General features: G+C 37.3%; 3 protein-coding genes across 4 annotated transcripts; 1 reads left to right on the top strand and 2 right to left on the bottom strand.

Moving 5' to 3' along the window:
• Positions 1–10543: 10543 nt before the first annotated feature.
• Positions 10544–15867, bottom strand: LOC306842585 (ovarian aromatase-like; the record flags this gene model as incomplete). Its single annotated transcript, XM_079373533.1, has 9 exons — positions 10544–11365; positions 12256–12497; positions 12799–12961; positions 13088–13199; positions 13433–13547; positions 14069–14245; positions 14493–14647; positions 15101–15251; positions 15663–15867. The coding sequence occupies 9 exons, from the start codon at positions 15865–15867 to the stop codon at positions 11132–11134; spliced, it is 1554 nt and encodes a 517-aa protein (XP_079229659.1). The 3' UTR covers positions 10544–11131.
• Positions 15868–21307: 5440 nt separating this feature from the next.
• Positions 21308–29842, top strand: LOC306842545 (gliomedin-like). Its single transcript, XM_079373477.1, has 10 exons — positions 21308–21969; positions 22562–22613; positions 22706–22732; positions 23093–23191; positions 23999–24100; positions 24372–24500; positions 24997–25062; positions 25143–25268; positions 25451–25601; positions 27711–29842. Exons 1-10 carry the CDS (start codon positions 21520–21522, stop codon positions 28171–28173), a joined length of 1665 nt encoding a protein of 554 aa, XP_079229603.1. The 5' UTR covers positions 21308–21519; the 3' UTR covers positions 28174–29842.
• Positions 29843–30693: 851 nt separating this feature from the next.
• dmxl2 (Dmx-like 2) lies at positions 30694–103574 on the bottom strand. 2 transcript variants are annotated; one of them, XM_079373843.1, is made up of 45 exons: positions 103201–103574; positions 92706–92831; positions 91912–91983; positions 91600–91678; positions 91011–91158; positions 90079–90145; positions 86615–86787; positions 85658–85835; positions 83810–83984; positions 83067–83270; positions 82302–82564; positions 81397–82102; positions 79421–79542; positions 79212–79301; positions 79009–79111; positions 78808–78927; positions 78245–78475; positions 74123–75799; positions 71936–72046; positions 65540–65709; positions 63806–63903; positions 63491–63656; positions 61729–61993; positions 60739–61505; positions 59453–59743; positions 59163–59354; positions 58976–59052; positions 58673–58803; positions 57377–57625; positions 45941–46134; positions 45604–45737; positions 45024–45109; positions 44723–44924; positions 44507–44624; positions 42860–42925; positions 42362–42448; positions 41265–41386; positions 41042–41180; positions 39511–39571; positions 39307–39434; positions 35928–36005; positions 35628–35719; positions 35489–35541; positions 35141–35358; positions 30694–31515 (listed from the first exon to the last, which is right to left on the bottom strand). In XM_079373843.1, the coding sequence occupies exons 1-45, from the start codon at positions 103285–103287 to the stop codon at positions 31306–31308; spliced, it is 9126 nt and encodes a 3041-aa protein (XP_079229969.1). In that variant the 5' UTR covers positions 103288–103574; the 3' UTR covers positions 30694–31305. The 2 variants fall into 2 exon arrangements, with proteins under 2 accessions (XP_079229969.1, XP_079229970.1); XM_079373844.1 differs by having other exon boundaries at positions 78808–79111.
• Between the last annotated feature and the right edge of the window lie 15304 nt (positions 103575–118878).

Below are 118878 nucleotides of genomic sequence, written 5' to 3'. Positions count from 1 at the left end.
GAAAATGGACGCTATCGATACCTATAACTCGAATCGCTTATGTAAACAAAGGAGGATCTATCGTGTTTTCCCCTATTTTTTCGTTGTTTTGGATTAAAAAGTGGATGCATTTTGAAGAGTGGACCCTTCTCTTGAAATGTATGCTGGTGTGTCTTGGAATAGTCTGAGCTGACCAGCGCTATTGGCGATCAAACGTGAGTACTGCGGTTCGCTTTGTTCATTTTAAATGGCCGGTCTTTCAGCATTTCTGTTAACCCTTTCCTCTCTGGTGTATTGATTTCAAAAACAAGCTCACATCGTTAATCTTGAGTGTTTTAGCTTTCAAATGATATATAGTTAATGATAATTGATTGAATATTGTTCTAAAACAAAGGTAATAAAAAGTCCGACCACGCCCGACCACGCCCTTCCGGCCCGCCCGCGGGCCGATGCGGGTTAACAGGTTAAAGTAAAATATGTTCTGATTGCCTTGAAGCTTGAAGAATTGAGTTTTCTTTAGAAGCTTCTCTCTGTCTGTCTGCGCAGCTGTCATTGTGTCTGTCCCGTGATCTGTTTGTCCTTCAGGAGTGTCTGATAGCTCGTGGCTCTCAGTAGGGTCAGTGTGGTGGCAGATGGCGTGGAGGTGCCTCAGGCTGAGGGTGTGTGTGGTCAGCTGTCACATCTTAATAGACAGATGGTCATGAACTTTCTCTCTTTGAGTCTAATTTATATCCCAGTTCAGTCCAGTGAAGCAGTCAATCGCCTCGACCCACTCACACTAAAGTTCAGTTTAAGACTGATGGTAAAAACGTTCATAGGTGAACATGTTGTAGTTTCTGTCCAATCACAGCTGACTCTTCGTTATTCATGGCCATTTCTTTTATTTGGTGGAACATGTTTTAGACCCTCGTGGGTTTTTAAGGCTACAAATATGTTGGCTATATTCTCAATGGCAGTGACTGACTTTGCCCTTTTGTGTTTGCAAAAGGTTACTCTGGCTGTTTTTCTACCTTCCTCGCATAGGTAAAGTACATTTATGGCCATGTAAACCTCTATTGCTTAATTGGGATTAAAACACTGCCACCTGCATTTCTGGAGTAATATAGCCTACAACAAGTCAAATAAATGCTATAATTAATTCAAATAAATGTGGTCTTACTGCACTATTTCATCTCTGTGTCTGATATGAAGTGGGCAGAATGCTCATTTTTACCCTTCCAGTCAAATATCGTGCAGCAAACTTCATTAACATCTTTAACTTGTCAATGCAAATGACCATACATCACTCAGATGGGGGTCCCGACCCCCTCGCGATTTCTGCCTATGCTGTCAATAGGCATATGGGCACAAATTACAAAATACATTTCCACAGCTCACTGGTTCATTCGACTACCTCTAAATGTCTTTTTAATGCAAAGATAAGGTTCAACAAAGTCATCCATGATTGCAGGACATCCTGCATTATAAAACTGACTTCCCCCATTTTCAGCACATTTAGTACAGTGGTAGTACATTGCAACAGCCTTTTCTGACTGGCAAGATGTGCCTATGGTAATTTAGAGCAGGGAGGTCAGATTTTCTCCAAAGGACTCAAGTACATGTCTCAGACTGATCTTAAAGTGAGAATGCTCTCAGAACACAGAAGGTGATTTTGAAATGATCATGAGACAAACAATCAGTCATTAAAGAGATAGTTCACCCAAAAATGAAAATTAAACCATGTTTTACTTACCCTCAATGCATCCTGGGTGTTTATGACTTTCTTCTTTCAGACGAATCCAATCGGAGTTGTATTAAAATGTTTCCTTGCTCTTCCAAGCGTTTCAATGGAAGTAAGTGGGTGTTTGTTTTCAACAGTCCAAAAGTAGTAGAATAAAGTCCGCACATACTTAATAAAACGTGCATCACTTGGCTCCGGGGGTGAATATAGGTCTCCTGCAGCGAATGGATACGTTTTTTAGGAAAATTCCCATGTTTAAAATGTTATAAATACGTTTTTCTCACTTCCGCTGACTGTCATACGTGCAAGCTGTTCTGGGCAGATGACGTAGGATGTGCATGCGCTGGTGATTCGTGACGACTCAAATCTGCAGTTTATTTATAAAGATGGCGCCTATTTGAAAATGTGATTCGCCGATTTCGGAGGTGTGAGCTCCAGGCGATAACCGGGCGTTCAGTGCTCATGTGTCCGGCCTAGAGCAGCCTCACCTCGGCTAGTCCTTCTGCCATTTTCTTCTGGCTCTGATGTCTCTGTAGTGGTTAAACATGAGGTAAAATTAATTTTGCGTATATCTAAAAGGTAATGAATCTCATGAATCTATTATTTCTTCCAGGTCATATTGTTTTGGCTGAGCACAAAGTTATGTTTCATAAATTGTTTATTTATTAATCGTAATACAGCACTGACTTTGTTGCATACATTTGACTGAATTGTTTGCTTTTGTCTTTATTTCCTATTACATAAGTCTCTTATACTTTATACCTATAGCTAGGTATATATACAGCTAGGTAACTAGTTATGATATAGCTGGGGACTATTTTCAGGCACTGCGTAATATCATTGCGCCTGCTGCACCCATGGTACGGCAGCAAAGTTCCTTGATTATTACGCTGCAATGAGAGTATAGTTCCTAGACACATCGGCCTAGAAAATCACAACTTAGTACACAATGTAACTACAGAAGAGTCAAGTTTTAAATAGGAAAAATATCGAGACTCTTTGGTCATTTTTGAGCGAGATGCTAACGGTCTAATCAGATTCAATGATCTATGCTAAGCTACGCTAAAAGTGCTACCGCCAGACCTGGAGATCGGCTGAATGGATTCAAAAATGGTAAAACTCAACTGTTTAACTCTTGGGGAGTTGGAAATTGAGCCTATTTTAAAAAAAAAGTGGAGTGTAAGCAGATATATGAAGACATCATACAAAGTCTATTTTAGGGGTAAGATAAGGTAAGGTAAGGGGTATTTCACATCATCCTCCCCTTTTAACATTGAATAGCTTTTTGTCCTTTTATGACCATAAAACCAAAACTTTGATGTTTTTGATCTTAGTCTGTGCTCTAAAACTTGGCATATTTTATAACATGGTGCCCTTCAGTATTATTGTGCAATTTAGAAAAATGAATAGGGTGGTCAGTGGGGTACAGCTGAAACACACTATATCAACTGTACCCACTTTAGAAAGCTATTGTGTCATATGCTGTCAACATTAATTCTCTAATTAATTAATTAATTAACTCTATTAGAGTTCTGATTTAACTATACTCGATGTGATACAACTGGAACAAAAATGCTTCTCGTCTTTAAGAACCAATTGTGGAAAATAGGAACTAGTTTAATGTAAAAAGTAAAAAGTGTTCCAACTGTGGACGATCTACCCTACACTATTATTTCATTACGAGCACAGCCAGCGAGAGTCATTGCCTTGTGTGACACAACTAACAACATGTATTAATTACCATTAATCCTGTACACATAAATGCAGTCTATTATAGACACACACACAGACACACACACAAAATGCAGCTGCCAGTGAGACAAAAAGTGATGAAACCACACTTTAATGGGAGTTAATTGCTGTCTAATTCAGTTTGAGTTTAAACCCTGGAGGGAACGGCTCAAGAAGAAGTTACTGCCAAATACATTCCCTGAAACCCTAACATGAAAAATACAATCCACAATTTGCAATGCCAGAACAATCTTGAGTTCAGGCAAACCACAAACTGCCTCTAAAAGCCTCAGATTTTCTGGTAAATGGCGAATGAATGTGCATGTGGGTGTGTGACTGTTATTATATCAGATACATTTCCTGGTTATTCATAGAACTGCTTTCACAGGTAGTTTAGTTTAGGAAGATTATGGCTCACTTTTTTACTGCTGTGTGCGATTTTCACAGCATGGTTGTTTTCTCCATTGAGACAAAAAAAGGAGAAGTAAAGAGAAATAATCGAGAGCACAAAAATAAAACAATTCTGACAAAATATGACAGCAAACAGCGTTTGTTAAAAATGTAATTAATTCAATTCAATTCAATTCATGTTTATTTGTAAAGCGCTTTACACAATACAAATCGTTTCAAAGCAGCTTTACAGAAAATTAAAGTTTATACATTATATTTAGTAATAGCTTATCAGTGGTGATCTCAAGATGTCCATATGACAGAAATGTACGGTAAAAATTATTAATTAATTATGAATTAGAAACTATTAACATTTCTAAAGTGGTGAATGGGAGAACAACAAAATATAACTCGTATTCCGTAAATGTTGGGACGTAACATTTTGAATAAAATGAAAACTAAAAGACTTTCAAATCACATGAGCCAATGTTTTATTCACAAGAGAACATAGAGAACATAACAAATGTTTAAACAGAGAAATTTTAAATTTTTATCCAATGAGCTCATTTCAAATTTGATGCCTGCTACAGGTCTCAAAACGTTGTCATGGGGGCAACAAAGGGCTGAAAGAGCAAGACATTTTGAAAAGATTCATCTGGTAGAACATCTAGCAACTAATTAAGTTAATTGACATCAGGTCTATAACATGATTAACTATAAAAGGGAAGTCTTAGAGAGGCAGAGTCTCTCAGAAGTAAAGATGGGCAGAGGCTCTCCAATCTGTGAAAGTGCGTAAAAAGATTGTGGAATACTTCAAAAACAATGTTCCTCGATGTCAAATTGCAAAGGCTTTGCAAATCTCATCATCTACAGTGCATAACATCATCAAAAGATTCAGAGAAACTGGAGAAATCTCTGTGCGTAAGGGACAAGGCCGAAGACACTCATTGGCATTACTAAATGGGCCCAGGAATACGTCCAGAAACCACTGTCAGTAAACACAATCCACCGTGCCATCTGCAGATGCCAACTAATGCTCTATCATGCAAAAAGGAAGCCACATGTGAACATGGTCCAGAAGCACCGTCGTGTCCTGTGGGCCAAGGCTCATTTGAAATCGACAGTTTCAAAGTGGAAAAGTGTTTGATGGTCAGACAAGTCCAAATTTGACATTCTTGTTGGAAATCACGGACACCGTGTCCTCTGGGCTAAAAAGGAGGGAGACCTTCCAGCGTGTTATCAGCATTCAGTTCAGAAGCCAGCATCTCTGATTGAATGGGGGCTAGGGATGCGCGGTATACCGGTAGTGGAAAATACCGGAAAATATAATACTGGAAAATAATACTGGAAAATATATATTATATTTCAAACGTTACGATATCATAATTTTGCTCAATTCGGTATTTTACAAAGTGCACCTGTTGGTGGCAGTGCTTCACCAAATTGCTGTGCAATCGGTAAATGTGACAACAGAACAACGTGATGAATCAAACAGATGAAACTCTATTCAACGCACCCAAAATTAATAAATAAAGAAAACAGCAGAAGTGAAATATGGCATTACTTTGCATTCAAAATAGATGACAAAGGTGAACGAACTGACCTTACTGCCCCTTTATGCAAGCGTTGCTGTAAATCGTGTGTTGCCACAGGAGGCCACACATCAAACCTTTTTAAGCATTTTTCACTTGCTCATCCTGATCTTTTCAGATAATTAAGAGATCAACAGGTGAGTGCATCATTCATAAATTCAGATTTAATTTTAACTTTTATTTACAACTGATCATCGCACATACATAAGATGTGATACAGTAACAACGAAAGCTCAAATGTTCATGCGTGACACACTGGAACTAGTGAAGTTTTGGTCAAGTAATATATGCACTTGCATTTCATACAATTGGATATTAATTGAGTTTGAATTAAGCAAGAGTTTTGCTATATTAATTTTAGTTGTCAATAATATTAAGCGAATGTTTCTGCCGCGCTAATATGAAGCAGCCAAGAGAGCAAGAGAGTGAAATGTATATTTAATGCTTTTCTTTGAGTCTGAAATCTGAAAACAATCTGAACGAGAGAGAAATAATAATGTGATTTTGAATATTACTTTGACTGTTAGAATAACACTTTACAATAAAGCAACATTTGTTGCATTAATTGCGTTACTTCAGTTGTATTTTTTTCTCCAAACTCATTCAAAATGTAACCTATGTTCCCGGGCATTTTGAGACCATGTGTTTGCACTGAAAAGATAAGAAGATTTGACTATATTTTCATTGCATTAGGCCCTACTTCAGTTATATATATTTTGTTACTGTAATATAAGTTATTTAGCCATATAAAATTTATTTAAAAAGCATAAACCTGAATTTGAGATTTGTGTTTTGGCTTTAATAAGTTATATATAATGTAGGCCTATGTAAATGATGTTTAAGCTAGAAACCACCTTTAAGTTTGAAACATCAAATGGAACTGAAAGTTTTTTTTTTTATTATTTGACTATGTAGAGAGTGGACGTCTAATTTTCAGAAGATCACAACACACCACTGGATCCCAGAATACATATGATTTAATTAAAGGCAAATTACTTCTAAAGGTCTGTGACTCTAGTCTCATAAATACAAATATTAATAATAATAACATGTAGGAAGTTGTTCTGGGTTAGTTTCACACAGTAACAGAGGGCTCAGTATAGAGCCTTTCTAAACCCACAGAGTGTCTTGAGGATTTGATCTGTCTGACGCCAAAGCCAGATCTGAAGTGAAATGTTACTTTGATGTGATCTCAGAACTGGAAAAGTGCCCATGCTGAATGAAAGAGGTAATGGTTTTCTATTTCTTTCTGTCTCTCTGTGCCAATTTGATTTTAATAAGAGGAAAGTTATTCCCTTTGCTTTGATTAAATATAAAGCAAAGTGTCCTTGTTTGTCTTTCACACAGAAGACAAACATGTCAGGCTAAATTTACTTAAAGCAACATAACATATTCACCCATAACAGAAAATAAAGATACGTTCATGGTGCTTTCATATTCTTTTTGGAGTAGTATCCCTCATTCTGGTTCATTCTAGTTCAATGGAAAAGAGCTGCCTGGATATTGGACTAAGACTGGACTAAAACTCTCCTCAAGAACAAAATGAGGTTTTCATTTTTGGGTGAACTATTTCTTAGTCAAAACTTCTGTTTTACAAGAAACAACTGTAGTGCTAAGAAGAGTTTCAGGGTTAAAGGAAACATCCTGCTTTCATTTCTCTGTTTTCATAATGAAACCAGAGGCAGAGATACTTTAGAAGACTCAAGGATTTGTGATATTCAGTGATGCTGATGATCTCCATGGTAACCAGTGCTAACATTGCAGTGGCAGTTCATAAATCAGTACAGCATTGTACTAATACAAAAAAAGTCAAGGGACAGGGCACAATGTGTGCGTGTGTGTACATGTAGCCTATAGACGAGGGCTTTACAATAATCCTTATGGTTGTCCAGCATCTAAGTGCAGTTTGTGCACGTGTGTGTGTTATACTGTCTCACTTTGTATTCTGTCTCTTTCACCTATATAGCTTCACTTCACCTGCCATCCATCCCATTATGAAAACACACACATCTCACATCATTCCTTACTGTAAATACAACTGAAGATGTTTTTGCTTCTGTAACTGCAACATTTGATGAAATATGATTGTATAAAGCAGTTCCCCATCCTGTTTCCTGGAGGGACACATACATAACACACATTTGTGAACTATTTCCAGTTTAAGGGGACATGAACTGAGAAACCAAAATTCCCTTGATCTTCCCTTGGTCATTGTACTATAAAAACATTCTGTCAGTTTCAGAACTCAAAACTTCCTTGTTAGTCTAAAAACAGTCTGCCAAAATGACAGCTTGTAGAATGTTCTAATCTAGGATGTAATAGTGTGGCTAAACACTGCTTCTGCAGAAGACGATCAACGCCTGCTTCTACATCGCTGCCTGTTTAGCCCCGCCCACCGATTTGTGCATGTAGTGTAATTAACGAGAAGGGCGAATGCAGGTCTACGCAGAAACCAAACGATAACGATGCCTCTGAACACAACGAGATGCTGTGCACTGCATGTTGTAGGATCCATCTGATCCTAACATTAAGAAAGAGTGGGTGAACTATATTTTTAATGAAGTTTCAGACCGCATTAATAAGAACTTGGCCCTTTGTTCACTTCAATTTACTGATTCGTTTACAAACAAGGCACAATTCGACACAGGATTTTCCGAAAGATTAAAACTAAAAGATGATGCTGTGCCGACTATTTTGGATCTGATAGTAATGTTGCAGCACACAAGTGTGAGTAACAGGTTTTTTTTATGTATTCACTATTGTTTTGTCTATTAAACAGATCATTTGATGAGTATTTATGCATTTTTAACCTAAATCACTGCAGTGTCCATCTGTGACATACACCGTGTCCTAACTACATGCGTCACGCGACACAACAAGATTCCAGCGCAAGCCATTTCCACACCAGATGCGACAACGTGACATGACAGAATCAATCAAATATCACAGCCAATCAGAAGTGTGTGGGGGCGGGCTCTCTCTGAAAGCGCAATGCACTCACAATGCACTACTGTCATATAGTTTTAATGTTTTTGTTCCAGCCGCAACGTCGCAGAAATATAAACCGTTTCGCCGTCATGGCTAGTTAGGACAAAAACTCTGATTAACATGGAAAAGATACCTTTAATTGTGTGTCGCGGCATTGCTTCGCGTGTAGTTAAGACAACGTGATAGGCTGTCAAACATACAAAACTGTAAGCCAATCATAGCAGTGGGTGTTTACTTCTGAGTGTACAATCCGCCACGCCTATTCAAACAGAGCGTTCTGATGAGGGGGTTAAAAACAGAACAGAAAATAGCCTATTACATCTAAATTATGATGTTTTGTTATGTAAAAATCTTGATAACATTATAAGTGGACCTCAGAGAACAGTACAAAATAAAAAAAAACAAATGCAGTTCATGACCCCTTTAAACACACATGATCAGCTGGTTAGAGACTCCAAGACCTAAAATGAATGGGTGACATAAGTGAGACATCCAAAATGTGCAGTTGTTGTGCCTCCAGAATGGGTAAACACTGGTATAAAAAGCACTAAACATCTATGCTTTCTCTCATAAAATATACACAATGACAAAAATACAGCCAGGGCTTTCATCAATACTGAGGCACAGGCCTTGTATTTTGATATTTGTAGTTTGATCCTGTTATGGTCTGCATATGGATATAAAACATGTTACCTTCAGTAGGCTACAGAGTCATTCACAAGATGCAAGCGCAATTTGCTTCTTTGCTAACAAAGACATTCAAAGAACAATTTCGTTTGCGAATCTGGCACAGCTGAGAGAAATATTGTTGGTGAAAATGGTTCTCAGATCATTCTATGGTAATCTCTAATGACAGACATGGAAGTTATAGGCTACTTTACTGGGGTATTTTACTATTAAAATAACTATTGCTATTAGTAAGCCACCACCCAGAACACCTGTAATATTTTGTTGATCATGGCAGTACTGTTTCCCGGTGTTTGGTGTTTTGCAAGGCAGATTTCTTCTTATCTGAACATTTCTTCGTGGACATCTGTAGATTTCATCTCAGTGTGGGATTTACCACATATTTAAACAGAAGCTAAACAGCTTTTTTTCAGGCTGCTTAAGACATCCTCTCTTATCATAGAGTTTACCTTGAATTATCAAAGGAAACTTTGGTTATAGATATTTGACATGTGGGTCAATGACAAGTTAGAGTGCTCAAGATAATGACAAATGAACTTTAAATGCAGGATTTCTTAGAAATGTACTTTGCATTCATGCGAGTTTTATTTGGTTTTGAAAAAGTTCAAATTTAATGATCCAGAATGCAAAGTAACAGCCTTGCACATTAAATACATGTGAGTGTACACATCTTAATCATATTTTCAAATAACTAAATTAATACTTTTTTAAAATGCTGAAATTAGAATTACATCCACATTCATTTTCATTGTATGGGAAGGAGCAGCGTGAACATTTTGCACTCTTTTCGGTAGCACTTTATTTTACAGTACGTGTACTTCCCTGGTACATGCATGGTCAATATATTGTACCTACAGGCAAATGAGTGGTAACACAAGGTAATTACCTGAAGTGTATGTACATGGTAACAAATAAGAAACACGGCTATACTTAACAGTCGTGCATAAAGAATGTAATGGTTTGAAGCATTTTAATTTTGGGAGGACCATTCATTTCACAGATGCTTCACTTATTTATTCCTGTTAATAATTAAGGAATTGTCATGGAAGTGGCCAAATTACACTCTCTCCATCTTTATTCATTTCAGCTGTGGCTCTTCTTCTTTTGTGCAGTTTCTCAGCGCTCTGAAGGCATGACTATCTCAATGTGTTTGGTGATAAATGTTTTCCTGTTTCCTGTTCAGAGAGCATTGACATGGAGATCTCTGGATAAGGCAGGTGTGTGTTTTGTTTGAGTGTAACAATGTGTATTTGTCTACAGTGTCGTCTGGTTGCCACTAACACAGCTGTGCAGGTTACCACGGCAATAACGAGACATGCGTCATATTCATTTACCTCTTCATCTAAGGGTTGGCCACTGATTCTCACAGAAAACAATAAGGGATCCGGTCTGTCTGAATGCTCTGCTTTAGACAGCCTGATTATGATAATAATGCATCAAAACAACCAATGCAAATGTAATTTAGAAATAATTTAATATGCACACCAAGTACGTTGATCTTGACTGTTTATATATGCTCATGACCTATTAAGTGGTGTGTGTTTGTGTATGTGTGTGTTCATGGTCTCTATGTGTTGGCTGACGGCTTTATGGGCCCCATATGGAAGAAATGGCCTCTAAAAGCTAATGGACCCCGAGACCCTTATGCTGCCTGCCAGCTACACACAGGAGCTGAACAAATGGGGTCTGCTGAACATCTGTTGAGTCCGACTAGTTTTAAGTTCAGTTAACTAATTTAAAACGTGACAGCTCTGAATTTTCAATCATTTCAATTAAAACATTTGTGAAGTTCAGATAATTTATTTACATGGTGTCCACACTGTCCTAACATGGTGTAACAGTGCCCTCTGCTGATGAAAATTACTTCATGACTGACATGCTGGGAGGGTTTTATCATAACTAAACACATACAATATTATAACAACAGTTATATTTACACTGAATTACATACAAATTTAAACACAAATATCCAAATAACTGACTACTAAAGCAGTAGATAAATACATGGTAATAATGACACAGGAGTAGATATGTTAGCAATGAATCAGAGAGCGTTTCTGAGGATGAGCTGCACGCTGAGGCCCGAGGACTCCTCCACCGGCTGCTGTGAAAGGTTGTTGGTTTGTGGGATACTGTCTAAAGTACAGCCCTTCACAGGACACACAGAGAAACGAGACAACAGTGTCACAAGAATAGACTTCATCATCACCATAGCGATGTGCTTCCCCACACACGACCGCGGGCCTGATCCGAATGGCTGAAAGAAACGACTCGGCACCTTGAGAGAGAGACACAGAGAAAGATATTACAATGTTGATGCTGCAATGAACACAAAACATACTATTTGGATTTATTAAATATTTATCCTGTATATATTATATAAAAAATATTTATATTAAGAAAATACCACAAATGAATGAAAATACTGTTTCAAAGGATTGTGAAAATTATTTACACTTTTGAAGGAAATTCTAATTATATTATTAAAATTACCATTAATAATAAACCTAATACTAGGTTAGTTAAAAAGTAAGAATATTTGTTACAACAATGTTGGCAAAACCATCAATAAAAGAAAAAAATATATATCACAGTGCATTGTTGTAAGGTTGTAAGCATTAACATTAATTTGTTAGATATTATAAAACTGCTGTAAATGCAATTATAGGTAATGCAATAATGCAATAATAGGTTTGAAAGTCAATGTTCATTGATTGCTGGATTATATATTTTTAAGTTTTCTATTTTAAAATAAGATCAAAGAAGAAAATCAAATAAGATCAAATGTAAACAGCATAGGAATTAAATTCAAGTGTTAAAATCATACAAAATATAATATTACAATTATAAAAAAAAAAAAATAACATGGGACAGTTTTTTTCCTTCCTCCAACAGTTTCAGAATCAGAAGATTTTTTTTTTTTTTTTTTGAGTGACGGTTTTACCATGGTATATGTATACCGAAGACCCATATGATTAAAAATGTATATAAAATAATAACATAAAATAGATTTAAAAATAATAAAATTAAAATTTAATCTTCCTCTAACATTCTTCTTATTTAACTTATTAATAATGAATTTATTTTTTATTTGAGTGATTACTAACAGTTTTATTATGGATAATGATTATAATGGCACTGAAGACACATTTTATAATGAAGACTCACATTTTTCTTGAAGTTCTCCAGACTGAACTGATTCGGTTTGGGGAAGAATTCGGATCTGTGCATCCGACCCACGTTCAGTATGATGTTTGTTCCTTTCTTCACTTTGTAGCCCTCGATGACATCATCATCCAGCGCCCGTCGCATGGTGAAGTCCACGACCGGATGGAACCGGAGTGACTCGTTGATAAAACTCTCCAGAATGTGTAACCTGGACAGATGTGAGTGCTGCAGGCTCCTACCCGCTACAAAACACAATCACAACATGATGTTCAAATAAGAGAAACATCTGGATCAAACATACACTGACTACACAATCAAAAACTGAATAATTCATCCAAAACTGAAAATTCTATCAGTATTTAATCAAACTCTAATAGAACATCATGAAGTACTTTCTTTTGGAGTCTTTTAGTAAATGCAAAAGAGTTATGAAAAGATTCTTCAACATTTTTCTTTTTGTGTAATACAGGTTGGAAATTACATAAGGATGAGGAAGTAATTCCTTTAAAGTACGATGACTGTATCTTGTGTGTCTGCTCATACCTAGGACAGTGTCCATTTCCTGCAGGATCTTTAACTCCACGTCTGGATTCTGTTTGAGCAACAGCAACATGAAGAACAGACTGATAGAGAGAGTGTCTGGAGCCGCAATCACCATCTCCAACACACACTGCCTGACGTTGTCAGCGCTCAACTCCCCGTGGCTCTAAACATACACACACACACACACACACGCACACACACACACACACACACACGCACACACACACGCAGGTCAGTCATTTTTATACATTTTAAAAGTGTGTGAGACATTCTGGCATGTCACATTCACCTGAGCAAATATCAGCTCTGCTGTGAAGTCGAGCTGTTCGAGTTTTTCTGCATGTGCCAGCTGAACTCTCTTCTCCTCGATCAAAGCCGCAATGGCATCCTGCAAATCCTGACTGAAACACACACACACACACACACACACACACAGAGACCATAAAAGCACACTTTTTTAAAGCCTTTACAAATGTTCACAAAAGAAAAGCAATTCGGTCCTAAAAGAGGGTTTCAAAGCTCTCTGGATTCCGCATTTGTGAAAAAGTGTTCCTTATAAATCACATTCATATACTATGGTATGTACATGAATTTACAGTACATACATATCCAAAACAACATCTCATGAACTCACGCGTCTCTCTTGTGATTCCTGTGCAGCCAGTCCAGTCTGAAGTACACATCAGGTTTGATTAATACTGTCTGCCAGGTGTCAAAATATTTATGAATCTTCTGAAGCAGATCATGCTCTACAACACAGCAGCAAGAAACCAGCAATCACATATAACATATAATGAGTTTTCAGTGTATATCAGCTACTAAAATTAACCATGAGATCACAAACAATAGAGTCCAATAATGTCCTTACTACCTTTCTGGGCCTTGAACATGGCATTTGCGTTGCTGTCTATGCAGGGTCAGAAAGCTCTCGGATTTCATCAAAAATATCTTAATTTGTGTTCCAAAGATGAACGAAGGTCTTACGGGTTTGGAACGAAATGAGGGTGAGTAATTAATGACATGATGATTTTCATTTTTGGGTGAACTAATCTCTTTAAGTACATTATTAAAAACTGCATAATGCATACATAGCATACAAAAATATATACTACTGTTCAATTGTTTAAAATTGGTATGATTTATTAGATAACATTTATTAGATAATTTGCTTTAGATAACATCAAACAGATTATTAAATGCGATTAAAGTGTCTGTATGCTTTTTTAAGATGTTGTACTGTATGTTAGTTTAAGTGTTTCTTAGGACTGACCTTTGAGAGGGACTCCTAGAAACAGTCTGTTGGAAATGTCCACTACAATGCACCGCAGTAAGTTGAGGATGTCCACCTGTCCCTGAGCATCTGTCAGGTGAGACAGATCATCCAGGCGTGTGTTTGTGGAAGTGGTGCAAATCTCTAAAGTTCTCTGAAGCCCTGGACCTGTTAGAGCTGACACACACACACACACACACACACACACACACACACACACACACACACACACACACACAAATATGCTTAGAACCTCTTACGACTACATTTTGCTATTTCAAAAAGCAATGATAAAGTCCACTGAAATAAAATTATATAAATAAATTAAAATGCTATTTGTGACACTGAGATATCAAAAGTGGTCATGCGATTTATATCAGCCTCTTCATGTTTAATCATAACTTGCATATTACTGAAAGCATGCCTTTTGCATAAAAGGTGCGGACTTTCTTCCAGAGTTCCACATTTGAGTTGAATATGATGCCTTGTTCATGCATCCCAATACACTGCAGACCCAGTTTGCTCCCAAAGCGTGAGGTGTACAGAGATCTCCTCAACACATGATACACAGCAGATGACCTGTGAGACACACAGCATTAGAATAAGAAATTCATGCCACATTTAGTGTTTCATAAAATGACAATAACATAATAATAATGAAATACAAATCCACATAAGTGTAACTGTGTTTCTTAACATACATAAGTGCATTTTAAAAAGTGCACTTTGTAATAAGTACATTTTAATCATTTTCCAAATAGACAATAGAAGTAATTATGAAAGTACTTTCAAGTATGCACTCTTAACTGCATTTAATATAAATTTAAACTAGAATACATTTTCATTTATTTGTAAATAGCATGCAGTATACCTGCCCCGTAAACACTACATTCAGTTTGCACTAAATACATTTCTTTAAAGTGTATTATTTCTGTAATAAGTACTCTTTTAAAAGTATGGTGAAATTTAAAGTCTTTTTCACAAGGAGTGGTGTGTGTGTGTGTGTGTGTGTGTGTGTGTATGAGAATGTACCTGCTCAAGATGAGAGTTTCTTCCCCATTGATCCAGACGCGCACAATGTCTCCATATTTGCTGTTGTAGTAGTTGCTGGCAGTACCGATCCCAGACCAGATGAACCGACAGTAAGAGAGAACAGGACCCAAACCCAGGAAGAAACAAGGACCTGAATAAAACACGTTGCAGCAAACAAGTAATTGACACAATGAGAATGTGACATGCAATAATTAATCTGAATCCATTTTTAACAACATTTACTTAATTATTATACATGGAGTTTTTAGGACATTGATAAAGAATGTATCATGTGTGGGGCTCTTACTTTTACTGTCAGCATTTAATTACCCAACTAGAATTTAAACCATTTGTTTTCTAAATATGTGACTGTACTATCTACCCAAAATGTAGATAGCATAGTCACTAACAAATGATAAAAAGGCAAAACATTGCATGATAGGAACTGAAAACCTTTGTTTCCCACATCCATCGGTTGAAAAATAATATTTAATAATGGATTTGATAAAGAAAATGTTGTGTTAAATAATAAAGGACAACATCTAAAATAAACCCTACTGACCCGGTACATGGTCTTTCTCTGTCCGATGGTGTCTGATGGTCAGCAGCAGGCAGAGTAACAGCAGCAGTAGTGTGGCCGTGGCTCCACAGACGTTGTCTTGGGCACCGTCAGAGCTGTTATGTGCCCCTTGCATCAGACGGTCCAGAGCAGCCTCACCGAGATGCACCGGCTTCATTCCGCAGGGCTGGAGAAGTTCACCTGCCATAAGAATGGACTGAGAATTACAGCTTCTTCAAGTCTGAAGCAGCAGTACTTTAGACACACTCTTTTATATGTGAGTGGTTGCATGGGATTGGATCAGGATAAATCAAAAGTCAAAATAAAAACTCATTGTGACCTTGTGTGCTCCTTGTGTCCTTCAGCATAAGTTTCCAAAACATTGTCATGCCACGCGAACCTTCAGCTGTGCTAAACTCATCCCTGCATCATCTTTTTATTAAGACATCAAAGACTTTAGGAGATATGAGACAGCTGCGGCGCAAAAAAGTTAATCAGACTTAGGCATACTAGAGGTTATTGACAAACTCAGTGCAGCTTGTTGAGAAGTATTATTACTGTTACTTTTCTTAGCAAACAAACTAACAATTTTTCAAAACAAGTGGATAATAAAACAAACAAATACAACCCGAATCCCGGGATGTTTTTTAAATTTGAATAAAATGAAAACTAAAATAATATTTTATATTATAATATTTTATTCACAATAGAACATAAATAACATAACAAATGTTTAAACTGAGAAATTTTACAATTTTATGCACTAAATGAGCTTATTTAAAATTTGATGCCTGCTACAGGTCTCAAAATAGTTGGGACGGGGGCATGTTTACCATGGTGTAGCATATCCTCTTCTTTTCAAAACAGTTTGAAGACGTCTGAGCATCGAGGTTATGAGTTTCCGGAGTTTTGCTGTTAGAATTCGGTCCCATTTTTGCCTGATAGCTTTCCTGTAGCTCAAATAGTAGAGCATGGCGCTAGCAATGCCAAGATCATGGGTTCGATTCCCAGGGAAAGCAAGAGCTGATAAAAATGTAAAAACTGTAACTTGAATGCAATGTAAGTCGTCTGCTAAATGCATAAATGTAAATTATATAGGTATCCAGCTGCTGAAGAGTTTGTGGTCATCTTTGACATTTTTTCTTTTAGTGATGCGCAAAAAGTTCTTTATAGGTGAAAGATCTGGACTGCAGGTAGGCCAATTCAGCACCCGGACTCTTCTACTACGAAGCCATGTTGTTGTAATAGCTGTGGTATGTGGTTTTGCATTGTCCTGCTGAAATACACAAGGTCTTCCCTGAAATAGGCGTCGTCTGGAGGGGAGCATATGTTGCTCTAAATCCTTTATATGCCTTTCAGCATTCATAGTGCCTTCCAAAAACATGCAAGCTGCCCATACCGTATGCACTTATGCACCCCCATATCATCAGAGATGCTGGCTTTTGAACTGAACGCTGATAACACATTGGAAGGTCTCCCTCCTCTTTAGCATGGAGGACATGACGTCCGTGATTTCCATCAAGAATGTCAAATTTGGACTCGTCTGACCATAGAACACTTTTCCACTTTGAAACAGTTCATTTTAAATGAGCCTTGGCCCACAGGACACAACAGAGCTTCTGGACCATGTTCACATATGGCTTCCTTTTTGCATGATAGAGCTTTAGTTGGCATCTGCAAATGGCACAGCGGATTGTGTTTACCGACAGTGGTTTCTGGAATATTCCTGGGCCCATTTAGTAATGTCAATGACAGAATCATGCTGATGAGCGATGCAGTGTCGTCTGAGGGCCCGAAGACCACGGGCATCCAACAAAGGTCTTCGCATCAATATTATTTAGAGATTTTATGGTTTTCACCATTCAATTTTAAACAAAAACAAATTGTTACAATGAACACAAAAGTCATTTTGTGTCTTCAGTTTGCCCTCTTTGTGTGTCTCTCAAATTCAGAGATGTTGTGAATTCACTGAACGCCCACTTTCATTGCTAAAAAATTTATGGAAATAAGCTGATATCTTCGAGTGTGGTCAGAGCAGATGCATACAGCATTCTGGCATTTTCTGTGTAAAGGGAGGATCCTTCATAGTTCATGTGCCAATAGGTGAATGTGTGTGATACCTTCATTTCACACATTCATTCTCTGACATTGAACATCTCATTACAAATACATATTGATATAATATTGCCCCATTTGCTGTATTAACTCTATTTTCAACATTTTACTTTGATTCTTAGTTATGATGTAGAAGAATTAAATGCAGGTCAATATTTTATGGCAGCAACTTAATGGTTAAACCCCTGACGACTTAACTAGATGTAGCTGGATTAAGGCCCAAAGGGGGTTATTTGAACCACTGCAATGCTTAACTTCAGGTTGCTCCAAGGGGACTGAAGCTGCAATGTTACCGTAAGTTACAGTACCATAAATAAGACACCATTACCAATTAACCTACAAAACTGTATGGAGAAAAAAAGTGAGTGGCCTTCACCCATACAAAACTGGCATTGATGTGTGGCTGCTAAGGTGAATTTAGCATGCATAGCATGTATAAGTGCTTGCAAGAGGGTTCTGCGTAAACAATTTCTGAGTATACTCATTCTCACGTTTCTGTGATATGTGATTTGTGATCTGCAATTTTTTCCCAACTTTAACTTAAAAAAGAAATATTAACAACATATTTATGCTAATTTAATTAATAATGTATGACTGATATTCATTAATTTCATTGAGTTGAGTGGTATATTGAGTTATGTGACTACATGGAGGTGTAAGGGGGAATTTTCTTGGATGTCAAAATTTCAGGGTGGTCTTAATAAAGACTTTTGAGCTTCTCATAAAGGAGTCGACCTTTTGAACATGCAGCAACATCACACACTATGTATTTGGGGTTGGAAAATATTTCTCGGAAAGAAACAAGTAATCTTTAATTCATTGGAGAACAAAGTGTCCCTCTGCACATTGAAAGACACGTCACTTTAATATGTCGTCACTTCAATACGGCCTTTGTGGTCCTTGAGTTTCGCAATTCATCAAATAAGTTATTTGTCCCCTGTAGCAAAACTGTGGGCAGGAAGCCACAAGGAAGAGAATTGTGAGTACTGTCAACCATAAATTTATAGACCATTTACATTTATGTTTCTTACTGGTGCTTTCTTACAAAGATCTAGGAAAGTGCTCATATTGTGTTTACTGCATTTTGTGATAAATATTAATTACAAAACTCAATAAGTACAGGTAAATTTCGGTGTTCCACACGGTTCCGTTTTAGGCCCTTTGTAATTAATTTTGTGCATACTCTCTTTAGGTGATATTACTAGGAAACTTGGCATTAGCTTTTATTATTATACAGATGACATACAGCTTTATATCTTCTTTTCAACATAGTAGATTTCATACTTCCTTCTAATTAATTCCAATTAAATGGGAATAAAAATCTTTTTTACTACAAAGTTGGACAGACTACAATCTTTCTTGATGGTGCCACTGTTGACATCAGTAGAACATTTCAGAACAATGGAACCATCTAGATTTGCATGTCATTAGAACCCCCATTAAATTTGCACATTTCTTATTTCTGTAATACAACTCTGTTATTACTCTAAAGCAGGGGTGCCCAACCCTGGTCCTGGAGATCTACCTTCCTGCAGAGTTCAGTTCCAACCCTGATCAAACACACCTGTCTGTAATTATCAAGTGCTCCTTCAGATCCTAATTAGTTGGTTCAGGTGTGTTTGATCAGGGTTGGAACTGAACTCTCCAGGAAGGTAGATCTCCAGGAACAGGGTTGGGCACCCCTGCTCTAAAGGAACATCCTCTTTATTCATGATCCTGAAAAGTTAGTTCACATTTAATGACATGATAATTGAAATGCACTCTTGGCTGGTTGTGTAGTTGACTCCATATATACACTGCAAGTAGATTTAGCAGGAGTATAAGCAGCTCAAAGTGTAACTAAGTTCTGTCAACCAAACTGAATCATTTACTGGTTATCGATATCAGTTATATCAGCTCTTCATTGTCTGTCAGGGGAGTCAGTGAACTTGACTGACCTCAAAAATGTTAACTTTGAACAGGTTTAAAAATAAAGTAAATTAGTTTTTCAAGCCAGCCTTCTCTACCAAAGTCTGGTGACTATACAGTAGCTGTACTAACTGGTGTTGGAACATTACTTTTAACATGCCTGCTATAATATTCTATATATCCCAATAGAATTAAATTATTATGTTACATTGTTGCTTTTCATGTAAAGTAAGAAAGTGTTATTTTGTAATTATAAGTATTCTGATGCATAATTTAATTTACTTCGAACAAAAGCTGATTGGTTTTAATTGGTTCTAATTATGTAACACATGCATTACCTCCCATTCTGATACTAATTACCTAAAATATAACCTATAAACCTCTTCAAAGAGTTTGAGCTAGTTTAATGAACAGCTGACAATCTAAGAATTATTATCATATATTAATAATTAAAACTATTAATTGACCATTTTAGATTGTGTTAAGTGAAATATAACACTCTTGGTAAAGAACCCGGCAGACCTAAAAAAAAAAAAAAATCTGAGCTAAAAACAGCTTTAAAGTTGATTCCAATTAATCTCACAAGCCAGACTTCTGGCAACTAGCACCTTGTTTGCCAGTGAAGTTGTACCCAACTAACTGCTTAAAGAAAAACCCTGACTGAACTGATATGACCTTCACACTCCTCTCAGCATAAGCACATACTCAGTCCAGCTCTGATACCTTACTCCTTGCTTGTGTGATCACACAAACCCAACCATGGAGCTTGTAGCTCAGCTTGCATGTTTTATTTAGCAATGACCTACAGCTGCAGGGCAGAGGACCACAAAACACAACAGACTTCACATCTTCATACAGCAGTGCACCAGCATTTATCAGAGGAATGTCAACTTTTTTAATGCACAAACAATCTGGCTGTGCATCAGCAAAACTATATTATTATTATCTTCTTTAATTACTATTGTACAACCAATACTGGCAGTGCATACCATTTCCAATTATAGTGAGTGCAGATATAGTTTACATTCATTATATAAGCATAAAAAGCGAAGTCCGTCTAAATGAGAGGGAGGTGCTAACAGATATCAGACCAAAACCCAAATTAAAACTACAGAAGTGGGTCATGTTGCGTGACATGGGCACAATAAGAATCGCATATCAGGCCTTAAACTCCACAACCAGCCTGAGTTCCCTTAAGGGTCTTGGCTCCTTTAGCTGCTGACATTTCCTCACTCTGACATGTTCGTGAAATCACCTTGGAGCTGAATACGTTTTTTTTGTCAGTATTATTTTGTCTGTACTGTCTCAGATATGGCTATATGTTTAGATTTTGTCTATTAAAATGTTTAGTACACATTCTGGTGTTAAAAGTTGCACTACCTTTGTCAAGACAGCTTTGAAGTGTCTAATAAAAAAAATACATACTACATATTTGAAGATGTTTGGAGACTTAGTAGAACTGTTTTAAGAAAGTATTTATTGAAATCTTGCAGTGGCTCTCAGCATGTCTAGTTTTCTTCCACGTCACTGACTGTTGGTGTCGATGTGGATTATACTGGTCAGCCCACGGTCATGCTGAAGAATGGACTCTACTGCATATAAATCAGGTGACTGCACAAGTGGGGGGTTCTTCTCCAGCAGCACAGAACAGCCCTCAGTCGCACACAGACTCGACTCAAAACAAGGACTTCAATTGTCTTCTCGCATCCAGAGGCTGTCCTTTTTTAGGGGAATATTCTAGACTTTTATTATTCAGTTTACTTTTTGAAAGTGTTGAATTGTTAATTGTGCGTTGCAGTTTTTGAACACTTTTTTGTATTTCTGAATTGAAGTCAGAATGCTGGATCCATTGGCTGAGTTGAGAAGAACTGGAGGCTTTAGGCAGTGTGGTGGCCGGTTGTCCTGGCAGGTGCGTTGGATCTTGTACAGCGTGTGCGTACTGACAGTAATAAACTGTGCCTGCCTGGTTCTGCTCCTGGTTCAGCAGAGAGAGCTGTGGGCTCATCTGACTGAGGTGGAGAGGCAGGTGGTGGAGATTTCTCAGAGCTCCGTGGTGGAGTTCATGACACAAGTGAATGAAGATGAGACACAGCATCAATACTCCAGAAACAAACGCAGCCAGCAACATCGAGGGACACGGCCCTTTGAGGAGCACGAGGGGAGTGTGGGAGATGAAGTCTTGGGAGATTTCCAGTATCAGTATCCGCAGACGCATGGGCCGGTTTACCAGCAAAAAACAGAACAGCAAGATGGAATGATGATGATGATGACCTACTCCATGGTGCCAGTAAGAAACTCATCCTGACATGATTGATTTATGGAGATTACACAAAAGCAAACTGTGGATAAAATGTGGATAGTGTCAACTTTAGTCTGTTTCTCCCAGACTGCATGCTTTCCCTATGTTGAGGGGAAAAATAAATAAAAACACAAAGTCAAAACCTGATGATAGCCAAGTTAAGCTATAAAAAGCTATTACAGAGTAAAGCATTTATTTATTTTTTTGGTAAAGTTCTTTATTTTATCTAGTTGTAACTGTATAATGTCTGAATCACCTAATAGATGGGAGTGTTATGAAATTGTTCTTATATAGTATATACTGTACATTGATATTTTACATTTTATCATACACTGTAAGAAAAAAAAAGCAAAAACAAACAGTACTTTTTTTACTTTCTAAGGGTGTAATGAAAAATATATATATAAAAGATATATGATTTATGTGTTATATGTTGATAATTATTCTTTTCATAAATTTAAAGTAAATGTTTTTAGCTCCTTTACAGTTGTTTTTAGTTTTGCTCCAGTAGTTACATAATTGGATTCTTTTATAATATTCTTCAATACAGACCTGCAAAAACTTACAATATATGTTTCAGGTTAAAATTCTTCTGGACATTTGCAACAGTACTAAAGGAGTCTGTCTGACCGGTGAGTATGGGTCATTTTTATTTTCACAACTTATTATCTCCTGAATCTGTTGTCTCCAAGTTTACAGTTTGGTTTACTTTTGGCTTTCACAGGGCCACCAGGACCACCAGGAATTCCAGGTATAAATGAACTATTTTAATGTTGTTTATGGGTTATATTCTACCACAGGAAAAAAATAATAATACAAAAAATAAGATGATCATAATGCAAAAAAAATGCTTTTTTGCAGTTGTCCTTATTATAGGAGTTATTTTTCCTCTTCTGATTGTGTAGTGAAAGAGTATGACAGTGCAAGAATTGCAAGAAACAAACTATTAATGACACTACTTAGCACTTTTTACTTTAGAATTATACATTTTATTCAATCTGTTACTTGCCATTTCTTTGTACTTAATTGTGAAATGTATTTCTACACCAATTATCAGTGTAGCATTCCAAATAATGTGTTACTCACATAATCTTACTTTATGGAATTCCAGGCTTGCCGGGTGTGGACGGAATGCCAGGGTATAATGGAACAGATGCAATTCCAGGGTTGCCAGGAGAGCCTGGAGCACATGGAAAACGAGGAAAAAGAGGTCAGCTACTGTATACGCAAAAGAACATGGAAAATCCATCCATCATGCACATGAATAAATATAGTCAAAAAGGTCTTCTGAAAGAAAATGTCCTCCTTTCAAAACTCTTCTGAAAAATTTGGCTGATTTCTATAGCTTTCATCATCCACTCAGGAAAAGGAGAAGGGAATTTTATCCCGCTTCAGTCACACAGCAGGATTGAGAGAGACTCTGAGATCTCTCACTGAATAAAGCAGAACTCATGATAACAGCTGACGGACTGCTCTGTTCTGAGAGCACAAAAGCCCACAGACATTCTAAGTGCCATTCAGCAAATCAATTATGTAGCAACTGAACGAAATTCTTTGTACCGTGGTGGAGAAATTACCGGAAAACATTTGAATACGTTTTATGATGATTCCATACTTTAAGTTCCACAAGCAATTGGCAGTTTATGCTTCAGAATGCACTGTTTACCTGGATAGGTAGATTAATCTGCAGGTCCTACCTAGCCTAACCCTAACCCTAACCCTAACCACACAGAACACCCTAGCAATCAACCACTTTAGTTCAGAAAATGTATCGATATATTTACTTAAAATGTTAGTAATACTTTATTTTAAGGTGTAGTTACAAGTTACATGTACTTACTATAGCAATAATAGTAAAAAACAATGAAATATTACAAGTAACGAACCCTAAACCAAGCCCTAATCTTAACCCTATAGCTATTACATGACTGTAATAATGTAATAAATGATTCTGAATGATTTGAGAACTGCGCTGCATGAAGTCATGAATTAATGATTTTTTTGTACCTGTGTGCAGGTCCTCCAGGTGAGCCTGGTGAGAGAGGAGAGCAAGGGTATCCTGGACCCCCAGGACCCCCTGGGGAACAGGGCGAACCTTCAAATGATGTCATTGTAGAAGGTAAAGACAAATTCTGTTTTTAATAGGATGTTGGAATATTGTCAAAGCTAAAGACTATATTGTTAAGCAAGACTATATTCACAAAATAAGCAGCACTGCATTGGTGGGTACTGCATAATAAAATAGTTGAGAGCAAATTTTTATTACAATGTTATTTTCTGTAAGAAGATAATGGTCCTGCCATTTATATGGATCTTGGACCTCCGTGGATCACAATAATGTTGGCATGATAAATGAGCGATGGCCATATTCCTTCTGCTTTAATCTGCAGGTCCACCTGGTCCAATGGGACCCCCTGGCCTCCCTGGTCCACCTGGCCCTCCAGGGCCCCCCGGGCCTCAAGGGCCACCAAGACACAGGAGCCAAAGAGCACATCTCCACATGGGGAAGGAGTCTGTAGGTAAGTTGAATGGCTAAAATTATAAATTATGCATGTACATATTTCAACATTACCTCATAATCCCTCCAAACTAAACTAAAGAAAACTATTTTCTTCATTCAACTCATTTAAGAAATTATGAAAATGTATAACTGTGTAAACTACATACAACTAATTCTTGTATTAGTTTAAAAAAAAGTAATACATTAAAATTTATATTTTTTAATCACAGAAATTAGAATTACCATTGATAATAATGAGAATTACTAAACAATTAATGTACAGACACATTGCATTAGTTACAATAATATTTCCTATTGCATAATTTTGTCAGTTTATAAAATATTTTAATGTGATTTTCAGTAATCAGATTTCTAGTTTTATTTATACTGTGTAAATTCCTTTCCCCCGTTTTGATTTTGTGGCAAAATATGACATGGACATCCAAATCTTCCCCCCTGTATGTATGTATCATAGCATGTAATATGATATATGTAATCTCGTTGTTTATCTTCAGGTCACCTTATTTCAGTCCCAAATGATGACACCATCAGCCAGAAAATAGTATCATGGAAGATAAACGGTACCAACAAGAGCAAATTATAGGTTGTCATACATTTAACCACGTCTTTTTAAGCTTAACTGTGTGATTGTGTTTGTCAGACTGTGTCATAAAGTCAGTGCAGAACCCCAGACATCTGATGAAAATGAGCAGCACGTTTGGAGCATGGATGATGGACACTGCTGCTCACGACAATGAGAAGATCTGGGTGGCAGAACATTTCTCAGGTACCGAAGAGAGAACATACATTCATCAACACAGCACATAAACTCTACGCCCATCTGCAAGCATTAAGTGTAATCAAAATGTTTATTCTTTAGTATTTGACTAAATGCTGTTATAGAACATATCTTGTACTGAACCTGGAATATTGCTTTTAAGATTTTCCCCATATTCACAAATTTATTAGGACGTATCATAAAGGAGTACAACAGTATCGCAGCGCTCCAGAACAGCAGCGGTGAGTCCATTGATGTCCGAAAATTTTTCCAAGGTTGCGGCCACGCTGTACATAACGGCTCCATATTCTACCACATCGCTGGAACTTCCAGTATTGCTAAGTATGACTGAAGACAGATCTCCTTGATAACACCATAATGAGAAGTCATGAAATTGAACCGAAAATTAAAATTCTGTCATCATGTAACTCCAAACATATGGAGGACTAAGAGTGCCACTTAATAAAATGAAGAACCCAATTATCAATACTCAGTACGTAATTGTATAATTACACTGTTAACAAGGAGACCTTAAAGTAAAGTGTAACCCAATTTTATCCGTTTAAAATTTACTGTAGTTTACTGTAACAGTGAAATAAATGGAGTTTTGGTAACAAGTTTAGTGTTTAGTAACCTCCACTTATTATTGTAATAACATTAAATTATGCAAAATTGCATCCAACTAAACCTAAACCAAACCCTACTTCAAACTCTAAGTAGGCCTACGTTAATTAATATTACTCAGTACTTAATTGTATAATTACACTGTAACAAGAAAACCCTACAAAACAAGTTTGAAGCACTAATATGTATCTTAGGGTAAATATGGTACAAAAAATTACCTTGTATCTTTTGTACTTTAGGATGCAAGCCACAGCTTTTTACTTTTTCTAAAATAAAGTGTGACCAAAATTTATGTACAATAACATTTCTTTAAATTATTTAATTGCTACGGAAGTTCTAAGCGGCCATGCATTATTATAATTTTTCTGTCTTGTTTTCTCGTGATCACGACATAACGAGTTGTTTTGTCGTTATCACGACTTAATTTTCTCGTGATCTCGACATAACGAAAGTTGTTTTGTCGTTATCACGACTTAATTTTCTCGTGATCTCGACATAACGAAAGTTGTTTTGTCGTTATCACGACTTAATTTTCTCGTGATCTCGACATAACGAGTTGTTTTGTCGTTATCACGACTTAATTTTCTCGTGATCTCGACATAACGAAAGTTGTTTTGTCGTTATCACGACTTAATTTTCTCGTGATCTCGACATAACGAAATTTGTTTTGTGGTTATCTGGACATAACGAAAGTTGTTGATCTCAACCTAAAAACCGTTTTCTCACGACGTAATTGTAGCTATCGTGAGAAAATCAGGGACGCTATATTGTCTTCGACGATAAAGTTGCAGACCCGACAGCCTCCTTCTCAAGTGTCGAACACTTATGTGTAAGTCGTCAATCACTGACAGACACAGAGCTAAAATGTCCGAGTATGAATATGCATGCATGACACGTATTCTTTCATGGATCAATGTAGTCGGTCACACACACAACACCTTCAATATTTGGGATGGTACTTATACCATATTTTTATTATTTCAGTTTGAGTGAGTCCCTGATCAAAGTAAAAGCGAATCCGATCATCCATGATGCTGCGATGATGCTGCTTCTATAGCATTTTCTCATGCCGAATACACAGAGAAAATTAAGTCGTGATAACGACAAAACAACTTTCGTTATGTCGAGATCACGAGAAAATTAAGTCGTGATAACGACAAAACAACTTTCGTTATGTCGAGATCACTAGAAAACAAGACAGAAAAATTATAATAATGCATGGCCGCTTAGAACTTCCGTAAATTGCTTATAACTATTTATTAATTTTTAATCACTGCATTTGAAAAAAGTAAATGAAACGTAAAATGTTGCAAACACAAAAATAATATTTATAAAAAAATTTATGACTCATTACTAACTACTATATTATAAAAAAAACCCCAAAAAAACACATTGATCTAATACTTTTCTTAGGGATAGTTCATCCTACAAAATGCAAGTTAAAAACTACTGCATGAGTTTTAATCACTATTCTTATTGTCTTACTCATTACTAACGCATTTAAAATAATTTAAATAATAATAAAATTGTCCCATTACTTTTCTTAGTGATAGTTCAGCCTAAAATGTAGTTGTACAATTCACATGTGTGAGCAACCAATTCACTTTTGGCTGAATCTTTTGCTACTCAATGACTGCCATACTTCTCAAATATAATTCACAATTTAATTAAAACATGGCATGTTTCAGCTAAACCTCACCTTTTGTGTTCCATGGAAGAATGAAAGTCACAGATTTGGAACAACAGCAGAAAGCCTTTTCTTAAGTTAATTTGTAAGAATACGTCATGTTCTTATAACACATGTTGTCAATTCTCTAATATTCCCAGGTTTGACCTCCAGACGAAGATCTTACACAAGCTGACCATTGAAAACGCTTTCTATCACAATAAGTCTTACCTTCAGAACTCAAAGACATATTTCAAATTGGCAACAGATGAGAACGGTATGTGGATCATATTTGCCTCCAACATTGATGACAACATAATGGTGGCACGACTGGATGAGAAAACGTTCTCCGTCATTGCATACATCAATGCCACCTATCCCAGGACCAAGGCCGGTAATGCGTTTATCGCCTGTGGGATCCTCTATGTCACGGATACTAAAGACACAAAGGTAACATATGCCTTCGACCTCCTGAAAGAGAAGCCTGTTAGTGTCAGTTTAGATCTGAGGGCACCTGGAGGGGTTCTGTCCATGATCTCATACAATCCCAGAGACAAACATCTCTACATATGGGACAGCAGCTACGTCAAATCATACCATGTCCAGTTCCTTTCTGATGAATAATCAAAAATGCATGACATAATTGGCATATAAGCAAATAACCAATGTCTCTGTTGTTACCCATGTGTACCCATATATTTGTATTTTATTTTCTTGAGTAGATGATATATCAAGTGCTAAATTGTCTATCTAGTGATGTTCGCACTAAGTATTTGGACACTTTAGCTACCCTTCAATTTCAATGTGTTAGGTATCAAAACATAAAACCAATCGAACATCAAACAAACAGGGCTTTTAATCAACTGGTGATTTTTTTGTAGTTTTATTAAACCAGTTCTCTTCAAGTTTACACATTTGAATCATTTAAAATGTGTGAACATGAAGACAAGACGCTATATTTTCAATTCTGGCTTTTAACCATTTAAAGTCAGAATTGAAAATATAGTGACTTGTCCAATCAAAAAAAAAAAAAAAAAAAAAAATAGTATAAATCCTGCACACTACTCAAACTTGCGCAATTACAAAATTGTACTAGTAACGTTTCAAGCCTGAGAAGGGTCAATTCACTGGAACAATCCTAATAAAATTTTTCAGATACAAGTTTGAGTAGAGTGCAGGATTTCAGTTCATCATTTAAAGCCTAAATCTATCTTTGTAAAATGTTTAGGTTGAAACCTGAGCTTGCGCTTATTTTCTTTAAAATAAATGCACTTGGTTTTATTTTTTCTCTAATGTAATGACATTAAGGCATTTTTAAATCTGACTTGAGTGTTTAAATGCAATTTGGGGCTACCATATTTAGTTATTTGTTGGGCATTTTTACTTTTATATGTTGCATTTACCTTTTTTGGCTAACATGCATTTTAAGTGAATATTTATTCATTCACGCAGCATGAGCAGAGCTAGTTTTCGCACAAATTGTTCATGAAACTATTGTTATTGTTTACATAGAAATGGTTTTACTAAGTTTACACAGAAATTCAGGCCAAATGTAAGTAATAAATGGAATATGTATATGCATTACATGAATTTAGTAATTTTGTGTACATAACCATTGTTGTCATTGCTATTTAATTTCTCAGCATCACTTCAGTAAGACTTTTCAAGGTAGCGTCACTCAAAAACCCTACATGATCAGATTAGGTATGTGACCCTGGACCACAAAACCGGAAAATTTTTCAAAATTGAGATTTATACATCAACTGAAAGCTGAATAAATAAGCTTTCCATTGATGTATGGTTTGTTAAGATAGGACAATATTTGGCCGAAATACAGTATAAAAAAAAATCGAAATCGAGAAAATCGCCTTTAAAGTTGTCCAAATGAAGTTCTTAGCAATGCATATTACTAATCAATTTTTTTTTTTATATATTTACAGTAGGAAATTTACAAAATATCTTCATGGAACATGATCTTTACTTAATGTCCTAATGATTTTTGGCATAAGAGAGAAATGGATAATTTTGACCATATACAGTGTATTTTCGGCTATTGCTACCAATATACCCCAGCGACTTGACTGGTTTTGTGCTCCAGGGTCACGTATGTGCACTAAGTAAAGGTGAATTTTAATTTTAATGTTGACTTCCTGTTTATAGAAATGTGTTTGACTGCTAGTATGTATAAGACACAAATTGTATTTGCCAAATATAGTTTAATTTATATTGCATGCATGTTTATGTAGCCACAAATGCTTGGAAATCCAGAAATAAACTCTGAAACATGTTCATCTAAAGATATGTGGAGTTGAAACAGTAAAATGAAATGACTTACTTCAAATAAAAAGAATTTATTCAACTTACAAAGGTAAAACTTTGACCATGACAGAACTACCTGTTCCTTCAGAAATAACCAACCAGTGTTTTTGAGGTTTGCATTTTTCACACACGCAGACAGATCAGGCTATTCAATAAATACACATCAGACCATCGGTTCAACATTTAAAATACGTACAGTTGACATGGTGCCTGGCAAATCAGACAGAAACACAAATATGATTTTACTAAATACCACATACATCAAACCAAATATACGACTATTCCAGCAGTTATGATAAAATCAAAAATAAACGAAAAGCATTATTGTGTTTGTACAAGCTATTGTCGTAATTCATTTTTATATGTATATATATGTATAGGTTATATATATATATATATATATATATATATATATATATATATATATATATTTATTCATTTAAAACTATTTCCACTTTTTACTACTCGGCCACACACAGCCAGACATTCATTAGTAAACAACGGTTTCCTCTAATAGAGCTTTTATCACTTGTAACGTAAGAGTGTTATTGTTTCCCCAGATCTGAGTGCAAATATTTAGAATAGATAAAACATGAAAAAAATAAATATGTAAATAAATAAAACACAAGTCTATTCAGTGTTGCACTTTGTCCCAGACATCTAAAACACCTTACATTCCTGAAGTTAAATATAAATACAAGAATTTGTAAAAGACAAAACGAAACAAAAACGAGTAAACGAGCAAACGAACTAAGAAATATTATGTGCAAAAACTAAACGTTTTCTGTTCAAAGTGAGAATTTCAGGGCTCGAGAGATGAAAAGGTCAAACGCGTCATTTCCCGGAGCAAGCATCATCGTCTTGCGTGGAATGTTTAGCTGTTTGGCTGCTACGGAAACAAGCATGTCAACAGCAGCGTGCGCGTGTGGAAGGGAAGGGATGTGTCTCTGGGGCCGCGGCAAACCGCCGGGCCGCCAGGGTACTGTGCCATTTTACACTCCGCAAATACATTAGCAGCCAAGGAGAAAACGTACAGTAAAAACTAAATCCAACAACTGGACTTACACTGATAGCAGAAGCACAGTGCTGGTATTTTAGATGCTAAAATGGGCACAAAATGTAGACACATACACACTTAAAAATGGAGCTTTGAGCACTTTTACAGAGCACGACCAATAACCTGGGAATGGAGTGCGATGACTCAAACAGCTCATGCATACGGCTTTCCTACCAACACGTTATCTGGATTCGTCTCCAGAAATGACAGTAATCGATCGTTAGAATCAAGGGACCTTGTGTTTTCCAACGTCTTTTGTGGGGCGGGGTGGTAAAGATATTCTGCAGCGCGAGATATTTGTTACCGGTTTACGATTCACAGCTAAGGAAACACAGCGGAGGTGCCGATGAAAGCTTTACTGTTCTACGGCCGCTCCGGTGTTAGAGGATCTGGAATATACTGGCCGGAATGTTGTAGCGGTCTGGAAGGACCCTCATTTTCAGGGTCCCGTCGGCTCCGCAGGTGAAGATCCGGTTGCCTGGGCAGGTTTCGATTTGCATCACGCCGGCGCCGATGTTTCGGAATATGGACTGTTTAGCGTGCTCGGTGCTGAAGGAGTGCATGAGACCGTGACCCGCCAACTTCCAGACCTGAACCAGAACAGAATTATTAGAAATAATTATTAGAAAAAAAACTTTAAAAGTTTAAATTACAATTGCAGTATGTTTTTTATACAATTTTTGTAATGATATAATAATTTGGTACTGATATATCAAATAAGCAACATTTTATAGCTTATTCACATTGTGTACTCGGAATAAACACTGACACAGTAAAATTATGCCATTGGCGAAGTGCTAATAAAATATCACCAATGTTATGGCTTAAGCCCATAATTAATTTTTTTGCTGAATATTTTTGAATGTTGAAATTTAAGTGCATCATTACATATTAGTTATAGATAGATATATTGGCCGTATATTACCGTATAAGCTGTTACAACAGTTTAGAAATAGTGAACTACCTTGTGTCAGTTGCAAAAACGAGCAGACCTGCATTATTTTTGTGAATACAGAAAAATATTGTGTGCATTTTTAAAAAATGTATATTTTTAAATATTTTGAAACCTTTCTCAAATGCTGTCACTAAAGTGTCTTATGTACACTAACATAACATCTGCCATTGACCACCATTCTCTTTAAATACTGTTATAGCCCACTGAAAAATAAAATAAAATTGTATTTTATGCTGGAGAAAGAGGCAGTTTAAAACATTAGCAAAATTGTTTATCATATACAAGTAAAAAGAAACGCCCTTAAAATGTATCACTTTGTATAGGCATGAATACTACTTAAATTAAAAACAACATGCTAAATTCTTGCTACATTGCATAGGCTGAATAGAACAATTCATTTTGTAAATGCATAATCATCAGAGAGGTGTTACCAGCCTAAAGGCTTGTTCACACCAAGAGAAATGTTCAGTGCAAAAATTATACAGTTAGGGAAAACATTTTTTGATCCCCTGCTGATTTTATACGTTTGCCCTCTGACAAAGAAATGATCAGTCTATAATTTTAATGGAAGGTTTATTTGAGCAGTGTAAGACAGAAAAAAAAAAAAAAAAACATTTCAAAAAAGTTATAACTTGATTTGCATTTTATTGAGTGAAAAAAGTATTTGACCCCTTCGTAAAACATGACAGTGTACTTGGTGGCAAAACCCTTGGCAATCACAGAGGTCAGACGTTTCTTGTAGTTGGTCACCAGGTTTGCACACATCTAAAAGGGATTTTGTCCCACTCCTCTTTGCAGATCCTCTCCAAGTCATTAAGGTTTCAAGGCTGATGTTTGGCAACTCAAACCTTCAGCTCCCTCCACAGATTTTCTATGGGATTAATGTCTGGAGACTGGCTAGGTCACTCCATGACCTTAATGTGCTGCTTCTTGAGCCACTCCTTTGTTGCCTTGGCCGTGTGTTTTGGGTCATTGTCAATGCCCTGGCCCTGATGGTCCATCATCCCTTTGATGCGGTGCAGATGTCCTGTCTCCTTAGCAGAAAAACACCCCCAAAGCATAATGTTTCCACCTCCATGTTTGAAGGTGGGGAAGGTGTTCTCATGGTCATAGGCAGCATTCCTCCTCCTCCAAACACGGCGAGTTGAGTTGATGCCAAAGAGATTGATTTTGGTCTCCTCTGCCCACAACACTTTCACCCAGTTCTCCTCTGAATCATTGGCAAACTTCAGATGGGCCTGTACATCTGCTTTCTTGAGCAGGGGGACCTTGCGGGCGCTGCAGGATTTCAGTCCTTCACAGCATAGTGTGTTACCAATTGTTTTCTAGGTGACTTTGGTCCCAGGTGCCTTGAGATCATTGACAAGATCCTCCCGTGTAGTTCTGGGCTGATTCCTAACCATTCTCATGATCACTGAAACTCCACGAGGTGAGATCTTGCATGGAGCCCCAGACTGAGGGAGATTGACAGTTATTTTGTGTTTCTTCCATTTGCGAATAATCGCACCAACTGTTGACACCTTCTCACCATGCTGTTTGGCGATGGTCTTGTAGCCCATTCCAGCCTTGTGTAGGTCTACAATCTTGTCCCTGACATCCTTGGACAGCTCTTTGGTCTTGGCGATGGTGGAGAGTTTGGAATCTGATTGACTGATTGCTTCTGTGGACAGGTGTCTTTTATACAGGTAACAAACTGAGATTAGGAGCACTCCCTTTAAGAGAGTGCTCCTAATCTCAGCTCCTTACCTGTACAAAATGGCGTTTTCCACTGTGTGGTACGACTCGGGTCGGCATGGCTCAGAACAGCATGACACGGCTCAGGTCGGCTCGGTTTGTGTTTCCACAGCAGTTTAGTACTGCTTTAGAGTGGGAGGGATTATTCACGTGTCGTTATAGTTGCGCCGCCTCTACTGCTGTGACTCCTGAAAAACTTTTTAATTTTGCGTCACTCCATTAAGCTCTCGCTGGATCCGCTCCTCAACTATCAATGAAAGGAACGTCTGTACTTCCTCAACAGACAACGAAACAGACATTTTTTGGTTGTTTAAAAAGGTGCTCTCATTCAAAACAGTTGCGTTCGATCCCTCGCTGGCTGTGCTGATTTAAATCTAGCGGGTCTGTTGTGTCTCGTGCCGCAAGTTCAATGACGCAGGTAGTGACGATTCTCTCCGGCCAATCAGTGATCAGCAGAGTTTAAATGTCATGTTTTGGTAACAGTACAGCTCGCTTGGAACCTCAGCCGAGGTGGTACTAAAAAAAGTACCAGGTACTGTACCCAGTGGAAAACCCCCCAAAAGGGAGCTGTACTGAACCGTAACGTGCTGTACCATGCAGTGGAAAAGCGCCAAAAGACACCTGGGAGCCAGAAATCTTGCTGATTGATGGGGATCAAATACTTATCTCACTCATTAAAATGCAAATCAATTTATAACTTTTTTGAAATGCGTTTTTCTGTATTTTTGTTGTTATTCTGTCTCTCACTGTTCAAATAAACCTACCATTAAAATTATAGACTGATCATTTCTTTGTCAGTGGGCAAACGTACAAAATCAGCAGGGGATCAAATTATTTTTTCCCTCACTGTATGTTGTAAACATTTCGATTTGAATAAACAACTGGTTAATTATACCTGTTCGGACTGATAAGAACATTCATATGCTGTTAATGTAACATTCTTTTTAAACTTAGATGTGTTGTAATTTCAAAAATTTTATTCTGGTTTTCTGCCATTTTTTTCTTTCCAGTCTTTTTTAATCAAGTGACATTTGAAAGTCTTAACTAAACACAGCCTTGGACATCAACAACAAAAATTTAAAAGCTGATTTTTTTTTTTAATCCTACAAAATGTGAGTGCGCATTATTATTATTTAATACGCACATTTAACAAATAATTAGGGACACATTTTGAGAATCTATTGATAATGAGCCATGGACAAAGCATTACAAAATGTTTAAGATAAAATGTAGACTATTGCTTGCTTTTTGTAGTTTTCACACATGCTAGTGAAGATGGCAGCTGCTGAGGAGGAGGAGATCTCAACACTGACTTGGTGAGAATTTTTTTTTTTTCTGTTGTTTGGCAATAATTTAAATTCAGTCTAATTATAAATTTTTTGGAGTTAGCAATGCTAAAAAAATTAAAATAAATAAATAAATCAAGCTTCTTTAATGTGACTGCGTTTTATGCTTTTAGCCTAAATATCCACATAACAGCAACAGGAGATGTTTAAGATGAATTGTGTCACTTTAGAGGAATATACCTTCATGTTCCCTTCGGCTGAGCCGGTGACAAAGACGTCTTCAGTGGTATCCATGGCCAGCGCTTTGATGGCTGAATCATGTGCCTGGAATGTGTGGAGCAGCTGTCTCTGACGGATGTCAAAAATACAGACGAATCCCTTCCGGCCACCCGTGATGATTAGCTGCTGTTTAGGAGCATACTGAAGAACGGTTGCACCATTCTCATGGCACTGAAATGCTGGATATAGAAAAATACCAGAATACAACCTTTTTTAAAATGATATTGTATAAATAATATTTAAAATAATATAAAATCACTTATTCAAAATATTTTTAAAACATTTTCCCTCAAGAGCCTGTAGACATACCGTGTATCATTGAGTTACTTGGAGAGACCAGAGTGTCCCATAAACAAACATTCCTGTGGAAGAAAGTGATGTAATATTACTTAAAAATGTTGTATACAGTCTGTTTCTATATGGCAGTAAGAATAATCATTTAACTGACCTGCCATCATTGGACTGTCCTGCTGTGGCGATCAGACTGGAGGATGTAATGAAGGCGAAATCACAGCAGCTTTTACTGTGACACTGCCAGCTCTGAGACAGACACACAGAGATGCTTATTATTTCATATTATATGGTGACATATATTTAATAGTGAAGTTAGTTTCAATAAAAGTTCTAGTATTATTTGTTTGCAGATGCCACATGCTTTAATTCAATCACACTGTTTAATCACACTATGAGGGCAGTTTGTGGCTGTCAGTAATGCAAAGCTTGTGCAGTACCAAGATAAAGCTCTTACCAAATACGGTTTGGGGTTTGAGGAGGTCTGATTGACTTGCCAGAGGCTCAAAAAGCCCTCGCCGTCTGCAACACCACACTGCAGACAGATGGAAAGAATGACGATTTTTAACGGCACATGCAGCTAAAAATGTTGTCTATTGCATAATGAGTCATATAAAGGACTGAAGAGACAACAGGATGACCTTTCCCTGAACAGATGTGCTGCTGTACTGGACTTATTACATAACACCACAGACAACCATTAACACAGTACTGAAATATTCACGCTATTCTGTGAAGTCAACAGCACATGAACAGACACTAAATGAGCCTGGAAATTATTATACACTACATAAGTAATAGCTACTAAAAGGTCAAAAGCCTCTTCAATGGATAATTAATTTCTATTTTAATCATTTTGTGTTTTTGAAATTATTTATTCCTGTGATGACAAAGCTGAATTTTCAGCAGTCATTTCTTCAGTCTTCAGTGTCAGTGTCTAATAAGCTGATTTGGTGCTCTTTTCTAGTGCTGTCAAACGATTATTCGCATCCAAAGTAAATGTTTTTGTTCACATAATGTGTGTGTGTACTGTGTATATTTATTATGTATATATAAAGACACACATACAGCATATATTTTGAAAATATTTACATGTATATATTTATATTCATATAAATTATATCATGTATACATTTATTTAATATATAAAACAAAATTTTTCTTAAATATATACATGCATGTGTGTGTATTTACATATACTTAATAAATATACACAGTACACACACATGTATTATGTAAACAAACACTTTTATTTTGGATGTAATTAATCGTTTGATAGCATTAGCCTTTTTACACTGAATGCTCAACAGGCTATTTACACCAGGTGCGATTATTCGTGATGTGAGTCGTGTGTGTCGATTTTTTCCCCCCCATCGCTTCACGATAAAACGGGCCATCCAATTAGATCTGAGCTTAGATCACATGCCCGGAGCAGCTGCTGTTGCACAAAAGGGTGAGATTGGTGGTGCGGTTTCGAAAACCAAAGTGTAAACAAAACACAGAAGAACAGTATTCTGAGAGAGAAGAGGATGCTTATTATTGCTCCATGAGTTCTCGTTATTATTGTTTACTCAAGATCGTCAATCATGGGATAATATCTCCTACCATTATGTATGAAAAAGGGAGAAACATTTTTCTATACATGAAATATGAAAGCAAATAAACATATGATTAAAACGCTATATTTTCTGTATGTTTTATGCAGCTCATGATAGTTTTATAAAAATACAGGATGTTTTTGACAAATGATAAGCCAGTATCATGTTCAATCCATTATAAAACATACAAAGAGTGTATGTCTGCCTATTATAGAATAAAAATCCACTTTAGATCTCAATCAGAAGTTATCAAAAGCACTCGGTGATGGTTTAAAGTGGGTTTTAAGCAAACAAACAATCACATACATTTTCAAATGCAGCTTGATGCTAATTGTAGCTCTATTTATATTTTAAGATTACTTGTAAGCGTTATAGGTAGTGTATAGGACTGGATATCGTTCAAAAATGTTCGATATCGATACCGATACCGATACCTTGAGTTCGATACCGGTTCCTGAACGATACTTTTTTCGATACCAATTTTATGAAAACAGTTTTAACAAGATTACATTATCTCAAAAAACTTTGGTTTTATTTTTTTTCAGCTCGTTGACATTTATACAGACTCAAAGACTCGTCTCCTGAGCCACTGCACAAAGGAACAAAATATAGCCAACACAATAAATCAGTACAAATAATTTTAATAAAGCTCAAATAATTTTCAGGTTACTTTAGTGTGTGCTCGTTTTAAAACGCATAGCTCAGACAGAATCATCATTTCTATTAATTTATTCTAGGTTGCTAAAGACTTCAAGAAATGTAAAATCTTTATCCACTTTCATAAGTGGGTGTTTTATTTTCTTTCACCATATGTTTTATTGTTATTAAATTCTGTGTTGTAGTATGTCTAATTATTTGAATGCATAAAAACTACAAGTTTATTCAAATTTATTCTTAAAACAGCCTTATGAAATGTTTTCTTTTTCCTCAGAAATTATGTGCTCTGTATCTGGTTTTCAAATGAAGGCATAAAACATTAATTTCATTTTTCTTTTAAATTATTGAAAATAAAACTTTATTTATTTATTTTGGCAAACAAAATGTTACTATTAAAATTAAAACATGGAAGAAATGTTGTGTGATAATTACTTAAAAAAAAAAAAAAGAGTTTTAATAATTTTAATAGTAGCCTAGTAGTAGCAGTATGCAGTACAGTAACTTACACTCTGCTGAACAATATTAATATATTTCTACCGCGGTGTCTTCCAAGTTAAACCAAACTTTTATTTTGACGGGTTTCCGGGAATACCTTTACAGTTCTGTGTGTATATGATATGACGCTAGTTTTACTCAAATCAAACGGTAAAATGCTTATGAAGTGACTCTCAGAGCAGTTCTGGAGCTGTTGTTCATGTGTTTATGTCCTCATTTGGTGAGACGGCAGACGCTGAAATGTCACGCGAGCTTCAGTCTGTGTGTAGTAAACAAACTGCGCGATATAGAGAGCAGACTGCTCCGTACGCTTTCGAATTGCTCTCGCGGATGTCAAACACTGATCAATCAGCACCGCGTCACTTCTAGTCAAACACACCTAGTGCTGCAGGATTATTGGGTCACTGACAGTGATGAGATTAACCCCTTAGGTATCGAAATTTGGTACCGAACGACAAGGCGTTTTTCGATACTCGGTGGTATCGAGGCAATTCGGTCGGTGCCTAAAAAGTATCGAACTCGATACCCAGCCCTAGTAGTGTATGTTTCTGGTGTAGAACCAAACTTTATTTATCTTAATTTAATGCTGTGTATTGAGCAGCGGATCATTTACGAGATGCATATCGGACGAAAAATGCATTGTTGGTCAGCGCCACCTAGCGCGCAGGCATGAATTAGCAGAAGGTGATCCATCATCTCACGCTGTTTGCCAGCGATTGGCCTCGCTTTTTTTGCATTGCGCTCAAGTGTGAAACGGCCTTAATATGATTGGAAAAAGTGCTTCATATTTTTGTGGAAAGTGTGTATTTTATTTTTTTTCAGGATTCTTTGAATAATAAAAAGTTCAAACAAGCAGTATTTATTTGAAATAGAAATATTTATAACAATATAAATGTCCCAACTGTCAATTTTGATCAAGTTAATGCATCCTTGCGGAATTAAAAGTATTTATTTCAAAGCTTACTGACCCAAAACTTTGAAGAGTAACGCAGGTCTAGTAATAAAAGTAAATTAATAAAAAAAAGTGAAAACATTAAGTCACTAGGTTATGAAGTTCAATAATTTTGGTAGTGAATGCTTCAATACCTTATTGCCCTGTGAGTTGAAATACAGGCGTGTGACTCGTGCGTTTCCGGCCTGTCTGAAACAGATGAGCTGCTGTGGACGATTCCACTCAAACATCCTCACACTGCCGTCCTGAGCACCCGTCATGTCTGAAAACATGACAAAGATGTCAAACAGTTTCATCAAAACCTACAGTGTTTGTGTGTGAAATAAAGAGACACTCACAGTACTGATAGATGGGATGAGACGTCATTCTCTTTACGTTATTCAGGTTCCTCTTCATGATCTGACACAAATTACACACACAGTTCAACACATGAGAGATGTTCTCGCAAACACATATACAGCACTGAGATTCTTACAGTTTCTTTATATTTTACAGTACAATTTATGTATTCTATAGTATGATTTAGTGAAAGATTTGCTTGGATTGTTCATTGCAAATGTACCATAAAATATGCAAATTATTAGCATGTGATACCAGATCTTCTGTTAGCTAACAACACATTCAAAACGATAATTTGTCTGAAGTTGAACTACTAGAATTAATTAGCAGCATGTAGAGCTTAGAAAACTAGTTTGAAAGTAGCTTCCCCAACTCCATCGTGTCATCTTTATCAGCTGTGAATGACAACAAGAGTGGAGGTTGATGCGATGACGCAGGTCTGTACCTTGGGCCGCTCGGACTGTCTGCGGTTTACTCCGCTACCTCCAAACGCTCTTATCAGCTCAATACAGACTCATCAAGAGCTCTGTTGAGACCACGACTCACTGTTTGTTTTCTGCTGATTGCAGCCAAAAGAAAACACTCAGAAGTCGTGCTTCATCGGCGGGTGCAGCTCTGTGGGAACGTGACCATCATGAACCTGCATGTGTGCATATGTACAGCGGGGTCCAAAATCTCAGATGCTTCTGTGTTTTCCCTAATTTAACACAATCCTGTACATTACAACTATTTGAGTAAAGTTGTAGAGTTTTAGAAAGCTGAACGGAATATAAATCTGAAAATTTCTTTCAGTGTTTGTTTTTTTCTTCTTCCTGTAATGACAGTACTACTGACGCTGCATGAAGAAAATCTGATTAACATGTTTTCCAGCATGATTTGAGAATCATCCAAATCATCTTGTGCCCCAGTGGAAGCAAGAAAATCTGACCGACTGTACAAAAGATGCCAAAAAATGCAATTAAATGCAATAAAATGCAATTTTTTTATTTACAGGTTTTTGTAAAAAAATTGTCATTTTAATGTGGTCTGAGACTTTTAAATCATGTTATAATTCTGTTTCAATAAGCATTTTCTATATTTTGTCATTTTGAAGCAAAATAAATTTAGTTTATTTCTTTGCTTGTGATTTAAGACCATATCAGCTTACAAGGCTATTTCATAATAAAAATTAAACCCATTAAAATGAAATATAATACTAGATAATTTTATAAAATTAATATAATACTTTATATAATAAAATTTCCATTAAAAAAATGACTTTTGTATTTAAGATTTTAAGATTCTGTCTTTGATAAAAAAAATAAAAATAAAAAAAATATGGGCTTCCCTGTCTGGAATCCTTTCATAGGTGTCAACTGAATAAAACAATCTGTAAAAATAATTCATATTTATTTATATGCTGCAGTTTATCATGCTCAAATCACTGAAGTGTTTTTTTTGGCATCACTTTCAAAGTGCCATCACAACCTAAAAAAAAAAAAGGTTAAAAAAAATTCATTCACATCCCAGAAAACAGTCTGACTAGCATACCACACTGGCACCCATGCTGGTCTGTCCGCTGCCCAGCCATGGCATGGAGGATGACACTGCCATTTGCTGGTGGGCAAAGTGACCGGCACTGGCCTGGGCGATGTTGGTGTGAGACGAGCGGTAATCCACATCATCAGAACTACACAGAGAAAACAAGATTGCATTGCAGTTCCTTCAAATCTGTGAGCTGAATGATTCAAACACATACAGACAGGTGACAAACCTGCGAGACTCCTTGTCAAATTCCTCTCCGATCCAGGTGTAAGGCTGAGTTGCGAGCAACGTGGACACGTCCACTTCCTGGACATCATGAGTGGACGCCAGCACTATTTCATTAGTGTTAGCCTGAGAAATAATAATAAAAAAATGAAATGGGACATTAAAATTTTGAAACAAAGAGTTTACTGCTGAATGTAGAAATTAAAATAGCATTGTTGACAGAAAAAAAAAATTCACATTTGTGTATTAAGTTGCATTTTAACATAACAGTACATTCAGAAATAACTGTAAAACACAGGAAAATAAATACTTCAGTTCTCCTCACTCTACACAAATCCTTCAAATTCAGAATATTGATTTGAGTTTAAATTGATTTGAGGTTAAATAACTACACTAGGCTTTGAGCCTAGATGAAGTCCAGACAAGACGATAATGTTCAGTTGTGTCACTAATTACACAGCTTTTCATCAGATATAGATGAGAATATAAAATGTCATTTGAGAAGAAATTGTTTTAAAATCTTACCTGTTTATTATCTAAAATCTATTACAGTATACAAAACAATTGTTCTTGCAAAAAGACAACACTTTTAATGTTACCACGTGCCTTCTATTAACACTAAAGTTCTCCAGTTCAGTAAATATAGTCAATAATTAAATCTCAAGAAGATAGCAGTTGTGTTTGAATAAAACTAGAGAGATGTGAAAGAAACGCCGGGCTGAAATACCCAGATGAGCGGTGTGTTATTTGGTGTTACTAAGGATGATGGTTGTTATCAAGGAATAACACACCTAGGAATGTCATGACTGACCAATCAGAATCAAGTATTCCAGTGAGCCACGTTTTAAAATATATTAAGTATTTTTAAACTTTAGTTGAGTTACAAGCACTTGGAACATCGGAAGTCATCCACACGTGGTTTATTGTTTTATCAATTAATTATGCAATTATTCAATTCATTGAATTTCATTGAATACTTTGTCACTGCACGTTTGTGCAATCTAACTCAACTAATTGACCGTGAAAACTGACTTCACAACCATAAGGCCATTAACAGAGCCAATCTTTCTATAACAGAACTACAGATAGAAATGCCTTTACCTTGTTAATGGCAAACGCCATGATGATGTCAGATTCTTTATGGATGATTTTGGCTTTGCCTCCTGGGTAACCCATATCAGCCTCCACCTGTAACACAACACACATACACAAATACACACTTGCATTAGTCTGTTCTGCTGCACTGCAGTTTTTAAAATAATCACCCAACCGCATCCACACACACAGCAGCAATAGCAGGAAGTTTGCTAACATGCAGTTGAGACCATGTACACACCTCCTCAGAGGGCAACACATGAATTAATCGCAGTTATTACTTGATCTAAACATGGTGTCAGAAGCAGAATCCGGTTGATTGGTTAACCGCTTTCAGTTAGTGAGGAAGAGCAGTGCCGAGCCAGACGAGTTAGGAGATGTGAGGAAAGAAACAGACTTGTGTGTGTATATGTGTGTGAGTTCACAGCAGGTTAACAGAGGATAGAAGCCCAAAGCTTTGAGAGAGTTTCACAGAGAGACGAGTCCCATTCTGTGTCTCAGTACCTTGTTGGTTTTTCTAGCTCCAGTAACGCAGTTTTGTATGAGGTGGTCCACATGATCATCTAAAGACTACACAATACACACCACAACACACACACACATACATTAACAAACACACACAGGGCACAGCACAAAACACATGCACGAGTGACAAACAGATGGAGAAAAACAAATTAAATAATAAAGACCAAAATGAATCTCATTTGGATCTCTAACAGAGAAAGATGGCCTTGAGATAACATGCACATTCCCTCCAGCGTCCGTCGGTACTTACCCTCAATATATAAAGATGGCTACTTACAAAAGTTCTATATTTATTTGATTAAAATGAAATTAAAATTAAAACTTCTAAAAACACTAATGTCTTTTTAATCATTTTATTCAGACATCTTTTGGTTCTACCCCTTTCATTTCCTAACTTCTACATTTCTCCACAGCTTTCATTGCTGCAGTTTGGCTCCGCCTATTCAATGCCTTCACTCTGGCCGCGGGCCATTGCATTACCCGTCATCTCAGCCTATTTTGCTGCCTAAATGATATCGATAAATGATAAACGATAGCGTTTATTGTAGAGGTGGGTCTGTTTTGTACGTCTGGGAGACACAGCGATCACATGCTCTGTATGCATGCATTGTATATGATTGATTACCATAAGTATAACCACAGGTTTACTACAAATGTCATGGTTAAGCTATGGTTAGTATAGCAAAGCCATGGTTAATTTGTGGTTACCTTAGTTTTTTGGATTTATTTGTAGTAAAACCATGTGTAATTTTGGTAAAGGTACATATGGAATTAAAATATTATGTAACAGTGCAGAAATGAAGGCGAGTAGCCAGTCTTAACACTTTACATGATCTGGCTCTTGATTTTATTTTTTAATTTCTTTGCCGGGAGGCAAATTATAGATATGTATAATATCTACATGTGTCTATACATGTCCATAGCCCTATTCGGATGAGACTAGTTTTCTAAGCTACTTTTGAGTTTCGATTCTTATCACTTGATGTCTGCAATTTTCATGTACCAATTCTGACGAAACTGACATCTCTGTGTTTATTCCTGTGTTTTGTACATCTGGATGTACAAAATGATGGCTGTCATTCAGATTGATTACCATAGTATAACCACAGTTTTACTACAAATACCATGGTGAAGCTACGTATATGGCTAGTATAGCAAAACCATGGTTAATGTGTGGTTACTTTTGTTTAACTATTTTATTTTGCGTTTATTTATTTGTAGCAAAACCATGTTTAATTTTCATAAAGGCACATATGTAATTAAACATTATGTGATTAAGTGCAGAAATGAAGGTGAGTAATCTTACCTGACGCTGATATTACAGTAGAAAAACACATACGTGACAGATTTGGATGGGAATTAAAAATCGCAAAGTACCTCTGTGAAACACAAATTTCTCTAATGACCCCCTGGAAAACTAGTCCTGTCCGAATAGAGCTTTAGACTGCAGACTTCACACCTGATGGATCTCATGAGTCCATGAGAGAGTATTTTTTTAATGGCAGTGAATCGACGTAACTGACGCTGGGTGGTCACATGACTATGATTGGTCCTGCCATTTTAAAAATCTCTCACACCCCATTTATTCTGTCAGTGTCTGGTCCCACCCCTGTATTCTGTAGTTACCTCACTCTGCTTCCTTTTCTTTGTGAAGATGTATCGAATCAAAGTCTCCTGGAGCACCTCCTGTTTGACCAGAAAATGCCACAGACGGCGAGCAGGGAAGGAGAAGCGGTGCTTTGACCTGAAGAGAAAAAAACACAGTTGTATACACATATACATAATTCTTTCAAGATTCAGCAAGTCTTTGGCTTAATTGAGACATCCGGAGCAAATACTCACTTGAACGGTGTGTTATCTGGCTCTAGCATGGCTTTGTGTCGGAGTATAGCTGGTCCTCCACCTGCACTCAGGTCCGTGGGGTAGGTGTTGATGTAGTTTGGTGGAGGGCCATCAAATTTGTTGATTTTTTCTAAAAGAATCTGTTCCCAGTTTTCCAGTGTTTTCAGCACAGCATTGGCCAGGGGAGATGTCACTGGCAACTCTAAGACAACACAAAGAGGCACAGGAAAAGGAAGTTAATTATTTAGTTTACTTTCTGAAAGTTTGAGCATGTTAGAGTACATTTCTGCTACTCATGCACCTGTGAAGTCCAGTCCTGTCAGGGGTAGGAATGTCTTGACATTGTGCAGGGCAAGTTTGACCATCACTAGGCGGATCAGAGACCAACTGCAAAGACACAAACACACACAAATATCCTTCAGTCTACACACTTATATGATATATGAAACACATGTATTGTGGTGCACACAGGACCAATGTCTTTCACTAAACACCAGAATTACTATAGTTCATTTTAATATAATTTTAAAAGGTAGTTTCAGCAGCAAGATTTCTTTACCTCATCCATGAAAATAGCGAGTTTAAAAATAACCTCTTACATGAAATACAAGCAGAATGCATTCCTGCACAAATCGTTCATAAAATCCATAACAATAAATAGAGCAATATACAGTACATAATGTCTTCACAAACAACTTACATTCATTTTCAAGAATGGAAGTTTTCATGAATGTTGTTTTAACTTTAATTTTTGGATTGCATGGCACTTGATTATCATTTGAGTTTACAAATGCATCACAATACATGTTCCTTATCTTAGTTTCACTTCTTGAATTTTCTGTAACGATCTTTCTTAACTTTTTTGATGGTTATAATCTCACCTGTAGGAGTTTGGTTCAGAGTGTTCGGTCATCTGTGTGTCTGAGAGGAAGGCATCATCATCATCCTCATTGTCACTACCACCGCTCTCATCTGAATCATACAGCGCCCCGCTGTCAGAGAGAGGAAGGAAAGGCTGGAGGAAACACAAACACATTCACACAGACAGACAGCAATGAGACAGACACTTTGATAACTGCTTTTCAGATTTATAAACTGATGCAAATGTGATGGATGTGTACTTGGAACAAAAAATAGCTTATGTTTTTGTATATACAGTGCATGTTTTTTTATGAATCAGTTTATCCTGTGTAAATAAAGCAGCAGACGCAGTCTCACTTTGGCCACAAAGTAATCCCACATGCTGAGCTCAGGTGGAATGAATTTCTCCTTGTAGGTGGGCCGTTCTACAGGGATGGGTGGAGGTGTGGCAGGAGTCTCTTTAACGGGACGTCCAGGAACAAGCATGCGCATGTTAAACCTGCGTCGCTGTCGGTCCACATCCTCAGCGGGAGGGGTTGGGGGAGGTAATGCTGGAAGAGAGAGAGAAACAGAGAGTGAGAGACATGTACAATACTTAAAGTATATATCAAGAAGAAAAAGAAAGAGGTATGTTTGGAATGGCATACTAGTTACTACTTCAGGAAAAAAGTAGTATGCAGTATGTGTACTGTGAAGGATACTGAATCCAATAATGCTATAAAATCAACTCGACCTTCCGTTTCCAGTTTCACAAATGAATCTAAAAAAAATAAAATAAATCTCTGCTGCAACTTTTCACTGCAATCTCTTTCTTGACAAAATTTTATTAAAAATGCTAAATTATAAATTTTTATTTTCAAAATGATAGGTGGCCATCATTTGCTGACTCCTAGCAGCAAGTATAAACTGCGTAGTATGTAGTAAGCAGTAAGTTACTTCCCTATTCCAAACACAGCCAGAGAGGTCAAATATTTTTAAAATGTTGAAAAAAAGTCATGGCAATAAACCGACAGAGCAGAAGTTAGAGAAACTATGAAAAGAGTCCTGTTTGAACAAACTGTTCCTAAAATAAGAGCAGACCATAATTAAACACATCTACTATAAACAGGTAGTTGATCATATAATTGAGCTTCACAGCAGGTCGTGCAGCTAGTTCATGAGTAATAAAGTTGAAAGGGTCCCTGTGAACTTACAGAGAGTATGGCATGATATCAAACTGCTCAAACACATACACACACCACCGCACACGGTCAAGAAAACAAACCTTCCCCGTTATCCTGTTTCGCTTCATCAGGTACAACTAAACAAATACAATAACATGTTTATTAACAATTATATAATTAATAAAATATTAATAATAATAATAATGAATAAAATAAGTTTAGTTTTTAAAACATATATGACTTTTTTTTTAAATGTCACAAGTGGTATATGGTATATGTGGTTCAGTTAGTGATGAGTTTAATTTTGGAGTGATTCACAAATCTTTCTGATTGATTCATTTATTTGTGGAAAATGCATGTTCAAGAACCTGTTTGTGACCCTGGACCACAAAACTGGGGTACATTTGTAGCAATAGCCAAAAATACATTGTACAGGTTAAAATTATCAACTTTTCTTTTATGCCAAAAATCATTAGGATATTAAGTAAAGATCATGTTCCATGAAGATATTTTGTAAATTTCTTACCGTAAATATATCAAAACTTTTTTGTTTAGTAATATGCATTGCTAAGAATTTCATTTGGACAACTTTAAAGGCGATTTTCTCAATATTTAGATTTTTTTTTGCACCCTCAAATAGTTGTATCTCGGCTAAATATTGTCCGATCCCAACAAACCATACATCGATGGAAAGATTACTTATTCAGCTTTCAGATGATGTATAAATCTCAATTTCAAAAAAATTGACATGACATTCATGGAACACAAATACCACATTATGAAAACTTAATTCCAGTATTTTCAAAATTTCTGAAAAATAACCAGTTTTTGGTTTCTAATAGCGATTATGACTGCAGGTGTTTGATTGTGTTTTAGATTACTGAGTATTAGTATTCTTGTCAGTAACATTGATGAGATGCTACCTGATCCATACATAACAAACCCACAGAAACACACACAGAAAAAGAGAGATGCTTTCGACCAAAAGCGTTCCTTTACAAACATCTTTTGAAATGTAGCTTACAAATGAAGTCCAGTATCTCATTTCTTCAGGTGTTTGGTGTATGAAGAGTCTCTCTCTATCTGTGTTGATTTGCTTTCTTTTGAACTGAAGGGCATCTCATTAGGATTTAAAGCACATTTTGATTCTGATAGTGAGGAATGTTTATCCTCAAATGTAAGGGAGGACAAATCTGAAGAGAAGAATCACCTCAAAACATCATCCTTCAGAAGTCATGTTCAAAGAAAAATGATTGCAGTAAGAGTCTGAGAGTGCGAGAATGTGTGTGTGGTGGGGGTTATAGTTACTTTGTTGATCAAAGGATCTTCTCTTTGAGTGCTGCTAGACAACTAAATGCCAAGAGCCGACAAGTATGAAAACAAAATTTTTCTGTTTTATAAATGTGGTGCTTTAATGTGACACCAGAAGCACTTTCCAGTATGGAAACACTAGATTTTGGATTTACAGACAATTAATGGGGTAATATTCTAGGTTTCACAACATTTCCCTGTTAATAAGGACTTGGGTAACTGAAAATAAAAATGAAATAATATATAAATATTAGATGAAAAACTAAAATTAGAAAAACTAAACATTGGCAACTAACTGAAAGAGTTAGTTTTACCCTAAAAATGTCAAATGCCAGTTTGACATGGCAGATTGCTGTAGCTGCCTCAGTTCAAGGGGTAGCATGAAGCACACATAAACTCATCTACTAGGCTATATCTAACATCAGAAGGAATAATGAAGTAAATAGTGCAACTTATTAAAATATATATCATCTCATTTAATCAATGTTTCAACTAGGGCTGCAGCAATTCGTCTACGTTATCGATTACATCGATTATGAAAATACATCGATAAGCATGGAATGCGTTGACGCGTCGCACCCATTGCGCGAGCCTGCAGTTATCTCTACTTAAGACTGTTTTTCTGCCATGTTCAACACAAAACAAAACTCTAGAGTAGAAGGTAAAGGCTAGTATGGCAACATCACTTCATAGAGTTGCGTTCACAGAGCTTTTTATTATTATTATTATATGACCGTCAGAACCGCATATAGCCGAACTGATGCCTTTACATTGTCAGGATTCACAACAGCATTCTCGCATTCAAAGCTGCACCGAATGAACGGAACAGCATGGGACATCAAGTTGCCTATATAATCATGACGGGTTTAATTTACCCACAGAGACTGAGAAGGAGAAATGATTCACGTTCATCCACCAGAGCTGCCGTCAGTGCTGTGGGTGCGATCGCGCGAGCTCTGAGATGCGTACACTAAACGCGCTCTCTGCACTCGCTAACATTTAAAGTCACTGTTGGTTGTTTAACTGTGTGATGGATTGGATAAGCCTCGACTGGGCTCATTTATTTAAAAATGGGCTGTCAGCTGTGATAAAACTTTTTGGTGTTATGACACCATTTTTGATTCTGTCGCTCTAGTGTCCTGTGATTTCAGCTGCTCATTCATGCAGATGTTTTAATCCGCTGAATAAATCAAGTCTCTCACCTGTAAGCAACTGCTGTCAGTCCCAAACAGTAACTGTGAATGCATCCATAATATGCATTTCTATTGATTGTATTGTCTCACTGCCCTGTAATTCTTCTCTTTTTCTGTCTTGTTTCCTTACTTTTTATTATGTATTGTTATTATTTTTTCTCTCTTTTCTTTTTCTTTTTTATTTATTGCTATTTTCTTTCATTTTTATTTTTTATTAATTATTTATTGTTATTATTATTTCTTTTCATATTATTATTTTTTATTTTTTACTATTTTCTTTCTTTCTTGTTAGCATTATTTATTTTTGTAAAGTATCAATTTTGAGAAAGCGTTTGAACAAAATATTAAAAGATTAATAGCAGAAGTTACTGTTATTATTTACTGATAGCTTAATTAAACAATTCACTAACTGATCAGAAAATAATAAGTTAATCGAAAAATAATCAATAGATTAGTAGACCAAAAAACAAAACAAAAACAAAAAAACGTTAGCTGCAGTCCTAGTTTCAACCAAAGAAAAAAACACCAGTAAACAGCTTATAAACAATGTCATGTAATGTTACCGTTTTGTACAATATGCACTTTAAAAAGTAAGTATAATCAAACTGGTTCCACTATAAAGGTCTCATCGGTTCAGACAGAAAGAGAACAGAACAAACTCTCTGCATGTTGACCTCAGACACCTGGTATGCACCTGAGCCACTCACCACATCTCTACACGCAATGGGGAGGTCGGCTCTCTCTCTCTCACACACTCTCACACGCTCACACTCTCTCTCTCTCTCACACTCTCTCTCTCTCACACTCTCTCTCACACTCTCTCTCTCTCTCTCTCTCTCTCTCTCTCACACACACACACAAACACACATGCACCTACATCTAGACTAGAGTTTAAAACAGGCTAAAAATGCTGAACAGAGAGGCAAGTGAAGGGAGTGTGTGTACCTGGTGCATTCTCAGACTGGAGTTCTGTCTGCTTGTTTGACTCCAAATTGGCTGTGATTGTCACACACACACACAAACACACATGAGACGATGAGATGGAAATGAGACACAAAAGTCAAATATGCACACAAAACACACAAAAAAAGGCTGAATGAAAACACACAGATGAAGTAACAAATAATGAAATGCAACATAAAAAAGAACAAACATCACCGCAAATGCACGCAGCACCTCTCCACACATGAACAGGCAATGACACACACGTCCTGCCATCTAGTATACATGGGTAACACTTATAAGGTTCATTGTTAGTTACATTTTAGATAATGTTAGCTAATAAAAATACAACTGTTTATATTTAGGTCATCTTAGCTCAAATATGTTAAATGATACAATGATACAATTTTTGATTTTAATAATATATTACAGTGTTTCCTCTAGGCAGGACTATTTCCCATTGACCGCGCCCCCTCCCCACCCAAGAATCACATGTACTCAAACTCAGAATTGAATTTATTTTAACTAAAAAACACAAGTAAATAGTAAATAATAAAATAAGAACAAAAAACTAAAAAAACAAACAAAAGAAATGAAATTAACAGTAGCTACTTTAAGTATTTTATATATGTCTAACTATAATATTTAGGCACAGAATTACTACAGAAACTGAATAATCTATTCAACTGTAAAATAACACTGGATAGTCTTCACTGTATAAATAAACAGTAATGACAGACAGCAGCAGGTTTATTTAGGCTGCTGTCTCTAAGATCTCATGCACGAATCTAATATACGGTTACATGTGCGTTTTGTTTCTCAACAGTTTACATTCACTCAAACCAACTCTGTTTACGTGAACACTCAAGAACCTGCAAAAATGGTCTATAAGAGAGCACGCGAGTACTGTTTTTAAATGAACATTTATTTATAAAACAAAATATCTTCTTTGGCCATATTGGCCTACTCAATAGCATTAACACAGGCTTTACGCCTTTCAAACTTCATCTGGAATGTCACCGTTTCTGTCACTGCAACTTCCCGATCAGGCAAACACACACACACACACACACACACAAATGAAATCGTCTGCCAGACGGAAATTTTTTTTTTTTTTTAAAATGTAGTTAATATTTGCATAAATTACGATTTATTTTATCTTCCTGTGATCCACCCAGAAATAATCAGAATGCATTTTTTTTTTATTACCCGACCTGCAGATTATCTGCAGCACCCGTGGATATAACCGTGATCAAACTACTCCGTTTTGTTCTTTCAGTAGTTTAAATGTTTCTTTTTTCCTCTTCAGTCTTATACTGGACAGTATTAAAGTTCAGTTCCGGGTGCCAAGGTTGGTTTGTTTGTCTCAGAAACTGTTGTGAATCACGGGCCCTTTCCAAAAGCGCCTCCACATACAGCCGCTGTTATAGCGAGAAAAATAAAAAAACAAATTCTCAAAAAGAGAGCAAATTTCCTCTTCCAATTACCGAGTGTGTCGAGTCCCCACAGGGCGACTCCCCACCCGAACTAATCCAATCCCTTGCCACACGGGCTGAGGCCTGGCGGGCCATCCCCGGAGTGTCTCATTGGGTTCTGGGGATTATAGAAAGAGGTTATACACTTCAATTTGCTCGAAGACCCCTGCGGTACAGCGGCATGGTCTCCACCTCAGTGCTGAGCAGCAACGGTCACGTTCTGCGAGCCGAGGTAAAGAATTTGCTGGCAAAAGGAGCTATAGAGATAGTTCCCCCAGCTCAGAGCGAGTCAGGCTTCTACAGCCGTTATTTCCTCGTCCCCAAAAAAGATGGCGGCCTCCGGCCCATCCTCGATCTCGGACGTCTGAACCGCACCCTCATGAGACGGCCGTTCAGAATGACTACACTGAAGCAGATCCTCTCACAAATTCGCCCAGAGGACTGGTTCTTTTCGCTGGCTCTGAAAGACGCTTACTTTCACATCCAGATAGCCCCCCTGTCACAGACGATTCTTGAGAATCGCCTTCGAGGGAGTGGCTTATCAATACACGGTCCTGCCCTTTGGTTTTACGAAGTGCATAGACGCGGCTCTCTTCCCTCTGAGACAGATGGGAATCCGTGTCCTGAATTACCTCAACGACTGGCTCATTCAAGCACAGTCGAAGGCAGAGCTGATAGCCCACAGGTCCCTCCTCCTCAGTCACTTGGAAGGCCTGGGACTCAGGATCAATTTGGCCAAGAGCTCCCTGTCCCCCAGCCAACGAACTTCGTTCCTGGGGACAGTTTTCGACTCAGCCCACATGAAGGCGAAAGTGCGTGCGTGACAATGGGTTTGGTTTACAGAAGGAAGGCTGTTACGACGGATGCCTCCAACACAGGTTGGGGGGCTCTGTGCGATGGCGAACCGACCTTCGGCTCCTGGATGAACGCAGAAGGATAGCTGCACATCAACTGCCTCGAAATGACGGCAGTATGTCGAGCTCTTCAGTTCTTCCTGCCAGCCCTGAAGGGACACCACGTGCAAGTCCGTTCAGACAGCATGACAGTGGTGTCATACATAAACTGCCAGGGCGGGCTCACCTCGAAACGCCTTTTCGAGATGGTGGAGCGCCTCTTAGTATGGGCACATCTCAACCTGCGTTCACTGACAGCAGCTCATGTGCCCGGCATGCTGAACCAAGGAGCGGATATGCTCTCTCGGAACAACCCCCCCTCCGAGGAGTGGATGCTCCACCCACAGACGGTTCAAGAAATCTGGCGAATCTTTGGCAGGGCAGAGGTCGACCTCTTCGCCTCCAAAGACAACTCTCACTGCCAAATTTACTTTTTGAAGAGCAAGGACGCGTTGGCCCACGAATGGCCCAACCTCCTTCTGTATGCTTTTCCCCGATTGCTCTGATTCCTCAAGTAATCAGGCGAATCAGGGAACACAAGCACAAGGTGCTTCTAGTGGCCCCACTCTGGAAGAACCATCATTGGATTTCAGAGTTATCTCAGCTGCTAATAGCGGCTCCGTGGCCCATTCCCCTGAGACGAGACCTCCTCTCTCAGGCAAGCAGAACGATCTGGCACCCCCAGCCCGAGCTGTGGGACCTGCATCTATGGGCACTCGTTGGGACTCAATAGATCTCCCCGAGAATGTCCTAAATACCATTGAACAGGCTAGAGCCCTGTCCACGAGATGCCTCTACGCCCTTAAGTGGTCGGTTTTCTCCGCCTGGTGTCAAGCCCATGGCAAGGAGACGATAACATGTGACATATCAGTGATATTGTCCTATTTACAAGAGCTGTTGGATAAGGGCCACGCCCCTTCCACGCTCAGAGTCTATGTGGCAGCTATAGCAGCTTCTCACGCTCCTCTAGCCGGACAGTCGGTGGGCTGGAACAACCTGGTTGTCCGTTTCCTGAGGGGTTCTAGGAGGCTCCATCCGCCCCGACCCCTCACAGTCCCTGCATGGGACTTGCCCACGGTCCTGAGAGCCCTCAAAGGCGATCCCTTTGAGCCACTACAATCTGCAAGCTTAAAAACACTGTCGCTCAAGACCGCTCTGCTGCTGGCGCTAGCATCGGTGAAGCGAGTAGGTGACTTGCAGGCTCTCTCTGTAAACCCTGCCTGTATTGAGTTTGGGCCTAACGACTCTAAGGTTGTCCTAAAGCCAAGACATGGCTATGTCCCGAAGGCGCTCTACACTCCGTTTAGGGCCCAGGTTATTACACTCTCTGCGCTCCCCCCTTCTGAGGAGGACCGAGAGTTCAACCTTCTCTGCCCGGTCAGGGCATTGAGAACTTACATAGAGCGTTCCACGCCCTTTAGGCAATCGGAACAACTCTTTGTCTGCTTTGGCGGCCGCACCAAGGGGTCTCCGGTCACAAAGCACAGGATATCTCGATGGTTAGTTGACGCTATTGCACTAGCATACTCCTCCCTGGGCCTCCAGAGCCCCATTGGAGTGAGAGCCCATTCCACTAGAGGCATGGTCTCTTCCTGGGCGTGGTCTAGTGATGTGTCCATGGCAGACATTTGTGCAGCGGCCGGCTGGGCCTCGCCTCACCATATTTGCCAGGTTCTATAAATTGGATGTCTCTCTGCTTAAAGGTCACACACCTTTCTTAAAGCGGTCCCTTCAGGCATTGCCTGATTCTTCAAGAACGCTCTTGGCCCCATTCCTGGTGCTGAGGCTGTACTTATGACCCTTGAAACGATATCTAGGCTGGACTGACCTCTAGGAGCTCGGTCCTCATGCCTCCTGCAGTATTCTTCCTGCTCATAATTGGTCCCTCTGAGCCTTATTGTTCAAGGCCAGTTTATGTTGGTTGTTTCTCTTCATAGCATGGCGGGATTGTATTTGTTCCCCATAGCGTCTAGCAACGCAGTACGTGTGAAGTATCGATAGGGAACATACTCGGTTAGTAACGTAACCTCGTTTCCCTGAGATACGGGAACGAGTACTGCGTACCGTGCCATGCCATTCAGCTGCACGACTCAGGTTGTCGCTTCAGTCGAATTGGCCTGATTTCTTATGGCGAAGTGCCCGCTTATATAGCCAGATGGCCCCGCCCTTTCTGGCGGGCTCTGGCGGGATTTGCCACCATAGGCTCGTGCAGCGCCACTGACGAGCCATTGGTTCATTTTTATTTACTGCACGAACCAATGGCCGTGCAGTCACACTGCGTGATTGAAAAAGTCTTCAGTCCTCTGAGAAAAATTACTTTTTCCCATAGCGCCTAGCGACGCAGTACTCGTTCCAGTATCTCAGGGAACCGAGGTTACGTTAGTAACAGAGTACGTTTTTAATTTTTTTTTAATTTTGTCCTGCTCTGACTTGTATTGGATAATGTTTAAGTTACATCAGACTTTCAGACAGATTTTAGGAGATTAAACATTTATTTTGTCCTCCACAGTTTACTATTGGATTAAAATAAACCTTGTGGGTTTCATCAGACTGCTCCATTTGTTTGTATTTATTTTTGTCTTATATTAAGTATCCTGATATACATAATGTTATGCATAAATCCCATTTTAAAGGCATTAAAATGTTCAATAATAATAAGGAATCATTTTTGTGATTATTTATATAACATTATTACATATGTTATATAAAGCTTGAAGCATCAGAATCGGCATCGTTATCGGCCGAGAAAAAAAATCGGTACTCTATCGGCTGCAAAAATCCTGATCGGCGCATCCCTACAGTCTACCTTTTCATAACTGAATATAAAAAGTTATGACCAGTCTGCAACTGCCCCCAGTTATTTATTTACCCTTGTAAGATCACAAGTACCCCCCTCAAGTACCCCCACAAGTACATTTTCTCATTGGATCCAAGCAAATCTCATAGGTAACCTATTTTGATCTCAAAAAAGTGAGTTGTCACCTAAAGGTGAGGAGTTTGCATCTATGGATTTGCATCATGTTTGTTTTCTTTATTTTACAAAAGCACGTTTTGTTGATATTGTGAGTGCACACAAATAAAAGTAGACCCTTTACAGTTCCAAATGATGTAGTCTTATCTGTATGAGCAAAAATGACAGCATATTTTAAGTTTCCACTGTGATTAAGAAAAAAAAAATAGTGATGGCAATGGCACCTCCATGTCCTGCAGAGTGTGCTTTAGCTTCCACTCTCTGCACAAATTTGGATATAATGATCGGATATAATGATATATATGATCTAATAGCGCACATTTATCTAGGTCAAACATTTAAATGAACATTGTGATATGCTTTAAGTGTTTTATTTATCTATAGATTTTATTTTAGGCAAGTCGTGATGATTTGAGAAGGCTAAACTGATCAAACAGACTATGATCAACTCACTGTCTGACATTGGCCGTTTGGTCGTTACTTTAAAAAACAAAAACTTGAATTTAACAAATAAAAAATGTTTCTAACATATTTCTGAATTAACTTAATAAAGAAACTAAAATAAATATAACCATTGCATTATTAAAAACAAAACTGAACTATTTTAATGGCTGCAACAACTGTGTAATGGGGAAGAGCGAGAGAAAAGAAAAAAAGACATGAGCTCCAGTCGGACTCGGGTGGAGAATTCTGATAAGCTGTCGGAAAAGGGCCAGGCTAGGGCCTATATTTGAGGCCCGTGCAGGGCTCTACTCAAAAGCATGTGCAAATGATACATTCCGTCATCTGTCATCGCATCATAAGAGGGGAACCTGTGGGAATGAGTAGAATTATGTGCAATACCCACAATCCCGTGGTGAAATTCAAGTCCCGCTCTGTCTCCTCTGCTAATTCAGGTTACAGCTGCGGAGACTGGGTATGAGCACATTAATTTAGCATCATTTTTGTCACACTGTACAAGAATAATTACTGTTTTTGCATTATTGTAAGGGGTAGGTTTAGGGTTGGGGTAGGTGTAGGTGTAGACCACTAATAGGTGGAAAATTTTACTTATTGTTAGTTTCCGGTCGTAGATGTATCCCTTCTAACCACAACTGCTAATTCCTCAACTGTGAATGATGTAAGCAGCATCACTATGATGTCACTGAGAAGCTCAAGAATGAATGTAGCAGAAACACTGTATTAGTAAATGTTGCAATTAACATTAACTAAGATTAATAAATTCTTTAAAGAATGAATTATTTTTTCATTGTTAGTTCATGTTAACTAAAGTAGTTACCTTACTGAAATATATATGGTAATTTAAAACTTTGTAAATTTTGCAATTGTAAAAGTGTTACCAATATATTTAATCACTGGACTTGTGTGCTAATTGATACAACCCTGGAAGTCCATCATTCCCATCTCATTTCCTGTTCCTCTGTGGAGGAAGTGCCTCTGAGCTTTTACTCACAGCTCTCCAGCTGTTCCGTTTCCACGGTCATGTTACTATGGTTAGTCGCCTCAGTCTGAGGCGGTTCTTGATTGACGGTCAGTGTCGGTGGGTCAGAATCTCTGCCCTTTACACCCTCTGACCCCTCAGACCCTGCTGCCTTGAGAGCAGCTAACAGGGGAGGAAATCTAATTATGTACTGCAGGACCCAGACACGGTTTTCAAGACGTTTAAAAAAAATTACCTGGGGCACTTGACTGAACTTGAAAACTGTAAAACTCTAACTTACATATATTTAAAAATGCTACGAAACTTCTGACAAAGGCTGTGTGTTAAATACATATTATGACTTTCTTTACAGATTTGACAAATCGCCACATCAACAAACTTCTCTGGTAGGGCAGAAGACTGACCTGGAGTGATTTCATGTGGCCGCTTGGGTTTGACAATAAGTTTGGCTCCTCCCCCAAACACGGCAGCCCACATGCGGTTGTTGAGAGGATGAGCGGCCAGCCGGAAGAGCTCATTTCCAGAGTGTGTGCCAAGACCGTGAATCAGCAGACTGAGATACACGGCCACCACTGCCTCACACAACATGACATTCAGACGAATGTAATCATCACCCTGAGCACACGCCAGCAGACTGATCAGAGACGACACACCTGAGAGAGAGAAGACATACACAATGAGCAAGTGATGGGTGAAAGGAAATATTTTTTTTCCCACCTATCCAGCCATATATCCTGTATCCATTTGTTCTCGGATACTTCTATACATCCATCCATCCTTCCAATCAATCAATCTATCCTCCACCTAACTGTTCATTCATTCATCCAGCCACCCAACGATCTGTCCATCTAGTTCATCCTTCATCTGTTTGCCCCTTCATCCATCAATCCATCCACTCTCTCCTCCATCTATCTGTTCATCCATCGGTCCACACATCCAATCATATCTTCTATAACTTAATTTTCTCCACTATCAGTCTCTTCATCCATTCATCAATCCAACATATTATCTATCCAATTCATTCTCTCATCCATCAGTCTCTCCACCCATCCATCCATACACTTATCTACCCGTTCATCCATCTAATCTCTCTTCCATTTATCTGTCTGTCCATCCATCCATCAATTAATCCATTCTCTCAGTCATATATCTGACCATCCATTGATCTATTTGTCTGTCAACGCACCCAATCACTCTTTTATCTGTATTCATCATCTTCCTGACCATTTTGTTCATCAATCTGTCACTCCGTCTGTCCATCCATTTACCCATCCAATCTTACGTGATTTTTCTGAAGATCATCCATCCATCCATTCATCCATCCATCCATCCATCCATCCATCCATCCATCCATCCATCCATCCATCCATCCATCCAATCTCTCCATCTATTATCTATTATTAACTTCCAAAATGTAAAAAAGAATATTGGTGGTTTAAAAAAAATATATATATCCATTGTATACCCACATGCAATCAGATCTAATTGAGAGTTTGCATTGAGATTATTGGTTAATATTGTTTTTCATCATCAGTCTGACAACCAGGGACTTTATTAATAAATGGATCAAATAGGGAAATAGGGTAATAGTCAGATGTTTCATTCCTCTCCGTACAGAATGAGTCATTAAAGAAGAGGATAAGTCTGAATGTGCTATTTCTCTGCATGTGTTCTGTGGAGTCAAATCTGATGTGTGTTACCTGGCCACTGTGCAGGGGCAGAGGTGGGTGTTGCATGTTCCTCGATGCTCTCAGTGCGAAGTCTACGCCTGTCGCTCAGTAACAGCCCCTGATACACCATCCCTGTGAACTGATTGGCCTCCGCTTGACTGCTGAACACACACACACAACCAGGAGGGCATAAGTCAGTGACTGTGTGGATATGTAAAAGTTACAAGAATGGTATGCCATTCAGAATAGTTAAGACAATCTAAGCAGCTACAACATCTTTAGAGGCATTTTAAGATGAACAATCAGTGCAGTTTATCAGTTGGATGTTAGTACCTGTAGCTGTGGCTGTCACACAGCGATTGGTAGATACAAGCTGATAGAGAAGCAGCGAGTGTGTGTAAAGCATTCACCTGAAATACACATGCACATATTAGCAGACGCACACACACACACACACACACACACAGAGCCTTCATACAATCTTTTTTTTTTGTGAGGAGTCTGTTTGTGTGTCTCTCACCCGGTCGTCCAGTATGTCTGGGTGTGGTGGAGCCTCCATCTGGACAATGGTGTAGAGAATATCATGTATGTGGTTTCGGAGGTGCAGGACAGGGTTGGCGATGACAGTCTTGGTGGGGGCAATGCTTGCTGACAGCAGGGGCAGAGTGGTGGGGAGGGGGAGTGGCGACTGAAGCTGCTTCACAGTCATTTCCTGAGGACACCCAACCAACAAATTACATGAAAACACACTCAACCAACCAACGACAATATAAACCAATCAACATGTTGAACCATCATGTGAGGACACACTTGCTGCGATTCCTGCAGCAGGAAGAGTAGCTCCATCCTGACAGACGTCACTCCTCCACCTTTGGCTCCATGTAGACTGCAGTAACTGAGGAAGACTCTGAGCAAAGCTTGATTCTCTCTCAGCCAGGCTTTCCTCCTCTCTGCATGCAGCTGCTTGGCCTGCAGACGCCGTCGCTCCATCTGATGACGTTCGTATGCACCTGCTTCACCCTGGATTTGTGAGTCTTCCAGGTCCAGAGATTCATCTTCACCCCACTTCTCCAGCTGACCTGCAGCCACTTTCCCTTCAAACTGACATATCAGAATATCCAAAACAGATCAGGGATGATCAATATATTGAATGTTTATTAAGTATTGTATAATATGTTGTTGGAAATATACAATCAATCAACATCGTGGATTTTGTACTTCTGAACTGAATGTACTTCTAAGCAATTCTGTTTCCTAGACTTTCAGTACACTAGTTTTGCTTTTCCTAGCAGATTTTAATTGAGTCTCAGAGTTAAACTTCAGCAGTTCAATTTATTCTAATGATTCAGTTCTTTTGAACTGTCCATTTAAATTAATCACTCACAACATAATTTACCATTCACAGACTTCTCTGTATGGTATTTTACATTCTTTAAATGCTTTAGTAATAATGCATGTAGTTACATATTGCTGTTTATTACTACATAGATACTTTGCATATAATTTAACTAAATATTATTCCTTGTGTTCATTTAGTTAAAATGATATTGGCTTCAATTGTTGTTCCTTTGAAATAAAAAAAAAAAAAAAAAAAAAATATATATATATATATATATATATATATATATATATATATATATATATATATATATATAAATTTTTTTTGTATTGTAATGTATCTCAGAGTGTAACAAATGATCACAAAAAAAAAAAAAAAAAAAAAAAAAGTAAAGCATGACTTGGTATGAAGTGGACTAAATGATTGGAGAAGTCCTGCATTCGTCACCAGAGTTGTTTTCACTGGAAAATCCAGTTATGATATTTAGATTAAACATTATCAGAATGAAACATATGCATAGATCAACCATTCACAAGAAGATCTAACATTAATTTAGAAAATATGCAATGTGACTTTTCATTTCTTGTATATTTTTAATATTAAGATACACTACACATTGATCACTGTCAAAATGCTAAACAATATCGAGATAGACCATCTCATGGGATATAGTGGTTCTTCTCTGAAAAATAATTTTTTGGTTTAACAATATCCCAATCAAGGCTTTTGATCTTGCAATGAGATGATGAGCACCAACCTTGTAGTTGCAGATGTGGTGCATGGCCTCGATTTCTTTCTCCAGCCAGTTGTAGAGTTGAAATCGCAGTTTTCCACCATCCACCTCATATCCTGTTGCCAGCGTCCGCAGCTCCGTCATGAGGATCTTCAAACAGGCTCGGAACTTCAGCTGTTCGGCGATCACATCCACCTCAGACTCGCCCGTTGAGTCTTCATGCTGCAGGGCTGCTGATTTGGATGGTTTTTTAGCCTCCTGATCCTCCACCTCCGGTTTCTTCATGGTCAGCCCACCCTCTTCATCCTCATCTTCTTCCTTATCATCACCCCAGTCCAACTGTAGACCCTCACCTTCAATTTTAACCACTGGTTGACTCCAGTCCAGTCCGGTGGAGAAGTCTGCTCCCCAGGCCTGACTGGGGACAGCAGGAGCTCCCCAGTCGAGATGTGAAGCCTTTCCTCCATTCTCCTGTGATTGGGCACCACTGACGTTGGCCACAGAAGAGCCCTTACTCAGAGAAGCTGCTTTCTTAGTGACTTTAGGGATTTTGGATAAGACCTCAAGGGCAAGGAGTGGGCAGCCCACCTTAAAGTGAGCGTTAGCGGTGGTGAAGAATAGTTTCCGCTCTATAAGGTTTATTTCGTCTGCACTGTTGCGTTCTGCTGTTATACCAACTGCAACCCCAGATGCTTCGGGCTTGGCAAAATGCCGTCGAAGAATCAGAGGATGTGCACGCAAGTAGTTATAAAAACTAAAGACGACAGGATTGCACGATTTCACCAGAACATCTGAAAAAAAACAAAAATAGAAACATTCTGTATCAAACACTGTTATTAAATGATTAGTTATAAATTGACTCAGTAGTTGATAGGTGTTACATGACTAGTTGTCTTTCCTAAGAGGTGCATATTGTGAATATTATTATTAACATTTTAAGTATTTATTTGTAGCTATCATAATGCTGTTTTATTAAAGCAATCAATCAGCTGCTGTAACGCAGTAGCTCTTTACCAGGGTTCTCATCATCCTCTTTGTAAATCTGCTCCAGCAGTGTGTCCAGGGCTCTGGTGTAGTCCTTCATGATCCAGTATGCAATGCTCCTCAAGAACGGGTCAGGGTGCAGTTTGGTACAGGAGAACCCACTTCCATCTCTGTTGCAGCCAAGAACCCTCTCGTATAGGATACCCTGACAGGTGAAGGAACTTTCGTAATCAGCCTCGTAAAGACGAGCGACAATCATCGCAAGCTGGATGTCCTCCATTTTCTCCAGACAAACCTATCAGAGAGACAGACCAACTTGTCAAGAATATATACCAATCACATCAAGTCTATTTTCACTTTATTGCATTGTAAATTTTACATTAGTCACAATATAATTTTCCTAACTTTAAACAAGGTTTAAAGCCAGATGAAACAGCGCTGACAAATAGGAGAAACACTGTGCACAACGATACAGTCAGAAGGCTTTTCAATCTACAAATTGCCAACATTCACCATGGATTTACTGTAGTAACACTAAATGCACCATGGTATTGTGGCAGAAATGTGGCATATATTTATACCAAATTGTATTATATCATTAATGTGGACAAGTATTAAATGTACTAAAGGAGTAATGGAATATAATTACAGTATTTTTTTGTAATTAAGCTATAGTGTTTGTGCATTTATACAGTAATGTATTTAGTTTTTCATAAATACCTAGAAATCATACATTTTTACCATGGTATTGAGGTGCTATATGCGTGGATTAACTGTGGTTATCATGGCCTAAATGCGTGCTACTACTGTATGGAATATCAAGGGTAATTTTAATAAAACTCAAACTGTCAGACAGTTCAATTTCACTATATAAAAATGAGGCGGTTATAATTATTAAGCAAAAATCTGTCTTTAAACTTGAAAGAAATTTCATTATGACTGAAACAAAATATTTTATTGTGATAATTTTTTGGCCATATCGCCCAGCCCTAAATCACAGTTAAGCATCTTTTAACCCAAAATTTTCATTACTGTAATGGGAAAAATACTATACTGTATTTTTCTACTTTAAAACACCACTGGAAATCTAATGAGAAATACCATAAAATTATAATATTGAAAATAATGATTCAATTATTATTCAGTTATTCAAGAGCTCAAATATAAAAGCTTTGGACACATTACATACTAGTATATTTGATTGGAAAGCATGAAACATAATAAAAAATTATAAATTATACCTTTTTAATATTGATAATAGGCTTAATTTTCTTGCAAAATATACCCCCTCCCCTTTTTTTCTTTTGAATTTATGGTAAAATATGACTACAGGACTTTTTGATTAGTTTCATGAGTTTCATAATTATATCTGACTTCTCATTTGTCTATTTTTTTTTTATAAAAATAAATAGACTACAACAGAAGCAAAGCTCATTTGTTTTCCTAATATAGCTCCACGCATCTCATTTTAACAATTTATATACTGTCATAATCTCTCACGAGTGGTGTAATCTCTGTGTTTTGACTGTGTGCTGTCAGACATCCAGCCCAAGGTAAACTAAAGCTGTCATATGTCCATCAAAGGAGTTTATCTGTGATGTTTTGACTGAACTGAACCGTTCAGGGCTGTTATAATCACACTACACTCTTCACAGACGACCACATGGTCTATGACGTCACAACCAAACCTAACCAAACTAAGCAGACTCCACATCTAAAAGATCAACAACACACACTTTCTATGTTCTCCTGGGAATGAATTTCAGCAGAGTTAAAATAGGACAGTGCAGACCTCAATGGCGTCTTTCAGGGAGCCAGCGAGCAGGAAAAATGCAGCCGACTGCTCAAAGCGCTGTTTGCCAAGGAGAGAGAAGGCGTTCTTTAAAGCCGCCTTTCTCCAGCGGTCCTCACTGAAGTTATGGCTGAAAAACTTGGTCATCTTCTCATCATGCTGAGACCTACACAGAAATCAATACATAAATCAACAGATGGAATTTTTAAGAGCCCACAGCAACACAGCATCAAGGGAACAGCACACTGCATAGGAGATGCAGCTATGTGACGGTAACACTGTATCTATGAATAAGAGTCAGTAAGTTCAAAGCACCTAAAGAGACCCCAGAGAACAGCCTTCTTCTTCATGGCCAGATAGAAGAGAGCCGCATCCAGTGGATCATTATGCCTCTGAAATGCTGCTTTGGCTACCTAATGCAAAAAAAAAAAAAAGAAGCAGCGATTTAGTTTTTATTTGTGAACTATAATATCACCATTGCCATAGTACTTAAAAGATGATAACTATAAAGATAACTGTACCAAGAACGATAACTATAAAGATAACTGTAATTATATTAGCGCCGTCTACACCAATGGAAAATAAGGTTTGGGTTATTCTGAATGCCACTTTAAATGCTCAAGCTTTTTAAAGCAGGATGGACTGTGATTGGTTGTCAGTGTTTTTAGCACTCTACAAAAAATTGATCTGAAAGTAATTCCAGCAATCATTCTGGGCTGTTATTGTTATATCTTAGAATTATTTTAAAAATTATATTATTGTTATTGTCCTTGATGTGAACGAACAGATCTAAAACTGAATAAAAATATGAGTATATAATGATAGTAATAATAATAATAAACAAATAAAATGAACTAAAATTAGATGACAATTCAACCAAAATGAAAATGTAAAGAAATGCAATGAATAAACCTGAATTAAAGTCAACAGAAATGTCAAGTGAACTTAAATTAAAATAATTAAAGGTGGGGTATGTATATTTTCAAAAACTCTTTAGAAAATTGAATCGGGCCCAGTACCAAAACAAACTAGTAGCCAATCAGCAGTAAGGGGCGTGTCTACTCATGATGCAGAGGAGAGAGCGCTTATCAGTGCACATGATGGACATTAGCTGAGCTGAGCCGAGCGACGACAGAAAGAAAGAGATGGCGGATAAAAAAACAAAAGAGGAAAACATCTGCCAAAAAACAAAAAGGCTTACACCGTGTCTACACTGGACGCGACAGTTGTTTACTGTTGGGGATTTGTGGTGTCGCGGCGCGGCATGCAGTGTAGACAGCATCCCTGATTATAATGAGTTCTATAGCATTTTGTTTTTTGTTGCGCTGTGCTGCGCCACGCGCATCCGGTGTAGACACGCTGCTACGCTAAGGCAAGAAGTAGGAGATCGTCAGGAGTTTAAAAAGGTGACAAAGTAAAAACGCTACAGGTGACATTACATAGTCATTACAACAGCTAATAAGCTATTTTTGTAGCCTACAACATACATTTTAATTTTTTTTCTCTCTCTGCGACACTTTTTCCTATTGTGTTGTAAATGAATTGTATCCTGACAAGACAAATAAAAATAAGAAATACAATTTTTGTACAACATTTTTATTTCTGATACTTTTTTCCTGTGTTGGCAGCAAAATATTAAATGAATTTTGTGTCTAAAGACACAAAATTCGTTTAGGATTTTGCGGTAAATAAATTCTTGACAAGACAAATAAAAAAAATTAAAACTTTTGTGCAGACTACACTTTTATTTGTTAGTACATCTGTCTTTCAGTAGCGGAAAGTTAAATGTGAGATTCTGGAAACAAGATCTAAATTTAGTGGGAACAGTCAGGTCGGGAAGAAAATTATTCTAAGCTGACAGCAGGTGAACAAAGAGTGAATATATGGTGGCAGCGGGTGGGTGCGGAATATAACCTTGCGGAAGCGGGACTAAAAAACACTCCCGCGCAGACCTCTACTGGGAACCACTGGTTTCTATAGGAATATTGATCCACAAACATATTTTGTGTAAATAATGCTATGTATGTAAGTATGTTCGAGTGGCCTCACCTTCTCCACCATCCGCCTCAGTGTGTTAATGTTTCTGATCCACCAGCCGACACCCACCACCCTGAGCTCAGACCATTGCGGATCTCCTCTCTGCATGGCAGGAATCATGTTCAGCATCTCCTCCTCAGCTTCTGAGTGGAACGCCCATGCAAAGTGACATGTGGACACACCTGGACACAGAAACACAGAATAAAGGCTGATTCACATCAAGACCAGAGATATACCGAAGACTTTACCCCTATTTAACAACAAGTGAATGCAGCACTCAGAGCAAGAAAATAAAAACACACACCCCTAAAACATATCTAAATGTCAGCAATAAACACATACACACACAAACTTCAGAATTTGAAACTTGTTTGACAACAGAAAATCCCAAATTGTGTCAACATAAACGCTTTAACGTGAGATGAATTAAATATTTAACATATTAGACACTCACACTATAACCATATCATTCTTCAAAGAGGGATTTCTAAACATCAAAATATCCCAAACTACAGTTTTTAATGACCAAACATTATAGTGTAGAGTAAAATAGAGTAAGAACAATATGTATTTTACTTTTTAACTTGTATCACATTCAGATATGTTCAGCATGTGGAGGATGGTGATGACGCAGTCAATGTTAATGTGTCCACAAATAATTTTGATATTAAACACAGAGTGGGGAAAAGAAATAAAAAATGTATCCCCTGCTCATTTTGTACGTTTGCCCACTGACAAAGAAATTATCAGTCTATCATTTTAATGGTAGGTTTATTTGAACAGTGAGAGACAGAATAACAACAACAAAAATTCAGAAAAACGCATTTCAAACAAGTTATAAATTTCAAACAAGTTATAAATTTCACTCATTTTAATGAGTGAAATAAGTATTTGATCCCTATCAATCAGCAAGATTTCTGGCTCCCAGGTGTCTTTTATACAGGTAAGGAGCTGAGATTAGGAGCACTCTCTTAAAGGGACCATCCTAAGACCATCTAGTCCTAAGACCATCGCCAAGCAGCTCGGTGAGATGACAACAGTTGGTGCGATTATTCGGACTACATGGGAGGATATACTCAACTCAACTCAACTTTTATTTATAAAGCACTTTCAAAGCCATTAGAATGGACCAAAGTGCTGTCCATAAGTAGACTAATCAATAACAAAATACTCTAAAATACATACAGACATTAAGTTACATTAAAACAAGACACAAAAGAATCAAACAACAAATCACTCACAGTTCTCAGACCTAATCAAATGAAAGAAGGCTTGATTAAATAAATAAGTCTTCAAATCCTTTTTAAAAATATCCATACTTGATGAGGTTTTTAAGGATAATGGCAACACATTCCAAAGTAAAGGAGCCGCAACAGAAAAAGCGTGATCTCCACTACGCCTCAAACGAGACCGTGGGACAGTTAGGAGCATGTTCTGGGAGGAGCGAAGATGACGTTGAGACTGGTAAGGAATTAACATGTCTTTTATGTACTCAGGAGCCTGACCATGTAGTGCTTTAAAAACAAACATCAACACCTTGTATTGTATTCTGTATCTAACTGGTAACCAGTGAAGGGATATCAATAAAGGTGTTATGTGATCCCGTTTTCTGGTATTTGTTAAAAATCTCGCTGCAGCATTCTGGACACGCTGAAGACGAGTAACCAGTGATTCACTTATGCCCAGATAAAGAGCATTACAATAGTCCAGCCGGGTTGAAACAAAGGCATGCACAACAATCTCTAAGTCCTTGTACGAAAGGATTGATTTCAATTTAGACAGTTTTCTTAGCTGGAAAAAAGATGATTTCACAACGCTGTTAACTTGACGATCAAAGCGTAATTCAGAATCGAAAAATACTCCAAGGTTCTTCACATAACTTTGCATATTGTCAGACAGTAGTCTATTATTTCCAGCCAGAGCATTCCCAAGCTCCTTGTTCCCAAACATAATAAACTCAGTCTTATCCTCATTTAATTGCAAACAATTATTTGCTAGCCATCCCTTTACCTCAGTCAAGCACTTATAAAAATTAGTAAAAGATACACAGCCATCACACTCCAAAGGAAGGTACAATTGTAGATCATCAGCATACAAGTGATAATTAATATTATGCTGCTTAAAAATAGACCCCAAGGGTAACATATATAATGAGAACAGGGTCGGACCAAGGATTGATCCCTGAGGAACCCCCCAAGAAATAGCAGCGGATGCAGAGACATAATTTCCAATTTTAACAGAGCATGTCCTGTCATGCAAATAAGAGGAAAGCCACTTGAGGGCTACACCATTGATCCCTACATAATCTCTAAGGCGGTCTATTAAAATTGCATGATCTAAAGTATCAAAGGCTGCACTTAAATCTAACATCATTAAGGCAACACTTTTCCCGGAGTCAATACTTAACAAAATATCATTTGTAACCTTCAATAATGCTGATTCTGTGCTATGTTTGGTCCTAAATCCAGACTGAAAAATGTCCATTATATTATTTACAATCAAAAAATCTATAAGTTGATTATGGACAACTTTCTCTAAAATCTTATTCATAAAAGGCAACTTCGAGATAGGTCTAAAATTTTTTAACTCATGTGAATCCAAATTATGTTTTTTCAAAACCGGCTCAATAACGGCATGCTTAAACCCTGATGGTACAATTCCATGATATAAACTACTATTGATAATCACTAGTATACTAGGACCAATAGTGTCTACTACCTCTTTAAACAATCGCGACGGGAGAGTGTCATAAAATGAGGTAGTCGGCTTTAAATGCATTATTATCTTTTCCAACTGAGCTAATGTTATAGATTCAAATTTACTTAAACAACGAAAAGGATTAATTAAATCGGCTACAACATTGCCTACAGGCACAATATTCGACCGAATAAGAACAACCTTATCAATAAAATATTTAAAAAAAGTTATCACACAAATCCTTGGACGGGGAAGGAAAATAATTGATAGACGGACTCAGTACTTTATCTATAGTTGAAAATAGTACCTTCGGATTATTTGCATTATGTGAAATAATTTGCGAGAAATAAGAAGATCTGGCGGCTCTAACAGCATTTTGATAATTAGATAGAGATTCTCTAAGAATATCATAAGATATCTGCAATTTATCTTTCAGCCACCTACGCTCTGCACGCCGACAACCCCGCCTCAAATTACGCGTTACATCATTTAACCACGGTTGTTTTTTAACTTTTTGACATATAATTTTAAAAGGCGCAACATTATCCAAGATCTCAGAGCAAACATGATTAAAAGAGTCCACCAATTCATCAGGTCCCACAACTGACAATATGGTAGGCTCACTATGAAAGGCTAATTCAGTAAAAGCAGTTGAGAACGCACTAGGTGTAGAAGTGTTGATAACCCTGGACAAGAATGATGGAGGCTGATGACAGTCATTTGTTGTAGAGATAAAATTAAACCTAATAGGCATATGATCCGAAATGGCCACCTCATCAACACAGATATTATCTATCGTTATCCCCAATGAAAAGACCAAGTCAAGTGTATGGCCATGATCGTGTGTTGGTCCGAAGACACATTGAGATAAGTTAAAAGAATCAACTAAATTCAAGAATTCCTTGCTCATGGGTTTACCAGGACAACAAACATGAATATTAAAATCACCCATAATCAAAATCCTGTCAGCAGATGGAACAACCACAGATAAAAACTCACAAAATTCATCAAGAAAATTCTTATTATAACCAGGAGGCCTATATATCAAGGCACAAATCACTGGCGAGGGCAAGTCAATTTTCATTAATTGAACTTCAAAGCTCTTGGAACTTTCAACAGGCAGTAACTTGCACTTCATCATGTTATTAAAAATAACAGCCAAGCCTCCACCTCGACGATTACTTCTCGAAGTACTTAAATAGCTACATCCCCTTGGTAATAGCTCAACAAGAGGACTTGTATCAGCGTCATTTAACCAAGTTTCAGTGATAAAAAGAAAGTCCAGCCCATACGTTACATAATAGTCATTGAGGATGAATGTTTTGTTGACAACTGAGCGTGCGTTTATCAAAGCCATAAGCACTGTGGTCGTCTCAACGGGCCGATTAGAGGAAGAAACAGCACTTAGCTTCATTGCCCCAGCTCGTCTCACGGAGCGCAAATTTGAATGCACCACGCCTCCGCGTCTCGTCTCTCTCCGTGTAGTCCAGCGCAAAGATGCTAATGTGGCAGGCAGAACATGTATCAAATATGAAGGCCGCGACTCCGCTGTTGGTCTAACTCCACTATCCAGGATCCTCAATTTCTTAAGTTTCACCAAGACTCCAGCCCGTATGCCTCGTCTCCTGCGGCGTCTCCTCTTCCAGCACGCGCATCCAGTTACCTGACAGGCTTTCATCGGCGGCTGGAACATGCATGGCTGTTCAGCGAACAATTCAATTCAATATCGTACCTTCAATTCGAAAGTTCAAATCACGGCTGCACATATCCAAAGCCGTAGATCGAAGACTTAGCAACGAAAGGCGATCATAGATCAACTGTGAGCAATCCAAATGATTGATAAAACATAAAAGAAAAACAAATAAACAAAAAACAGACATCCTAAATGTGGAGCGACGGCAAGCCAACACACAACCTGGCGCCATCTTGAAAGCCTAGTATATAAATATATAGTCAATGATGTCAAGGCAGCTGGGACCATAGTCACCAAGAAAACAATTGGTAACACACTACGCCATGAAGGACTGAAATCCTGCAGCGCCCGCAAGGTCCCCCTGCTCAAGAAAGCATATGTACAGGCCCATCTGAAGTTTGCCAATGATTCAGAGGAGAACTGGGTGAAAGTGTTGTGGTCAGATGAGACCAAAAGCGAGCTCTTTGGCATCAGCTCAACTCGCCGTGTTTGGAGGAGGAGGAATGCTGCCAAACATGGAGGTGGAAAAATTATGCTTTGGGGGTGGTTTTCTGCTAAGGGGACAGGACAACTGCACCGCATCAAAGGGACGATGGACGGGGCCATGTACCGTCAGGGCCAGGGCATTGAAAATGGGTCATGGATGGGTATTCCAGCATGACAATGACCCAAAACACACGGCCAAGGCAACAAAGGAGTGGCTCAAGAAGCAGCACATTAAGGTCCTGGAGTGGTCTAGCCAGTCTCCAGACCTTAAAGGTGGGGTATGCATTTTTTCAAAAACGCTTTAGAAAACAAGTCGGGGCCGAGTACCAAAACAAACTTGTAGCCAATCAGCAGTAAGGGGCGTGTCTACTCACGATGCAGAGGAGAGAGCTCTCATCAGTGCACATGACGGACATTAGCCGAGCCGAGCGATGACAGAATGATGGCGGATAAAAAAACCAAAGAGGAAAACATCTGCGGAACAAAAGAAGGCTTACACAGTGTCTACACTGGACGCGACAAAGCGACCATTGGAAATCATTTGAAATTTCAGCTTTCCAGCCCTGGAGTGAACTCAAGAAGCGGGAAGGCCTGTGAACGGGCGCCGAGGTTGCTTTGTTTCTTCTAGATAGGGGAGTAGCATTGGTTTTGCTTTGTTTCACAGAATTAATCATTGCCGTACGTATGTGTGGGGCGGAGCTATCAAAATAAGGGCGAAACCCTTTTGGGGTAGGTGCGTGTTTGTTTTGGTCATTTCAAATGTCAACATTGGCTACCAGAAATCGTTTACCCCACCTTTAATCCCATAGAAAATCTGTGAAGGGAGCTGAAGGCTTGAGTTGCCAAACGTCAGCTTCGAAACCTTAATGACTTGGAGAGGATCTGCAAAGAGGAGTGGGACAAAATCCCTCCTGAGATGTGTGCAAACCTGGTGGCCAACTACAAGAAACGTCTAACCTTTGTGATTGCCAACATGGGTTTTGCTACAAAGTACTAAGTCATGTATGGTGAAGGGGTCAAATACTTATTTCACTCATTAAAATGCAAATCAATTTATAACTTTTTTGTAAAGCATTTTTCTGGATTTTTGTTGTTATTCTACCTCTCACAGTTCAAATAAACCTACCACTAAAATTATAGACTGATAATTTCTTTGTCAGTGAGCAAACGTACAAAATCAGCAGGGGATCAAATAATTAATGTATCCAGAATAACAATATCAGCACAATACAAAAATAATTTAGAATAAATAATTTTATGGTTAAGTCCACAATTGTTTTTTTGTGCGTGTGAATGGTAAAACAAACACCATTGCTGAATACACCAGACCAATGTCTTATATTAATATGTCCATAAATTATTAACGGTTCAAAAAAGGTTATGTGCTCCACATCCATCTTCAATGTTGTGTCCGTATTCCTATACTGGTGTTGGAAAAGCTTTAGCACCACCTGAGGGAACCACTTACCACGGAGTACGAATATGGTGATGTGTGTATATATGCATGTAAGTGCATGTAAATTGTGTGTTACCCTGATGAAGTAGCTGCATCCTGTAGAGTGGGGGCAGGGATGTCAGCAGACAACTATGTAACCTCATGGCCAGAAGGTAACGTAGACCACACTCATCTAGAGCTTCTCCACCTGCAGAAACACACATTTACTAAACCATAACCCCTAGAAACCATGTTGTTTCATTTTTAACTACTGATTCTTTTTCTACAAGGCAATTCCAACGCATTGGTTTCAAAAAGCATGCTCATCACTCTCATACATATGGCTCTGCCATCAAAGAGTGTTAATGATGTTCAGAGTCCTGAACATATTCCAGACCATAATCTGCATCACCTCCTAATGACTCTGATCACACCTAACCTAATTAAACATTTAACAGCACTTCAAAACTCAGACTAATTAAAAACTTCCTCTGCTGGGAAATTGAGGATTGAACTTTGAAGTTCTTCATAACTCTAATGTTAGGTGAATTAGAACTACAGTATAAACACTTGCATGCTGTATGATTTATCCTACTGTCCCTGAACCTTTCACCTTGCATCTTTGCTCTAGCAAGCACTGGAACACCGTGTTAAGTTTTAGTACTAAAGAGACTAAATAAAAAAAAGACGTGAACTATAGGTAACAAGGATAAAGCCTGATATGTTTAATGTTGACATTAAATAATAATACCAAGGTTATAAAAAAATAAAAAAAAAAGAGTTGTATTACGGTTCTCTTTTCATGTACTCCGTGAACCCCGCTGACATACGAGACAGTTAGTCAACACAATAAGTATATCATACTAACAACATACTCATGTATATTCTGGGGCACAACTGCACATTTGCTGTGGGGTATGCAAGATGAGTGTTGGCCCCACTGTATATTCTTTTTAAATAGTATTTTTTATTTATTTGTCTCAAAACATTAAATTACATTTTATATAAAATAGGAACATTATAGGACTATGTAAAATTCACTTTAAATGTTTTTTTATTCATAGAGATAAATCATGGAAAATGTGCAATGCTGAAGTGTAAGATTTCTGCCACCTGTTGGAGACACTTAAAAATGAAAATGATCACTCACTGCCTCATTTGCTGTTTCCAGTCTCTAATGTAGTCCTTTTAACGTGTTTTGCTTTTGGATTTAGGCTAACAATTAAAAACATAAAAAATAAAAGTTCATCACTTTTTTGTACTGATGTACCAAGTAGCAACTATTTTGAATTCAAAACGGCGATTTTCGGGTGAAAGGTATAGTTTGCATCTGTAAAAAATCAAGTTTCTCTTGAAAGTAAGCAGAATGCCCATTCACAAACATCCCGCAAATATTTTATTTTCCAAGCGATAATTATCTGAGAGATATTCGGAAAAAATATTATGCTTAATCACTTTGCCCTCTTGAGCAACAACATTCAATGTTAAATGACTTCGAGATTTAAGTGGAAAAAAAAAAGATTAAGATTACATCGTGTCCTAACTACACGCGAAGCGACAAGAATCCAGAGACAAAAAATCTGGATGTCCACACCAGACGCAAATATCACTGCAATCAGAAGTGTGTGTGGGCAGGCTCTCTCTGGAAGCGCACTGCACTCACAATGAAATGGATACGTTTATAATCCAATTAAAAAATATTAAAGCTTTTTAACATCATTAAATGTACATATTGAGTGACTGATAACTTCTTTGTTATGGAATACACTCGTTGGCTCGCAGCGAGTTCACCGTTTTAACGGATATCTTTGCTTTAATTTATTTTCAAGATCTGAGGTAAACTGTCTGTTGTTGCTATCAGTATAGCTATAAGGTCACACAAAATTATATTCAAACTCATATTAGACATGTTTAACTTTGAATAAAGCACATAATCACCTTATCTTCTGTCATATAGTTTGTATGTTGTTGTTCCAGCCACGATGTCGCGGAATTTTTATTTTTTTCATTATTTTAACAAATAAGCTTTTAATTATCTATTACATTTCATTAAAGAAGATTTTCACAATGATTTTGGCAAAATTGAGCATCCAGGAAAACCAGAGCAACGTTGGCTCAACCAATGAATTTTGAGGCAGGATATATTTGTTTGAGCAATGAGAAATGGGGGGAGTGTTTGGGAAACCTGTAAAACAGTCATTATTTTAGCTGTCCTGTTTGGTGAAACCAGTGGTGCAGAAATTACACACTTCCCTTTTAAAGTCTGCATGAGAAGTAAACTCACCAGTGTACTGTTTATCTGTGGGTCCTGCTACTTCTGCACTAGTGGTCGCCACAGTATCGGCAAGAGCAACAAGGAACATCTGCTCAAGGCGTGTGAGTCCTGGCAGGCTGGAGTGCATAAGATGTGAAGATAGCACCTGTGCGTGTTCGGGGCCAAAGTAGGTGGGGCCGTACTGTGATAGGTTAATCACACGAGACTTCTTCTCTGGTTTCTCTGCAGCAAAGCTCACAAAATCATCGGTGGTGACAGCCTGTACCTGAAACAGATCAGCATACTGATGCTCTGGTTGTTTCTGTGTCTCACGGTCTGCCCCTTTTCCAGCTTTTCCCACTTCCTCTGCCATCTTGTAAGAGGTGTCCTGGTCCGCAGAGAGCAGGGCGTATAGCGGAAGCGGAGGAATGGAGTTGATTTCAGTGTAATCCCGCCCAACATCTCGGCCAGCAACGATAGTGTCTTTTGCCGTGCTACCTGTCACGCTGATGGTTCGGGATAGGTGCCTCCTGGCTCCACCCTCACCTGCTTCCACGTCCCTCACCACTGCAACTTCTCCAGCAATGCACTTGACCAGGTGCGCCAAAATGGCCTTGGCACGACGTGCCCTTCCAAGGTCCATAAACTCTAGAAGCTGTGTTGGATGGTACTGCGGAAGAGTGGGTGACAATGAATGGGCCGCCTCAAACAAGCCGCCATCTTGAATCACTGCTGGGGGGCGGAATGCATCATCAATTCCAACACCGCCCTCGAAGACACTCTTAGATCGCATTCTGCCCTCATTTGAAACGGACATAGTGTGACCTCCAACGCCCTCTGGGGATGAGATGCTGTTGTCGTCAGAGTCGCCCAGTTTCTCGTCCTGCCTCCACTGTGCATAAACATGCATCTCACAATCCATGCCCACTACCAGGATGCCATCACGCACCCAGGATAGAGACACCGGCAAGGATGGGGTACCATCCACGGAAGAAACGAGGTTTACGGACCTCAGAAGCACCCAACGAGATCGAATTCCCTGCTTTATACTGCCCCCTAGAGGCAGGGTGACTGCCATGCCATCCTTCACTCCAGTTTGCTCTGTGACAACCCCTGAGATGCGTCCATACATAAGGATGTTGGATCCAACCCCGACCGTCAGGATGTGTGACCCATCTTCTTTAGACAGCCAGTCTAGGTGCACAAAGTGTTTGATATTGGGGCTGTCTTTGGTTACAAACAAATCTGACTTGCTATAGACAACTAAATTACTATCAACACTGACACGTGGATCTAGAGTCTTTGGAGGTTTGCTAAAATCGTCAAGGTGAATCGTCTGTTCCAGGACCCACTCCGAGCCACCCGTCGACTCACACTCGTATATCGACACAAGCATGGAGAAGTCCCGAGGCATGCCACCCTCATTCTCAAGCGACATCTGTTTGAACGACACAGCGAGTCTTCCCGTGTAGGAGCAGCTGACCGCAACGGGTCGACCTGCAACACTCACAGAGCTGTCATTGTCGTCTTCCTCTTTCAAGAGTCTCCAGTGCTCCCACCGATATGAACGTGTCTCTTCTGGGTTTGGTGCTGATAAGTCCATATCCACCCTACAGTGCCAGAACCTGACGCGTCCATCAGAACATGTAGTCACAATCAAGTATGGAGCCAAACATACAGGGTAGATAGATGAGGAGCTCAAGTGACCTTTGAAAAGAACACCCAATATTTTTATCACCCACATGATGCTTTCAAAGCAGAACACAATATTCACAAACACAAATCATCCACATACACACTCACAAATGGCTTAATATGACATACAAGGCAAATATAAGATGGTATGTTATTGTCAGTATAAAACTATCCAGTATTATGAATACATCAGTAATTAGAACACATTTTTATTTGACCATTAAGTCAAGAGACCATAACTAGGGAGCTAGTCAGATTACAAACAGATTGTTAGGGTCCATGTGAATGTGGCTATAATTATCAAATGCTTTCATTCTTGATAAGGGTTTCACTTTATTTTAATAACCCCATATTATCATACGCTTGTCTTCAATACCAGGAAGATTGTATTTTATTAACAGCCCAATGACCCAAGTATAACCACACAGAACTGATCTGCTGTTATCTTGAAGGGGATAGTTTATCCAAAAATAAAAATTATGTCATTAATCACTTACCCTTATGTTGTTCCAAACCTGTAAGACCTTGTTCATCTTTGGAACACAAATTAAGATATTTTTGAGGAAATCCGAGAGCTTTCTGGCCCTGCATAGACAGCAAAGCAACTGGCATGTTCTAGGCCCAGAAAGGTAGCAGGGACATTGCTCAAATTTGTTCACGAGAGTATCACAGCGCATGCATGTACATTCCTCTGCTTGCAACGAAGGTGCAGCGCATCCTGTTGCTATGTCAGCTCCTGCGTCAGCATCACAACACTTGCGTTGTGGTACTCTCGTGAACACTCGTCAAAGACTTACACGGAGGAAACAAAATTGTTGAATAAAGTTTTCTTTGCACATAAAAAGCATTATCGTACCTTCATAAAATTAAAGGTGCAGTAGATCTCAGAAATATCTTAATTTGTGTTCTGAAGATGAACGAGGGTCTTACAGGTTTGGAATGGCATGAGGGTCAGTAATTAATGACAGAATTTTTATTTTTAGATGAACTATCCCTTTAAGATTAAAAGCTAACATGTGTAGCTTATATAAATGCTATGAAGCAACTAATGGGGCAATTCTAGTCTGTAATAATTCATGTATAAAAATTAGAGATGTACCGATCGACCGGCCAGGGACCGGAATTAGCCGATTTTGTGCATGACCGGCTGGTCTGTTTTGACGTCACACTTACGGCGACTGATAATGTATTTATGTTGTGACAGATAAGGCTTGTGCAGCCTGAATGAGTGTGAGAGAGAGACTTGTGCAGAAATCAAAACAAATGAGTGCAACAGCACACACAGAAAGTTATGCAGTAAAAAAATAAATCATTTCTAATACATGATTTAGGTATGCAACATTGCATGACCAATGTTTCAACACGATTGCAATGTGCTTTTATACAATAGTAGTTCAATAAACAAGAAGTTCAAATTATTTGACTTACATTTCAGACACAACATTGACTGTTTTTGCTCAATTTCGCTGATGAATATAGCTCCAAAGCCACAGCAGAACTGTTTTGTGTCTTCAAACAATATAGCAGTGTTTTGTTACTGAACGAATCCATGTTTTTGAACGAATCAAGCGAGTCAATGATTCAGTAAACCGTTCATAAAGGCAGTAGTTACTTGCCTCGTTTCTGAATGAATCAGCCATTTGAAAGAATCTGTTGAAGGACTAAATGACTCACTCATTCAAACAGTCATTTGCTGCGACCTAATGGTTTGGTTTCATATTTAAAACTACCATTGCATTTTCCCCAACATTTCTTATTTGTATGTTTAAAAATATTTAAAACATTAATCTTATCAAATTATTTATGCATTCGAAATTTTGCAGTGCAAATGCATTTATGGCACCTCAGCTTCATCAAATAATCTGTGTAAATACATCTAATGCCACTTCAGATGCAGCTTCTGTGTTTCCTGCCATGCAAGATGGAGTTTGTTGATATTGATTTCATTTGAATGGTAACAGCTCTACAGTTTCTTATTATTACACATTTAAGGTTAGTGAAAAAAATTACAATTTAAGAAACAGTGGGAGATGACATCTGTTTTATATATATATATATATATATATATATATATATATATATATATATATATATACACACACACACACACACACACACACATACATAGCAACTCCTTTTCAGTTAATTGTTATTTCTACCTCTTTTCTAGTCACAGAGCATTTTATTTGGAGTTCTTTAAGCGAGAGAACATCTGTAACTTTGTCCAGATTGCGGGACTTGTAATGTTTAATATTTTTTTTATTTTGTAAATATTTTGTTTTGCATTTAAAAATTAATTGTGTGTGTATGCTGTCAATTCTAGTTTTTAGAAAGAAAATCAGAATCGGCAAAAATCGGTATCGGCAGGTCACACTTACAAAAAAAAAAAAAAAAAAAAACGGAATCGGCCAAGAAAATTGCAATTGGTGCATCTCTAATAAAAATATATGATCATACCGGCAGAGGGTGTGGCTCTGATCAGCTCCACCCCTGGTGGAAGGTCTAACCGCTGACTGTAGACCAGTTTAGAGCTCAGGATGAGTTTGCTGGCTGACTGCAGGTTGGCGGAAGAGGAGGAGCGAGGCAGCGGACTATGACCCGGAGTAGTGTCAGGAGATGAGTCACCATAGTTCTGACTCAAAGGAACTGTCAGCTGGTTCTGGAACACGTGGTCATTTATTGGCTCTTCTGCAAGGATTAGAAAGAAAGTAAAATGTAACAGTAATTAATCATGACACTAATTATATTAAATTCATCTCAGACAAAGACAGAGAGACAGGAACAGATCTCAACAGAAATATATAGACAGTACAATACACAGTGCAGATGTGCATTATTGATGCCCAATGGGTAAACTAGGGCATCATTTCCTTCTAAATTATTTCCATCTCTGAAAAAGAAATTAGTCATTAGAGGAAGTATCAGCTTTCCATTCATGAGACTCCCCTCACAATTTCCTCTCATAAGCTGTCTGCCGACAGCTGTGTCATCATTTCACAAATAACCCACATCATACGCACCCACACACGCCTGCACCGAGCGCAGATGAAGATGCCACATCTGTAACACTGAGTTCTGATTGGCATCCTTCTCAATCACCACCAGGTAGAACTTTTCTGAGAAAGGAGGGGGCTGGTACTCTAGAAACGAAGACAACGCAATTGTAATGTTCTGTAAAAACTGTCTAAACCATACTTCAAAGAAAAGAAAAGGTTTTGTACCTTCCCCAGAGGGAGCACTATTAATGTTGAAATCTTCATGTGGTCTGTAGCCTAAAATAAAATCCTCCTGGAATACGTGGAGCAGCTGTGTGTTTGAGCCACACTGAAAGACACAAACATACATGTCAAATTACACATATTTTTTTCAATTGCAACAATGTTAATCAAACACAAACTTAAATGTGTACACAAACAGAAACCACCTGGTTAGTAATGGCATCCAACTCTATGATACAGCCGGGTCGGGCAGTGGACTGCTGACTCACAATGTTGAATACTTCACCCACCAGTTTCTGAACATAAAAGCAACCATCAGTGATCAACAATCAGGTCAACTCTAATGACATTTACCATACGTTAATTGGCAGAAAAGGACATTATTTTGATCAAATCTACTCTGAAAAGCTCTTACAGAGGTCTCTGGGTCGGAGAGTTCATCCAGTAGTTTGCGGGCATCCACCACAGCCTGATACAGACGCAGGTTTTTACCATCAGATGCCACAAAGCACGCACTTGCTGAGTTACAGTACGTTCCTGACATAAACACAAAACATTTTCATGAAGCCCAACATAGTAACAACTCCTTTTTACAATATGTAATATAACTCTCAGGTGTCCCTAGAATGTGTCAGTTAAGTTTCAGCTCAAAATACCCCACAGATAATGTATTATATCATTTTGAAAATGTCTATTTTGAGTGGAAGCAGAAACACACTGTCATACACGTATCTTTAAATGCACATGAGCTGCTGTTCACCGCCCCCTTTGCCAGAATAGGGCTGTGCTTCTGATATCCGGTTTTCTGAGCTCACACATCCAAAGCACACGCACAGAAAGCAGCTATCACAGGGCATGCGAGTACTAGGGATGGGTCACGATTTTCGAATATTCGATTAGTTGATTTAATTATAGAATATTGAGGTTATGCGATTGTCTAAAAAAAAAAAATCCCCAGGTTTTCGGTGCTGATGCGGTGATGACGCATTCATGTAAGCAGAGGGTGGGGCTGCCAATACTGCACCTAAAAGCTGTCAAAGACAACAGAAGAAAACATTGTCTCACGTGCACACTGTAGACTTGTATGGCATACAATGGTTACGGTAACTTGGGACAATTTCAAATAAGAGTTCTGTGCGGACCACAAACTCTAACCTTCGACTGGGTTAGAGGTGTGCTGAATCTGTATTGGGGAAGGCACGGAAAACGAATAATGCGTTCTACAGAGGCACTTAAGGGACATGGTTAGCCGCTTGCTAGCAGTAGCTTGTTACATTACAGTACATAAAAGTTAGCTTGGTACATAAACAGAGTATAGAGAGATGACTGATATGACGTGGCGAATGATTTGCAAATCCTGAGCAACACTGACAAACATCTTAAAGGCAGGGTAAGCGATTTCTGGAAGTCAATGTTGATATTTGAAATGACCAAAACAAACACGCCCCTACCCCAAAAGGGTCTCGCCCCTATTTTGATAGATACGCCCCACATATATGTCCCAGGAACTTTTTTCCCCCAATAATTAATAGCGATCTTTGAATATTAATTTTGCTTGAAATGGCCATCCCTAGTGAGCACTCTTTCATGTTTTCTTTTCTTTTGTCTCTTTCATGTCTTATTGCGCTTAAACTGTCAAATACACGCAATTTTATATTAAAAACACACACGAGTTACAAAAACAGTTGTTATGTCTGTGAACAAACAGCTGGAAAAGAAATTATATGTCTATATTAGATCTGTGTGGCAGCAGAATACAATCCATTGGTCTTGTCTCCTCTGAGGCTGGGACTCTAAATAATAATTGACTGTGCTTGTCTGTGCAGCTAACGATAGAATAGAATCAAAATGTGAGTGAGGTTTGGTAATGCTCAACTCTTGGGTGGTTACAAAGGCATTGCAAATATATGCTAAAGTTTTTAGGATGTTATGGATAGGCAGTTTCTTAGGTGTTACAACAGAGTTCAAGGTTGTTTCTAGGGCACTGACAGGTAGTTCCTTGATGGTTGCTATAATATTGTTGGTTTCTGCGTGTTCAGGGTGGTTGACAGGGAATTGTGGGGTAGTTTCTGGGTGCTTGATAGGGAATTGCTAGATATTTTACTAGCTGATGGCTAAGGCATTGCTAGGTCATTTCTATGATGCTGTGGTTGTAGGGTGTTTCTAGGATGTTCATAAGGTACTGGATAGTTATAAGGGAATTGCTTGGGTGATTCTATGTGGTTGGTAGTGTGCTACTAAGCAGTTACAATTGCTTGTTCTGGGTGGCTACAAATACATTGTTAGGGTGTTCTGCTTTATCATTCATCACTCAATAAGTGACAGTTCTCATCATCTCATAGTGTATTATATGCCAGGTATGGATACAGCTATAATGTAGTGTAAACTCACCAAGTACTGAGCTAGGGATGAGTGTTGGCAGCCAGGCCACGTTGGAGAACGCAGATGTGTGCAGCGAGTTGATTCGTGCTAGCTCCGACACGCCCCCTGTGCAGGAGAGTGGGCCAATATGATCGACTCTCCAGAGGATCAGCTCACTGTAGATCGCATTGGGGTCGTGGAATGTACGCGTGGCTGCATTTCGCAGTTGATTTCGGGGAATGCCTCTCATTGGCCTGGTGGGTTGTAGAGCCACACCCCCAATCTCATCTCTGTCAATGCTTCCAGATCCAGAGGGCGGAGTCAACAGTGCATTGTGATGAGATGATGTCAGCAGCAAGGGAAGGACCGTGTGACAAGCCAAATCATTGAGATGGAAACGGTGCCCGCAGTAACGGAACTTGTGCGAAACTGTGAGGACGTTTGAAAAGGCGGACTTCTCAGCAAAAGTCACAGCCCATTGGTTGAGCGAGCCATCCACGTGTTTGGACACCATCATGACGGCAGGTCCGATGACAGCAGCAAGAGAGTGTCCAAGAGCACTGAGCCCTGCGGATGCAGATGCAGTCTGAGGAACTCGCCGCTCGCTTCTCTTATCCTCCAGAGCGCTGCAGGTGTCTTGGTCCATAAACGTACAGGCGTACATCATGATGTTCTTACTGAGGGAGTTAGCATCGCCTGTGGGGAACGCTACCGGGATACGAGAGGAGAATGACACCTAAAGGAGAAAATAAATGAATTTTATTTTGTTTATCCGGGTAATTTGTAGCATAAGTGTATTACTGTATCAGCATAAGTTTTCAATGGCTGCTGCCAACAACTATAGAGCATAGGCTTGCCAATATTTCTGAACATGACACCATACCTCAAAACTATCATGACTCGTCATTACCATGATTTCTGAATGAGTATCTTACCTGAACCTGTCTGAAGATGCCAGGTATAAACTCATCCAGGTATTTGATGTGCCAGACAAGGAAGGATCCATCGTGTGGGTGAATAGTGAAGAGCATGTCTGGACTTTTGTTCCACTCCAGGATGAGAGTCTCCAGCTTCCGATCCAGCAAAACAGAGGGTAGAGGAACACTGCTGCTTGAACCTGGAGAAGAGGCCTTGGTGCTGCCCTCCTGATCTCCTTCCTCATGCTCTGAAGAGCCCTTATCAGACATCTCATCCAGATCTAAAAAAAAAAAAAAGAAACACAAAAGAGCACATTGTACAATATACTATAAATATGCAGATGAGAATCTGAAAGAAACAATAATGCCACGATTAAAAAACCCATACAGCATTCTTTGCAGCTTTTAGCCCATGTTTATGTCAGCTTTAAATGGATAGTTCACCCAAAAATTCAAATTCTGTCATAAATTACTCACCATGTCATTCCAAACCTGTGAGACCTTTGTTCATCTTCAGAACACAAATTACAATATTTGTTATGAAATCCGAGAGTTCTCTGACCCTGCATAGACAGCAATGCAACTGAAATGTTCCCAGGCCCAGAAATCACTGTGATATCACTGGTTCATCAAAAATATCTTAACTTGTGTTCTGAAGATGAACGAATCTTACGAGTTTGGAAGGACACAACGGTGAGTAATTAATGAGAAATTTTTATTTTTTGTTTGAACTATCCCTTTAAGTCTAATATATATGCTAACAGGTTTATAACAAGGTAATACCAAAGTCAAACTTGGCTGCCCCCTCCTGTTCAAAGTCGTCAGTGGTTTGCTCCAAGTGTTGTTCAGAAAGTTTGCGCAGCTGCTGCATGAACAGGTCCATGGAGGTGGTGAAGCTCAGATCTTTATTATTCAGCCAGTGAACCACAAACCCTCCGCTGACATCCTCAGAGAACAGGCCTGATCCAGCCAGCGCTACGGGGATATCTGATGACGGAAAGAAAGATCACCATATGTGGCTTACAAGGACTCTTTTTATTTTGAGATGATTACCTTCTAACTCCACCCATAAACTGCAAAAGAAAACTTTCTGTATTTTTTTTTTAAATAATAAGCAGTCAGATTTTTATCTTACTTTTTGGACAGAAAAACTCAGCAACTGCACTAAAATTGCACAGTTTGGGCCTCTGAAGAGCTTCCAATTGTATCACAAAAGTTTAAGAATTTACTATTACGTACTAGTTTAAGAGTTTACTAGACACAAAGTCTGATGCATCAAATATGATACTCAAAAAAAAAAAAAAACATGCAAATTTTTTTTATATTTTGTCTGAAGGTTCAATAAACTGTTCCATAAAAAAAAAATTATAATAATAAATACTTCATATGTCAGACGTAAAAAGGTTAAGCTGTTTATGAAGAATCTCTATGTAATTATATCTCTATGTAGTTATAGAATCTCTATCTCTATGCAAAATTGTGTTCTCATAAAACATGTAAACACAAGTAAGTGTGTGTATGTGCACCTGTGTTGGGATTGATACTGGCAGAGATGTGGAAGTGGCAGAGGGCGTTGGCGTGGTATGAGATGTGGCGGTGAGATTCGTGGGACCCCAGCTGGCTGGGTAGCAGCTCGGTGTGGGCCACCAGGGCGGACGATCTTCTGCGGCCCCTACGCAGGTGCTTGAGGTGGTGGATAGACTGAATGGAGACAGACAATTTTTACCATTGTAAATGCAATTCATGTTCAGCAGGCCAACAATGAAACGGAGTATAGTATTCTAAGCCCCAAAAACACACACTTGTCATGTGCGATTAAAGTTTTTCCCCTAAAATCATCTACGGATGGCACATCTACCATCTACATCTCCCATCTACAGATGACACATGGAGACAGATGAAAGTGTGCATCTTCAAGTTGCATTATTAATAAAAATACGCTTAGGATGTGACAACCATGCATGTTTGCTAAACTGAAAAACCAACAGCCTGTGATTTTATTACACAAATGTATACAAACTCACACAAAATTCTGTCTAAAATTGATTTGACAATATCCTAAAATCTAACATTAAAGAAATCAATTTATGCCAATTTATGTTTCTGCCAGTAGGTGCCTACCCTCCATACCCATTAAATACTGATGTTAACATAAGAAAAATGTGTAACTGGTGCCTTGCAGAAGCAAACGGGGTAAATAATGTGTTTTTACTTTCTTATAATAAAGTTAACTGCACATCATGTTATTTATTACTTATCAGAGCTGTTCAAACCAGAGAGTCCATTCATCATGCTTCTGTTTTTCCAATAAAACCACATAATCCACAAAAAGATGAAATCAACATATGCACAATTATATTAAATGAAGCCCATGCACATGTATATGTCTACGCAAACTGTAGATGGAGATTTACGGAGGAAATTAACCAAATATAATGCTTTTTTTTTTCTGACTTTGAATCACACTGCCATGTAAATACCCATGTGATGTAAAACTGCCCAAACACATAAGTTTTTGCATCTTTCAAAGATTACTGGCTGATTTTGGAAATGGGATGAATAAAACTCAGTTAACAAGCCACTATAACAAGGCATTTGTATTACTACCCAGCAGGACCCAATGTGAGCTCCAGCAGTCAGAAACATTCCCGAATCTCAATCGGCTTTTTAATTTGTTAAATTTAATGGAGAGTATCTCATGTTTTTCATCGTCAAGTTGCCCAATCAAGTTGATTAAAGACAAAAAAAATATTATTCATTATGCACTATATTCTGAGTGTTCTGAAATATTTCTACATATTTGTCTTATGTAGTACATTTGTGGTGCTTCTATTTGGTTGTTTTGCCCTGTTTGAAGCTTGATGATTTTAAATTGCTAACCAATTTGTGTACTGGCAGCAACATCTGATTTCATTAAAAAACTAAATGTATTGCTTGTTAGTTTTTGGTTTACATGGAGACAAAGGGTAGGCTGCTGCTTGTTAGCATACAGTTTTCACACATCCTACTGAAGATGACAACTGCTGAGGAGGAGATCTGTTGCAAAACATCCTTCAATACTTCTGCCATTCGACTATTTCAATATAATTTAGAAACAGACATTTATTTGCATTTCAGAGTGATTTCAGCCTTGATATCTAAGCAAATATGAAGGAACACACAAACAACAGTGTGATTATTTGATTAATTGCAGGCGCAATTAATCAAAGCAGAGGCTACAGAAATGGCTAATTTTGAAAAGTAACCCAGTTAACATGCATAACGCATTATTCTTTATTATGCCTTGACACCAATAATTTAGGGCTACGTAATGTAATTGTGTCTGTATGATTTCAGAATGCTGTTTATAAGCATGTGTGCTTTTGCATGCTGACCTCCAGAGCATGCTGTATCTTGTCTTTCTGACCAATGTTTGGCAGAGAGGAGCTAAAGCTGGTGCTGTTCTCTGAGATCTGCCCCCCCAACAGACTGTCCTCAGGCAAGAGGGTCTCACTCCACAGACGACAGATGCCATCCGCGCAGGACGTCAGTAACACGTTACACACAGAGCCCCTACGACATACACACACAATGAGAAATACACACAAACAAGGGTGGAATTCACAGTGTGACTTAAGGGTGGGCGTTAAGACTAAAATCTCAGCAGTGTTTCCTGCACTGCTAAATCTGCTACACTGCCTCGGCAAAAGAAATTGCAGATATGAGGTTGGAGTCAAAATTGAAATGGAATGAGGAATACTTAACTAATATCTGACTCACTAAAGTCTCGTCTCAAATCTGTTAAGATATTTGTTATTTTTTAAATGACTAAAATTTATAATTACATTATGAATGAAATATTTCAAACATTATATATTTTTTTACACCAAAATAGTAAAGATTTGAGTCCTTTTTATTTCACACTATCAACATATACTTCAAAACATTTTAGCAATTTTTTATGGAAGTTTGATCAAAATATATACATTTATTTTAAAGAATTGTCAATTATGGCACTGGATAATCTAGTTTTGGATAATTTGTTCTTTTAATTTTTTATGGATTTTACATAATGATCTGAATGATGAATGGTCTGTCTGGCATCAGTGCAAAAACAGCTTCAGCTTTAAACAAAAGTAAGATCACTGACTAAATGAACCACCTTTGAAGTCAATACATGCACAGCTGTTACTGTAAAATTCAACCCCCATGCATATACAGTATCTACCAAATGGTACAAATGGTGTAGCCGTGTATCTACTAGTTGAAACATTGCTACTATTGCATGATACATTCTGTCATAGCACCCACCCTAGTGTGAGTGAAAGAATCTGTGGATGTGTTTGACATACTTGGGCATATATTTACTGGTTTTCCTCCAGGAGAAGCCTGTGACTGTACGTGGATGCGCCAGATACACAAATGAGAAATTAACCGCTGGGATCTTTTTATCAGTCACGTCTGGCATCACCACTGCAGACTTCCATCCTGTGGTGGGATACCACACCTTCAGCAGGCAGTCATCCTGAGAGAGAGAGAAATAGTTGTGCCCCTATAATTTCACATTTTCACACTAGCTGATGTGCAAATTGCTTTTATTGTTCAGAGTATGAAAAAAGACTAAATGCAATACCATTTTCAAGAGAATCACATTTACGCCAATCAATATATTTGTACTCCAAAGAAGGACAGAATGTTTTTGGATGGACCAAACCTATATTGAGGCCACTGAGTAACTAATTATAAAGCCAAAAGTATACTTCCCTTGCCTTGTTTGTGTGCCGCTCTGGCTTAAGGCCAGTTTGTGTAACATCATTTTCATCAACAGCTCAGTACGCTGATGTACATGCACAGCTAGATTTTTTGAACGAACACACAACAGTGCATATGCAAGTGATTTTAGGGCTTGGAAAAAGAAGAAAAAAAAAGTATATCTGCAAGATTTGCTTTCACAGTCAATAGAACATACTTTGAAAAGGCTTGACCGCTGTTCTATTTCAGTAGGAATCCACACAATTGGAAATTTTGAGCTAGTGCAATATTAATATTTCCTCATGCAGATTTCACAAGATGTTCAAGTTGGTCATGCAGATTCCACGTGTTGACCAACAGAAAGCTGTTTGGTTTGAATGTGACTTCTGTGTGTGTCATGCTTCATGCGTTGCTACAGTGCAGACAATAGGCCTTTTTGACTCGCAAAAAAAAATAAAAAATAGTGAATGCACCTTTAAGTAGCCATGTAGTCGAATCTAACCAGTAGAATCACAGAAGCTCAGCTGTTTTAAAATGGCGTGGCTTTATTATAGTAGTCAACATTTGAAGTGGATCAAAAAAGTTCAAAGTTGTCCTAAGACAATAACGCATTTTGGTTTAAGGTTTTAGTACAACTTTGATCCACTTCAAATGTTGACTACTGTAGTAAACTGGCTGTACTACAATTTTTTTCTGAAAAGTATAGCATGTCACATTCTTTTCCACAGTAAATTTCAGTCCAGTTTATTTTAGTAGATATTATATAGGGCTGGGGAATAATTCAATATCAATATGTATCGCGATATAATTTTTTTCAATAACGGTGATATGATTTTTAAACACATTTCCGATATTTCGATATACCTTACCAGTGTTTCTCAAACATTGATTTATTTGTGGCGTTTGTTGAATAAACATGAGCAATACACGTTTCAAAATCAAAACGCGTGGCGGGTGTTTTATATGAATGTATCTCTGAAGGGAACCGACTGTCTTCAGAAAAGTTTCGATGACATTTTCATTTGATCTAATAAAGTTGTGTTCGGAGATGCTTTGATTACAGCCATTACCGGGGAAACCGCTAGTTCTGCTGCTCTCACAGCGCCTCCTGCTGGCAGAGAATCAGATTGCATTTTCAAGAATAAGCCTGTCTCAAGCAACATGCTTTTGTTGTCGCTAAATTTTTATTTTTGTATTTTTTTCTGCAGCAACTCAGAGCACTATTCATACTCTTTATCCTGGCTGAAGCACATTTGTTTCAATCTATAAGAACAATCAGCCTACAGTAAGGTTAACGTTTTTTTTTTTGTGTTTTTTTTAAGAATTCTCATCTGTTCACCGAGCCTGCATTTATTTGATCCAAAGTACAGCAAAAACATTCAAATTTAAATATTTTTACTATTTAAAATAACTGTTTTCTGTTTGAATATATTTTAAAATGTGAAAATTTTATATTAAAAAGCTGAATTTTCAACATCATTACTCCAGTCTTTAGTGTCAAATTATCCTTCAGAAATCACTCTAATATGCTGATTTGCTTATCAATATTTAAAACAGTTGAGTACATATTTTTCAGGATTCTTTGAACAGAAAAACCCAAAGATCAGCATTTATCTGAAATAAAAAGATTTTGTTACATTTATACACTATTCCATTCAAAACCTTAGAGTCAATATAATTTATTTAAATTTTTATTTTTTTGGAAAGAAATTATATAAAATTAATACTTTTATTTAGCAAGGATGCTTTAAATTGATCAAAAGTGATTGATAAAGACATTTACAATGTTACAAAAGATTTGTATTTCAGATAAATGCTTTTTTTTTTAAAAATCTAACATTTATTATAATGTTTTTTGAGCAGTATATCAGAATATTAGAATGATTTCTCATGTGACTGGAGTAATTATGCTAAAAATTAAGCTTTGAAATCACAGGAATAAATTACATTTTAAAATATTTTAAAAAAGAAAACCGTTATTTTAAATAGCAAAAATATTTCAAAATGTTACTGGTTGCTGTATTTTGAATCAAATAAATGCAGGCTTGGTGAGCAGAAGAGAATTCTTTAAAAAAACATAAAAAAATCATACTGTTCAAAAACGTTTGACCGGTAATGTATGTTAGCCTATAGATTGAAGTTAAAGATAGTAATATTAATAAGGGGAGTCTGAGATGTTTATTTGACAGTGATTTCACATTTCTTGTTTGTATGAAGGCTAAATACAAAAAATAAAAGGTGAACATTATTTATTTGTGCGTTTTTCTTTTTTTTTTATATAAAATATATAGTTTTATAGGAGGAGGTTTCGTAGACTTGGCAAATTTATTTTTCATAAGTTTGTAGGTACAGACATCTGTTGCGGCCATTCTTGGCAGTTTTTAAATAGAGTTCATATCGATATCGGAATTATATCGTATCGACCGAAATTAAGAAATATATCGTGACATAAATGTTGGCCATATCGTCCAGCCCTTGGTTCACAACAGTCCTTTTACTTCAGTAAAACATTTAGTTAAGTCTTTAAGTATTTTTTTATTTTTTATGTTGTTTCATAGTTTTATTAGTTGCATCTCAAATTATCGGTTCAAATACTCTTTGATGCTGATGCCTTTTTAATCCGCAATTGTCTTGAAGCTATAAAATACTGCTAGGATAAAAGATATTACCCCCTTAAATAGCTTACCTTAACCTTACATAATATAACCTTGCCTTAAATGACATAGATCGGTTAGCTAATAGATTGTACAGTAGCTAACTACTAGTTTAAAAGGATAGCTTTACTGTTATTTAACTAATTTGAAGCCATAGCTTCCTGTGCTACTCATATTCATTCCCAAATACAAAATGGATCTATGTTCATAGGGGAACCAGACGATTTCTTATTTCACACATCACAACGGTAAAGGTTTCTGTACGGGACAGGACTAGTGTGTAGTACTTATAATTAGCAACACTTATATTTATAGATTATATTATTTTACTTATTTATTGCTTATATAACATGAAGAGTGTGTGTGTGTGTGTGTGTGTGTGTGTGTGTGGGGGGGGGGGGGGGGGTTACCTTTCCAGCTGTGGCAAAATATTCTCCATCTGGAGACCACTGAGTAATATGAACAGCAGCAGCAGTCCTGACATAAAACACACGTGAAGCAGAGCAATTTACACCCACACAAATGCAGGTAAAAATTCTGGGCACATAGTGAAGTATATTTCATAAAGGGCCCACATAAAGGGTGTTTTGAAGACCCATATTACACCTTTGAAAATCCACATTGCACATAGTGAGGTATATTTCATATAGGGCCCACATAAAGGGTGTTTTGAAGAAGCACATTACACCTGCATAAAATTCTTTCACGTTTTCACATAAAAAAAAATTTATAAATAAAAAAATTCAAATTTTACTACTTAAATTTACAATTACTTTTTAAAATTGTTTTAATTATCAATCATTATGTCAGTCACAATTTTTGAATTTGATGTTTTTTATTTTCTATTTGTTTTCATTTTCTACCCTCGCTAACTATAACCATGCATTAATAATAATAATCGTTTAAATTCTAAGATAACAGCACCCCGATAATGAACACTTAAATCCATCCAGCCTTAAAAGACACACTGCAGTGAAGCTGAAAGTCAAATGCTAATAATGTTAAAACAATATATAATACACAATATAATATTCATAATATTAAAGTGTTTTATTTTGATATTTTGTTGATTTAATTAATTATAAAATTTGTACACCCTTTCAATTAGCGATTTCAAACACCCTGCAGTCCCCTCGCAAACTCCAGCTTGAGAAAACCTTGGGCAATATTATACCTACATACTACATAATATTCTTATTTAAGAAGAGTAAAATCCATCTTTTTCCATTATACAGCCCATTTAAATAATCAAATGTGCTTTAACGTTCAGTAAATCAGACAAGTGACATTAAAGATTTAGTATGCAGACAGAAGTGTGGTTAAGATCTTAAGCTGCACTCACTTGCACTGCCAGACACATTTCCAGTCGTTGAGCATGAGCTCATGAGCTCGGTCATCATTCAGCTGACTGTCCTCTTCCTCTATCAGCGTGTCACTGGTTGGAGGAGCCCACAGCTGCAAACGCTCAGTCGCCGCCAAGATACGATTGCCTACATGACAAACAGATGTAATTAATATTACACACATATACATTTAATGTTGCCATACACATAATAAAAGTTTTGGGTGCACTTGTATTGTTATATATTATTAATATCATCATTACTATTAATATTTCCCTCATTTTATAATAAAATGGAAGTTATCAGAATTATAAAATACACAAATTGAAGTTTGGTGATTATTTTTATTATGCTTAGTCACTGCGTTATTATGCAGTAACCAATCTAACAAACCTGCACCATTTACCATTTCAAATCTCATGTTTTATTCTGTTTATTCAAACATAAATAATTGATTGAGTTTGCACTCAAGTCAGAGAAATATCTCCTAAATGTATTATTTAATCAGAAGGCCCAAACAGAGTTGAAAAAGGGAGCTACTGAAAGCATTTAGTTCATTCACTGACAAAGTGTATACTTCAAACAAACCTTGCGGGTCCCAAGCCAGATTGTAGGTTATAGCACTGAGAAAGAACTGACCAGTCTTCTGCCATTGGTAATTCAGGTGCTTTAAAAAAAAATGTAAAGAATTCAAATAAATATTTTTTACTCTAAATAATTACATTGCATGTATTACATGTAATAAAGACTTTTTTTGGTCAAACATGACTCTCAGGAAAAATATAGGAAAATATAGAAAGCATATATTTGGGTAAATTACTAAAGATGTCAAAATGTCCATAGAATTCATTATTATCACTCTCTGAAAGAAGATCCACTGTCCTCCAGTGCAAAACTCACCTTGTGACGCTTGTTTGGGTTGGAAGCTATTGGTTCGAAAATACAAACGGTATTTCCATAAGATGCAGCGATCTAAAAAAAAGACAAGTATTTACAAATTATTTATAATTACCATAATAATAAAAGAGCAGTTCCACCATTAGCAAAGAGAAACTGTGAACACAAAACCCAGTCAGTGCAGATAACTGGATATTTGTTCATTTATCCGTGTTTGTACTCTGTCAGGAGTGAGTTGTGGCTTATCAGATACACAGCAGAATGTTGCTGAAAAAGACATTTTTTTATATGTTTTGCTGCATTTCACTCTTTTATCCCAGCCTTCAAATCAATTTGCAAGCTTGATTCCCCCAACACGTGTGGTGCTCTCCATTGCTCTTTTAGATTAATCACTCCAACCAGCCACAACAGGACTTTCTTCTTGTCCATCCAAGAACAGATGGCCAAAGTGCAACTCCACTGGGTAAAGCTAATGATGCAGCAATTAAATGAGAGCAATCTGTACAACACTGCACAATTTACATTAATATTTACACACACACACACAAAAGGAAAACATAAAATGTTAATTACCGATTTACATGTTTGTTAATTGGCTGGCTAACAATTTCAATTTGGCCAAATCTGATATTTTGGTTTAGAAATGTCTGTTCTAGTCAATAACTGCCCACTGCTCATGTTACTATTTGACTAGGATGGATTACTTTTGTTATAGTATTCCACATTTGTTCAGTGTTTTGTATTAAATGTCTGCTATAAGCATTAATGTAAATATAAGAAGTGTAGTATGGTCTTACCCGGCCAAGTTGCTGAGAGCACTCCACACAGCCCACCTGGATGTTTCCATTCTGAGCTCCGGGAATAATTTGAACACACTCAAAATCACTTGCAAGGATCACGATATCACAGCCTGAGCCATAGGCCTAAAGAAACAGATATCACTCAGTTAAACTCTGCCATTTCTTACAACTAATTTAACACATTACAATACAGATTTCAAAAAGTCAAGCAAACACAATGGTGCACTTCAACAAGACGTTCCACATTTATTAGTCATTCAGATTATGCTTCTACAAGCATGCAATTAAATTTACTGATTTACATCTCCATAATTTATTAAGACTGTACCAACAATATAAGATTGATATATGACTATAAACAATGGTATAATTATATATAGACTTGCGCATGAACAGTACTGATTTTCTTCAGCAAATAAACATGAATCATAGAATGGTTTTTGAAGTATCATGTGACACTGAAGACTGGAGTAACGACTGCTGAAAATTCAGCTTTGCTATCACAGGAAATAAATAAATAAATATTAATATTATTATATTTCGGTTACTCATCTTACTATTACTAAAACAACACAGAAAAGAAAAAAAACCTTAGCAACCCCAAACTTCCCTGACTGGGAATCAATCAAAACAAACAAACAAACAAAAGAAAAACAGGGAATTCTCTCTTCCTTATTTTGTAGTTTATTATTATTATTATTATGTCCCTTTCAACGTTCACTGTCGCATTTTTATGTTTCTATACTGGCTGCAGTTTAAAAGAAACTGCTTTGGCAATGAAGCAATGTGTGTCATAACTGAACTGAGAAAGAGTAACGATTTAGAAGGAGCATATTTACACACCGACATAACATTTATTTACATTGATACTGTATAATTAACCTCAAAAAATTATTTTGAACGTGTAGCAGAAAAGTAGGAAATCTTTGGGACATACTTCTTCATAACTGTGTCTTTAAATGTACTCTGTTGCTTAGTTACACACATCCCATCACACTTTAAACTGCCCTGTTGATCATCTTGTCACATCCTTCGCACTTTTTAGGGGAAGTCGTGGCCTAATGGTTAGAGAGTCGGACTCGTAATCGAAAGGTTGCGGGTTCGAGTCCCCGGCCGGCAGGAATTGTAGGTGGGGGGAGTGAATGTCCAGCGCATACCACGACTGAGGTGCCCTTGAGCAAGGCACCGAACCCCCAACTGCTCCCCGGGCGCTGCAGCATGGCTGCCCACTGCTCCAGGTGCGTGTTCACGGTGTGTGTGTGTGTGTGTGTGTGTGTGTGTGTGTGTGTGTGTGTGTGCGCGTGCGCATTTGTTCACTACTCACTGCTGTGTGTGTGCACTTGGATGGGTTAAACGCAGAGCACCAATTTCGAGTATGAGTATGACATACTTGACAATACGTCACGACTTTTTACTTTACAATTCACAATGTTGTTGTAAAAATACAAAATTACAGAGTTAAACAACAGCAAAAAGAGTGTAATGCTCTACATAGAGTGGGGAAGTAAACACACACACACACACACACACACACAGTGTCGGACTCTAAACAGATGTGCCCATTTGATGAGCTAAATATGCTTACTGATGCATCCTGTTTTTCCTGGGTTACATTTCCTCCTGGCACTGATCTACTGCACATGCTCCATTCAGCATTTTTAGTCATGTTTCAAATAGCACAATACTGCTCATAATGGTATTTGAGAAATTTAGAAATGGTTCTATACATGAAATATCTCGATGATTGGCTACATGCCAAAACGGACAGGGCACAACAAAGCACACTACCCTGATTAGCGTGACCCATAAGGCAATGCACTCAGCATTCTATGTCTGATGTGACAACTGTTGCATCACAATTCATCTGCTTATACTAATAACCTCAAAAAACTATTTTGAACGTGTAGCAGAAAAGTAGGAAACCTTTGGGACATACTTCTTCATAACTGTGTCTTTAAATGTACTCTGTTGCTTAGTTACACACATCCCATCACACTTTAAACTGCCCTGTTGATCATCTTGTCACATCCTTCGCACTTTATTTCATTTATCTTCCTACCATATTGGAGAGAAATGAAGAGGCATGTTAATCTGCCACTAGTGAGTTTTTCATGCCAATAACTCTCCTGATGTGACTGCATAACGAAAGTTAATGACCAAACCTATCGTTATAAAAGTTCATAATATTGCTGCAGATGAAATATAATGTGGATAACATTAACTATATTTTTTTCAGCATGTTAAATACTGATTATTAATCATGCAAACCCCTTTGTCTAAATGCCTCTTCTGAACCGACGGCTTCATATATCCTCCATGTTTGTAGTTTTTTAACACTTCTTATTTCTGTTTGTAATCTGAATCGAATCCACATCCAACATTCAATAGGTTGTAGGCAATATTAGTCAGAGTGTGCATGGATATATGTACTTTGAATTTTCACTAGAAATAGTAAACCATCCAGGTACTTTTGGGATACCCATTTAACAAATTTGGGACACACTATTTATACGTTTAAATTAATGCTATCAAACAATTAATCGCATCCAAAATAAACGTTTTTGTTTACATAATATACATGTGTGTACTGTGTATATTTATTATGTATATATAAATACACATTCATACAGTATATACAATATTTTGAAAATATTAACATGTATTTACATGTATATATATATATATATAATTTATATATATATATATAATTTATATATATATATATATATATATATATATATATATATATATATATATATATATATATATATATAATATACAAATATAAAATTTTTCTTAAATATCTACATGCATGTGTGTAAATATAAACATATTAAATATACACAGTACACACGCATATATTATGTACATAAAAACTTTTATTTTGGATGCGATTAATTGTTTGACAGCACTAGTTTAAATATCATTTAAGATGGACAGTTGGCACAACTGCAAATTGGCACACAGCAAATGTGTTTACATTTTAATTTGTTCAAAGTTTTAAACCACAAAATACTTTTTTAGATTATATAAATGGATGTACTCGCTAACGTAACAAGGCTAGGTGACCATGTGTACCATACTACTCATGGAAACATTTATTATTACGGTGTACCATTCAATTTTTTAAAGTGCTCCTATTATTGATTTTTAAAAATGACGTTTCATGCAGAGTGTAACACAGCTCTAAGTGAATGAAAGCATCCTGATATTGATATTGTCTCTCAAAAGAAAGAGTCGACTCTGAATCATTTAAACGAGTCATTTTTAAAACGAATACCAAGCCGCTTCATGTTGATGTCAACATGAAACATTAGCATACTGCCCGCCCACTTGTTGCACACGCAGACCTGGGAAAACTTGATTTTCACGTTGGTCTGAATGAAAATGCAAATTCATTCTTTGACACTAGGTGCTGCTTAAATAGCCGTTTCCCCGGTAACGCTGCACACAAAGCAGCACTGCCCTCACAAACGCTGCTTTAGCAAGCATTACAGGCATGATGAAATGGAAATGAAATCAACCAATCACTGCAGATTAGCATCACGCAAAGGAGCGATTTGGAAAAATTAATCATTGAGCGAATTGTTTGGGAGTCGTTGAGCAAATAAGGTTAAAATAAACGCATATAATAAGACAATGAAAGTGTTTGTTGACCTTGCATGGGGACTCCAGAAACCAAAATATGAACCTTTCATAACCCATAATAGGGGCACTTTAAAATAAAACAATGTTCACTATACAGTATATACTATACGGTATGTAGAAAACGTACATAAATTCAATATTGAACAATGCCTTATTCTGTATTCTATATACTTCAGCATTGATGCCGTGGTACATTGTGAACATCCACACACACACACACAGGTTGCCACAAGCCATTAATCAGTCCAGACTGAAGAGGCAAATGCTGCACCTGTTGTTCTGAGCAGTGTGTCTGTCTGTGTGTGTGTGTGTGTGTGTGTGTGTGTTCTCATCAACTCTATGACTTATTAATGGGAAGAGAGCACAGAGGCACTGAAAGCAAACAAGCTCAAAATGACACTCATCTCCATTATAGACTCCACTGGGCAAACACACACACACACACACATTACTATGAGGTGTGCATCAGGGCTTGACACTTACCTTTTCACCAAGGAGCACATGTGCTCCTAAGTCAAAAAATTTAGGAGCGCATTAAAAAAATTTAGGGGCGCAATGCAAATTTTTCAAATGAGGTGTTTTAGCTGAATAAGGGGATACAAAGAGATTTACAATCACAATTATTTAATTTATCAGAATACAGAAAGTACACAAGGTTCTTAAATAATTTTACTTCAGACACTATTTAATAGGCTAATTATGTAATTAGTTATAATCCTATTCAACTGTGTCGGTATAAAATTTTCACAATAATCATTGAAGCTTTTGTCACGGTATATGTTTTTGTTTATAAATCACAATATATAATTTCTAAGTGAAAAAAAGTGTTGTCCTCCTAACAAGTGGATGGGCCATGTTTTAGCTTAGAAACAATGTTTGAAAATAAATAGCTCATTAAGTAAGAATTATTTGATGCTATTGTGAAGACTAAAGCGAATATAAATATCTAAATGACTGTGAGTGTGAAACATTATTTACACAGTTTTAGGAAAGTAGCGCAGCTGATTTGTTTACTGGGTTACCGGGGTAACGGCAGCGGCAGCGCCCTCTAGTGGCGAATGTGCGTCATTCAGCGCGTCTTCACTTTAACTCGCTCCGCTTTTCTTCTCATCTGTGCTCATTTAAATTAAACCGTTGCCTTTTTAAAGTTCTAAAGTAATCATATGAGGCTGCATCGCAATTTTTTCCATAAATAAACAGAATAAATTAATACGTTTGTTATAGGCTACTGTATAAGTTATGCTGTTTTGTATTCGCACTTGTGCTCCTAAATACATTTTCCAGTTCGCACACATCTATTTTTAGTCGCAAATGCGAGTGAAATGCTCGCACTGTGGAGCCCTGTGCATACACAGAAGACAGACAAATTATAACGCTATATGAATGCACAATTCCAATAAGATTTCACTATTAATCAGTTTTCTAAATTGGTTGTCTTAACAAATATTGTTGTTACAGCTGTTTGTATTTTATAATTGTTTATTTTGTACTGTTCTTGTTAAAACGGTCTAATCAGTTAATTCATTCATCACACAATTTCAATATTTACCATGATATTCACTTCATACCTTAAATGGGGAATGACATGCATTCTACATGTTTGTTAGAATTCAAGAATGATTGTAAACATTTGTTTGCTTCCAAGTAAACTCAAAAGAGTAAGCTAGTTTTTCATGAAATGGGTTTTATTTTCCCCTAATTCTGTTTTTCTAATTCGATTTATTTATTTTGGATTCTGTGATGCAAATTCATCATCAAAATGGTGTTTAATGAAATGAATCCATATACATGTAACATTATTTTTTTGTCAAAGAAGGTGCTGCACAACAGAACTTGCATACTATTAATTAAAACATAGATTAAAAAAAAATGCCTTTATATTTAAATAATATTAATAATAATAATAATAATAATAATAATAAGTCAATGTAGGTTTTAATATTGTATTAATAGTAGTAGTATCAGTTTGAAACATTCATTTTACTAGACATAGGCCTATACTGTTTGTCTGTCATAATTTGTTAAAGTTAAACACAAATTCTCAGTTTAGTCAAGTGTGCCATGCATGCTTGAGTATGTTTAGCTAGTAGACGTTACTGCGCAGCTCATTCGCTCCGAGACAAACCATGCAGACTTCTCATTTAAGCAGCATTCACAGACATTATTCCATATTGCAATCTGAATTTGGTTCACTGGACAGTTTCAGAGCTTTACATTTTTGAGTTCAAAACCTTTCAAATGTCAATGATATTCCACATTATACAGTAAATTCCGTTTATATGATTGGAAGCATGCAATTCTGTCTGTGTTTTCCACTTCTCTCTCTTTGTCAGCAGACACCATGTGAATGACACAGGCGAAGCAGTCATGAGAACTAATTGCTCACTTTAATTGAACTCACTTTTAATGAACATATCACATAAAATGTGTCACCAAATTTCACATACAACACACTTTCATTTTTAGTGGCAAGTACCCGATCATCTATATCTATCTATCTATCTATCTATCTATATATATGTTTACCTGTATCATTTCAGACAGTGTATGTGTGTTCAGTGCAGTAGACTATCATTCATGTCCCTCTGCACTCTGAGACTGAATACGACTTGAGCAAGACATCATTCATCAATCTCAGAGAACATGATCCTCTGGGAGAAGACAACTCAAATCATCCTGCCCGATTCGGCTCTGCGTGCCTGTCAGCATTCGTGATCCGACATGTGTGCAGTGATTGTAATAGCCTTCAGAGATCAAGACTAGTCCCACCGAACGGTTTAAGCTCATAAAGGGCTATTCCACAGAATGTTAAGCAGCTACTGACAATCATTACCTGCACTGTTTAAATACTAAAAGACCTTTACATTAGTAAAGTATCAGCTTTAGTACACCCTATACTGAGCTCAGATAGCTCCTCTGTCTCCAAACAAGAGCAGATAAACGAACACTGACAGGACTGCTCTTTTTCTGGTTATGCACTACAAACAACATTTATGTTGGTTCAATTTGTTCTAGGAGGTGCTTTATGGTGGTACCTACAACTTCATGTGTCTTCCTAGTATCAACAAACCAAACTAACCAGGCTTTTTTTTTTTTTTTGCTTTACTACAAGTGAAACTGAAAGACAGGCTTGGTATTTATTTATTTTTTATATATATATACACATACACAGGAGACACAAATCTAAATTATTTGTAACTTGCCACAGATGCCATAAATTAACACTACATTGAAAATAATCAGGAATTTTCCTTTAACCAATAGTTGTGCAAAACAGATTTCTACCATTATTTGTGGCTCTAAGGAAGGACAATCCTCACTGATTCTTGGATGTCCAACAAGCACATTTGAGTTTTCTTTTAGCATATTTAATCTCCAATGATCAATATGTGAATAAAAGCCTAAATTAACTCTAGAAAACCTTCTGTATCCTTTTGAGAAACAAATTTCTAAAGCCTGTAAATTATCAACATGGTCAAAACCTTCAGTATAATATCACTTTTAGGCCTTTTAGTATAATTGTAAAAGTGTCCATCTTCAAGTCATGGTAACCATTTCATGTAAAATATTCACTTTTTCATCAAGTAAACATAATACAGTTTATATTTTTAGAAATATTTCAAGATGAACACTTACTGTACTGAAGCAACTAACATGATTACACATGAAAATACAATTTCTGGGAAAAATCATGTTCACATGTGAGTATACATCAGGCTTAGGAGGAGTAACGTTCATCTACACATCTCTCAATCATCCTCATATTGCACTGCATTATATGCCCCCCACACAAATAAAAACTACAGAGCTTTGATCATAAAACAAAGCATTTAAATATCATCTTACCAAGACATACTGTATTATTGGGATATATAGAGTGACACTGAAAACTGATATTTATATGCATTTTATGCAAGTAGACTGCATTATTGTTGTAAAGATGTCATTGAGTTACAATTTATAATTTAACTGCACACCCTGTATAAAATTGAGATTTTTTTTTTTTTTAAGGGTAACATGAGGTCATTGATGACAGAATTTTCATTTTGGGAAACTATTCCTTCAACAGACCACTGACAAGCGTAACGCTGCTCATATCCATCACTAAGTTGCTTGTCTAAAGAACCCGGAAGCACAGCTGCTTGTTATGTGACGCATCATAAGCTCGGTGATAAACATCAGCTCGTTTACTAGCAGGCATGAGCCATATTTTTGCATATTACATATTCCAAGAGTCTCTGAATGTCGCAGCTATTGATGAAATGATATTCCTGTGAGGTTAAAGCACCCAAATAAAACCCAAAGGCATTGAAATCCTCTGGTGCTATGATCCACCCTCCACTCCCGCTGGCTAATAATCCCAGCAGGCCCAGGATGAGGCGTCTGCAGGAGTGAAAGTCTGTGTCAGCCTTGAGTATGGCGTGACCGTAACAGATTCAGACACGCTGTGCTGGGGTGTATTTTTATGCCATGTCCAATGACAGCAAGCATTCCCTCACAAACACACACTACAACCCACCACTCCACGAGCCCAAAAACCCGATAAACTAAATATGTTCCTCCTTTGGCAGTCTGTGGGTTTGCTGTATTGTGTTGAACTGTCACGTTGATGTGGTAAGCAGGAAGCAAAAAAGCAAAAGGCTTGACACCCAGAAAGTGAGACTGACAGCTCTCACAAACCCAATGCTGAGTCTTCTAAAACTATTTAGCTATCAAATGCTTTACTAAAATGAAATTATAATATAATGTTTTTAAAAACTTTTAGTATGGGAAATTTTCTTAGCAAAAAATGGCATGATGATGAATTAATTAATTGCATATACATCACGGATCAAATGTTTGGAATAATTCAGATTACTCAGCGTTTCTGATAGAGGTCTCTTATGCTCAGTATGACTGCATTTATTTGATAAACAACACAGTAAAAGAGTGATATTCTGAAGTGTTATACTTAAAAAACAACTGTTTTCTATTTGGATATGAAAAGCTGATTTTTCAGCAGGCATTACTTTGGTCTTCAGTGACACGTGATCCTTTATATATTAAAAAAAAAAATACAATAAAAAAAAAAAAAATGTAAACCTGTTTTTGCTGCTTAATATTTTAATGGAAATTGTGACATAATAATTTGATTTTATATTCAGAAAAATGTTTAAAAACAACTAGCTCTGTCAACACTACAGCAAAAATACTGACAATATCTAGACCCACTTTATACTAAGTGTCTTTAATTACTATGTACTTAGTTTTAAATTAATCATTTGATAAAATACACTTATTGGGTACATGTTGTTATACTGTAGTCCTACTTATATTTGAAAAAATACTGACCTGTAATTAATTTCTGTAATTACACTGTTGACCCTATACCTCTACCCCTTAAACGTAACCTGACCACCAAACCATCCCTAACCTTACCTGTGTCCCACCTCAAGAGCAGCAAAGTGTTTTGAAATTCAACATGAACACAACAGGTATATTGTATATAACAATTCATTATTTTATTATTAAGTATATTGTATTTAAAGACTCCAAATATAAAGTGAGACAAAATATCTTATATATAATATGGTTTGGGGGGGGGGGCTTTAAATATTGTGTTGGACAACAAGCGGCTTTCAAAATTAAAAAGGTTGACAACAACATCACTCAACAACAACAATTCATCAGCAGCTCTTGCGCAAGCCAACAACAATCATTTCCAAAGAGAAACTGATACTGTCAGCACTGACCTAATCATGTGAAAGCTCACGTCTGGACTTTCTGATAGAGAACCAGAGAAATATACAGACTGCATCAGAGTTTCAGTTCTGGTTTCTGCTCTGTGCTATGACTGTCAGACAAATCAAAGCGCACAGCAGAGCACCTTCCCTTAAAAAGGCACAGCTTGATTCTTTCAAAAACACGATTGTCTACCCAACATCATTTGACAGCAGATATTTATGAGCAGCCAGTAATATTCCAACACTGATCACCGCAGTCTTCACGATGGGCTCAATCAGACTGAAATGGTGAGGGAGGAATGCTGCCAAACAGCTTGCTGAATCACATTGCTGTTAGAAATTCAGCATGTTATAGTTATATAAATGCCAAAAAAAAAAAAAACACTGTAATGCATTTGGTACTGATTGCCTTTTTAGTATCATACTGTAGCTATAAACATGCACTGTTTATACAACTCCCTTGTGCACGCATATTAGTTACATATTTGTGATTTTGCATTCACTATACCTTTAAGCGACACTTTTTGATGTAGGCCTACTTGTGCAAATAGGGGCTCTGAATTAACCATTCTGAATACAGTGCACTACGCACAACTTACAGTGATTAGATCTTTAGATTAGAGACTCTGGACTGTCAACTGTGTGCACAGCTGATGGGCCCAGCATCCAACCACAATGGCAGTGTCTCATAATAACCTATTAAGACAATCCCCGTGGCCTGCTGCCTTTCTGGGCATCACAATACATGTCATCTGCTGTAGGTACTAGTTACAACCAATATCAACCTTCAAGCTCCATGTTATAGTGAGTGAGCGTTGCAACCGGCATAGCATGTCATACAATCATGCATGTTTTTTGCACACCGCAGGGGTGTGTGTGTGTGTGTGTGTGTGTGTGTGTGTGTGTGTATGCGCGCGCGTGCTACTGATCTGCAGGGACACACACACCGCAGATAACCTTGAGGATGACAGATGGCACACTGAACCCATACACGCATAATGAGGATGATGATGGTGATGATGATGATGCCCACAGGCTGCACGCGCACGCGTCACGCTTGATCATCGATCACGCACAGGCGTAAAATAACGCGCCGCCGCGCAGGTTTATTTCTCACTCACCGTGAACGGGACGTCGTGGACGCTTCCCACGGAGTAGCAGCAGTCCCCTGGGTTAACAGCCCCCGTCAGCACCTGGTGCAGATGCATTTTTTTTTTTGTTCACGCCGATGTTGAATTATTTACAGCAGCGACGCTCGGTTTCTCTCCGGGAATCCCATCCGACAGCGTCCGGCCTCATCCGTCTCTAAACACCCGTGCGCTTAAACACACACGGGCTCTGCTGAAATATGTGTTCCGGTGTCCGATTTCCCACATAGAATGGTTAAAATCGCTCGTGTCGCGTCGCTGTCAACATTAACGACCGGATTATACGTTTCTCCTCCCGCTGCTGCTGCTGCTGAGACTGGAGCGCGCGGCACGATCACCGCAGCGGCGCTCGTGCTCTCAGTGCGCGCGACCTAATGACAGCGACGGTGTAGATATACACCAACTAGATGCGCTTTCTAAGCCAAGCCAAAACTCCCAATATAAATATTTTTGACAAAGTTAAAATTGTTATAAATAAATAAATAAATAAGACGTGTTTCTTTGTTTCAGATTATTAAAGAGTAAACTAATGAGGATAATATAATTGTATTTATTTAATCTTTCCTAAATTATACATCCATGAAAGTAGTAAGCCCAACTTGGCAGTATTTATTTATTTGTTTGTTTGTTTGTTTATTATTATATTATTATTAATTAATTGTATTTATTCATTTATTGCAGTGTACTGGCAGGGAAATACGGAGGGCCAAATTACTCAAAATTAAATAATTAAAAAACATGTTGAAATATATATAAATCAAATTAAATACATAAATAAATGCATAAATATTAATTCATTCATTCATTTAATGCACGTCCCGACAACCTTAACACAGAGAATGAAACGTGGAGGAAATAAACAAATGAATGCATGAATAAAAATAAATAAATAAATATGCATTTATTTATTAAATTATGTATTTAACTATTTATTTATATATTTCAACATTTAATTTTGAGTAATGTGGCTTTTATTATTTTATAAACATGATCCCGTTGAGGAAGACAGACCAAATAAGCTTTGAAGGCACTTTCTTTTTAGTGTCTACTAAATAATTTACACATAAATGTTCATGTTTAAATCCACTATATTGATACAACTGCGGGCGAAACATAAACGCTTTGCTTTCATGACATTTATTGTAATCTTGGATGTGTTAGATGATTCTAGTTCGTCTACATCTAGGGCCTTTAAAGCGCTTCCATGTTTCCGTAGCGCGCGCACGAGCGTGACGCGTCTGCTGCACGCGGTCATTGATCGGTGAGCGAGGGTGAGGGAAGAGAAATGCGGGGGTGCTCGGTGTGTCCCTTTCAATGTAGATCACACAGAGCTCAGGTGACTAATAAAGACGTTGAGTTATTGGATGTGATTTCACACCCTCCTGAAGGAATAAACGCCAAATTCACACTCAGCGCTACAACTGATCCCGATCAGGGAATCCCAGCACCCCTGCACGCATCGGTTTGGTGTCTTCTGAAAACACATTTCATGACATTAATAACATTACAGGACGTTCATAATGTTATATGGCATTTACATTATTGACAGTCATGGCACGACTTTCATAACACGATAAAACAATGTGATAAATTACATGTACAAATTGTTAAATGGCGAATATAATATTATTACACAAGCATTCATAATAATACTCATAACAGGGTTTGGCATTTATAACATGGCATGACATTTATAGGCTAACACTGACAGTCATGGGCTGACTAAATTACATAATACCTGCCATTCAAACATTGCACTATTTGAAGCCTAATATTGCATAACATTCAAAACATGATAAAGTATGACATTTATAATAGCCTACTGCATAACACTCATAACATCTATTGACTCAAATTGTAGCAAAGACAACTACATTACAACAGTGCATAATCAAATTTATAACATTAACAGTTATAATGTCAAATAATATAATATTCATAATATTAAATGGCATTCCTAATACATGACTTTCACAGCATTACATGGCTTTTGTGATATTACATGCATGATAAAACAATACAGAACAAGATAAAACAATAATATTAAATGGCATTCATAATGTAAAATTTATAACACTGCATAAAGCCACTTAGCTGAAATTATCATACAGCAAAAATAGCATTAAATGGTATTTAGACAGTATATCGCATGCATCACATTGACATTCATGTCATAATATTTAACATTAAATTACATTCATTATAATACATACCTTTCACAACATAACATTTGTAATATGATATGACGTTCATCATAATATATTACCATTACATGACTCAGTACACAACATTCATAACATCTTATGACACATACTATTCACTATTCACATAATACTCTGCATAATACTGCATCCTTTATCTTAATAATTTATTAAGTATCAGAATTATTTCTCTTAGATTTTAGGATACATCCTTGAGAACTATAACAATTCTTGTGTCATGTTTAAAGTTAAAGAAGTAAAAATGTTATTGCTATAATGTCCAATGCAACACAGTGACTAAGCAAGTTGTAACGGCAATCTTCCGTGATCTGGGCTTTGCGTAAATGTCCATATGCACTGACAGCAAAGGGCACAGTGTGTCACACACACACACACACACACACACACACACACACACACGCACGCACATACACACACGCACACGCACACTGGTCTCCATGTTTTATTAAGACATTCCATAGACATGATGTTTATACTGTAGAAACTGTATTTTTTGTATATCCCTACCCCTCACACAAAACTTTCTGCATTTTTAGATTTTCAAACACTTCATTTTGTATGTTTTATAAGCTATATTCCTCTTGGGGACCAATACATACGTACATGCATACATAAATAAATAAATAAATAAATAAAGGTCAACATTTACTACTGGTATCACTAACTTGTGGAGACAAGACATTATTTGGTTCCCATAATGTAAGGAATACCATGTATACACACACATACAGTACACACACATTTGCTAAGTCTGTACTGATTCAGTGACCGGGGGCTCATGATCATGTGATCTGTGTGTCCCAGATTGTTTTTGCAGAGGTCACTCACGGACAAAACATCCTCTCTTGGGAATTCCACTTTACAAACAGCTGCAAAACCTTTATCTGGGTTGAACATTGACTTGTGGGATGTGGAAGTTTTGAATGGATCTTTGTCATTTCAAGAATGTGACTTAGTTAGATTATATTCTGACTTGTGCATCACACGGGCATAATCATAAACACCACCGCAGAGTATTTATAAATGTGTGAAAATGGTTCTGCTGCTGTCTTGCTGCTCTGTATGTTTGCACTCAAGTGCATGCATGTTATACAGTATATGATCACCAGAATGAAAGGAAATGACAGTCATGTGCTACAGCCTACAGCACAGATCACCCTTGGTCTTTTGACACAGGGGATTCCTCTACACACACTCACTCACATACACATTAGGCCTCTGGTACATCAGTATTTCAGTAGCCTCTCCCTCTCTCCTCTCATTTTAAATCATATTCTCTATGCAGTATCCATGGCTGGTATGCTGTGTTGCACTCCAGGCTGTGTTTGTGTGAAAAGCACAGTTTTAGTCTTTTGAAGAGTCTTCAGAGAACTGCTGAGATGCAGAAAATCAGTTTACTATGGAACTTTCACAGGTATGTGTAAATGAATGGCTGATATTGGTGTGGTGACACTGGCCCAAGATGACTTTAGATTGACCTTATAAAAAACAAACAAAAAAACTTAAGGTCTGTGCATGAAGGAAATGGGTTATGTTTGAAAACAGTGTTTGCTGAAAGGTGCAGAGTAGACCTTGCTATTTATTTAAAACAAAACAAATTATATGTTTACTTCATGCCAGACTTTTAGGAGTTTCAATGGTGTCAAGGTGGTGTAACCATCTTGTTTTTATATACACTATAGTGCCGAAAGTATTGGGTCACCCCCTTCTAATGAACATGTTTGACTACTTTAGTCATTTCCATGAGTACAAATCTTAATGTTTAAGCATATAACGATATTCTAGGGAATTGTGTGCTTCTAATTTTATAGCAACAGTTTGGACGGGACCCTTTTCTATTCTAACATGACAATGCCTCTGTGTATAAGACACGGTTCAAAAATACATGATTGATTCAGTCAGTGTGGAAGAACTTGACTGGTCTGCAGAAAGCCAAGTCCTGCTTTAACATTAAGATTTGTACATTACTAAAGTAGTCAAACATGTTCATTAGAAGGGGGTGACCCAATACTTTTAGCAATATAGTATATAATAAAAGTCTGAAATTCTGAAAAATATAATAATAAACAAACAAACCAAAGTTTTGCATAATTTCTAATTATTGTTTCTCAATAATAATAATAATAATAATAATAATAATAATATATATTATAGTATAGTCCTATAGCAAAAGGTCAGACAAGAGGTCGGAGGGCTTTCCCTAGATCTTATAAATCTTATTGGGTATATCTTCTGTAAAATGCAGGAAATCATATTGTCATTTGACAGGAAATTACATCACAAGAGGATCCCAGCAGACCCTGATATAAGTCTCAGGCATATCAGATCATTTTACCTTTGTAGGACATTGCATAGTTGCATGTAAAATTATATAACCCCAGAAAACTATAGGAGGAAAAAAACAAACAAACACATGATTGGTTCAATAGCATGAACACCAAGGACATTTATTTATCTCTGGTAATGCCACACCAGCAGAGAGAGCCCTTGCCCAAGTACTGACTGTTACCGCTCCCTCTGCTTCCTCTATGGTGACTTCCTGTTTGGCAGCCATATAAAGAGGGCGACGGCGGTTGGTAGACAAGCTGGATTGTGACTGGAGTGCTGATGATAGGAAGTGATGTGGATTCCGGAAGCGATCTGGAAATGGAGGATGAATTAGTTGATGCGGATAGTGGAGGCAATGCAAGTAACCAGTGGAAAGTAGTAGAACCTCGGAAAAGAAAGAAAAGTTGGGGTCAAATTTCGGAAACAGATAGTGAAGTAGGTAATCACCAGGCAAGAAGGAGAAAATAGGAATTTAAGGTATTGCTGAAGTTTGCTACTGAGTCTGTTAATAGCATTAACCCTTTGAAACTATCCAAAACACTTAAAGAAATAGTAGGGGCGATTGAATGTATTAAGACTTTGAGGGATGGCAAATTGATGCTGTTCTGTAAAGACGGTAGGCAGCAAAAACGGCCCTGGGAATAAAATCATTGATCGGCCATAAAGTTGTATGCTCAATCCCAGAAGAGAAGAGTTGGGTTAGAGGTGTAATATCAGGGATTCCAAATGATGTTACAAGTGAGAAAATCAAAAGAAATATAACTGGGGCAGCATTAAATGATGTCAGACGGCTCAAGTGTATCAGAAACAATGAAAAAATAGACAGTCTCTCAGTAGTGTTAAACTTTGATGAGAACAAATTACCTGAGAGAGTTTATTTAGGGCTTGTGAGCTACGCTGTTGGACCATACGTTCCTCCGCAGCTGAGATGTTATAAATGCCAAAAGTTTGGTCAAATAGCGGCAGTGTGCAGAGGAAAGCAGAGATGTGCGCGCTGTGGAGGAGCTCATGAGTATGGCAAGTGTGGGCAAGGTATTAAACCTAAGTGCTGTTATTGTGGAGGAGAGCACAGTGCTGGATATGCAGGATGTCTAGTAAGGAAAAATGCAGTGAAAGTTCAAAATGTCAAAGTGGCTGAAGGAATATCATACGCTGAGGCTCTAAAGAAAATAAAATGGACACCTAAAAAATACTTTGAGTTAGAAGATGTTACGGTAGATATGATAAACGACAGGCTTAAGATGCAAACAGTAAATAGTCAGACAGCAAACAGTTCAACATGTGGTGGTACATAATGGTGATAACAATACTGCAATGGAATGCAAGAAGTTTGATTAGCTAATGGAGAAGAATTTAGAAAACAAATCAAGAAAATAGTCATGAGATTATATGTGTTCAAGAGACGTGATTTAAACCTCAACTAAACTTTATAATTTATGGGTATATTTCAATCAGAAGGGATAGATCTAAAGGAAATGGCGGTAGGGTTGCAACATTTATTAAACAAGGTATTGGGTATAGATCAGTTAAGGTTGATGGGGATCAAGAGGTTGTGGTGGTGGAAATCTGGGAAGGAGCTCTGAGAATTAGAGTAATTAACTATTATAATCCATGTGACAGGTTAAGCAAGGAAAAGCTAGAAAATATTGGAGGGAATGGAAGTCATAAAGTGTTGTGGTGTGGTGATTTTAATGCTCACAGTACATTATGGGGAAGTACTAACACAGATTATAATGGAATGATCATAGAGGACATGCTAGATTGGGGAGGATTAGTATGTATCAATGATGGGAGTTATACAAGAGTGGATTTGTCACGGGGAATATATTCAATGTTAGACTTGACACTAGTTTCGGAAAGTTTAGCTGGAAAATTTGATGGGAAAGTATTAAATGTTGGTAGTGATCATTTTGCTATCAGCAGTACAATTGGTTTAGATATAGAACAAACTGTGGTGGAAAGAATGCCAAGGTGGAAGTTTAAAGCAGCCAACTGGGAAAAATTTAAGGAGTTATGTCATAACAGAATGTCTGAATTTTGTAATTCTATGGAAGATGTAGAAGTTTTTAATTATAAGTTATGTGAGGTGATACAGAATACTGCTGAAGAAGTAAAAGGAAAGAACAAGGCTGGTAAAAGGAAGAAAGCCGTTCCATAGTGGAACGAGGAGCGTAGAGAGGCAATAAGTAAAAGAAATAAAGCACTTAAGAGAGTAAGAAGGTCATTTAGTTATCATGATTTTATTAAGTATAAAAGAGCACAGGCCATAGTGAGGAAAGTAATTCGGACATCTAAGAAAAATTATTGGAGGGAATTTTGCAATAATATTGGTCAAGATATTACAATTAATGAAGTATGGAGTATAAGAAAAATGGGAGGGAAATCAAGAAATAGTAACATACCTGTATTAGTATTTAACGATAGATTAATAATATCCGATAGTGATAAAGCAGAAGCGCTAGCAGAAACGTTTGTTAAAGTACATAGTAATTCAAATTTATCAGAAGAAATGAGGAGGTATAGGGAACAGATCATGAGTAAGAACCCTCAGTTACTGGAGGAAAAAGGACCATCTGGATGTACGTTAGATTCAGAGTTTACTCTGTATGAGTTGAAGAAAGCATTGGCAGGGGTTAAACAAACTTCTCCTGGAAGAGATGATATTTGCAATGAGATGGTAAAACATCTATCAGAGAATTCACTATATATCGTTTTGAGCCTCTTTAATAAGTTGTGGGAATCAGGGAAGTTACCAGCTGACTGGAAGCATGGTGTCATAGTGCCAATCGGAAATCCTGGCAAAGATCATACTCAACCTAATAACTATAGGCCCATAGCATTAACATTGAATCTTTGTAAACTGATGGAACGTATGGTAATGAGCAGATTGGTGCATGTCATTGGTTTCCAGAAAGGGCGAAACACGATGGACTCTGCTTGGAAGCTGAAATAAGAAAGGCACATGTTAACAAGGAGGTGTTAGTAGGAGAATTTTTCGATGTTGAAAAAGCATATGACATGATGTGGAAAGAGGGACTTCTATTAAAATTAGAAAGAATGGATATTAAAGGAAAAATGTACAATTGGATCGAGAGTTTCTTGTTTAAAAGAACTATACAAGTTAGAGTGGGTTCTGCTTTTTCTCAGATTTATCCAGTAGAGAATGGAACACCTCAGGGAAGTGTTAGTAGTCCTATTCTGTTCAATTTAATGATTAATGATATATTCACATAGATAGACATGGGTATAGGAAGGCCCTTGTATGCAGATGATGGAGCGCTGTGGAAAAGGGGGCGCAATGTGGGGCATGTGGAGAAGAGTATGCAGACTGCTGTTAAAATAGTAGAGAATTGGGCTAGAGAATGGGGTTTCTGTTTCTCTGTATCTAAAACTCAGGTGATATGTTTTACATCGAGAAAAATCAATCCAATTATAAAGATTAAATTGTATGGAAAACAATTAGAGCAGGTGTCCGTTATTAGATATCTGGGAATGTGGATGGATTCTAAACTGAATTTTAGAATTCATATCCAGAATATGGTTGAGAAATGCAAAAAAGCAATACATTTAATGAGGTGTTTGGCAGGAGTTGAATGGGGAGCATGTCGACAGTCTCTTAAAAGAATATACTGTGCACTGATAAAAGCAGTTTTTGATTATAGTATGGTGTATAGTTCTGCATCTAAATGAGAACTTTTAAAGGTTGAGGCAATTCAATCACAAGCACTTAGAATATGTTGTGGAGCAATAAGATCATCTCCAATTACAGCAGTACAAGTAGAAATGGGAGAAATGCCTCTTGAATTTAGAAGGCTCAGGTTAAAGATGAGATACTGGATTAATATAAAAGGTCACTCAGATAGTCATCCAATTAAGAAAGTTCTGAAGAATTGCTGGGAATACGAGTATAAAAATTTATCAAGCTTTGGATGGACTGCCAATGAGGAGGCACAAAGTATGGGATTAAGTGACATCAAAATAGCCCCTTCTGTGGCAACCTCAGCAATTCCCCCTTGGCTTTTCCCTATGCCAGTAGTTGACATTCAATTTTACGAAGAAAAACATAACAAGGAAAGAAGTATATTAACACATATAGCAGTGCAGCTATATATTGAACAAACATACTATAGCACAGTAAAAATATACACGGACAGCTCTAAAGATCCTGAATCCGGATTCACAGCTGCAGCAGTTTATATACCCCAATTCAAAGTACAAATTTCAAAAAGAATTTCAGATCATATATCTGTTTTTACTACAGAGATTACAGCAGTATTCCTAGCTCTTCAGTGGATAGAAGTACAACCAATAAGATCAGTAATTTGCACAGACTCTCTTTCGGTTTTAAATAGCTTGTTAAGTGGAAATGCAACAGCAAGACAAGATATGATATTTGAAGTGATGCAGAGTTTATTTAGAATAAGTAAATCCGGACTAATAGTAAACTTCATGTGGGTACCATGACACATGGGTGTGGAAGGAAATGAGGAGGCAGACCATCTGGCCAAACAGGCTTTGAAACATGCACAAATTGACACTAAAGCGTCAATGAGTAAAACAGAAGTAAAAGGGTTAATCGCAAATGGAATGAGAAAGAAATGGCAGAAGGAGTGGGATAGTGGAACAAAAGGTAGACACTTATATCACATTCAACAGAAAGTAGGTCTAGAAAGAAGAAAGTATGGCAAAAGAAAAGATGACGTTTTAATGTCAAGGATGCGTATTGGACATTGCTTGTTAAATCAGTGTCTACATAGAATGGGGAAACATGAAAATGGAAAGTGTGATAAATGTGGTCAGGCTGAATCAATAGAACACGTTCTTATAGTGTGTAATGCATATGAAAGAGAAAGATTTATACTAATTCAAGTGTTAAGATCCTCGGGAATAAATAATTTGTCACCTCAGGTTATGTTAGGAAATGGCCCAAAGCAATCAAGAATATTAAATGAATTAATTATTTTCTTAAAAGAGACAAGATTGATAAGTAGAATTTAAGAGATTGCAGTATTATTATTTTTTTTTTCTCTTCTTCCTAAACATTATGCGCTCCACAATCCTATCCAGTAGGTGGCGGGAATGCACCATTTTAGTTGGTCTGCCAACCACCATTAATACCAGAAGAAGAAGATATAAAGAGGGCCATTTCAAACAGGCTTTTGCAAAGTCTTGTTCCATTGTTATTGGACACTACTGAATGTTTTCCTTGTTTTCTTTGTCTTGTTTTTGCCTTGCCTGTGTTTTGGACTTTGGACTGTTCTCTTGTATTATGATTGTTTGCCGCCTATCTTAACCATCGCCTGTGTTTTGGATTACTCTTTTGCCTTGCCCTCGATATTGTTGTTTGCTGGTGTTCGACCTTGCCTGCCTTGACCACAATCTTTACAATAACGTTTGCAATTGGATCTTATCCCTTTTGTCAAGCTCCAGTCCTTTTTTACATTTATTTATTTATTACCATTTGTTTGTTTATTTATTGGTACATAATGACACAAGTATGAACACAAACATTAGATTTCTAATATTTTGCCTAATTCATTTTAAACTACATCTTAAACTTTCAAGATCAGTGCAAACATATTTGTTACTGACCCTCATCTGAAAAATTCAATCAGTTTCCAAATAATAATTTATATTCAGAGACGTCTTCATTCCCTTTCTGAACTCTCATGAGATGAACTCCTTGTTTAACCTGAGGTCATCTCACTGAAGGCATTAGTGAATTAACTCTATGATTGAGAGTATAGACCATTTCAAGGACGTAAACGATAACAAAGGCGTTGGAACGCTACTGCGCATGTCTGGCACCAATTTTAAATCTCAGATCTATCAAAACCTACAGCAAATCCTTTTTAAGTCTAGCGAAAACGCAAGTTAGGTTTTTTTTTAGTTTTTTTACCCTTTAAATATGACTGAGGTGCAAACTTACAAAGAACATTAAAAGTAGTGTTCCGGATGGCTCTGATTGATGCTGCGTGCGTGTACACGAGAGATGTACACGATCGCAATCTGGATGCTTACAATTAACTCCTGAGCGGAAAAGTTGGGATCATTTGTTTGTACAATGGATGACATCAGTCTTATGTTCGGTTAAACTGAAGCAAGACAAACAGTGTTACTTACGATCTTAACATGGTTTGTGCCAAGATGTCCGGCGAGGTTTTTGGTGGACATTTCACTTGCATTACTGGGTATGTCTACGCATTCATTTTTATTTGTACAGTGTTTTTCACAATACATATCATTTCACTGCAGCTTTACAGAACATGCATGTTTATTACAATGCTAAATGAATGCTAGTAAGCTAATCACTTCATGCAATTATTACTCATTTCATTCATTTATAATGTGTGCTTAGTTTGGTCAAGTTTGTTGCTGTGGAACAGTGCTCGAAAACATTTGAATGCTCTGTCTGAGCCATCATGTGGTCACTAATAAACAAGATGAATGCAATACTGGCTACCAGGGCTGGACTGGGGTTAAAATTCGGCCCTGGACAAATCTGGCCCATCCGGCCCACGAGTTCCTCATGAATGATTTACTGGGTTATAGGGCCTTAAATTGGAGTAAATAAACGAATAAATAAAACAGGACAGAAACAAATAATGATAGATATTACTGAATTCTTAATAATGAACTTAATAATGCATTTTTGTCACATAGAAAGGAACTTGACAGTAAAGCAATGATTTTAAGCTAAAATGCAGAAAATTTACTGCTATTAAATTCTGTCATCATTTCCTCACTCTCATGCTGTTCCAAACATGCATGACTTACTTTCTTCTGTGGAACACAAAAGAAGATAATTTATAGAATATTATCAAACCACTTTGGTTTGACATTATTTAAACATTTAAAAAGAAAGAAGCTATTAAAGCTATTCTGTTAAATTATCCTTTGCCCTAATGAAATTTAATATAGTTCATAAAATCCAGAATTTACTGGACTCTATTAGTAAGATGGTGGTCACAACAAGTAAAACCATGGTCCTAATTACCATATGGTTTTTAAAATAATAATAACAAACTATGGAATTTGTAATTAAAAAACAAAACCTAAACATGTAGAAACTACAAAAACAACCTGAAACAATTTGAAATAAGTCTCCAATGCTCATCAAGCCTGCATTTAATTGATAAAAAAATATAGACAAAAACAGTCATATTTTGAAATTAAAATAATGGTTTTCTATTTTAATATGCTTTAAAATATAATTTATTTCTGTGATCAAATCTGAATTTTCAACATAATTACTCCAGTCTTCAGTGTCACATGATGCTTCAGAAATCATTCTAATATGCTGATTTACTATCAATGTTGGGAAAAGTTGTGCTGCTTAATATTTCTTTATAAACTGAGATAATTTTAGTATTATTTGAATAAAAGAACAGCATGTATTTATAATATAAATGTTTTGTAACAACATGCACTACTGTTCAAATGTTTGGGGTCAGTATTTATTTATTATTATTCTTTTTTAAAGAATATGAATACATTTATTCAGCTATTTTTAAAATTGATTTTAAAAAGTGATAGTAAATACATACTGTTAGGAAAGATTTCTATAATTTTGAAAATCCCTGCCAGGATTCAATCAATCAATCAATCCTGTATAAAGTAGCACAGGTTCCAGAAAAAATATTAAGCAGCACAACTGTTTCCAACGCTGACAATAACCAAAAATCAAATTAGCACATTAGAATGATTTCTGAAGGATCATGTGACACTTAAGACTGGAGTAATGGAACATTAAAAAAATAAAATAATATTATTTTAAATGGTAATATTTGACAATATTACTGATTTTGTATTTTGTATGAAATAAATAGAGGCTTGATGAGCGTAAGAGACTTCTTTCAAAAACATAAAATATAGTAATGCGTCCAGACATTTGACCAGTACTGCATATAAACAAAAGACAGAGACTGTTTCCAGCATATTTATTAACATGTGATCAATATCAAAAGCAGCAGGCTGACCATGAGCAGCTTTGAGTACTACATTACATTTCATCCTCAAGTTCTCAAACACATCTGGGTGTTCATATGATCACATGTGGTCTTACATTACAGATGATGGCTTTCCTAAAGACAAAAGTAGAAAAACTATTTTATTTAATGCACAATATTTAGAAATAATACTATTATTGTTTAATACGTCAGTACATGTTGGAATTAACATTAGACAAGCATAAGTGATGAAATTTTTTTACTTTTGTAAACTACTGCAGTTAACTGTTTCACTATAAGTTTAGAGAATACATTTCTATAACGTGTTACTCACTGCATTTAACTGCTGACAAGACAGCTAGACAGCTAATGTGAACTCATTTAATTATAGCCCACATAACGCTTGCAATAAAACGGAAATAAAAGCTTGGCATTTTTCACTAAACAAGAATCTAAACGCTAGGCGCATATGTCAACAATGACGGAAACACAATGCTGCATCATACTTGAAGAGTTAACGTAAATAAATACAAAGACTCAAATGGAAAAAAAACAAGAACTTGTCCTTTAAATAAATTAAAATATTTAATAAATTAATCGCAATCCCACTGTGCATCAAGCGCCTGCCGCCATTGTTTTGAATGCACTCAAACGCTAACCGGAAAAGGAACAAACACGTCAATTCCTTATACCGCCGAATATCCGTTGAAATGGTCTATAACTGTGATCAACTCCAGTCTGATTTAATCTCTCACAGTTGGTGTAGAGAAGCCCATTTACACTAAACTGATGTGATCTTCTGACCTACTCCACACACAGCCACAGAGATCAGAGTAACTGTGGATGTTTGGTGTGGTATCTCTGTTCCTCTGAGATAGTGGATTAGCTGATAGATTGATGAAAATCCTATTGTAAAACACATTTTAACCCAATGCTATTTGATGGCCTATCACACATCTGCTCTTAGACTGTTAACGCGCTTGGTTCGATTCACCTCTATAGCTCTATTTTGACTCAAACTCTAATTTCTGACAGCTTTCAAAACCAACCAAATGAACCAAACCCATTATTGTTGGTCATTATTATTTTTCTATGCCTGTGTGGCATCTAGCAGAAAAGTAATTTCAGAGGAGGACAGACTTATTACAGTATATTTCAATGACAGATTATAAATACAAACATTTTTATTTAGAACATGATGCATTTAGATGATGCACAAGACCAATAACATTTATTAATAGGATCATTTTTTATTTTATGTTTATTTCAGACTAAGCAGGTTTAAGTATTGTGTATGAGGAAATGAAGCATGCAGAGTTCAGTTATTTAATAATAGTCATGTCAGAGCCAATTGATTCTCCCCAGCCGGCATATAACTAACCTTCAATGTTGAAATTTGGTTGAAATAAGGTCAGTTCTTGTTTCAATGTTGAAACACTGATACAACATTTAATGCTGAACGGGTGAAAACTTCCTGATACAGAACTCAATCATTTATTTCAATATTGCAGTTTCTGTTTATTTGTTTCAAGCTCTGGTTGCTGGGAGTCATTCTAAACCAGTAAGATTTAAGGGTCTGAAACACAAATACAACATTTTATTAAAACCTGAGCGAATGTGGTCTCTCCATTGACAGCCCAATCTACTGAAAAAATATTGTACTATGTCCATCCATGGTTGCCTGCAGCCATATTGGCTTATGGATATTTTTATTGAATACATATTCCCATTTTTTTCCCTAGGGCATACTTAAAGTGCAAAAAATAATGCATAAACAATATACTATACATATGACAAGGTTTGTTTTTAAAGAAAATGTATAAGTATATTTGCAGTATAAAAACTATTTGTAGTTTACTGCAAGTGCATTAGTAGTTGATAATATTCTTCAAAATGTCCTTTCATAAACTAAAAAGTGGGTTAGAAAATGGGTCCACTTTAATATAATTTCAGTACTAAAGAATACAACTCTTAAAAGTTAAGTGGCTATACTGGTAAAAAAAAAAAAAGTAAATAAACAAAATATTAAGTGGGCCAAAAATACCCTATATTTGTCAATAAAAGCCAAGTATTCTTAATTTGGAATATTAAGTATACAATTTTAGTAGTAGACTGAATATACTAATAGCACACTTGAATAAACTTCTTTTCATGGACAGAAATCTCTCAGGTTTCATTAAAATTACTTTTTTTTTTTGTTTTAAAGAAGAGCATGAATTATTTGGTTTTGGAATAAAGGGCAAAAATCTAAGGTTATGGAATGACAGGAGGGTGTGTATTCGATAGCAGAATTTTCATTAACTATTGGTTGAACTTTCCTGTTTCTTATATATCGGCTAAGAAAAAAGACCCAAGTTATCAACAATCTTTCAAAAAATAAAAACTTAAATGTTTCTCATTAAATTCTCATGCCAAATGGAATGAGTTATGCCATCTATTCATTTCATCTTATTCCTGCTCAACAAAAGATGAATTTTAGCAGAAGCATCTGAGAGCATCCTGATACTTAAATTATAACACAACTGGGAATTGATTCTCCTGAGTTACAAAAGAGCAATAAACATTTCCTCTGGGATGCTTTTGTTTGGATATGTTTATGGTTTTCTTTTAAGTGTCTTCCTCTCTTCTTTCATCCTGATCTCACCGCAGAGCCCCGATTCGCTTTTCGTATTCCAGACATATTCTGTATCACATCCCTCTGTGTGTTTGCTATGACTATTGAGTTGTTTTCTAATTTAGACGATTTATTTCCTGCCCTCTCACCTGCTCATCTGTCATAAATACAACAAAACAGAATCATCCCTCCTTCCTGTGGTGAAATTAGATCAGTGCCGTTACCCAGAGACAGAAACGAGGATCACCCTGCTCTCATAACTCTCATCAAATCACAGGTCACATCAGCCTGATAAAGAAGAGCAATAATATGAGCGTGCTCTCTCGCTCTTTCCCGTTTTAGAAGTGCTTGGGGGAAAACATATGGGCTGCCAGAGAAGTCTGCACTCTTATGCCCAATAAATACTTTCATGATTGAATACATACTCGAAGCAATTCTTACCCCTCAGTGCACACCACAAAAGAGTGATAAACGCAGTCCACATTAAACCAGACATAACAACTGCTTCAGGTTTTGTAGCTGTTGTTTCCCATCACAC

Source organism: Barbus barbus (genome assembly GCF_936440315.1).
Source record: "Barbus barbus genome assembly, chromosome: 23".
NCBI classification, from domain to species: domain Eukaryota; kingdom Metazoa; phylum Chordata; class Actinopteri; order Cypriniformes; family Cyprinidae; genus Barbus; species Barbus barbus.
Note: the sequence above shows the minus strand (reverse complement) of the source record. Positions and strands in the feature narration are given on the sequence as shown.

Bases quoted from the DNA above. Each gene is read 5' to 3' on its own strand.
- dmxl2 (XM_079373844.1), bottom strand. From the start codon at position 103,287: ATGCATCTGCACCAGGTGCTGACGGGGGCTGTTAACCCAGGGGACTGC. The intron at 91,984-92,705 runs GTAAGACCATAC...TCTTTTTTTTAG, and splicing joins GCTCTCAGCAACTTGGCCGG to ATCGCTGCATCTTATGGAAA. The intron at 61,994-63,490 runs GTCTGCACTGTC...TCTCTCTGATAG, and splicing joins CCCTGAAAGACGCCATTGAG to GTTTGTCTGGAGAAAATGGA.
- LOC306842545 (XM_079373477.1), top strand. From the start codon at position 21,520: ATGCTGGATCCATTGGCTGAGTTGAGAAGAACTGGAGGCTTTAGGCAG. The intron at 22,614-22,705 runs GTGAGTATGGGT...TGGCTTTCACAG, and splicing joins TAAAGGAGTCTGTCTGACCG to GGCCACCAGGACCACCAGGA. The intron at 22,733-23,092 runs GTATAAATGAAC...ATGGAATTCCAG, and splicing joins AGGACCACCAGGAATTCCAG to GCTTGCCGGGTGTGGACGGA.